The sequence below is a fragment of the Lactuca sativa genome, chromosome 2 (genome assembly GCF_002870075.4).
Source record: "Lactuca sativa cultivar Salinas chromosome 2, Lsat_Salinas_v11, whole genome shotgun sequence".
NCBI lineage: Eukaryota > Viridiplantae > Streptophyta > Magnoliopsida > Asterales > Asteraceae > Lactuca > Lactuca sativa.
This window is the reverse complement of record NC_056624.2, coordinates 90,888,611-91,032,789: the sequence shown is the minus strand read 5'-3', so window position 1 is coordinate 91,032,789 and position 144,179 is coordinate 90,888,611.

Sequence of the window (144,179 nt, the reverse complement as noted above, 5' to 3'; positions counted from 1 at the left end):
CACTCTCCTTGGTAACAGCCAATGCCATGGGCTGGGACACGTTGAAGGGCCTCTTGAGAAAGGAGTACTGCCCTAGGGGTGAAATCCAAAAGCTTGAGGAAGAACTCTGGAACCTCAAGATGAAGGGGATAGATATAGTGGCTTATACGGCCAGGTTCTGCGACCTGGTAGCTATGTGCCCTAACATGATCCCATATGAGAGCAAGAAAATCGAACGATACATCTGGGGTTTGGTTCCCTCGTATCAAGGAAACGTTCTATCTTCACATCCTGCAACCTTTGACAGTGCCAAGGAGTTGGCCCACAGGTTTATTGATCATGAAACTCCCTCCACCCCATCAACAACCACAACGGTTGCCAGCGCACCAACCACGTCATCCGACAACAAGAGGAAACGATAGAACTGAAAGAAGGGCAAGTCAACTCCATCATCCTCCAAAAAGCAACCGACGGTGGCTGTCCATGCTGCCACTACTCCTGCTGCCCCTGTACCAGCCAAAACATATGCTGGAAACCTACCCAAGTGCAACAAGTGCTCTTTCCATCATCACGACCCCTGTCGTGAAATGCACTGAACTAACTGCAACCGGAAGGGTCATACCATTCGGTTTTGCAAGTCTCAACCCAAACCCATCAGTCAAGTTCCCAGCACTGGAGTGAGCCAAGCCTGCTATGGCTATGGAGAGGTCGGACACTTCAAAAGAAACTGCCCGAAAGTTGGGAATGCGGGAGGAACAGGATGACTACTTGCTATCGGTCATAATGAAGCGGTAGCAGACCCCACAGTAGTCACGGGTACGTTCCTTCTCAACAACTTTTATGCTTGTGTGTTATTCGATAGTGGTGCAGAAAGAAGCTTCATAAACCAAAACTTTAAACACTTACTTAAGCAATCCCCTCAACCACTAAAGGAAACATTAGTCATAGAAATGGCTAACGGAAAGATAGAAAGCTCTAATGAAATCTACATAGGTTGTACCCTCATGCTAGATAATCACTCATATCCAATCGACCTCATACCAGTATCAATCAAGAGTTTCGACGTCATCGTAGGCATGGATTGGTTGAGTCTCCATCGCGCCGACATCCTGTGTTCCGACAAAGCCATCCGTCTAAATCTGCTAAATAACGAAACCCTGATAATCTACGGAGACAAACCCAGTACGAGTCTTCGTATCATTTCCAGTATTCAAGCCTGAAAGTACTTGCGCAAGGAATACCGTGCGTTCCTTGCACACGTTGTTGACATGAACCAGAAAACGAAAGATCTAAAAGACCTCCCCGTAGTGTGCGACTTTCCTGGCATCTTCCCGGAGGAGTTACCAGGGTTACCTCCTCAACGCCAGGTCGAATTCAGGATCGACCTAATCCCGGGAGCTACCCCCGTAGCCAAATCGCCCTATCGTCTAGCGCCTGCCGAAATGCAAAAGTTGTCTGGTCAACTTGACGAGTTGCTCAATAAGGGCTTTATAAGAACAAGCTTCTCACCCTGGGGAGCATTGGTCTTGTTCGTAAAGAAGAAGGACGGTTCATTTCGTATGTGCATCGATTATAGAGAACTCAACAAACTCACAATCAAAAATCGTTACCCTCTTCCGCGTATCGACGACCTATTTGATCAACTACAAGGCGCGAGTTACTTTTCCAAGATTGATCTTAGGTCCGGGTATCATCAGTTGAGAGTACTTGAAGAGGATGTCCCGAAAACTGCCTTCCGAACTCGTTACGGACATTACGAGTTCGTAGTAATGCCATTCGGACTGACCAACGCGCCCGCAATATTCGTGGATTTAATGAATAGAGTGTGTCGTCCTTACTTGGATCAGTTCGTCGTCGTCTTCATTGATGACATACTGGTTTACTCTCGAAGTCAGGAAGAGCATAGCGAACACCTGCGACAAGCTCTAGAAACCCTACGATCGGAGAAGTTATACGCGAAGTTCTCTAAGTGCGAATTTTGGATCCGAAGAGTCGAATTCTTACGACACGTGGTTAGTGAGGAAGGAATCCATGTGGACCCATCCAAGATTAAAGCTATCGAGAACTGGTCAGCACCGAAGACGCCTACAAAAATTCGTCAATTTCTAGGCCTCGCTGGCTACTATCGCAGGTTCATTCAAAACTTCTCCCGGATCGTGAAACCTCTTACAACATTAACCCAGAAGGGCATGGCGTTTGACTGGGGAGAGAAACAGGAGAAGGCATTCCACACCCTGAAACGAGACCTATGCACCACGCCGATACTATCCCTTCCCGAGGGGACAAATGATTTCGTGGTCTACTGTGATGCATCCTATTAGGGGCTCGGTTGTGTTATGATGCAACGAGGTAAGGTCATTGCCTACGCTTCGAGACAGCTGAAGACACACGAGATTAACTACACCACGCACAACCTCGAGTTAGGAGCGGTCATATTCGCTCTAAAGATTTGGAGACACTACTTATACGGTATGAAGAGCACGATATACACCGATCACAAAGGTCTCCAACACATACTAAACCAGAAGGAGCTCAATATGAGACAACGACGGTGGGTCGAGCTACTCAATGATTACGACTGTAGGATTCGTTATCACCCGGGAAAAGCCAATGTAGTAGCAGACGCCCTAACTAGAAAAGAGTATTCTGGTCGAAGGGTCAAGTCGTTAACAATGACTATCCATTCGCATCTATCCGCACAGATTAAGGAGGCTCAGCTCGAAGCTTTAAAGCCTGAGAATGTGGCGGGAGAATCCCTACGGGGAATGAATAAGAACTTGGAGGTCAAGAGTGACGGAGCCTATTATATCATGGACCGAATATGGACGCCGCGTCACGGTGGTTTCAGAGACTTGGTCATGAAGGAAGCACACAACACACGATATTCCGTTCACCCAGGTTCGGATAAGATGTATCTGGACCTCAAAAACTTATACTGGTGGCCTAACATGAAAGTAGAGATTGCTACCTTCGTGAGTAAATGTCTTACTTGCATGAAGGTCAAGGTCGAATACCAGAAACCATCAGGTCTTCTTCAACAACTAGAGATACCGAAGTGGAAGTGGGAGCGGATCACTATGGATTTCATAACGAAGTTACCCAAGACAACGGGTGGACTGGATACCATATGGGTCATTGTCGCCAGATTAACCAAGTCCGCGCACTTCCTATGTCACACCCCAAAACCAAGAATGGCAGAAACGTTCTGGGGTGGAGGACGTCATGTAAAGTATCACAACACAGTAAATGTAAATAAGCAAACAACATCATCCATTGCATTAAATATATAATTTTAATACAAGTGTGTTCTGTATAGTTATAGACACCAAAATAATGTAAATCAAAATAATAAGATGAGTCTTGGATGCGCTCCATCTTCTCAAAAGCTGGCCTCGGTACCTGCCTACTGATGACCTGAGAATACAAGTTATTTTGAAAGCGAGTTTATCAGCATTAAGCTGGTGAGTTCATAAGTATTTTAGTGATGGTGTTTGTTATCAAAAACTTTGAAACTGTCTCAAGTATAAGTTGTAAATGTAAGCAATTGTTTGTAAGTGTTTGTAAAAGTTTGAATTTCTCAGAAAAACCTATATTTTCTATTAAAGTAGCCTTCTACCAAGGCTTAACTATTTTGTATGCTCGTTTGTCGTAAAAGTATGTAATTTCCCAAGTGTAACTATCATTTAACAAAATATAGTTTGTACATTAATGTTTAAGTGAAATAATCACTAAAAATATGAAATGGGTAAATCATTGTAGTACTGTAGTGTTGTATTATAGGAACTACTGTTGTACTAACTACCTTAAACCGGATTTATATTAAGGTATAATGTGATAAATTGCACCATACTATCGACTGGTAACAACGACATACGAATGGTCGTAATAACGGAATGACGTTTGGCACCCGCAGACCTGCAGGTCCGGCTGTAGCTAGCAGCAAGGTGTAGGATAGTCAATCCAGTATAGATCTATACGCAAACTCACGCTCTCCCTCCAAGAGAATTCTGGCTACAACTCGGGCCATGACATTTAAGGCATGCTCCGATACAGTGGATCACAATCGTTAACATATTCTTGTATATGTAATGTTTCTCGTTCTAGTATAGTTGTATATGTTCTCTTTCTAGTATAGTTGTATATGTTCTCCTCCTAGTATAGTTGTATATGTTCTCTTTTTAGTATAGTTGTATATGTTCTCCTCCTAGTATAGTTGAATATGTTCTCTTTCTAGTATAGTTGTATATGTTCTCTTAGTAATGTAATGTATAGACTCATGAATGAACTGACTCATTGATCTAGAAGTTGTAGTAGTGTGATCCTGTGTTACCCCGATGGTAACTTACTAATGATGTGTCTAGTACGTATGAATATGGAAGTACTTTTATGTCTATATATATATATTTGATTTATAATTAATATTGAAACGACCTTCGGATGGTTACCCGAAATCCCACCAGACCACATCCAAATCGAGAAAAAGGAAATAGGGCGGATGGCCTTCCTAAGCCCTTTAAACATTGCTTATATATCTATACATATATGGGCATGCAATTTATAAGAAGTAAAACAAAGTTTAATAAAAGCATTTGATAAGTAAAAGAGTTGGTAAAACGTTTTGAAGTAAAACAGTTAGATAAACAGTTTGAACAGTGAGAAAATAATTGGTTTTCTAGTTATTAATCACATGTGATTGATGCAATAGTTATAAGTATTTAACTTGTATCCCCCCCCCCCCCATAAAGTATTTAAAACATTTAAAAGCATTTCAAAGGTTAATTAAAGGGGTATGAACTCACCTGTAGTGAGTGGTTCTGATGACAATGTTGGATTTGGTGCTAGGTGTCAAGTGGTGACTTGAGTACACGTGCGAATCCTATTTAGCATATATAGGCACATATATGGATTTAATTAGTGTTATGAACAACTAATTGATGAATTTTGGGACCAACTTAGGGACTAGTAAACACTTATAAGGAAGTGTTACAGTCATACATGATTGTATGAGGGTTTATAAGGCTATATAAGAGGGTGTATGGCCAAAATACACACTATATGTGTGTGTGCGGCCTAGTGTGCTGCCAGCACATGTGTGCGACCATGTGTGCTGCCAGGTGGTGTGTGCTGCCTTGTGTGCTGCCGGATGAAGATCTTGGTGTTCTTGGTACCTTTTATGAAGATCTTCAAGGAGAATGGATGATACTTGAGAGGATTTTCGTGTTCTATGCTTGAAGAAGTGAAGGAAGTGTTCAAGAATGATCTATGTAACAGCCCGGAATTTCAAATATCGATATAACTATGATTTAGGGGTGTTTTGAGAAGGGACTCGGCGAGTTGGAGCCTAGACTCGCCGAGTAGGACCGCAGACTTGGTCGTGGGTTCGCGACTGGACTCGACGAGTCCAGATATGGACTCGGCGAGTCGACGCTGTTCAGCAGAAACCCTAGCCGTTTGGTGTTGGATCGTATATAATGCCTCTTAGGCCGTCATTGTCCGTCTTTTGGCCGATTGAGAAGAACCCTAATCGTTGTGGACGTCTAGAGAGGGAGAGAAAGCTTTTGGAACCTTGAAGAATTTGTTAGGCAAGAAGAAGAAGAGTTTTGCCAAAGGAATATCAAGGGGATCGATTTCTGAGGTTTGGAGACACAGAGAGGGTGTTATTCAGGTAATATTTCGGATCATTTCTGCTATATTGATGTGTGCACGAATTTAGGGTTTATGAAACCCATTTGGTGATTAGATGGATTATTATATTGTTACCCAAGCGTTTGTAACCCAGTAATAGAATGGTTAGAGGTCCAGAAGGTCCCATGATTGTGTATTTCGGGACCATACGTATTTCAGGAAGCAGTTGCTCGGCTGCATGGCATGGACTCGCCGAGTTGTTCTTCAGACTCGGCGAGTGGCTTGAAGATTGACTGGGACTCGCCGAGTTGTTCTTCAGACTCGGCGAGTGGAGTCGGGGTGGCCCCGCGATTCTTCCAGGAGAAACTCGTCGAGTAAAAAGGGGATACTCGACGAGTAGGAAGGGAATCTTAAGGAATCGGTGAGTCAAGGACGAGTGGACTCAGAGTCGTTGAACTCGGCGAGTCTTGGGGTGACTCGGCGAGTTAGGTCGCGGGTTGAGTGAAGTTCTGAGTATGGGGACTCGGCGAGTCACAGGGTTGACTCGACGAGTAGGGTCAGTCAGGGGTTGACTTTGACCTTGTCTTTGTTCAATGATTGACCAGCGGTTCCAGGGGTATTTTGGTAATTGTTGTTTATCGTTTAAGTTCAGTGCATTGGCGGCTATTCAGGAGTGGAGATCGTATCAGTGATCGGTGCAGCTTGAGCTATCTGTTCAGTCGGCAGTTTCGAGGTGAGTTATCCTCACTATATCGCTAGGGTTTATGGCACCAATGCCAATCCTTTTATCGGATGGAAATCCGGGTAGTTGTCAGTTGTTATATGTTATGGGCCGGAAGGCAATATATGTTATGGGCCGGAAGGCATTACTATGTGGACCGGAAGGTCATGGCCTGGAAAGGCGTATGTATGCATTTAGTATGTTGACTGATTCATAGAGTAAGGTATGCTAGTGACCGGCCAGACCGGTATCTCGGTTAGAGTAATGCTATGGTATGTGATCTGTTGATTGATTGTTGTCTATGAACTGCTATATGATTATTTGTTATGTTATGTATGCATTGTATGCTTATGGGCCGGAAGGCGATTATGTTGTGTTGAGGACCGGAAGGTCAGGGCCTGGAAAGGCGTATAGGTGGTTGGTATTCTGGGGGTATCTCACTAAGCTTTCGGGCTTACAGTTGTGGTTTTATGTTTCAGGTTCTCAAGAGTCTGTGACAAGGCAAAGGCGTGATCGTACCGTTCCTCGCGTTGGTGTTTTATGTTTTGAACCTGGGAGATTACTCTGTTAAAGAATGTATTGAAAACCTTTTTGTAACAATGTTAATAAAATGGATGGTATTGAAAAGTTTTAATTATTTTGAAATTTTGGATGTTACAAGTTGGTATCAGAGCCTTGGTTTGAGTGAATTGGGGAAACATTCGTGTGACTCCAGTCTCAAATCGAGGAGGATTTTAAAAAGAAAAATTAAAATGAGAAACTAAAATGGTTTTCAAAGTTAGTAAAAGGAGGACGCAGAGGTACGATCAGCCGGAGCCAGTAAGTAACCCCAAGATACCATACTTGATAGTGTTTATTTGAGCTTGATAGCACAGCATGCTAGAGTTAGGCTAGGGATCTTCAGGAATTCATGATAATGTTGCCTGATATGTGATGCCTGTAGCCTAGGGTCCCTTATGGGATATTCTCATTGTTCCTCTAGTGGTGAGGGTTGATAGTTGTTATGCATGTTCCCTAGGGTATTGTGGTAGTACTTCATACAAATATGGGTAGGTGTGGAAGGTAGTATGGGCCCGTACTACTGAAAGCACAGGACCCATACGCGTATCAGGGAAACCATGGTCTCTAGGGTAGGGTTGCGAGAGTTGGATCCCAGGATTTTGGGAAGTGTCTGAGATAGGAAGGGTGTCTTCGACATGGAGATTTCGAGGCATGATGATAGTGGATCCGGATCAGGATCGGGAGCTGGAGAGCGAGTTCCGGGTGAATCGGTGCCGTCGGGGGTTATCGATCGGATGAGCACGAGCGAGCGGGATGCGAGGATTCGCGAGATCCTGCGTGCAGAGGTTGCTGCATTGTTACGGGCCGAGTCGCCAGAGTTGTTTGGGTCGATCAAGACCGCCATGATTGAGTATTTCGACGAGCGATATGCGGCTCTCGCGGAGATGGTTGCCGCGGCGGCTACAACGGCTGTAGCAGCGGCGAGGGGAGGAGCTAGTCGGGGTTTTCAGTATCGGGACTTCTATTATACGAAGCCCCCCACATTCGATAGGGTTCAGGACCCGATTGTTGCTATGAGATGGTTATCAGACGTGGAGGGGTATTTCTCCACGAGTTTCTGCCCTGCTGATCAGAGGGTGAGGTGTGCTCTGAACCTGTTGAGGCTAGGAGCTAAGGATTGATGGAGATTGACTACGAGGTCATTTTCCGACGTGCAGAGGGCTGCGGTTTTAGGGGATCGGTTAGAGAGACGTTCAGTACTCGCTATGTTCCGCGGGATGAAAAGGAGGGATTGGCTCGGAAGTTCCTTGAGCTGAAGCAGGATTTGGAGTCGGTGACTGAGATCACCAGGATGTTTATTGAGAGGGCGATGTTTCGCCCTGAGTTCGCTTCGGAGCAGGCTCAGATGTCCCGATATCTGAGTATGCTCAAGGGGGATATCAGACAGTTCGTGTCTGCGCAGAGGTGCGAGACCTTGTTGATGTTGCAGGGGGCCGCCATGCGGCGTGAGTTAGAGGTGGAGTTGCAGTTGGGTGAGCTGAGGCAGGCTTCGATGCAGTCACAGCCAGCGCCGAAACGGTCCAGTACCGTTGATGTTAGAGTGGGGGATCGGAGCGGCCACACTTGTGGGAAGTGTGGGAGGGGTCACACCGGAGTTGCTGGTCCGGTGGTGCATGCCGCAAGTGCGGAAAGAGGGGCACTATGCGCGGGACCGTCGGCAGTCAGTGTCGATTCGGGATTCGAGGATTTGTTATCATTGTCAGCAGGCTGGACATTTAAGGGTCACCTGTCCACAGCTTTCTGCAGGACCGGTGCAGGCTTTAGCATCGGCCACCTTGAGGAGTTCAGGAGGAGGACAGGATGGAGCGGAGCCCCAAGGGCTCGGGGTCGTGCTTATCTGCTTGCGACAGAGGGAGACGGAGCAGTGCCGGAGGCAGCTGCGGGTATGATGCTTTCTTGATGGCTTGATGAGCTTGCGTTGATTGTGGCGTATTGTTTGTGCTGGTAGTGTGGATTTCGATGCGGTATTCGTTGTTTTGCGGGATTGGCATGGTTATGGATTGGTGCTTCAGGTTTTCGCTTTGGCAATCGTTGTTCCCTGATGGGTTGGTATGGTTATAGTCTGGTGTTTTGGTGCCGGTAGCCTCGTGCGGTTTTCGAGGTGGTATTCATCCTTTGGCAGGTTGTGGGTTTGGTTACGGGTTATTGTTGGAAATTCTTGTTGGTTATCGTTCGTGAGGGTTGTTAGTGGAGATGCGGCACTGGGTTGAGTGTCGGGTAGCATCTGCAGTCGTGAAGTGGATAATTGAAAGACCGGATCCTTTTGAGTGGATTGAGCAGGGAGGAGATGTGTTTTACTGAGGGTTGCTTATGTTTGTGGCAAGCAGTCAATGGGTGAATGTGCTCTTTGTGCAAGATTGTTCTGAAGGGTCGTTAATGACGATCGGTGGCAGTTGGTCAGTGCTTTAGTGGGGGAGAATTGAAGAATTCTCCGGGAGATCGATGGGTATGTGAGGGTACTTAGCTGTTGGGATTCGGCAGTGTGTGTCAGCTCAGAGTATAGGCCGACGAGAGCGAGTGTCGGGTATGCGGGGCGGAATACAGACCTAGGGCGTTTGATTGTGGAGGCCTGAGAGAAGGCCGGGATCAGGTTTGAGTAAGTAACCAAGGTTATGTGATCAGGGTATTGGTATGTTTGAGGTACGCGATGGGTTGTACTGTATTAATCCCACGGGATTATGTTGTGCATGTTCTAGAGCTGGAACCGGAAGGTTCCCAGAGTTAGAACCTGAGGGTTCGCAGAGTTTGGGTGTACGGACCCACAGAGATATAGCCTCGAGTGGCTAGTATGTGTTATGAGAGTCGGTCCAGTCATGCTGGAGGCTCTGTTGGTATTGCTGGATCAGTTTGAAATTGCGGATCGTGTATGTTACAGTGTGGTTGCATTGGAAGGTCTGGCCCCGGGTTAGTAGTCTTGTTTAGCTGAGGCAGGGATTTTGATGAGTGAAGAGAGTGCATGGGATTGAGAGCCCCTGCAATGATAACCAAAGTATGTGAATAGCGGTTACGCAAAAAGGGTGGTGTCGCTTGGAGCGAGCACCGTGACACTGGTTGGAGTGGCATTATGGTCAAGAGGGTTCCTTGGAAAAGGAAAAGAGGAAGGTGTGTAACTCCGAAGGGGGTGCAAGTTCACAAAAGTGAAAGCTGCAGAGCAGAGTTATGGTTAAAGTATTTCGAGTATGGTTTTGAGCATCGCGTTCGCGGCAGTGAAGTAGGAACCCATCCGGGTTGGGATGGCTGTCGAGACTCAGAAGGGGTGCAGGGGGAGAAAGAATCTTGAATTTCCAGTGTGATTCTAATCAGAGTGTAGGGTGGGTGAAGTGGTTCAGCTTGGGAGATGTTCGAGGATATCAACAGTGTATCGGGTCTTCCAACCTGCGGGTGTTGGGGCTAGTTCAGCATGTGTATGCGATGGCAAGAGGAGAACTTGTGAGAGTTACTCTGAGAGTGAGAATGGATCTCTCAGTTGGTCCGGGATGGACAAAGTGGGCTTTGGATCGGGGATCCGGTGGTTCATGGTTTCCTAACCCTTATTGGTCGAGTGATTGTTGGGATTTAGAGCAGAGTTGCATCTTGGGTAATTCTCGGTTACAGAGAGCGATGGACAGTACAGAGATCGGGCTTCAGTTGACAGAGCAGATTCAGCAGATGAGACAGAGGTTATTGACCGCCCAGAGCCGACAGAAAAGTTATGCAGACAGCCACCGATCCGAGCTTGAGTTTCAGGTCGGCGACTTCGTACTCCCGAAGGCCTCTCTTTGGAGAGGAGTGATTCGATTCAAGAAGAAGGGCAAGTTGGGCCCCCGGTACATTGGGCCATTTCGGGTGATTGCAAGGATAGGCCGGGTAGCCTGTCGGTTTGAGTTGCCAGCGGAGTGGGGACAGATTCACGACACTTTTCATGTGTCGCAACTGAGAAAGTGTATAGCCGATGAGTCGGCAGTGGTTCCATTAGAGGATAATCAAGGGATGCGAGCCTGGATTATGCGGAGAGATCAGTGGTCATCAGAAATTGGAAGATCGAGGCTATGAGGTATAAGGAGATACCTCTAGTATTAATTCGGTGGCAGCACCGGATGGGCCGGGAATGACCGGCGAGCTGGAATGTGAGATTGCGGGAGCAGCATCCGGAGATATTTTCAGAATGAGACTTCGAGGGCGAAGTCTAGTTCTAGTGGGGGAGAGTTGTAACAACCCGGAATTTCAAATATCGATATAACTATGATTTAGGGGTGTTTTGAGAAGGGACTCGACGAGTTGGAGCCTAGACTCGCCGAGTAGGACCGCAGACTTGGTCGCGGGTTCGCGACTGGACTCGACGAGTCCAGATATGGACTCGGCGAGTCGACGCTGTTCAGCAGAAACCCTAGCCGTTTGGTGTTGGATCGTATATAATGCCTCTTAGGCCGTCATTGTCCGTCTTTTGGCCGATTGAGAAGAACCCTAATCGTTGTGGACGTCTAGAGAGGGAGAGAAAGCTTTTGGAACCTTGAAGAATTTGTTAGGCAAGAAGAATAAGAGTTTTGGCCAAAGGAATATCAAGGGGATCGAGTTCTGAGGTTTGGAGACACAGAGAGGGTGTTATTCAGGTAATATTTCGGATCATTTCTGCTATATTGATGTGTGCACGAATTTAGGGTTTATGAAACCCATTTGGTGATTAGATGGATTATTATATTGTTACCCAAGCGTTTGTAACCCAGTAATAGAATGATTAGAGGTCCAGAAGGTCCCATGATTGTGTATTTCGGGACCATACGTATTTCAGGAAGCAGTTGCTCGGCTGCATGGCATGGACTCGCCGAGTTGTTCTTCAGACTCGGCGAGTGGAGTCGGGGTGGCCCCGCAATTCTTCCAGGAGAAACTCGTCGAGTAAAAAGGGGATACTCGACGAGTAGGAAGGGAATCTTAAGGAATCGGTGAGTCAAGGACGAGTGGACTCAGAGTCGTTGAACTCGGCGAGTCTTGGGGTGACTCGGCGAGTTAGGTCGCGGGTTGAGTGAAGTTCTGAGTATGGGGACTCGGCGAGTCACAGGGTTGACTCGACGAGTAGGGTCAGTCAGGGGTTGACTTTGACCTTGTCTTTGTTCAATGATTGACCAGCGGTTCCAGGGGTATTTTGGTAATTGTTGTTTATCGTTTAAGTTCAGTGCATTGGCGGCTATTCAGGAGTGGAGATCGTATCAGTGATCGGTGCAGCTTGAGCTATCTGTTCAGTCGGCAGTTTCGAGGTGAGTTATCCTCACTATATCGCTAGGGTTTATGGCACCAATGCCAATCCTTTTATCGAATGGAAATTCGGGTAGTTGTCAGTTGTTATATGTTATGGGCCAGAAGGCAATATATGTTATGGGCCAGAAGGCATTACTATGTGGACCGGAAGGTCATGGCCTGGAAAGGCGTATGTATGCATTTAGTATGTTGACTGATTCATAGAGTAAGGTATGCTAGTGACCGGCCAGACCGGTATCTCGGTTAGAGTAATGCTATGGTATGTGATCTGTTGATTGATTGTTGTCTATGAACTGCTATATGATTATTTGTTATGTTATGTATGCATTGTATGCTTATGGGCCGGAAGCCAATATGTTATGGGCCGGAAGGCAAAATGTTATGGGCCGGAAGGCAATATGTTATGGGCCGGAAGGCAATATATGGGCCGGAAGGCGATTATGTTGTGTTGAGGACCGGAAGGTCAGGGCCTGGAAAGGCGTATAGGTGGTTGGTATTCTGGGGGTATCTCACTAAGCTTTCGGGCTTACAGTTGTGGTTTTATGTTTCAGGTTCTCAAGAGTCTGTGACAAGGCAAAGGCGTGATCGTACCGTTCCTCGCGTTGGTGTTTTATGTTTTGAACCTGGGAGATTACTCTGTTAAAGAATGTATTGAAAACCTTTTTGTAACAATGTTAATAAAATGGATGGTATTGAAAAGTTTTAATTATTTTGAAATTTTGGATGTTACAATCTAAGTGTGGCCTATATATGTAGAGTGTGCGGTTGGGAAGGTGTGAGGCTGCAAACAAGAGTGTGTGGCCGCACACTCAAGTGTGTAGCCGCACACTCCATGTGTTGGAGTGTTTGGCCCGGTTTTGATTCCTACACTTCGATTTAACCCTTTTTAACACGCCTACCTTAATTATATCATATTTAGAACGCTTCATTAGACTCTAAAGGGTACTACCATATAGTAAAATAAGTCTAATATTGGAAAGAATTGAAGAGTGTATGCAAGAAGTTTTTCGGGTTGTCACATCATCCCCCTGTTAAGGGAATTTCGTCCCGAAATTTGAGTTTAGTTACTAGATTATTACAAATAACTAAGTAAAAAGATGAGGATATTTCAGTTTCATCTGATCCTCGCGTTCCCAAGTGAATTCCGGCCCACGCTTGGCGTTCCAGCGAACCTTCACAATCGGGATACGGCTTTGCTTCGTCTGTTTGACCTCACGGTCCATGATTTCTATGGGTTCTTCCACGAAGTTGAGGCTCTTGTTGATCTCGATCTCGTCGAGTGGGATTACAAGTGTCTCGTCGGATAGACACTTTTTCAAATTGGAAACATGGAAGGTAGAATGTACTTTACGAAGTTCGTTCGGTAGATTAAGTTTGTAAGCCACTGGGCCGATTCTTGTGAGAATCTCGAAAGGCCCAATGTACCTTGGATTTAACTTTGCACACTTTCCGAAGCGTATCAAGCCCTTCCAGGGTGAGACCTTGAGAAGGACTCGGTCTCCCACCTGAAATTCTAAAGGTTTCCTTCGTTTATCGACATAGCTTTTCTGTCGGTCTCTAGAGGCTTTCAATCGTTCACGGATCTGAACGGTCTTCTCCGTCGTTTCCCGAATGATTTCTAGACCTGTGAGAGTACTATCAGAAGTTTGCCCCCTAGCAAGTTGGGTATCACCCACCTCAACCCAACACAGAGGGGATCTGCACTTATGGTTGTAGAGGGCTACAAATGGAGCAGCCTTGATGCTCGTGTGATAACTGTTATTATAGGAAAACTCGACAAGGGGTAAATGAGTATCCCATGCCTTTCCAAAGTCAATCACACAGGCTCTCAACATATCTTCTAGTGTTTGGATGGTCCTCTCACTTTGTCCGTCGGTCTATGGATGGTAGGTTGTGCTCATGTCTAGCCTTGTTCCTAGGGAATGTTGCAATGATTGCCAGAATCTTGAGGTGAACCTACTATCTCTATCGGAGATAATGGACATAGGAACACCATGTAGTCGCACGATTTCCCTAATGTATGTTCTCGTAAGTTTCTCCATCTTGTTAGTTTCTTTGATAGGCAGGAAGTGTGCAGACTTGGTCAATCTATCGACGATGACCCATATGGTATCAAGTCCACCCGCTGTCTTGGGCAACTTGGTTATGAAATCCATAGTGATCCGCTCCCACTTCCATTTTGGGATCTCTGGTTGTTGCAGTAAACCAGAGGGTTTCTGGTACTCGACCTTGACCTTTGCACAAGTAAGGCATTTACTTACGAAGGTAGCAATCTCTGCTTTCATATTAGGCCACCAGTATAGCTTTTTAAGATCCAGATACATCTTATCTGAACCTGGGTGGACGGAATACCGAGTGTTGTGCGCCTCGGTCATGACCAAGTCTCGGAAACCACCGTGTTTCGGTGTCCAAATCCGGTTCATGAAATATAAGGCTCCGTCACCCTTGGCTTCAAAATTCTTGTCCATTCCTCTAAGGGATTCACTCGTCATATTTTCAGGTTTCATGGCTTCAAGTTGAGCCGCCTGAATTTGCTTAGACAAGTGTGAATGGATGGTTATTGATAATGACTTGACTTTGCGACCACAATATTCCTTCCGACTCAGGGCGTCTGCTACTACGTTGGCTTTACCCGGATGATAACAAATATCGCATTCATAGTCACTGAGTAGCTCGACCCACCGTCGTTGTCTCATGTTGAGCTCCTTCTGATCGAAAATATGTTGTAAACTCTTGTGGTCGGTAAAGATAGTGCTTTTCGTTCCGTACAAGTAATGTCTCTAGATCTTTAGAGCAAACACTACTGCTCCCAGTTCAAGATCGTGGGTCGTGTAGTTAACTTTGTGTGTCTTCAACTGTCTCGAGGCGTAGGCGATGACCTTACCTCGCTGCATCAGAACACACCCGAGCCCTTGATTTGATGCATCGCAATAGACTACGAAGTCTTCTATCCCTTCCGGGAGGGATAGTATTGGCGCGGTGCACAAGGCTCGTTTGAGCGTTTGGAACGCTCTCTCTTGTTTCTCTTCCCAGTCAAAGGCCACGTCTTTCTGGGTCAGGGTTGTAAGAGGTTTCGCTATTCGGGAGAAGTTCTGTATAAATCTGCGGTAGTAGCCAGCGAGACCTAGAAATTGACGAATTTCTGTAGGCGTCTTGGGTGCTGACCAGTTCTCAATGGCTTTAATTTTGGATGGGTCCACGTGGATTCCCTCTTCGCTTACCACGTGTCCTAAGAATTCGACTCTTCGGATCCAAAATTCACATTTCGAGAACTTTGCATAAAGTTTCTCTTTTCGTAATGTCTCTAGAACTTATCGCAGGTGATCGCCATGCTCTTCCTTACTTCGGGAGTAGATCAGGATGTCGTCAATGAAAACGATGACGAAGTGATCCAAGTAAGGTCGGCATACTCTATTCATCAGATCCATGAAAACTGCGGGCGCATTGGTCAATCCGAATGGCATCACCACGAACTCGTAGTGTCCGTAACGAGTTCAGAAGGCTGTCTTCGGCGCATCCTCCTCTAGTACTCGTAACTGGTGATATCCGGATCTCAGATCAATTTTGGAAAAATAGTTCGCCCCTTGCAGTTGGTCAAATAGATCGTCTATGCGAGGCAGAAGGTAACAATTTTTGACCGTCAGTTTGTTGAGTTCTCTATAGTCGATACACATATGGAAAGATCTGTCTTTCTTCTTAACAAACAAGACTGGTGCTACCCAAGGCGAGAAGCTTGGTCTTATGAAGCCCTTGCTGAGCAGTTCGTTAAGCTGACCAGATAATTCCTGCATCTTAGCTGGTGCTAATTGGTATGGCGACTTAGCTACAGGGGTAGCTCCTGGAATTAAGTCGATTCTGAACTCGACCTGTCGTTGCGGAGGTAACCCTGGTAGCTCTTCTGGGAAAATGTCGGGGAAGTCGCTCACTACTGGGATGTTCTTTAGTTCTTTCGTTTTGAGGCTCGTATCGACGACGTGAGCAAGGAATGCACGATATTCCTTACGTAGGTATTTCTGTGCTTGAATACTTGATATAATACGAAGACTAGCACTGGGTTTGTCCTCGTAGACTATAAGGGTTTCGTTAGACGGGAGGTTTAGACGGACTGCTTTCTTGTAGCACATGATGTCGGTGCGATGAAGGCTTAACCAATCCATGCCAATGATAACGTCGAAGCTTTTTATTGAGACCGGCATGAGGTCGATTGGGAATGAATGGTTATCTAGAGTTAGGGTACAACCTAAGTATATGTTGTTCGTACTTTCAGTTTTCCCATTAGCCATTTCTACTGTGAATTGTTCCTTAAGTGTGTGTGGTTGTTGTTTAAGCATGCGAGCAAATTTATGGTTTACGAAGCTTCGCTCCGCTCCACTATCAAACAGAATGCATGCATAGGAGTTATCGAGAAGGAACGTACCAGTCACCACTGTCGGGTCCGTAACTGCTTCCCCGTGGCCTATAGCTAGTACCCTCCCTGCTCCTCCAACATTCTTCGCTTTGGGGCAGTCCCTCTTAAAGTGGCCTGCTTCGCCACATCCATAGCAGGTCGGGCTCGCGCCAGAGCCAGGGACTTGAGTGATCGGTTGTGCCGGGAATTTACAGAAACGGACGGTGTGTCCTTTCCTGTTGCAGTTAGAGCACTGCATTTCACGGCAGGGGCCGTTGTGGTGGAAGTTGCATTTGTTGCACTTAGGCAAACTTCCAGCATACTGCTTCCCCGAAGCAGTAGCAGCAACAGGGGTTACCACGGCATGCACTGCCACAATTTGCTGCTTTTTGGCAGCTTGATGCTTCTTTTCGTCCCAGAACTTCCGCTTGGTGTCAGCGGGTTTGGAGTGTTCCGGGATGGCCAGGGTGGTTGTGGTTGCAGGGGTTTTGACTCCATGGTCAATGAGTCGTTGTGCCAATCGCTTGGCAGTGTCGAAGGTAGCGGGGTTTGATGCTAGGACATTCCCCTGATATGGAGGCACTAGCCCCCATATGTACTTCTCGATCTTTTTCCCCTCAGTGGGAACCATATTGGGGCAGAGGGCCACCAGTTCGCTGAATCGGGCAGTATAAGCGACCATGTTGGTGCCCTTCATAGTTAGGTTCCAAAGTTCCTGTTCCAATTTCTGGACTTCGCCCCTCGGGCAGTATTCCTCCATCATGAGGTCTTTCATCGTTTCCCAGCCCATGTCGTTGGCTACGACGAGGGTTAGATCTTTAACGTGGCTGTTCCACCACGTCAAGGCCTTTCCCTCAAAGGTGCATGCGGCATATTTGACTTTGCTCGCAGCAGGGCATGAACAGATTTCAAAGACTGATTCAGTCTTCTCGAACCATTGTGAGAGGGAAATGACTCCGCCGATGCCATGGAAGGACTTCGGCTTGCAATTGGTGAAATCCTTGTAGGAGCACTCTCTTGAGCGCACAGGGGTTTCAACCGGGATTGATTTAATAGGGGTTCCATCTCTGCTAGCATCAGATGAGTGATACTGAGCCATGGCAGTTGCCACTGCTGCAGCTACGGCAGCATTTAGGGTTGTAGTATCGATGACCGGAGGCGGTGGAGGCGGTGGAGGTGTAGGGTTATTCCTGGGAGATTTGCGAGGAGGCATCTTTCAGCTATAAGTTTATAAAAATAGATATAATGGTAAGAATCAATTGTAAGCAAGTTGAGAGTGACTCATGGACTAAATAGTCATAGTCCAACAGTTGAATGAGTGTACGAATTGAATTTACATTAGGGCAGATTAGTAGGAAAACGTAAGTATAAAGATTTTCTCACAGATTAGTTAGCTGTCAATATTACTGGTATTATTGATGTAATGGGTTCAGGGAAAAATCGACCTAACAGTAGGTCTTACATCATACCATACGGAAAAGTTTGACAGTTACTAGATTCTTAGTTAGCGTACTGAGAGTTAGGAATATTTTACAGACAAGCATTACCAAAAGCCCAGATACTAAAGGCTATTCCTTAATCAAAAGACAAAGATGTACTTAGACATCTTCTAACGATGAAGAGAATTCCAAGGGCGAATCCTCATATCTGCCTGTTGGCGAACCACTTCTTGAAGGTGTCGTTCGTGATCTCTTTGGCGAACTCGAAGTTCTGCGATTTCGGTGGTTAATTGTTGTCGCAGTGCGTCATTGGTTCTCCTCGTCCCTTCGAGCGCTTCTTCTAGATGTCGAATGCGGACAGTATTAACGCCTGAGTTGGCATCAATTTCCATGACTCGGTCGATGGCTGCTCGACCTTGTTCGACATTTCGAGCAATTCTACGCACCATGACAGGCAGAGCTCTATCCGTAGAACCACCTTCGCTAACGTAGTAAAAGGTTCGGTCCCCAAAGTAAGGTAAGGGTTGACCCTGCTCGTCGCTCCAACGATTTAAGTTGTTTACCCACATAGGAGTGGGACCTGGAAATGCTGGTCGGGGGTCGTTATTTGGGGCTTGACCTATGGGAGGTAGATTGTTGACTTCCGGCTCGGAGTCGGACCCGTCAGAAAAGCCTTCTGCGAGGTGGTCATCCAAAGGGATTGGATGCTCATCTTCGGGCTCTTCTTCTTCGATCCACCCTGCATTGCCTTCATTTGGAAAGTACGGGTCACCGTGATGGAATCCAGCCATGATATCTACGTGAGAAAAGGGATATAAGAATATCGTATATATGTAGCTAGTAGTACAAAATACACCTATAGTATTTTAAGTTTAAGTTCTACTGATCTTCTTGTGGTATTGTTGGTAAGTTTTTAGATTTGTTAACACATCACAAGCATTCTAGGGCATATGCTAATCACTCGTCGGACCAGCATAGTTGATCAGGCTATGCCATTCCCAGGACTGACCATACATCCCCGAGCTTACTTGTGATATTTAACAATCGTAATACTTTTGTTTTTGTCATTGTGACACTGATTTTAGTATGAATGCAGACTAGTATACTTAATTAAATATTTTAATATTTAAAGTATAGACTCTTGGTCAGAGTGTGTTAATCCCTAATGGGTTTATAGTTTAGTATATCTTTTATGGGGTGATATACTTGATTCACTATAAACAATGCTCTGATACCAATCTGTCACACCCCAAAACCAAGAACGGCGGAAACGTTATGGGGCGGAGGACGTCATGTAAAGTATCACAACACAGTAAATGTAAATAAGCAAACAACATCATCCATTGTATTAAATATATAATTTTAATACATGTGTGTTCTGTACAGTTATAGACACCAAAATAATGTAAATCAAAATAATAAGATGAGTCTTGGATGCGCTCCATCTTCTCAAAAGCTGGCCTCGGTACCTGCCTACTGATGACCTGAGAATACAAGTTATTTTGAAAGCGAGTTTATCAACATTAAGCTGGTGAGTTCATAAGTATTTTAGTGACGGTGTTTGTTATCAAAAACTTTGAAACTGTCTCAAGTATAAGTTGTAAATGTAAGCAATTGTTTGTAAAAGTTTGAATTTCTCAGAAAAACCTATATTTTCTATTAAAGTAGCCTTCTACCAAGGCTTAACTGTTTTGTATGCTCGTTTGTCGTAAAAGTATGTAATTTCCCAAGTGTAACTATCATTTAACAAAATATAGTTTGTACATTAATGTTTAAGTGAAATAATCACTAAAAATATGAAATGGGTAAATCATTGTAGTACTGTAGTGTTGTATTATAGGAACTACTGTTGTACTAACTACCTTAAACCGGATTTACATTAAGGTATAATGTGATAAATTGCACCATACTATCGACTGGTAACAACGACATATGAATGGTCGTAATAACGGAATGACGTTTGGCACCCGCAGACCTGCAGGTCCGGTTGTAGCTAGCAGCAAGGTGTAGGATAGTCAATCCAGTATAGATCTATACGCAAACTCACGCTCTCCCTCCAAGAGAATTCTGGCTACAACTCGGGCCATGACATTTAAGGCATGCTCCGATACAGTGGATCACAATCGTTAACGTATTCTTGTATATGTAATGTTTCTCGTTCTAGTATAGTTGTATATGTTCTCTTTCTAGTATAGTTGTATATGTTCTCCTCCTAGTATAGTTGTATATGTTCTCTTTTTAGTATAGTTGTATATGTTCTCCTCCTAGTATAGTTGAATATGTTCTCTTTCTAGTATAGTTGTATATGTTCTCTTAGTAATGTAATGTATAGACTCATGAATGAACTGACTCATTGATCTAGAAGTTGTAGTAGTGTGATCCTGTGTTACCCCGATGGTAACTTACTAATGATGTGTCTAGTACGCATAAATATGGAAGTACTTTTATGTCTATATATGTATATTTGATATATAATTAATATTGAAACGACCTTCGGATGGTTACCGGAAATCCCACCAGAACACATCCAAATCGAGAAAAAGGAAATAGGGCGGATGGCCTTCCTAAGCCCTTTAAACATTGCTTATATATCTATACATATATGGGCATGCAATTTATAAGAAGTAAAACAAAGTTTAATAAAAGCATTTGTGTCACACCCCAAAACCGGAACGGCGGAAACGTTCTGGGGTGGATGACGTCATGTCAAGTATCACAACACATGCATTATAGTAATCAAAGTACAACGAAACATTGCATTAATAGAATAATTTTAAATGGTTACTTTACAAGGTATCAAGTAATACAAGTAATAGAATAAATACAGCATGGTACTAAGCTATCTTCATCAACAGCTCCGGGGATGTACCTTTCTAATTCTAACCTGAGATTACAAGTTATTTGAAAAGCGAGCATCAGCATTTTTACAAATGCTGGTGAGTTCATAAGCATTTGGTGACATTTCATTCAAATAATTTAATAAAGTAATAGTTTAAGAGGTTTCAGTGTATTAGAGTCCTTTCCAGAAAATCCTATATTTTTCTTTAAATAAAGCAGCCTTCTACCAAGACTGGTCAGTGATGTGTGGTAAAAAAAGTAGTTTTCCCTAAGTTGCTATCATTATCAAATTACTGAATTTGATTATTGAGGAAAGCAAACGACATCAGGGAATATCATATGCCTCAGCAGTGAGGACTGCTGACTAAGGCAAGGAACCATAGACTCCAGGAAAGTATCAAACGAACGACACGCCTGGTTCAGTATAACAAGTGAAGACACAGACCCCAGAAAGTACCAAATGCAAGGTACAACTAGTAAGGTCCAAACAATGAATACAGACCACAGACGATATCAATTGAAAGATACGTCTAGCGAGGTCTAAAACAGTGAACACAGTGAATACGGTGGACTCTGAATACAGTGGAGACAGACCCCAGACAACATCAAATGAAAGATACGTCTTGTGAGGTCAAAAACAGTGTGACTCTGAAAATGAGTTACCAGCATACAGTGTAAATGGCTGGCGAAATACCGTTACCTTAAAGCCATGAATTATAAGGTAACCTGGGATACTCGTAACCATACTAACCGAAACTAGAGTACCAGACGCCCTACAAGCATCTATATAATGTGACATTTGTCACCCCTTGGCTCGGTGAGCCGTGGACTGTAGCTAGCAGTCAGGGTGCGGGGGTGTCAATCCCGTATAGATCTATACACACAATGTCCGCTCTCCCTACAGGAGACTCTGGTTACCAACTAGACGACGGAGGAGGCCGTGTCCCGAAGATGCATCCAAAATAGTGGGTAATGACTTCCAAACAGTGGGTAGTGGGTTTCTAATGTAATTGCTGACCTAGAGGTAGAGACTCTTAATTGAATTGACTGAAGAAAACTCGTATGTCTATGCTCGTGTACATAATATATAACTGATGAATCGAATGACTTTCAAATGGACATCCGATCCCACCAGACCACATCTCAACGAAGAAAAGGAAATAGGGCGGACAAGCCTTCCTGCGTCCTTCAATCATTATTTATATACATCTATACAAGCATAAACATACATCTATCTATGCTTGAGTGTGTATTAAGTGGAATCATACAGTGAAGTATAAGTGTACAGTGAAATATCCGAGTCGTGAAGTATAAGCGTACAGTGAAATATCTGAGTCGTGAAGTATAAGCGTACAGTGGATCATCCGAGACGTGAAGTATAAGCGTACAGTGGATCATCCGAGACGTGAAGTATAAGCGTACAGTGGATCATCCGAGACGTGAAGTATAAGCGTACAGTGGATCATCCGAGATGTGAAGTATAAGCGTACATGGTGGGATAATCGAATCGTGAAGTATAAGTTTACCAAGTATAAGTGTATTAGGAAGCAGAGACGACAATAAGTGATGTAAGAACGTCCATCAAGTATAAGAGGCTACAAGTATAAGCGATATAGAGACAAAATCCGGTATAAGCGTATCGCGAAGTGAAAACATTATCGAGTAGGAATTTAAAATAAGTAAAAGTGAAGCAGCAGTAACTAACTAGTAAAAGCATTCATGAAAACCTTGGAAAACCTTATTACTCAGGAAAATCGCATTTGTATTCTTTGATAAAATAAGTGTGAAAACCTTTAGAAATCTTTGGGAATCTTTTATAAATCAGTTAGAAAATGGATCTTTGATAAGCAATAAAAGTAAGAACTTAAACAAGTGAAAAACCCTTTTTGGAAAGCCATTTATAGTGTCCTACTCGGTAAAACAGTGTTCAACGGTAAAATCTTGTGCATGCGGGTTATCAATCACATGTGATTGATATGATAACTGGCATGTTTAACTTGTAACCCCCCCTATAAAAACATTTAAAAGCATTTTAAAAGGTTCATTCAGGGGTATGAACTCACCTGGTGTAAGTAGGTCCGACGAAGGTGCCGTTTGGGCGTTCGGTGTCACGCAAGGACTTGAACACACACAATGACCTATTTAACATATGATAACGTATGTTCACATACAATTAGCATATTTAATACTAATTAAACAAATATACGTGCTCACAGGAGCGGAAAACACTTTGGCTAAGTGTTTGGGTGTCCCGGGTAGCGTTTAAGGGTGTGTGTGGCTAAGAAATGGAGCTTACTATCCAAGAATAAACCCTTACTACATAGTTTACGGCCCAGGGACTACTCACCTTGAGTTTACGGCCATAAACTCATGGTGATGGGTTCTAGGGTGTTTTAAGGCTTCTACTAGCATCATAGAATTATTCCAAGCACTTTTCCTAAAAGGCATGAGTGGATTTGAGGCTCCTAAGGGCATTAACTTGGAGTTTACGGCCTAGGGACACTCCTAAGGGATTTTACGGCCGTAAACTCTCACCCTTAGAGTTTTGTGAAGTTTCAAGCCTCTAATACCTTTCTAGCAATTTCTAATGAAGTGTGATGCTATTTTGGGGAATTAAATCTAACATTTGCATGTGTTTTGGGGAGTTTACGGCCTAGACACTAGCTTGGTCCGTAAACTCCTTTTTACCCCACCATTTCATGAGTTAAGTCCTTAAATCCTTCCTAGCATTTTATATAAATAGCCTAAGGTCATTTGGGTAGCAAAAACCACATTTTGGGCATGTTTTGGGGAGTTTACGGCCTTGGTATAGACCTGGGCCGTAAACTCCTTTTTATCCTTCATTTTAATGTGTTCAAGTGATTTAAACCCAAAGGAATAAGCCCTTAATTTATGTATTAAGCCCTAGTGTGGTTTGGGAGTGTTTTAGAGGCATTTTGAAAAGGTTTTGAGGGGTTTACGGCCTAAGCATGTTCTTGGGCCGTAAACTCACTTTTATGCCTTAAATCATTGTGTTTTTATGATTAAACACTCCAAGACAAGTTCCTTAATTGGTTCTTAGGCTTAAAGGGGCAAGTTTGGGTCATTTTGGCCACATTTTAAGGGGTTTACGGCCTAAGGAGGGGCTTAGGCCATAAACTCCATTCTAACAGCTTCTAAGTCCGGATTTTTAGCTATAAACACAAATCATAATGTTTAGAATAAGCTAGGGTAAGCGGACTTACAATTTGGAAATGTTTGGTTGCGGATTCGGGGCGAAAACGAGTCTAGAGAGAGAGTATAGAGAGAGAGTGTAAAAAGTCTCCAGTGGACTCCACTCACCTTTATATAGGTTTTCGAATCGGGGCTCAGTGGAATTTTACCCGATACTGCCGTTAAACGGGGCTTTTGGTTGCACCCGATTTAGTGGTCGTAACTATAAAACTTAACATTTTCTAAATAACTGGAAATGTGTGTCCTGTGTTTTTATTTCCTTTTATCACGACTTAACGGCATGTTAAATGTAACCAAATGTAATGTTTATTAAATTGACGCCCTCTAATTAACGGAACTTTTATACAGTGGAATATTCTGTTAACGGTAACGGGGAAATGTAACGGCACAACTTGGGTTGTCACATCATTCCCCCGTTAGAGGGAATTTCGTCCCGAAATTCAGGTCTAGGCAAGGAAGTAGGTATGAATGGCCAAGTAAAGGTAAGGGAATACTTCCTATGTGGTTGTCCTCGCATTCGCAAGTGAACTCTAATCTGTGTTTGCCATTCCGACTCTTCACGTACGGGATGCGGATTCCGTCTAGTGTATCTAGTGGGTTCCAACTGGTATATTTATGAAGTCAGGATCCTCAATGGTTCCTATCATGATGTGTGAGGCACGAAAAGTGTTATCGGGAAATCACGTATCAAGTCTAAGAAGTGGATCGATCGAATGTGAATCTTGTGGTATATCCGAAAGTAGTAGTGGTCTGAAAAGGGTTGGACCATATCTCCATGAGGATTCTCGGATGGTCCTAAGCTCTCGGAAAGGAGTAGAGCTTTTCAGTACTAAGAACATAGTGTACTTCTATGGCAAGATCATCACTGGCGTGATCGCCATTCCGAAGTTCCTATCGTTCTCACTTGTACTGGATGTGTAGTCCTTCAGGTTAGTTCTTAGGAAGCTCGGGTGTTCTTCGATTTCATGTTTTCTTTCAACTGGCTAATAGAGACTTTCTAGATTGTCGTGTGGACTGCGCAACTATGGTTATCGGTTTGATATAGAGTGTCTATCTCAAGCTTGTGCAAAAGGAACCTGCACTAATGAAGCTTGAGATGCGGAAACCCCGGAGGTCGGGAATATAGGGTTTCACCAGACGAGTGTTGGACTATCTCGGGAGGTGGTTCTACTATCTCTACGTGAGATGGTATTCGTGGAACACCTAATAGTCCAATGAATCTCTAAGACTGTGGTTTATTCTAGCGTGGAAAGTGCATGTTCCTGCATAACCCTTCGACTAACACCAAGGCTGGTGTCAAGTCTATATCCTCTTCGGGATCTAGGTCATGAGGCTTAACGCAACAACTTTCGCTCTTTGATCGAGGATTCTTGGCCGCAAAGGTTATCCTGTGGTTCTCGGTATCCTAGTGTTCACTTCGGAAAGTGTAATTCATCGTCTACCGGGCGACGACGATTTTCCTCCTTGCAAGAGGGTGGAGGATGATAAGCACCACTTGTCTATAACTGGGTGGACGAGGTGCCTGAGTAGTGCGAGCATCTACTGCAACTACTCTTCCGAAGGTTCCGAGTTTTCTCGGTCTAAGTCAAATCTAGTTGGTATAGGGTCTCATCACTCGAAACTTTACTAGCTCAATCCGCAGTAGTTCTCTTGATTTCGACTCCTATGTTATCGAATAGGGTGAAAGTGTTTTGCGAAGAGGTTCGTGGTAGAGCTCATGCTTGGCTTACCCGCCAATATTTGATGGATGCCAACAGTATACCTGGTTATAGTGGTCAGCCTCATGAGTTCTATTCTCTGGGTTCACGAACCTGATGTGCGAGGTGCGAAGGGCCTCCCAGAGGATTCTACGGAGTATGCTTCGGATGGTGGTCGTCATCTTAGAGTATCTGTAGTGCCTTTCGCTTCGGTGTTTATCTAACTACGAGGGGTCGGTCAACAGCGTACGACACCCTCTCCTGGGTACTTCGGGAGGTTGAGATAAGAGAGACGATTGACGGATCGCATTAGATTTGATTATTTGTGTTAGGTTTAGATTCGGGAGAACCTTTATTTTCCGACATGGTTATGAAGAAAGTTCTTTTTACACAGCACTTAAGGATATACACATGGTTGCACGAAGTCAAACCATGATCAATAGAGTCGTCGAAGTTGGCACACTCCGACATGATATAAAGTGAAGATCGATAGAGTCATGTGCCGAACAGGCACACAAGTTCTACGCGTCTCGGGTTTCGTCCTATGTATCACTACCACGGATACTTGGACCGATAGAGTCGACGGGGAACTATAAAGAGTCCTAAGTGTTTCCGAATAGAGTATCTTTTCATGAACGGATTCTCACGAGGAATTTCTATAATCGCCTCACATATACTAGTCATGTATATTTAAGGTGGGGATGACTGTTGACTGAGCGACCCCGCCCTAAATCAACAACAAAACGAGGAACAGGAAATGAGGCGGCATTCGCTCACTCTAGGTCTGTCCATCTTAAATATACATGGCCGTAACGTATATGTTTAGCCATTATAGTTTTACCTAATGAATTTTAAATTTTATAACAGTGCTGCGACTTTCGCCTTACTGGGAAGAATTTACACTTGAATTAGTCTTTTGTTGTTCTTAGTTTAGTTATCCGAGATCGAGAGACGTACCAAAAATCTAACGAGTTCCTTGCTGCTTCTCCCTAAGCAGTAGTGTCAGGCTCCTTCTGTATCTTTGTCTTTCTCTTCGGTTGGGCAGTCCTTCTTGAAGTGTCCCATTTTACCACATAGGTGGCAAACTGTACGGGTCGCCACATTGGTGGTTGATGTAATGAACTCAACCGGGGTTCTGCAGACGCGAGCAATATGCCCCAGCATGTGGCACCTAGCACAATAGAGTTCCCGGCAGGCACCATGATGATGGTAGTTGCACTTGTTGCAGTGGGGAAGGTCTCCTAGGTATGGTCTTCTTAAGGTCGGGAGGGAAGGATTGACAGGGGTATAGACTGCCTCAGCTCGTTGCCCTTCGGAAGGTCCTTGAGCCGAGGTACTTCCCTCCTCTAACTTGAGTTTTCTCTTTAGTGGGTTCAATGAAGGTTCTTGGGTGGCTGAGTGCGGAAGTGTTGGTTGTTGCTGGCCATTGCCAGAATTGGAAATCCCGACAGGGCCCTTGCTAACATTGGCGGTGTTAGCATTCAGATGAGCCATGACAGCTGCTACGGCTGCTGAGACTGCAGCTTGGAACGTAGCTTCATCGAATAAGAGGGCAGGTTTCTTGCTTGTGGACTGATTATGCTTCTTCGGTGGCATGGTTTTTCCTACATGGGAATGAATACAAGATAATGAGGGACGATAGTTAACCCTGGACATTTCTGTCCTGATCGTATTAGGAATAAATTTTTCCCGTGCCTCAGGTACTGGTTGTCTGAATGTCTACCTACATCCCTATGATGTAGTCCTGGTAATCAAGGTAAGAGTATGAGTATCGTAAAAAGGCCATAAGATGCGAGTCGTTCCTACTAAGCTACCTTTATACTGGGAAAGGTTTCACTCTCCGGCCTGGAGAGATTTGAGAACAGTTCGGAACGAAACTGCAGAAAGAGAGGCTCATAAGGGCAGATGGCTAAAATTCTCTCAATAGAGATGCGGGGATCCGCCCTAATCGTGTATTTGGCAACGGGAAACGACGATTTACCTAACACATAGCGTGAGTAGTGTAACCACTAACTCACTAAATTGTATTATTTTAAGGGTGAATTATCGTGACGAATACGAGGAAAAGACAATTCCCAGGTTCCATGTACTGGCTCCCTCGGTCTGCCTCGTATCTTTGATTGGAATCGGCATTGGCTTCCTTCGGGTAGTTTCCTAGGGTTCTCTTCTTGTATGGACATATTGAATTTCTACTCCGCCTTCCTTCTGATTCCAACTGTTAGTGTCATCACTTCATGATGGATGACTGGGAATCTCCGAAGTTTAGGCGAATCTCCCACCACTGTCCCTAAAAGAATATGGGCACTTGGTGCATTCAATAGTCTCGACCCAGTTCATTTATTTCCGAACAGGAAATCTTCTCAATGAATCTCCTCGGGGTCGGAATCAACTCTTCTGTCAAGCACTGAAGTGGGTAGGGTTTTCTACAGGGTTCGCGCGATAATGGAAATGTCTAAAGAATCCTAAGAGATTATTAACATTTCACTGTATGATCCATATCGAGTCCTGCTATGATTACACAGGGTATACAAATCATATATAACTTAGATCCGATAGGCCTTCGAATATGTGATACTACTCTTGAACCACATCCAAACGAGGAAAAGGAAATAGAGCGAAACCACACATTCTTAGCCTATGGGGTCCTTATTATATATAACCTTGGGAGTACACCCTCTGTAGTTGTAGGTATATCAATAAGGATCTTTTTAGTTATTCACGCAAGGTTGTCTATGCATCCTAAAATACCCATATGGTATTTTAATTCTTGTTTGTTTCTTATCTTCTGAATATGACTTATGGGATTAGTGTGAGTCTTTTAGCGTTCTAAAATACTCCTTAGTATTTTAACTTTATGTTTGGCTCTAACAATCCTAATTGGTAAGTTTTAGACCTGTTGCACACCACTACCACTCCCGAGCACACGTTCATCGCATCTCGAATAAATGTAGTTGATCAGGTTACATTTATTCTAGCTTACGATTACATAACTACCCAGGTTTGACTGTAGGGTTCAACATCCGAAGACTTTTATTATTGTTCTTCTTGTGATACTTTTGTTCGAGTGTTTAGATTTTGGATGTTATTATACTTTGGTAAAATATGGTTATATTTTAAAGTATAATTCCTGGTCAGAGTGTTTTATCCCATTGTGTTTATAGGTTGTATATCTTTTATGAATTGATATACTTAGCTCACTATAAACAATGCTCTGATACCAATCTGTCACACCCCAAAACCGGAACGGCGGAAACGTTCTGGGGTGGATGACGTCATGTCAAGTATCACAACACATGCATTATAGTAATCAAAGTACAACGAAACATTGCATTAATAGAATAATTTTACATGGTTACTTTACAAGGTATCAAGTAATACAAGTAATAGAATAAATACAGCATGGTACTAAGCTATCTTCATCAACAGCTCCGGGGATGTACCTGTCTAATTCTAACCTGAGATTACAAGTTATTTGAAAAGCGAGCATCAACATTTTTACAAATGCTGGTGAGTTCATAAGCATTTGGTGACATTTCATTCAAATAATTTAATAAAGTAATAGTTTAAGAGGTTTCAGTGTATTAGAGTCCTTTCCAGAAAATCCTATATTTTCTTTAAATAAAGCAGCCTTCTACCAAGATTGGTCAGTGATGTGTGGTAAAAAAAGTAGTTTTCCCTAAGTTGCTATCATTATCAAATTACTGAATTTGATTATTGATGAAAGCAAACGACATCAGGGAATATCATATACCCCAGCAGTGAGGACTGCTGACTAAGGCAAGGAACCATAGACTCCAGGAAAGTATCAAACGAACGACACGCCTGGTTCAGTCTAACAAGTGAAGACACAGACCCCAGAAAGTACTAAATGCAAGGTACAACTAGTAAGGTCCAAACAATGAATACAGACCACAGACGATATCAATTGAAAGATACGTCTAGCGAGGTCTAAAACAGTGAACACAGTGAATACGGTGGACTCTGTGAATACAGTGGAGACAGACCCCAGACAGCATCAAATGAAAGATACGTCTTGTGAGGTCAAAAACAGTGTGACTCTGAAAATGAGTTACCAGCATACAGTGTAAATGGCTGGCGAAATACCGTTACCTTAAAGCCATGAATTATAAGGTAACCCGGGATACTCGTAACCATACTAACCGACACTAGAGTACCAGACGCCCTACAAGCGTCTATATAATGTGACATTTGTCACCCCTTGGCTCGGTGAGCCGTGGACTGTAGCTAGCAGTCAGGGTGCGGGGGTGTCAATCCCGTATAGATCTATACACACAATGTCCGCTCTCCCTACAGGAGACTCTGGTTACCAACTAGACGACGGAGGAGGCCGTGTCCCGAAAATGCATCCCAAATAGTGGGTAATGACTTCCAAACAGTGGGTAGTGGGTTTCTAATGTAATTGCTGACCTAGAGGTAGAGACTCTTAATTGAATTGACTGAAGAAAACTCATATGTCTATGCTCGTGTACATAATATATAACTGATGAATCGAACGACTTTCAAATGGACATCCGATCCCACCAGACCACATCTCAACGAAGAAAAGGAAATAGGGCGGACAAGCCTTCCTGAGTCCTTCAATCATTATTTATATACATCTATACAAGCATAAACATACATCTATCTACGCTTGAGTGTGTATTAAGTGGAATCATACAGTGAAGTATAAGTGTACAGTGAAATATCTGAGTCGTGAAGTATAAGCATACAGTGAAATATCTGAGTCGTGAAGTATAAGCGTACAGTGGATCATCCGAGACGTGAAGTATAAGCGTACAGTGGATCATCCGAGACGTGAAGTATAAGCGTACAGTGGATCATCCGAGACGTGAAGTATAAACGTAAAGTGGATCATCCGAGATGTGAAGTATAAGCGTACAGGGTGGGATAATCGAATCGTGAAGTATAAGTTTACCAAGTATAAGTGTATTAGGAAGCAGAGACGACAATAAGTGATGTAAGAACGTCCATCAAGTATAAGAGGCTACAAGTATAAGCGATATAGAGACAAAATCCGGTATAAGCGTATCGCGAAGTGAAAACATTATCGAGTAGGAATTTAAAATAAGTAAAAGTGAAGCAGCAGTAACTAACAAGTAAAAGCATTCATGAAAACCTTGGAAAACCTTATTACTCAGGAAAATCGCATTTGTATTCTTTGATAAAATAAGTGTGAAAACCTTTAGAAATCTTTGGGAATCTTTTATAAATCAGTTAGAAAATGGATCTTTGATAAGCAATAAAAGTAAGAACTTGAACAAGTGAAAAACCCTTTTTGGAAAGCCATTTATAGTGTCTTACTCGGTAAAACAGTGTTCAGCGGTAAAATCTTGTGCATGCGGGTTATCAATCACATGTGATTGATATGATAACTGGCATGTTTAACTTGTAACCCCCCTATAAAAACATTTAAAAGCATTTTAAAAGGTTCATTCAGGGGTATGAACTCACCTGGTGTAAGTAGGTCCGACGAAGGTGCCGTTTGGGCGTTCAGTGTCACGCAAGGACTTGAACACACACAATGACCTATTTAACATATGATAACATATTTTCACATACAATTAGCATATTTAATACTAATTAAACAAATATACGTGCTCACAGGAGCGGAAAACACTTTGGCTAAGTATTTGGGTGTCCCGGGTAGCGTTTAAGGGTGTGGGTGGCTAAGAAATGGAGCTTACTATCCAAGAATAAACCCTTACTACATAGTTTACAGCCCAGGGACTACTCACCATGAGTTTACGGCCGTAAACTCATGGTGATGGGTTCTAGGGTGTTTTAAGGCTTCTACTAGCATCATAGAATTATTCCAAGCACTTTTCCTAAAAGGCATGAGTGGATTTGAGGCTCCTAAGGGCATTAACTTGGAGTTTACGGCCTAGGGACACTCCTAAGGGATTTTACGGCCGTAAACTCTCACCCTTAGAGTTTTGTGAAGTTTCAAGCCTCTAATACCTTTCTAGCAATTTCTAATGAAGTGTGATGCTATTTTGGGGAATTAAATCTAACATTTGCATGTGTTTTGGGGAGTTTACGGCCTAGACACTAGCTTGGTCCGTAAACTCCTTTTTACCCCACCATTTCATGAGTTAAGTCCTTAAATCCTTCCTAGCATTTTATATAAATAGCCTAAGGTCATTTGGGTAGCAAAAACCACATTTTGGGCATGTTTTGGGGAGTTTACGGCCTTGGTATAGACCTGGGCCGTAAACTCCTTTTTATCCTTCATTTTAATGTGTTCAAGTGATTTAAACCCAAAGGAATAAGCCCTTAATTTATGTATTAATCCCTAGTGTGGTTTGGGAGTGTTTTAGAGGCATTTTGACAAGGTTTTGAGGGGTTTACGGCCTAAGCATGTGCTTGGGCCGTAAACTCACTTTTATGCCTTAAATCATTGTGTTTTTATGATTAAACACTCCAAGACAAGTTCCTTAATTGGTTCCTAGGCTTAAAGGGGCAATTTTGGGTCATTTTGGCCACATTTTAAGGGGTTTACGGCCTAAGGAGGGGCTTAGGCCGTAAACTCCATTCTAACAGCTTCTAAGTCCGGATTGTTAGCTATAAACACAAATCATAATGTTTAGAATAAGCTAGGGTAAGCGGACTTACAATTTGGAAACGTTTGGTTGCGGATTCGGGGCGAAAACGAGTCGAGAGAGAGTATAGAGAGAGAGTGTAAAAAGTCTCCAGTGGACTCCACTCACCTTTATATAGGTTTCCGAATCGGGGCTCAGTGGAATTTTACCCGATACTGCCGTTAAACGGGGCTTTTGGTTGCACCCGATTTAGTGGTCGTAACTATAAAACCTAACATTTTCTAAATAACTAGAAATGTGTGTCCTGTGTTTTTATTTCCTTTTATCACGACTTAACGGCATGTTAAATGTAACCAAATGGAATGTTTATTAAATTGACGCCCTCTAATTAACGGAACTTTTATACAGTGGAATATTCCGTTAACAGTAACGGGGAAATGTAACGGCACAACTTGGGTTGTCACAATTTGATAAGTAAAAGAGTTGGTAAAACGTTTTGAAGTAAAACAGTTTGATAAACAGTTTGAACAGTGATAAAATCATTGGTTTTCTAGTTATTAATCACATGTGATTGATGCAATAACTATAAGTATTTAACTTGTATCCCCCCATAAAGTATTTAAAACATTTAAAAGCATTTCAAAGGTTAATTAAAGGGGTATGAACTCACCTGTAGTGAGTGGTTCTGATGACAATGTTGGATTTGGTGCTAGGTGTCAAGTGGTGACTTGAGTACACACGTGAATCCTATTTAGCATATATAGGCACATATATGGATTTAATTAATGTTATGAACAACTAATTGATGATTTTGGGACCAACTTAGGGACTAGTAAACACTTATAAGGAAGTGTTACAGTCATACATGATTGTATGAGGGTTTATAAGGCTATACAAGAGGGTGTATGGCCAAAATACACACTATATGTGTGTGTGTGCGGCCTAGTGTGCTGCCAGCACATGTGTGCAGCTCTGTGTGCTGCCAGGTGGTGTGTGCTGCCTTGTGTGCTGCCAGATGAAGATCTTGGTGTTCTTGGTACCTTTTATGAAGATCTTCAAGGAGAATGGATGATACTTGAGAGGATTTTCGTGTTCTATGCTTGAAGAAGTGAAGGAAGTGTTCAAGAATGATCTAAGTGTGGCCTATATATGTAGAGTGTGCGGTTGGGAAGGTGTGAGGCCGCAAACAAGAGTGTGTGGCCGCACACTCAAGTGTGTAGCCGCACACTCCATGTGTTGGAGTGTTTGGCCCGGTTTTGATTCCTACACTTCGATTTAACCCTTTTTAACACTCCTACCTTAATTATATCATATTTAGAACGCTTCATTAGACTCTAAAGGGTACTACCATATAGTAAAATAAGTCTAATATTGGAAAGAATTGAAGAGTGTATGCAAGACGTTTTTCGGGTTGTCACATCCTACCCATCAAAGAGACAGATAAGATGGAGAAAGTCATAAGAACATACATTAAGGAAATTGTACAACTGCATGGTGTCCCTATATCTATAATCTCCGATAGAGATAGTAGGTTCACTTCGAGATTTTGGTAATCACTACAGAGTGCCTTAGGAACGAGGTTGGATATGAGTACAGCCTACCATCCACAGACCGACAGACAGAGTGAGAGGACTATCCAAACTCTGGAAGATATGTTACGAGCCTGTATGATCGACTTTGGTAAGGCTTGGTGTAACATCCTGGAAATTCAGAAGTATAGGTGAAGGGCTAAAAGTGTAAATAAGAAGGTCGACTCGGCGAGTCAATGGATAGACTCGGCGAGTTGAGTTCGGGTCACGTGTTAAGTGACCAACTCGGCGAGTGGCATGGGTGGACTTGGCGAGTTGGTGCTGTATGGAGAAAACCCTAATTCCGGGGGTTGTGCCCTATATAAAGAACATAACATCCTTTCTTCAGCCTCCTTACCACCCTTGTGAGCTTACAACCCTAAAAATCAAGTGGAACTCCATTGATAGTGAAATTGGAGCTTTGGGAAAGGAAACCTTGAAAAGGGAACTTGAAGGCTAAGGGATTTCAGCAAGGAAGTGATATAGATCCGAGGTCTACTTCAGTGGGAGCTTGCATTTGAGTGGTGGAGTTCGTGACGCTGGTCGGAGCAACGTGATCTTGATTCTTCAGTCAGCAGTAGCAGGTGAGTCTTCTCACTATACTTTACCTTGAGTAGGTAACCAGAGTTATGTGATAGAGTATCTTATATGCTATGTATGCTATGTGTTGCACTGCATTATTTCTATGTGATCTATGTTGTGTGTATATCAGAGTTATGACCGGAAGGTCCACAGAGCTTGGACCATAGGGTCCCCAGAGTTAGGATTAGAGTTATGTGCCAGTGTATTGTATGCTATTTATGTTATGAGATTTGTTGTGATATGTGATATGCATGATTCAGAGTTATCAGAGTTAGGACCCTTGGGTCCATAGAGTTAGGGCCAGAGGGCCCATAGAGAGTTGGGACTGGAGGGTCCCACTGAGACACGCTGACCAGAAGGTCAACAGAGCTATAGCCTTGAGTGGCTAATATGTGTTAGAGTGGTATTTTGGGGAACTCACTAAGCTTTGTGCTTTCATTGTTTTGTGTTATGTTTCTCAGGTTCACGGGACGGCACCGACTCGATTGTACACACCAGAGGAAGCGCTTGTTTTTGAGGATCCTGGTTTATCAATTGATTGAACAAAAAAGTCATGTATTGTAACTTAAACAAATGGGATTTTTATGAAAAGTGTTAAGAAGATAAGCGATTTTAAATGAAAATTTTGTTTGAAAAATTACGGTGTTACAAGTTGGTATCAGAGCCTTGGTTTGAGGGATTCGGATGCACCTTTCGGGGAAATCTGGACTCAAGCTGAGGAAGTAAGAAAAGTTTTCAAAAGAAATGATTTTCTAAAAGTGAATAAGAGTTCAAAGAGAAAGCGAGAAAGAGCAGTGTGTACAATCAGCCAGAGCCCGAACAGTGATTTCCGAAATTACCCTTACTTTTGTGGTATGAGATATTTATGATACATTTTATGAGATATTATGGATGCTAGAGACAGGCTAGGTATTTCATATCTTAGGACTAGAGTGGCCTGATTTGTGATGCCTTAGCCTAGGAGTTGCTGTTATATATGATGTGCTTTTGAGTATGAGTGAGAGTATTCAGTTGGAATCCTTTTAGGGGATTTGAGTAGGGGAAGTAATCTAGGAGAGACGCCTAGATGGGTATTGTGGTGCTTACCGAAAGAATAGTTAGAACCCGCAAGGGGTAGAGTTGCAGAGTTCGGTGGTACTTTTGAGAATGAGCAGAGCAAGCAGAGTTATCACTGAGAGTGAGTTCTATGTATTCTTCGATGCCCGAATGCTGCTAGCTTTGTGCTTTGTGGAACTCTCTATGATGGGAGTTAGCTACCAAGTGAATATGATGATATTAAGGAGGTAGATGGCTGGCATCATTAGGAGCTCTTCAGCAGCTGATGGCGGAGAAGTAGGGGGACCGAGGAAGAGCCTAGGGAGTAACCTTAGCCAGACGAGTACGCTGGCGGAGTAGAGCATTTCGTTGAGGAGCGAACACTCGTGGTGGAATTAGTGAACGAGAAGGTTGAGCAGCTACTTAGGAGCTCTGGAATGATCCATGTGGAAAGTATGGGTAGATGTGGCAGGTAGTATGGGCCCGTACTACCAAAAGTAGAGGGCCCATACTCAATACAGGGAGTATTCTGAAGGTTCTAAGTAGCAGATTAAGGAGTGATGTTATGGTTCGAGTACCATACATCAGAGCAGATTGAAGAGTGATGTTATGGTTCGTGTACCATACGTCGGAGCAGATTGAGAGGTGATATCATGGTTCGAGTACCATGGCCCGTGACAGTTAGTGTTATTGGTTCTACCAGTTACCCGTGGTGATTGGTTAGACCGAGATCAGAGGTGAAAGAGTATGGGGCTAGAGGGCCATGATGAGCGAGTTTTAGTGAAGCATCCCTTAATAGGGAAATCGAGTTATCCCCGAGGGATTGTTGATTGGAGTCGCAAGACTTAGGAATGAGTAGAGATGGCGGTTATAGAGGATTACAGCCTGAGATGAGCAACCAACCGATAGAAGAGATGTCACCTTCTGTGACCTGAGTGGTGCTATTTCCGTTTCTAGTGGGAAACATAAGAGGTGTGAGATTTTGGTTTGGGGGTTTAGGAGTAAAACCCTGCGAAATGACATTTATGTCTATGTTCCACCAGAGTATCAAGCGGCATGTTTGCCGCGAGGTAAGGATATATCATGAGCATGTAGTCGATTGGGATTGAGGTGGTCAAGGACCGTGTTGCACCCTATCTGAGTATAGTAGGGCGTGTGGTAGCGGTATCAATGGGCAATCCAGATGAGTATATCAGAGCGGCAACTCTTCTGTCTATGATGGATATTGAGTATGGGAGTGGAATCTCTATTCTTGTGATGATTCAGGTGATGGAACTTGAGTTGAGAAATCGAGGTTGAGGAGTACGCTGATTTATTGTTTCAGTCTAAGAGTCAGTGATATTACTGGACAGTTGAGGTGATCGATATTGGGATGGTATGAGACTTTGAACGACTAGAGTCAGTCGTGATGAGAAGTTCCTGAGGATTTCTTCTGAGATTCAGGGTATTTGAGGTTGCTTGATCTCTTTAAAGGAGATTATCAAGCGTTACGTAGCACCTTCCAAGGGCAGGTGCGATATTGCTAGTGGAAACAGTCTGTGGTACGTGTGTGCGTCAATTGGTGATGGTTCGAACCCTAAGTGGGGGAGAACCGAGTATTTTATTGAGAGAACTAGAGATTTGTGCAAGAGAGGTTAGGGGTTGGATACAGGAATCTGCGGCTCGAATTCAGGAGGCCAGGGTCATTGATGATCAAGGAAAGGAGCAGAACGAGTTAATGCATGTGGTATGTGTCTGAGAAAGGATGGGTGTCTCCTCGGTAGTTGGCAAATGGTCGTGAGTTTGGTGTTGGCCAGGGACGTTTCAAAGGGAAGACTCATAATGATGGTATGGGCGGTTGAGAACTTCTGGATAGAAGATTATTGAGCAGTCAATTCCTGGGCCGGTATGTGTATTCTTGCTTGGATTTGAGCAGTAGGGGAAAAGGGTTTCGGAGGATCACCAGCATGTTCTGAAGCGTTAGTGCTTTCTTTGTATTCCAATTGAGTGTTTGGATACACTGAAGTTGCGCATTGAGTAAAATAAAGAATTATTTATGGAGTTCAGGGGAAATGTATTGTTGTATCTGTATAGTGCTAGGAGTAGGAGATCAGTGGTTGAGGCAGGACATTGCGATGTTCTGTAATAGTGTTCCGTGGTGACCTGGGATAATGTCCAGATTTCGGAGTTATTTAGAATCTTGAGTTTAAGTCGACCAGGGGTGTATCATGTATTTTCGGTTCCAATAGGAGCCCTTCGGGTATTAACATCAAGAGGGATTATTTAAGAAAGGGGATCTCCACAGAGGTAAGTATTTTCGTTATAACGGTTGCCGCTAGAGTCTGTGATGCATATGTGGGGCTAGTGTGTGTAGCTATCTATGATAGTCTACGGGCATGAGTGAGTGGACATAGTGTGGCGTTGGGATGAGAACGAGAGTATGGGGTGAAGTTACGGGGAGCCGTAGTATTCACTAGTCAGAGGGTGTTGTGATGCTACGGGGAGCCGTAGTACTCACAAGTCAGAGAGAGGGAGTCGTGGTACTATGAGGAGCCGTAGTACTCACTTGACAGTTGGTGTTGTGGTGCTACGGGGAGCCGTAGTGCTCACTAGTCAGAGGTTGTCGTGTTATTGCGGGGAGCCGTAATACTCACTAGACGGCAAGAGAGTGTGATGTTGGAGTGTTCCCCGATCAGTGTATGATGTAGAAGAGTATTAGGCTTGAGTAGCCTTAGTATAGAGTTTTTGGAGCCTGGTGGTTGAACCAAGGGCAGAACTGGGGGTCAGAGTTGAGTCGATCCTCGGTTGGGTTGTATCTTCGTATGGGGAAAAGAGAATTTCGTGACTTGTGAGTCACTGGGCCGGGATAGTGGTCACAGGGAGGAAGCTAGTGAGATATTTTGGATCATGTTATAGGTGATCTTTGGAGGTTCAGTTGTGGAGTCAAAAGTTGACCTGGTGCTTAATATCGAAGTGGGATATGAGAAATGAGCTAGAGTTTATTATGGTGATGTCTGAGGACACTTCAGAGCGAGCGGACGATTCAGACGATCGAGGACATGCTTCGGGCATGTGTATTAGATTTCGGAGGGAGTTGGGAGGTGTTGGACCCCAATTGCTGGGGAAAGGTAGTGTATGGACCCGAGAGTCCTTGCGAGCAGATTCAGAGCATGTGCGACACATGGAGCAGCGGTTACCCTACGAGGGATAGTGTAGAGTGGGGTGTGAGCACCATGACACTTGTCTGAAGTGGCAAGGTTGACAAGTAGATTTCCTTGGGTAAGGAAAGAGAAAGGTATGTAACTCCGGGAGGGAGTGTTGGTTCACGAAAGTGAAAGCAGTAGTGAAAATGGATGATTAAGAGTATGGTGGTTGAACACTGTGTCTGTGCCAATGGTATGGAAGCACATCGAGGTCGGGTGTCTGTTGAGGTTGCGGAAGAATCTCTGGTGGTTTAGAACCAAAGGAGTTTGGAAGAGATGCAAGAATAGAGCCTTGGATTTAAGTATGGTTATGATCAGGAGGTTATGTATATAGTGGTAATTCATCCTGGGGATGTTTGATGGTATTGTCAGTGTGTCAGGTTTTTCCAACCCGAGGATGTAGAGCAGGCTCAGCACGTATATGCGATTTTGAGGAGAGCTCATGGGAGTTGCTCGGGAGCTGCAGGGTGTGTCATCATGTCAGCACGGAAGGAAAAGAGTTGGATTCCAAAAGGAAGCGGGATAAGTCCCAGCAGTCGGTACCGGGTCAGGACCCGGTGGTCCAGGGTGGTATCTAGCTTGGTAAGGGTTTAATGATTGTTGTGATTTGGAGTGATGAAAGTATCATCAGGTGATCATTGACTAATAAGGGTTGTAATCAGAGAAAGAAGCCGGTGGTCGGCTTGAAGCGATTGTCGTGACTCTGTGAGAAGGAGTTAGACTTTATAGGGGTTTGGTAACAGTGTTTGGAGGAACCTGAGTCGGTTGATTCTAGGGGATGCGTTGTGGGAATAATATCTGGAATTGTGTGCTGCAGCAGGCTTCGAGGACGAAGCCTAATTTAAGTGGGGGAGAATTGTAACATCCCGGAAATTCAGAAGTATAGGTGAAGGACTAAAGTGTAAATAAGAAGGTCGAGTCGGCGACTCAATGGATAGACTCGGCGAGTCGAGTCGCGTTCGGGTCACGTGTTAAGTGACCAACTCGGCGAGTGGAGTCGCGTTCGGGTCACGTGTTAAGTGACCAACTCGGCGAGTGGCATGGGTGGACTTGGCGAGTTGGTGCTGTATGGAGAAAACCCTAATTCCGGGGGTTGTGCCCTATATAAAGAACATAACATCCTTTCTTCAGCCTCCTTACCACCCTTGTGAGCTTACAACCCTAAAAATCAAGTGGAACTCCATTGATAGTGAAATTGGAGCTTTGGGAAAGGAAACCTTGAAAAGGGAACTTGAAGGCTAAGGGATTTCAGCAAGGAAGTGATATAGATCCGAGGTCTACTTCAGTGGGAGCTTGCATTTGAGTGGTGGAGTTCGTGACGCTGGTCGGAGCAACGTGATCTTGATTCTTCAGTCAGCAGTAGCAGGTGAGTCTTCTCACTATACTTTACCTTGAGTAGGTAACCAGAGTTATGTGATAGAGTATCTTATATGCTATGTATGCTATGTGTTGCACTGCATTATTTCTATGTGATCTATGTTGTGTGTATATCAGAGTTATGACCGGAAGGTCCACAGAGCTTGGACCATAGGGTCCCAAGAGTTAGGATTAGAGTTATGTGCCAGTGTATTGTATGCTATTTATGTTATGAGATTTGTTGTGATATGTGATATGCATGATTCAGAGTTATCAAAGTTAGGACCCTTGGGTCCATAGAGTTAGGGCCAGAGGGCCCATAGAGAGTTGGGACTGGAGGGTCCCACTGAGACACGCTGACCAGAAGGTCAACAAAGCTATAGCCTTGAGTGGCTAACATGTGTTAGAGTGGTATTTTGGGGAACTCACTAAGCTTCGTGCTTACATTGTTTTGTGTTATGTGTTTCAGGTTTCTCAGGTTCACGGGACGGCACCGACTCGATTGTACACACCAGAGGAAGCGCTTGTTTTGAGGATCCTGGTTTATCAATTGATTGAACAAAAAAGTCATGTATTGTAACTTAAACAAATGGGATTTTTATGAAAAGTGTTAAGAAGATAAGCGATTTTAAATGAAAAATTTGTTTGAAAAATTACGGTGTTACACTTGGGATACCCAATTACCCCTTGTAAAGTTTTCTTACAATAACAGCTATCACACGAGCATCAAGGCAGCCCCGTCCGAAGCCCTCTACGACCGGAAGTGCAGATCCCCTCTTTGCTGGGCCGAGGTAGGTGACACTCAGTTAGCCAAAGGACGAGTTCCTGATAGCGCCCTCACGGGTCCGGAGATCATTCGAGAAACGACCGAGAATATTGTACAGATCCGCGAACGATTAAAAGCCGCTAGGGATCGACAGAAAAGCTATGCAGACAAACGAAGAAAACCTTTGGAATTCCAGGTGGGAGACCAAGTCCTTTTGAGTGTCTCACCCTGGAAGGGCACGATACGCTTTGGAAAGCGTGGAAAGCTGAACCCAAGGTACATAGGGCCTTTCGAGATTCTCGCCAGAATAGGCCCCGTAGCTTACAAACTCAACCTACCCCACGAGCTCAGTAACATACATCCTACCTTCCACGTCTTGAACTTGAAAACGTGGCTATCCGACGAGACTCTTGTAATCCCACTCGACGAAATCGAGATCAACGAGAGCCTCAACTTCGTGGAAGAACCTGTGCAAATTATGGATCGAGAAGTCAAGCGAACGAAGCAAAGTCGCATCCCAATTGTAAAGGTTCATTGGAATGCCAAGCGAGGACCAGAGTTTACTTGGGAGCGCGAGGATCAAATGAAACATAAATATCCTCATCTTTTTGCTTATTTAATATGTAATGGCTTAGTTGCTTGAACTCTAATTTCGGGAGGAAATTCCCCTAACGGGGGGAGGATATGACAACCCGACACTTTTACACTAAGCAAAACGATCCATATATTATAATTCACTTGAATTTAGCATCTTTTAATAGTATATTGAGTCCGCGCTAGTGTTTTAGACTTAATATATCATAGATACGGACCTTAGGAAGGATTAGGAAGGGTGTTGCATCACAAAATCCAGCCAAACACACTAAGAGAGGTGTGTGCGGCCAAGCCAGCCGCACACCCAGCAGCAAACCCCTCCGGCCTCACACTCAACCTTATATAAAGTGGAGGACCCCCTTCCATTCACTTTTGGTTGCATCCTTTCTCTCTCTATACTTTTTTCTCTCTAGAAAACCACCCAAGAACAGCTAGAAGGCCTCCAAAACGTGAAGAACACCATCATTTAGCTTGTCATAGAGGTAAAACACTTGAATCCAAGCCTCAAACTCATAATGTTCTTCATGTTCTTCATCCTATGAAGGAGTGCGGCCGCACACCTTCATCAGGTGGCCGCACACACTCATAATACTCTCCAAAGTGGGAGTAAGGCCACACAATCGACACATGGGACTCAAACAAGGAGTGTACGGCCGCACACACGGCCTGTACAGTCGCACACTCTAGTGTGCAGCCTTACACACCAGTTTGGCCGCATTCCCCAGCCGCACACTCACCTTTATGGCCATGCACACACCCTAATACCCATATTTGGCCTTAAACTTGCATAGATCATTGAGTATAGAAGAAATACTACTCATTCCTGATATTACTATGATATACACTATGGTCAGTACAATTACAAGACTATATGTACAATACACGATACAAAGAGAACACTATACACTATACTAAGGAAACACTACCCACTATAAGAAGAAATACTAAAAACTACATCAAGAGAACAGTACAAAGTATACTAAGAGAACACTATATACCATACAAAAGAAAATACTACAACAGAATGTGATGCACTATCTCTCTATACGACCTATCATTATGTGATCGTTGGATAGCCATCATCTCCTGGAGGGAGAGCGACCACTACGTGTATAGATCTATACGGGATGGATATTTCCCCCATCCCGACTGTTAGCTACAGTCCGAGCCTCTTAGGCCCAAGGATGACAAAACACTACTACACTATTGGTGACCTGGAGGGTCAGCCATTACACTACTATCACTCAGTATGGTTTCATACGAGCTCACATTCAATTAAACACACATCCCGAGGTGTGCACACAATTAATACTATCCAAAGTTTGCATTCACTAATACACTTAACCGGCAGTAATGCTGCTAGGGTGAAGCTCTGTTATTTCTCTATAATGAACAAGTTTAAAACTATATTTTTTTTTTTCATTTCTGATACTTTCGTAAGAAAACTATTACATTTTCAAATGAAACAAATTTACAAATAACTAAGTCTTGGTAAAAGACTACTTTTGTTGGAAAATATGGGATTTTCTAGGGATCAAACCATCTTCAAACTTTGTTAATAAATGTCTTACTATGTGATTTGCAAACACTTTTATACAAACAATGACACTAAATACTTATGAACTCACCAGCTTTATGCTGAAACTCGTTTTCAAAATAACTTGTATTCTCAGGTCAACAATAAACAGGTACTGGTGCAGCTTTTGGAAGATGGAGCACATATAAGACTCATCTTTATTTTGTTTATACTTGGGTGTATACATAAATGTCCAGAACACACTTATATTATAATTACTATATTAATGCAATGGATGTGGTTGCTTGTTTTACTATTATGCATTGTTATGATACTGAACATGACGTCCTCCACCCCAGAACGTATTCCGCCGTTCTCGGTTTTGGGGTGTGACAGTATTTCTCGAGCCAAATCCGTTATAGAAATCCTCATTCCAGCGTTGCTCCTCAATCATCCCTTTAGCGATAGTTTAGTTGCTTTGATAACTTTTTCCGGCTTATCACTTATAGAATCCTTTATCTGTCTTAATGAGATATCCCTTGTTCCATATCTCTTGATTCAATTCAGAGGACTTATGATCCTCTCTTCCCTGGCTATTTTAGATCAAGATGCCTCTGAGGAAAAGACCCAGCTCAAAGAATAACAACGCTCCGCCACCACCTCCTCCTCAATTTGATCCTGTCGTGTTCCAGGCAGTTGTTGCCGCCGCAGTGGCAGCCGCCATGTCTCACATAAACCCCGGTGGTTCAGGGGGTGGTACCCAAACCCAAAACCAGGAAGGTAATCAGGGACACCGGAAGGAGTGTTCCTATAAAGACTTTATGAACGCAAAACCCACATTCTTCGATGGCACAGGGGGTGTCATTGCTCTAACTCGGTGGTTAGAGAAAATCGAATCTATCTTCGAGATTTGTGCCTGTTCAGAATCCGACAAGGTGAAATTCACCGCGTGCACGTTCACCGATAAAACTCTGACTTGGTGGAACGGCCGAGTCAAATCTCTAACCCTACCTGTAGCCAATGCTATGGGTTGGGAAGTCAAGAAGGAACTTCTGTTAGTACTGCCCTCGGGGTGAAATACAGAAGCCGGAGCATGAACTCTGGAACCTAAATATGAAGGGTTCCGATATTGCCGCCTACACATCCAGATTTGATGACTTGGCGCTTCTCTGTTTGGGATTGGTTACCCCGGAGAGTAAAAAGATTGAGAGGTTCATCTGGGGATTGACCCAGCCAACCAAAGGGAATGTTTTAGTTACGAAGCCGGATACCTACGACAACGCCAAATGCCTAGCGAAAACCTTGATCGACCATAGCGATGATCCACAGGAAGCGGCCACCACTCCTGAGCCGACAGATAGAGTGGTGAGAAAAGAAAGATTTGGAAGAAGAAGAAGAAGAGTCGGTCTTCCCCGGAGTCCTCGAAGAAACAACAGATAGTGACAGTCCACGCTGCCACTACCCCTGCTGATGTTTCTGTTATCGGTTCCTCAGCCCAAGCACCTATCACCGGATATGTTGGTATCCTTCTGTGGTGCAATAGGTGCAGTTACCACCATTGTATCCCTGGCCCTTTTCGTGCAAAGTTTTGTAAAATCTGTGGCCAGAAAGGTCACCTCGCGCGAAGCTGCAGAGCACCAACCTAATCAACTAGTCAAGCTTCCGGAGCGGGTATCGGTCAGGCCTGCTACAGTTGTGGGGAAGTTGGTCATTACAAGCGAAACTGCCCCAAGGCAGCAAAATCTGGCAACATCGGGAGAGTCCTAGCTATAGGACAAAATGAGGCAGCCGCCGACCCCACCGTTGCCACAGGTATATTCCTCCTCGACGAATCTTATGCCTGTGATCCTTTTCAATTCTAGTGCTGAAAGAAATTTGCTAACTATCCATTCAAACACCTTTCTAAACTTAGTCCTTCGTTAGTAACCGAAACGTGTACCTTCGAGATGGTTAACAAGTGAGAAAAAGAATGCTAACGTCATACCCATAGGTTGTATCCTTAATCTGGACGATTATTCTTTTCCATTTGATCTAATGGCAAACTTTTCATGAAAAGCTTTGATGCTATCATTGGCATGGAATGACTGAGTCTCATTCATGTTGTTATTCTTGGTTTCGAAAAGGCCGTCCGTCTAAATCTTTCCTCTGACCCGACTCTCATGATCTTCGGCATCAAACCTAAATCCAACCTTCGCATCACTTCGTGCATCAAGGCTTAAAAAGTTTCCCTGAAGGGAATGCCATGCATTCCTCGTCCGTGTGATCATCGGGAAACGGGAAGTTTGCAACTCTTTCCCTGATGTCTTTCCCGAAGATATCCCGAGAATTCCTTCCGAACGTCTACTCGAGTATCGCATCGACCTAATCCCTGGAACTATCTCGTAGCCAAACCTCCATGAGGATGATGTGTCCAAGACAGCGGGCAGGGCTCGATATGATCACTACGAGTTAGTAGTGGTGCCCTTGGGTCAAACCACTTTCCCCTGGTCATGTAGTAAGCAAAGCAGTCATACCCATAGACCTTTCCGAAAATCAAGGCAATAGAGACTTAGTCGGCACCGAAGATACCCATAGAAACCCGTCAATTCTTGAGTGCCGCCGGCTATTATCGCAGACCCTCCTAGAAATTTCTTTCAGAATCATCAAAACCTTAGCTACTCTGCCACATGAAGATGTACCCTCTTGATGGAGCTTGTGTCCTATTGAAGGTCTTATTCCAAAAAGGCAAGATATGCTTTGGGAAGCGCGGAAAACTTCACCCGTGATACATCGGACTTTTCGAAATCCCCGCTAGAATCGGAACCGTGAACTACAAACTTCGACTGTCTCAAGGACTTAGTAGTATCCATCCTGTCTTCCACGTCTCGAATCTTTAGAAATGCCTGCCCAACGAAACCCTAGTAATTCCGAAATCAACGAAAGTCTAAACCCCCATGGAAGAATAAATTGAGATCATGGATCGAGAGATCAAACATATGAAATAAAGTCGCATCCCGATAGTGAGGGTTCACTTGAATGTCAAGCTGAGACCCGATTCCACTTGGGAGCGTGAAGACCCGAAGCGGTAGATTCGTCCATATCTCTTTTCAATTCATGAACTGTATCTTAATCTTTGAATTTCGGGATGAAATTCCCTCTAACGGGGGGATAATGTGACAACCCGAAGTTATTCCGTCGCTGTAACTCGTTCCGTCCGTAAAACCCGTCATTAGCGATTCGTTCCGATTTCGTTTTTGGGCTAAGTTATTTAAATTTATATGTTTATTATAATCTCATGAGTATCCAAACTCCTTAGAAACTCATGTAAACGGCCCAAATTATTAATTTGGAAATTTTTAGAATCGGTCCCGCCGGGTTACGACAACTTAATCGGGTGCGACCAAAAGCCCCGTTTAACGTCGGTATCGGGTAGAATTCCACCGTGTCCCAAACCCAAACTATATATAAAGTTGATTAAGCCTCATTTGAAGTTCTTTCACTCTCTCTCTCTCTAACCTCTCTCCTCAAATCCAATCTAAGGGTCCAAAATCAACAAATTAAGGCTCCAAATCATCAAGGTAACTACCCTAACTCATAGATTAGCATCCTTAGCCTTCAATTTCGTGTTCAAATCGTGATTTAGGACCATAAACATGTGTTTACGGCCCTGGAACATTCTTGGGCCGTGAACACATATGAATGGGGTTTTTGAGCCTTAAAACCCTTCCAAACCACCTTTGGAGCTTAGATATGGCTTATAGACTTAATGGAATGGACTTAGAACACCTTAAACTCATTAATAGAGGAGTAAACATGAGTTTACTGCCCAAGAACATGCTTGGGCTGTAAACACCCATTCATGGGTAGTAAACTCCTTCTAAGGTGTTAAATTGCCACTTACACACCTCCTAAGCCTTGAACTAAAATCTAGAAGCAACCACAAACGAATTAGAAGCCTTAAACTTGATGAAAACAACTCCCTTAGGAGTTCACGGCCATAAACCCCCCAAGAATGGGTTCCTGGGCCGTAAACTCCTAAAACATTGTCAAATGGTGCCCTAACTTCACCCCTTGACTTGTAAAATGACTTGAAATCATATGTGATTGACTTAGCACCATCAAAACACATTGTGAATGGCTACATGAGAGTTTACGGCTGTAAAATCATAGTTTACTGCCTTAAACTCCTCAAATGGTCCTTAAGATGCCCAAACTACTTTCCCATGCCTTGAAACCAAACCTTGAATTAACCCTCAAATAATACAAGGCCATTTAGCACCCTAGAACACACCACCATGAGTTTACGGCTGTAACTCATGGGGACTAGGTCATTAGGGCCGAAAAATCTCTTGAGAGTTTACTCTTGAAGAGTAAACTCCATATCCAAGCTATATGTGTCCATAGATGTCACCCGGGTCCCTTCCAAACACTTGTAATGAAGTGTTTTCGCATCTAGAAGTGTATATCCCCAACTAATTAATAATTCAAAGCCTAATTAGATACAAATGTGTATCTTTTCATAATACATAGGAATCTTGTGCGTTTGCAAGCCCCAAACTGGCGTTTAGGATCCAAACCGACGCGTTCCTCAACCGGTGAGTTCATATTCCTACCCTTTTCCGTGTTTTTCAAATGTTTTCAGGGGGGATACAAGCAAAGGTACAAGGAAATCTTGTACTTAAACTTATTTTCAGCTCAAATGTTTCATTTTATGTATGCTTTTAATATCGAAAATCGTATTAACCAATGGTTCGAATTGCAGAGTAAATTGTTAGACTAAATGCAAATTTCTTTAAAAAGTGTTATAAACTATGTTACATTTTACAAAAAGTACAACTAGGAACATAACGAATATGAAACAAATAGGACAGAACGAATACGAACGAATAGGACATAACGAATACGAAACGAATAGGACAGAACGAATATGAAACGAGTAGGATAAAACGAATACTAAACGAATAGGATAGAACGAGTACAAAAGTACCGTTAGGACAGAACGAATACGAAAGTACCATTAGGATAGAACAAATACGAATACAAAAGAACGACTTTGGATGACGCCAAGACTTCGGAAATACAGTTAGTGTACGCCTTGAGTGTCACCAGAGTTTCGAAAATAATTTGAAAGTAAGCCTCTGGACATCTACAGAGTTTCAAAAACACACGCCTTTGGATGTCGACAGAGTTTCGGAGCTACGTCTAATGTACTCTTTTGGAAGTCACCAGAACATCGAATATACAGTTAATGTATGTTTTTGAGTGTATCCAAATATTCAAAAATACAACTAAGTATAGTAGATAATCGACATTCGAGTATAGGATAACTAAGATATCAACAACTCGTAAACGAATGATGTAACGAATGGAAAACTAAACTAATATGAAAATATGGGATTTTTCTGGGATAACATAACTATTCATAACCGAATTGTGTAACGAATGATAACTAAACTGTTTTTATATAAGGAAAATATGTGATTTTCTTGAATAACGTCTTTTTCAGAAATATCGAAAGGAAACTAAATCTCTTTTCAAAAATAAACCGCTTATGAACTCACCAGCTTTATGCTGATTTTCAAACTGCTTGTATTCTCAGGTCAGCATTAGACAGGTACACCGCCATCTTTTGGAGAAGATGGAGCATTAGAAGACTCTTCTTTGCATTTGTTCATATGATATATGTGTATAACACTTGTATAACTTACTATGTACATTGGTTGCGATATTCATGACGTCCTCCGCCTCGGAACGTTTCCGCCTTCGATTTTGGGGTGTGACAATTTCCTTAGGGGTTTTGGCTGATTTTCATGTTATATAGGCATATATTACACTTTAATCCACTCTAGGGTTGAAGTACTTACAATTCGGGGTGATCGGGTGAAGATCCTTGAGAGAGAATTCGGCTTTTCTCTAGTTGGAAATGTAAGAAATGAATCCAAAATGGCTAAGCTTTTCTTATATAGTCTTGAGGGTTTTCGGTCCTAATACCATTTTTGGACCGTAATATTCCAAACTCTTGAAGTTTTGGGCACTTATTGTTACGTAATAAACCCTAGGGTATCCTCTCTCCTGTTATCTTCTGAAGCACTAACTTTTAAAACACTCAAAGTTATACCAAAAGCTTGAAAGTTAGAAGAAACAGATTTGACTTCAATTGTAGTGGATGGTTTTACCGAATGGAAATTTTTGGGTTGTCACAGTTTGTTTCTTTGAGTTTCACAATAGAAGTCAATGCAATTTATCAAAGCCTTGAAAAGCATTGTTTAATTCTTCAGTTCCACAATAAAAGTCTATGCAATTTAGCAAAGCTTTGATGAACATTGTTTAATTCTTGAGTTCTGCAATAGAAATATATGCAATTTAGCAAAGCTTTTATGAGCGTTGTTTAATTTTTGATTTCCATAATAGAAGTCTATGTAATTTTGCAAAGTACTGATGAGCATTGTTTAACTCTTGAGTTCCTTAGTAGAAGTAGTCTACGAAATTTAGCAAAGCTTTAATGATCATTGTTTAATTCCTGAGTTCTACAATAAAAGTCTATGCAATTTAGCAAAGCTTTGATGAGTATTGTTTAATTATTGAGTTCCACAAAATAAGTCTATGAAATTTAGCAAAGCTTTCATGAGCGTTGTTTAATTCTTGATTTCCACAATAGAAGTCTAAGCAATTTAGCAAAGTTTTGATGAGTATTGTTTAATTCATGAGTTCCATAATAGAAGTAGTCTATGCAATTTAGCAAAGCTTTGATGAGCATTGTTTAATTCTTGAATTATACAGTAGAAGTTTATGCAATTTAGCAAAGATTTGATGAGTATTGTTTAATTCTTGACTTCCACAATAGAAGTCGGTGCCATTTAGCAAAGCTTGGATGAGCATTGCTTAATTTTATAGATCCACAATAGAAGTAATCTATGAAACTTACCTACGCTTTAAGGAGCATTGTTTAATTCTTCAGTTCCACAATTGAAGTCTATGCAATTTAGCAAAACTTTGATGAGCACTGTTAAAATCTTGAGTTCAATAATAGAAGTCTACGAAATTTACCAAAGCTTTGATAAGCATTGTTTAGTTCGTGATCTCCACAATAGAAGTGTTCTATGCAATTTAGCAATGCTTTTATGAGCATTGTTTAATTCTTGAGTTTCATAATAGAAGCCTATGCAATTTAGCAAAGCTTTGATAAGCATTGTTTAATTCTTGAGTTGAACAATAGAAGTCTATGCAATTTAGGAAAGTTTTGACGAGCGTTGTTTAGTTCTTGAGTTCCAAAATATAAGTATTCTTTGGAATTTAGCGAAGCTTTGATGAGCATTGTTTAATTCTTGAGTTCCACAATAGAAGTCTATGCAATTTAAGCAAAGGTTTGATGATCATTATTTAATTCGTGAGTTCCACAATAGAAGTCTATGCAATTTAGCAAAGCTTTCATAAGCATTGTTTTATTCGTGATTTCCACAATAGAATTCTATGCAATTTAGCAAAGTCTTGATGAGCATTGTTTAATTCTTGAGTTCCACAATAGAAGTCTATGCAAGTTAAGCAAAGGTTGGATAAGCATTGTTTAATTCTTGAGTTCCACAATAAAAGTCTATACAATTCAGCAAAGCTTTGATGAGCATTGTTTAATTCTTATGTTCCATAGTAGAAGTATACGCAATTTAGCAAAGCTTTATGAGCGTTGTTTAATTCTTGATTTCCATAATAGAAGTCTATGCAATTTAGCGAAGCATTGGTAATTATTGTTTAACTCTTGAGTTCCATATTAGATGTAGTTTATGCAATTTATCAAAGCTTTGATGATCATCATTTAATTCTTGAGTTCGACAATAGAAGTCCATGCAATTTAGCAAAGCTTTGATGAGTATTGTGTAATTCTTGAGGTCCACAATAGAAGTCCATGCAATTTAGTAAAGCTTTGATGAGCATTGCTTAATTCTTGAGTTCCACTATAGAAGTCTATGCTTTAAGCAAAGGGTGGATGAGCATTTTTAATTCATGAGTTCCACAATAGGAGCCTATGCAATTTAAGCCAAGGTTGGATGAGCATTGTTTAATTCTTAAGTTCCACAATAGAAGCTTATGAAATTTAGCAAAGCTTTGATGAGCATTATTTAATTATTGTGTTCCATAATAGAAGTCAATACAATTTAGCAAAGTTTTGATGAGCATTTTTTTAATTCATGAGTTGCATAAAAGAAGTAGTCTAAGGAATTTACCAAAGCTTCCATGAGCATTGTTTATTCTAGAGTTTTACCGTAGAAGTCTACGTGGTTTAGTAAAGCTTTAATGAGTATTGTTTAATTCTAGCATTCCTAAAGTCGATGCAATTTAGCAAAGCATGGATAAGCGTCGCTTAATTCATCAGTTCCACAATAAAAGTAATCTATGAAATTTACCAAAGCTTTAATGAGCATTGTTTAATTCTTGAATTCCACAATTGAAGTCTTTTCAATTTAGCAAAACTCTGATGAGCACTGTTTAATTCTTGAGTTCCACAATAGAAGTCTATGCAATTTATCAAAGCCTTGATAAACATTGTTTAATTCTTGAGTTCCACAATATAAGTCTATAAATTTAGCATGACTTTGATGAGAATTGTTTAATTCTAGATTTCGACAATAGAAGTCTATGCAATTTAGCAAAGCATTGATGAGCATTTTTAATTCTTGAGTTCCACAATAGAAGTAATCCATGAAATTTACCAAAGCTTTAATGAGCATGTTTAATTCTTGAGTTCCACAATTGAAGTCTATGCAATTTAGCAAAGCTTTGATAAGCATGGTTTAATTCTTGAGTTCCATAATAGAAGTTGTCTATGCAATTTAGCAAAGCTTTGATGAGCAATGTTTAATTCTTGAGTTCTACAATAGAAGTCTATGCAATTTAGCAAAGCTTTGATATTTATTGTTTTATATATTGAGTTCCACAATAGAAGTGATGCAATTTAGCAAAGCTTTGATGAACATTGCTTAATTCTATAGTTCCAAAATAGAAGTAATCAATGAAATTTACAAAAACTTAGATGAGCATGTTTAATTCTTGAGTTCCACAATTGAAGTCTTTTCCATTTAGCAAAGCTTTGATGAGCATTGTTTAAGTCTTGAGTTCCACAATATAAGTACTCTATGGAATTTAGCGAAGCTTTGATGAGCATTGTGTACTTCTTAAGTTCCACAATAGAAGTCTATGCTGTGACAACCCGAAAAACTTCCCGCATGCACTCTTCAATTCTTTCCAATATTAGACTTATTTTACTATATAGTAGTACCCTTTAGAGTCTAATGAAGCGTTCTAAATGTGTTATAATCAAGGTGGGACTGTTAAAAAGGGTTAACTCGAAGTGTAGGAATCAAAATCGGGCCAAACACTCCAACACATGGAGTGTGCAACCACACACTGTTGTTTGCGGCCTCACACCTTTCCCAACCACACACTCCACCTATATATGCCACACTTAAATCATTTTTGAACACTTCCTTCACTTCTTCAATCATAGAACACAAAATCCTCTCAAGTATCATCCATTCTCCTTGAAGATCTTCATAAAAGGTACCAAGAACACCAAGAACACCAAGATCACCATCTGGCCGCACACATGGCAGCACACACCATCTGGCAGCACACATGGCTGCATACAGGGCCGCACACATGTGCTGGCAGCACACTAGGCCACACACACACATATAGTGTGTATTTTGGCCATACACCCTGTAACATCCCGAAATATCAAGAGTAGAGTAGAAGGGCTAAAAGAGTAAATTGGGAAAGAGTGACTCGGCGAGTCCATGGGTGGACTCGGCGAGTAGAGTCGCGACTGGTTCGCGTGTTAAGTAGCCGACTCGGCAAGTCAGTAAGATGGACTCGACGAGTAGGCGCTGAGTGGAGAAAACCCTAATTCCCGGGGTTGAGCCCTATATAAAAAACATTATGTTTTCCTCCCAGCCTCTTTATCACCCCTTGAGCCCCAGAAAACCCTAAATCGCGGAGAGGCACCATTGTTGAGTGGATTGGAGCTTGGAGAAGTAATTATTGGAGGAATTTGGGAGATTGAAGGCTTGGAGCAAGGGGCTTTGCTTGGATTCGAATTACATTACAGTCGAGGTGTCCATTGGAGGTAATATCTCGTTCTTGGACTGATTGTATGTTGTTTCTTCATTTTGGGGTTTGTGGGATCTTGCCTATGGATGCAATTGGAAGTCTAGAGGTTAGATCTGAGGTTGCTACCTCAGATCTGGAGTAGAGAAGAATCAGAGAGCATGAAAGTCCCTGTGTTGGAGTGTTTAGTGAAGCTTTAATGTCCCAAACCCTAAACCATAGTGCAAAAAGCCTAGATCTAGTTGGATTCACGTAAAGTTTGCCACTTTACGTGATGAAGGGGTTGTAGGAAGCTAGATCTATGTTTTGGATCAATTGCATGGCTTGGAGTGCTTCTGTATGGATTCAGACCGGTAGTACTCGGCGAGTCACATGGGTGTACTCGACGAGTTGCTTGAAGACGAGCTGGGACTCGGCGAGTTGGAAGAACAACTCGGCAAGTTGGATGAAGATGGCCTGGAACTCGGCGAGTTGTATGAACAACTCAGCGAGTAGGTTGAAGATAGCCATAGACTCGGCGAGTCTGTTCTTGGACTCGGCGAGTCTTGTCGAAGAGTTTCGATGTTCTCCGGTTGAGTCGAGAATCGGTGAGCCAAGGGTTGACTTGGTGAGTTATGTGCGAGAGGACCGAGAAGTTGTGGGACTCGGCGAGTCTCGGGGTGACTCAGCGAGTTAGGTCGCGGATTGAGTGGAGTTCTGAGTATGGGAACTCGGCGAGTCATCGGGTTGACTCAGCGAGTAGGGTCAGTCAGGGGTTGACTTTGACCTTGTCTTTGACCAAGGGTTGACCAGTGGTTTCCAGGGGTATTTTGGTAATTGTTGATTATTGTTTGAGTTCAGTGCATTGGTGGCTGTCCAGAGGTGGAGATCGTATCAGTGATCGGAGCAGCTTGAGTTATCTGTTCAGTCGGCAGTTTCAAGGTGAGTTATCCTCACTAAATCGACAGGGTCTACGGCACCAAGGCCGACCCTTTATCGGATGGAAATCTGGGTAGTGTCTGTTGTTATGATATTGCGGAAGATGGGCAGGAAGGCATTACGTTATGGGCCGGAAGGCATTATATGTTGTGGGCCGGAAGGCATTACATGTTGTGGGCCGGAAGGCATTGCGATGTGGACCGGAAGGTCATGGCCTGGAAAGGCGTATGTGTGTAATTGGTATGTTGACTGATTCGTAGGGCGATGTTATGCTAGTGGCCGGTTAGGCCGGTATCTTGGTTAGGGTAATGATATGTTATGTGATCTGTTGGTCGATTTGCTGACTGTGATCTGTTGTATGATTATATGTTATGTGCACAGTTGCTTGGTTTGGGGTTTGACCCGATATGTATGGCTGTTCTATGATCTGTTATGTTATGTGGACATTTTATGTTATGTGCTGGAAGGCGATGTGTTATGGGCCGGAAGGCAATATGTTATGGGCCGGAAGACGATATGTTTTGGACCGGAAGGTCGTGGCCTGGAAGGGCGTATTTGTGGTTGGTATTTTTGGGGGTATCTCACTAAGCTTTCGGGCTTACAGTTGTGGTTTTATGTTTTCAGGTTCTCAGGAGTCTGTGGCAAGGCAAAGGCGTGATCGTACCGTTCTCCGCGTTGGTGTTTTATGATTTGAACCTGGGAAAAATACTCTGTTAAATAATGTATTGAAAACCTTTTGTAACAACGTTATTAAAATGGGTGGTTTTTGAAAAGTTTTAATTGTTTTGAAATTTTGGTCGTTACAAGTTGGTATCAGAGCCTTGGTTTGAGTGAATTGGAGGAACACTCATGTAACTCCAGTCTCAAATCGAGGAAGGTTTTAAAAGAGAAATTAAAATGGTTTTCAAATTAAGTAAAAGGGGGACGCGGAGGTACGATCAGCCGGAGCCGGTAAGTAACCCCAAATTTACCATTCATGACACTTGTTTTATTGAGCTTTGATAGAACAGCATGCTAGAGTTAGGCTAGGGATCTTCAGGATTTCATGATAATGTTGCCTGATTTGTGATGCCTGTAGCCTAGGGTCCCTTATGGGAGATTCTCAGTGTTCCTCTAATGGTGAGGGTTGATAGTTGTTATGCATGTTCTTTAGGGTATTTTTGTAGTACTTCATACAAATATGGGTAGGTGTGGAAGGTAGTATGGGCCCGTACTACTGAAAGCACAGGACCCATACGCGTATCAGGGAAACCATGATCTCTAGGGTTGGGTTGAGAGAGTTGGATCCCAGGTTTGTGGGATGAGTTTGAGATTTGTTATGGTGTTTTCCAGTATGGAGATTCCGAGGCATGATGAGAGTGGATCCGGATCAGGATCGGGAGCTGGAGAGTGAGTTCCGGGTGGATCGGTACCGTCTGAGGTTATCGATCAGATGAGCACGAGCGAGTTGGATGCGAGGATTCGCGAGATCCTGCATGATGAGGTTGCTGCATTGTTCCGGGCTGAGTTGTCGGAACTGTTTGGGTCGATCAAGACCGCCATGGTCGAGTATTTTGATGAGCGCTATGCGGCTCTCGCAGAGACGGCTGCCGCGGCGGCTACAGCAGCTGTAGCAGCGGCAGGGGGAGGAGCTAGTCGGGATTTTCAGTATCGGGACTTCTATTATACGAAGCCTCCCAAATTCGATGGAGTTCAGGACCCGATTGTTGCTATGAGATGGTTATCAGACGTGGAGGGGTGTTTCCTCACGTGTTTATGCCCTGCTGATCAGAGGGTGAGGTGTGCTCTGAACCTGTTGAGGCTCGAGGCGAAGGATTGGTGGAGATTGACCACGGGGTCGTATTCGGATGCGCAGAGGGCTGTGGTATCATGGGATCAGTTCCGAGAGATGTTCAGCACTCGCTATGTTCCGCATGATGAGAGGGAGAGATTGGCTAAGGAGTTTCTTGAGCTGAAGCAGGATTCAGAGTCGGTGACTGAGATCACCAGGATGTTCACTGAGAGGGCGATGTTTTGCCCTGAGTTCGCTTCGGAGCAGGCTCAGATGTCCCGATATCTGAGTATGCTCAAGGGGGATATCAGACAGTTCGTATCTGCGCAGAGGTGCGAGACCTTGTTGGAGTTGCAGGAGGCCGCCAGGTGGCGTGAGTTAGAGGTTGAGTTGCAGTTGCGTGAGCTGAGGCAGGCTCCGATGCAGTCGCAGCCGGTGCCGAAACGGTCCAGGACCGTTGATGTTAGAGCGGGGGATCGGAGCGGCCACACTTGTGGGAAGTGTGGGAGGGGTCACACCGGAGTTTGTTGGTCCGGTGGTGCATGCCGCAAGTGCGGAAAGGAGGGGCACTATGCGCGGGATTGTCGGCAGTCAGTGCCGGTTCGGGATTTGAGGATTTGTTACCATTGTCGTCAGGTTGGACATTTGAGGGTCAACTGTCCACAGCTCTCTGCAGGATCGGTGCAGGCTCCAGCACCGGCCACCTTGAGGAGTTCAGGAGGAGGACAGGATGGAGCGGAGCCCCCAAGGGCTCAGGGTCGTGCTTATCAGCTTGCGGCAGAGGAAGTCGGAGCAGTGCCGGAGGCAGCTGCGGGTATGTTTCTTTCTTGATGTCTTGTTATCTCGCAATTATTGTGGCGTATTGTTTGTGCTGGTATCTTTGTGTGGATTTCGATGCGGTATCCGTTGTTTCTTGAGGGTTTGGCATGATTATAGATTTGTGTTTCGGGTTTTCGTTTTGGTATCCGTTGTTCCCTGAAGGTTTGGTATGGTTATAGTTTGGTGTTTTGTGCTGGTATCTTTGTGTGGTTTTCGATGCGGTATTCGTCGTTCTGCGGGTTTGGCATGGTTATGGGTTCGTGTTCGGGTTTTCGTCTTGGTATCCGTTGTTCCCTGAGGGTTTGGTATGATTATAATTTGGTGTTTTGTGCTATCGTTGGTTATCGTTCGTGAGGGTTATTAGTGGAGATGCGGCATTGGGTTGAATGTCGGGTAGCATCTACATTCGTGGAAGGGATAATCGGAAGATCGGATTCTTTTGAGCGGATTGATCAGTGAGGAGATGTGCTTTGCTGAGGGTTGCTTATGCTTGTGGGAAGCAGTCAGAGTGTAAGTGTTCTCTTTATGCGGGGTTGTTCTGGAAGGTCGTTAATGGCGACCGGTGGTTGTTAGTCAGTGCTTTACGTGGGGGAGAATTGGAGAATTCTCCCGGAGATCGATGAGTATTTGAGGGTGCTTAGCTGTTGAGATTCAGCAGTGTTCTGTCAGCCCAGAGTATAGGCTGATAGGAGCGAGTGTCGGGCATGCGGGGCGGGATACAGACCTAGGGCATTTGTTTGTGGAGGCTTGGAAGCAGGCCGGGATCAAGTTTGAGTGCGTAACCGGGGTTATGTGATCAGAGTATTTGTATGCTTTATGTACGTGATGTGTTGGACTGCATTATTTCTATGGGATTTATGTTGTGCATGTTTATAGAGTTGGAACCGGAAGGTTCACAGAGTTAGAACCTGAGGGTTCACAAAGTTTGGGTGTACAGACCCACAGAGATATAGCCTCGAGTGGGTAATATGTGTTATGTGAGTCGGTCCAGTCATGCTGGAGACTCTGCTGGTATTGTTGGATCAGTTTGAGATTGCGGATTGTGTATGTTGCAGTGTGATTGCATTGGAAGGTCTGGCCCCGGGTAGTGATCTTGTTTAGTTGAGGTAGTGCATGGGCTCGAAAGTCCCTGCAAGGAGAGTCAGAGTAAGTGTGTTGGATGGATAGCGGACACGCTAAGGGTGGTGTAGCGTCGGGCAAGCACCGTGGCATTTGTCGGAGTGACATTGTGGCCGGGTGGATTCCTTGGTAAAGGAAGAGAAAGAAGTAAGAGGCGTGTAACTCCGAGAGAGAATGCAAGTTCCCAGAAGTGAAAGCGGAAGAGCAGAGTTATGACTAGAGTACTTCGAGTATGGTTTTTGAGCAGCGTGTTTGCGGCAGTGGAATAAGAGCTCATCCGGGTTGGGAAGTCTGCGGAGGTTGCGGAGGGAATTCCGCAAGTGTAGAGCCATGAGGCTCAGGAGGGATGTAGGGAGAGAGTCTTGGACTCTCAGTGTGATTCTGATCAGGGTATAGGGTATGTATTAGTGGTTTATTCTGGGGGATGTTTGAGGATATTATCAGTGTGTCAGGTTTTCCAAACCTGAGGGTGTTAGAGCTAGTTCAGCATATGTATGCGGTTGCAAAGGGGAACTCGTGAGAGTTGCTCTGAGATCGAGAATGGGCCTCTCAGTCGTCCCGGAATGGATAGAGTGGTATTCGGATCGGGGATCCGATGGTTCATGGTTTTCTAATCCTTATGGGTCGAGTGATTGTTGAGATTTAGAGCAGAATTGCATCTTGGGTAATTCTCGGTTATTGAGAATGATAATCAGGGGTACAGTCGGTGCCCGGTTCGAGACGGTGGTCAGGACACCGTGAAGGAGGGGAAAGAGTGTTCGAGTTTCGATAAGTATGCCTTGAGGGACCTGGTCCGGTTAAGGCCAGGCGGAGCATTGTGGGAGTATCCTTGGAGTTGAGCTGCTGTAGGCTTCGAGGGCGAAGCGTAATTTAAGTGGGGGAGAATTGTAACATCCCGAAATATCAAGAGTAGAGTAGAAGGGCTAAAAGAGTAAATTGGGAAAGAGTGACTCGGCGAGTCCATGGGTGGACTCGGGGAGTAGAGTCGCGACTGGGTCGCGTATTAAGTAGCCGACTCGGCGAGTCAGTAAGATGGACTCGGCGAGTAGGCGCTGAGTGGAGAAAACCCTAATTCCCGGGGTTGAGCCCTATATAAAGAACATTATGTTTTCCTCCCAGCCTCTTTATCACCCCTTGAGCCCCAGAAAACCCTAAATCGCGGAGAGGCACCATTGTTGAGTGGATTGGAGCTTGGAGAAGTAATTATTGGAGGAATTTGGGAGATTGAAGGCTTGGAGCAAGGGGCTTTGCTTGGATTCGAATTACATTACAATTGAGGTGTCCATTGGAGGTAATATCTCGTTCTTGGACTGATTGTATGTTGTTTCTTCATTTTGGGGTTTGTGGGATCTTGCCTATGGATGCAATTAGAAGTCTAGAGGTTAGATCTGAGGTTGCTACCTCAGATCTGGAGTAGAGAAGAATCAGAGAGCATGAAAGTCCCTGTGTTGGAGTGTTTAGTGAAGCTTTTATGTCCCAAACCCTAAACCATAGTGCAAAAAGCCTAGATCGAGTTGGATTCACGTAAAGTTTGCCACTTTACGTGATGAAGGGGTTGTAGGAAGCTAGATCTATGTTTTGGATCAATTGCATGGCTTGGAGTGCTTCTGTATGGATTCAGACCGGTAGTACTCGGCGAGTCACATGGGTGTACTCGACGAGTTGCTTGAAGACGAGCTGGGACTCGGCGAGTTGGAAGTGTTGGATTAATGTCTAAGTCCATAACTATATTTGGTATGTACTTAACCCGACCCGGCATGGTCCATTTGGGTTGCACTTCACCGACACAATTTATATGGATAATCTTTTGAGAATAGTATGTTTATGATTAATATTAATATATTATAAGTTCTAATATATTAATATGGAATCATATTCTTTAATTAGTATTGATCAAGAATTAATTTATAATTAATTAAGTGATCAAAAGGAACTAATTAAATATGGACTCTTATATATATGGAATGGGCCAAGTTCATTTAGGTTGGGCTAAGCTTTCATGGATAGTCCATGGAGTGTTTAACCCATGGATCCTAGGAAATGAAAGGCCATGGGTATTAGGGTTTAACCCTAATCCTCCACACTATATAAAGATGTCCTTGGTTGGTGAAATTGGCACTAGTGTGTAGATACACTATGAGGGCTAGCCGATTTCACTAAGAGAGAACCAAGTATTCATATTCTCTAAAGTCTTCCAAGGTGTCTTGGTGATTTGTGATTCCACTTGAGGCTTCCACACTATTGGGGCTAAGCTCTTAAAGCTTGAAGACATCAAGCTACATCAAGAGGTATGTATTATATCTTGTTACATTCATAGTTTTTGTATGCTAGATTAGGATAATACCTTGGATGTTCTTATTTGCATGTATAATAGAGAAAACATAGATCCAAGGTATTTAGGGTTGCATGTACACTTAGGAAGTGTTAGAATGCTCAAAACCCAATAGTGGTATCAGAGCCACGGGTTGTTTTCTGTTATATTGATGCAAATATTTTATTTTCCAAGTTGAAAAAAAAAAGGAAAAAACCATGAAGTTTGTCAAATTTTAAGATAATTACTTGTTCTTGTGAAAAACTAATTATTTGTAAAATTTGAATAATTTGCTTTATGAGTTGAATTAGGTCAAATTTAATAAAAGATAAAATGATATGATTATTTTATTAGTTTTAAAAGTTTGATCTAAAGAGTTTTATTTTTTGAAACCTCCATAAGTTATGGATATGAAAAGGTTTTTTAAAAAAAAAAATTGATTCAAAGTTTTTATGGAGTTACAAAATTTGGTGTTAATGTTTTAAAGGATTCCATAACTTAAGAATAAGTTATGGATCACCAAAAGTTTGTTGTGTTACCTTGTTTTATGAGTGAATTTAGATTAATGAATAAAATTATGTGATAGTTGGTTTTAATCCAAATTAATCTAAAAGAAGTTCATAAAATGTGTTTATGTAACTTATAAGTCACATTTATGAATCTTAAAACTCATAAAAGTTGGCAAAGGTTACAAAAATGAAGAGTCTAGTTCTAATTAAAAGGTGTTATGACTCCATAATTTGTCCTCAAGTTATGGAGGACCAAGAGTCTCTTCATTAAATAATAAATTAAAAAAAAAAGTGTAACCTTAATTAATTCCATAAGTTATAAAATAAAGAAAAAGTTAATTCTTTTATTAGTTTAAAGTCTTCCATAACTTGTCCTCAAGTTATGGAACTTGAAGAGTCTTTGGATTAAAACTACTTTAAACACATAAGTTATGGAATTAATTAGTTTTGAATAGTTTCAAAACTTGCCCTCAAGTTTTGGAATTTGTAAAGTTTTCTCTTATGAATACTTTAATTCCAAGTTAGCCCTTAGAATTTTAAAAGTTAAAATTCAACCCTTATACTTTATAATATTATAAGTTAATAATATATATATATATATATATATATATATATATATATATATATATATATATATATATATATGTGTGTGTATAAGAGTAAAGTCAGTCTTTCCGCTAGTACGCCTCATTCACGAAGCCGGTCTATAAGGTGGGTATAAGGTTGTTGCCTATAAAATGGCAACTTAATGGGTGTCCACTCTCACCCACCGCTTGCTTGACCGGTGGAGGGTCGTTAGCCAAACGGGTTTGACAAGACTATAATTAACCCTTCATTAAAAGTATTAATGATAAATACTAAGTAACTAAACTCTTAATAATACCCAATCTTAGTTACTTAGAAAAATGTGAATAAGGTGCTAATCCATGAAATTACACTTTGCACTTTGTCTAAGTCGTTAGTGGAGCGTGTGTGGTTAACCGGCACACTAACTTGGACTTAACAAGGTAGGTAAAGGGTGACTTAATATTTATCATAGTATCGATGGAGCGTGTGTGGTTAACCGGCACATCGATTGAGGGGTAATTTATTAAGGGTACCAAGTGATTTGCATGGTTACTTCACACCTTGTTTTGTGATCCTCGGCATCCCAGTCACAAAACATGAAGGGCACACTCGAGATTGAAACATGCCTTTGAAAAGTTCAATGAATCTCAAAGATCTAGGAGTTTCAAAACCAATTAAAACCTAATAATTCATTTCGTTTATCTTGGTGGAAATTGGTGAATCGTCATTCACCTACCTTCAAATATTTTATAGCTTGGATTACGGCATACCTCTTCTAAGTTATAAAATAGTTTGTTGGGTCCTAGCCTTAATATTTCATATTGGGTGTCATATTAAGGACTTTAAATCAACTATCTTGAATATCTCCCAAAAGATGTCTGTAATAGACACCTATGATCTTCCCAAATCTAGTGAAACAAGGTTTCCTAAATGAAGATGATGTCCTTTGGAAATCATACTTCTTTCACCTCCTCCAATTATTCTCCCCAACCCACAAGTTCTTGAAAAGTTTAAGGTCACTCAAGCCCTATTGGCAAGGCAAGGTCTAGGTGTGAACACATCTTGGAGATGTAGTCACATATTGACAAGCCGGGAGAGTTGGGTGTCAAAGTCTTGAGAAAGTTGGTGGTTCAATCACTTTCTAAGTCACATAGTGAGTTCCTTTGGGACACCTATGAAACAGACTATGACAAGACCCTTAATGATCTTATCTATTTGCTAAGATCAACTTCCTAAAACTTTATGGACATTGACAATGATGACATTGGATATCCAGTAAAGCATTCTCTTCCAATGGAAAGGGATCGGCCATAGTCAACTCGGTTGACCAAATGGTAAAGAGAAAAGCTAAGTCTGTGATAGTCTCGTGTACCATTATCAAAGGGTCCATACGTTTATATTGCCAAGGGAAGGGGCATTGGTTGCGAAGCTGCCAAATTTACCTAAGGATGTTAAAGTCAATAAGTTTGACTCTACTTCAGGTAAAGACCACTATCTAACTCTGTTAAGTTTCTATTCTGAGATTCCTGATACATGATGTGACTGGGTCACATGGTGATGTTTTAAGAATCAAAGAAAAGTGAAGAAACTTAAAGAAAGAATATGCTGAATCTGATGGCGTAGATGGATTTCTATCGCATAGTTTGAAGATCGGATTCTTGAGCAACTTCTTAGGAGTTATGAGATATTGCTTAGGAATAGATAACAACAAGTTTTCATATGGATTGTAAGGATAAGTTTTTCCGCAAAGTTTTAAAATAAAAGAAATTTTTTTTGATTTTATTTATTTTAAAATATCCTTACAATGGCTTTTGAGGAAAAATTGTTGCTTATATGATTCCATTAAGAGCAAGAGTGGAAATATGAAGTTGATTCTTTCATTTGTGGTAATGTCTATATTTACCAAATAAGGAAAGATTCTCATCACCCAAGTTTCATTTGGACCGGGACTTGGAATCATGCAAGTTATATAGCATGATGAATGAGAACTTTCAAGTTTTGGAAAAATTAAGACTAATTACTGGTTCACATGGATGTGTGAGTCAAGTGAAGGACTAAAGGATCGAGTACACAGTCTTGTGCACTGATTAAGTCCACCACAAAAGATCGATAAGATTATTCGTCATAGTTTACTAAAGCTCAGTAAATATGATTATACTTACATGCTTAAGTGTAACTTTGAGACATTGGAAAAGGTTCCAATGTAAGGCAGAGCGAATAAGAAGAATCAAATTAGGCAGAAGGATAAAAGTTTCTCAAATCTGAAAAGATGGGAGAGTACTTTAGTATCAGTTTTTGTGATCATCTTAATGATTAAGAAACCATATCAAAATTAGTTCTCTAAGGAAATCTTAGTGCATTCTTATGACTAAGAAGAGGAACTTGAATTGTTGAAATGGTTAAATCAAGAAGATGAGTCATACTTCGTTCCAATACAAGTCTTAGAGTCATACTCCAAGATTGTCATTTGAGTGACATGTCTTAAAGAAGGTTTAAAACACTTATCAAATGTAAGAGTAAAAGTTTTCTACTCTTGTACATTTGAAATTGGTAAGTTGTGATGTTTTGGATAAAACAAAGACCAACTTAGGCCAATTGGGTAAAGTGTTTTTCTTGATTAGAATCCGCACTATCTCTTGGATGTTTGACAAGGGAGTCTTATATGCAAGAGGACAGTGGGAGTCTTAAAGGTCTTGAAAGTCTCAAGAAATAATCAAGAATAAAACCTGAAATTCTTCACTAGCACACGACTTGAGGTTTATAACCTATCGTGTTGACATATCTGTGCCCATTCCAGTTAAAGTTGGCTTTGCATATGAGTTCTTAGAGTTCTCAGTTTGTTGCATAACAACTTGGAAGCAATGGCAGGCCCTTGAGCTGCCAGGTGGCAAGAAGTTAAGATTGAGTTCAATCCATATGGTTTTGGATTTGTCATTATCTTTGTCTTGTGATTATGGTTTGACAAATTCATATGGGTAGGAACTCATACACCATATAAATCTAAGTGTCATAAGGTTTCTCTCCGATTCATGAAAATGATGGTGAGGAAACGCTTTCACTAAGTAGATTTTACAAAGATATCAATTGTGTTATTTGCATTTTCAAAAGTCGTTAGTGGAGCGCGTGTGGTTAACCGGCACACTAACATGGACTTGTGAGAAATGGCAAATGCCTATGCAATTGAGACTATGATTACGGTATCCCTTTTCATGGTTCTTGAAATTGCTTAGACACACAGGTGAGCTATCTACGGAAAGGGTGTATGAATCTAAATTTCAGACTGTCCAGCTGATTTCTGAGTACATGTCAAAGCTAGTGGGAGCATAAGTGTTATGCTAATAATCATCATGTTAGTGGGAGCATGATAATTATGATAAGTATTGCAAGTTAGCAATGTTAATTATAGAAAACAAAAGTTTCAATTGGGAAAAAGTTGTTTTGCTATAATTAAGGGAGAGGAAATTATGCTTCATCTCAAATCTATAAGCTTAGATCGTGAGGTTTTAATCATTTAGTCAAGGATATATATGAATTTCATGTTGGAATGGCTCAACATAAGGAAATTCTGTATATGGGTCCATTATTTGCGTTCTAAAATTCGATTATGATTACGGCATCCCTTTTCATAATCTGAATTATGAGAACTTGGCAAATTGAAATGGAAATATTATAGCAAAAGACTGGTTTAGTCTTTATGTAAGACATCATGAATCGTGTCCCATATGCTTCGGATATAGGATCGATTACATGTGCTATATTCATCCGTTCTAAAATTTTCCAAATGCCTGGGGCATTAAGAAGGGAAAAGGTTTAGAACTGGATATGACTAAAAGGATTAAACAATTGTCGAAGACAATCTAAGGTTTACCAAAGATTGGTTGCTCAAGGACAGTTGGAAGTATAGTGATAATTCTGGAAGGACCATATTGACATAATCTGTAAGGAGGCAACTCTTGGTCAGAAGTGATAGTCAAAATGGAATCTGGAAATGTTTCAAAGTTAGAATTTTTCAATCTGTGTAAGATTAAGGAAACTTAATGCAAGAAGGATGTTTCCAAGGAGCTGATCTCCTTTGGAATACTCTGTAATGATTGTTGTCAAGTCTTTCTGACTTTGTGCATAATCATTACGAGAGGATCAATGCATATAAGTTTAGAATCTAACAGATTTCAGTAAATGGCATGAATTTGGAATTCTTGCATTTGCGGTAAGGATTTGGGAGTGTGAAAAGAGAATCATTGAAGTTATGTTCAATTGATCTAGTTCACAAAGTAAGGATCATAGACAAACATAGTATGCATACTTGGTGTGTGGCATGACTAGTGTTTAAGAAAACATAGTGTACATGCTTGGAGCTGGGACAACTATTGTTTTAAATTCAAGAATAAAGTTGATAGCTGAAACAGTATACAATGAATAATGTGTAATCATATGGTGATAAATAAAAGGTGTTTTATTTATGTTCAAAGAGTTGATACCATATTGGATTCAATTATTATTGTGTTTCACTTTGCATGTTTTGACTTCCCGAATAAACTAGGTTATTCTTCCGGAATGACTAAGTTATTCAAACCATCCACAGTCAGTCATATGTTGGAAGTAGATATGAATTAAGACTGTCATGGGTTGGCTTGTAGAGGTCTAAGGTGTTAGACAAAGGGCTACAACACTCATGAGTGCTCATAAGTTCTGAGTATTGGATTCAACCCGCGCTCATTGGAATCACTTCATGGATTTTATCACGAGTGATCATGAGACGATAATATCTTATATTCTTCAAACCTAGAGATATGAGTTGTTACTATGAGTTGGTTGTACATTGATTGCACGAAAACGCATTTGGTAACTCGGTGCTATAAAACGTGCCTTTGTGTATGATTCAACAAGTAGTAGAACAAGCCATATGAGTCGAAGTTTATCCATTCCTTTTACCTTCGGGATAAAAGCGATATCTGTGGGCCCCTCGATGATTTGATGATGACAAATGGAAGTGCTCGGTCGGGCCAGGACTGATTTGATTCGTTCAATTAGTCAGTCGTCATAAATCGGAAATCGGGAAACAACAAATGGACAGAGAGAATGATTATAATCCATGTCTCAATCCATATGATATCTAGAATGGAGGAATATATGATCCCTTTATCTAATGGACAAGTTCGTTGACAAGATCAGAGTTCGACAACGGCTTTAAGAGCTACGATTGCCAGTTAGGTTTGAAGTCATACGCAATAATAGTTTTAGACTTATCCAAGTGGGAGACTGTTGGATTAATGTCTAAGTCCATAACTATATTTGGTATGTACTTAACCCGACCCGGCATGGTCCATTTGGGTTGCACTTCACCGACACAATTTATATGGATAATCTTTTGAGAATAGTATGTTTATGATTAATATTAATATATTATAAGTTCTAATATATTAATATGGAATCATATTATTTAATTAGTATTGATCAAGAATTAATTTATAATTAATTAAGTGATCAAAAGGAACTAATTAAATATGGACTCTTATATATATGGAATGGGCCAAGTTCATTTAGGTTGGGCTAAGCTTTCATGGATAGTCCATGGAGTGTTTAATCCATGGATCCTAGGAAATGAAAGGCCATGGGTATTAGGGTTTAACCCTAATCCTCCACACTATATAAAGATGTCCTTGGTTGGTGAAATTGGCACTAGTGTGTGGATACACTATGAGGGCTAGCCGATTTCACTAAGAGAGAACCAAGTATTCATATTCTCTAAAGTCTTCCAAGGTGTCTTGGTGATTTGTGATTCCACTTGAGGCTTCCACACTATTGGGGCTAAGCTCTTAAAGCTTGAAGACATCAAGCTACATCAAGAGGTATGTATTCTATCTTGTTAAATTCATAGTTTTTGTATGCTAGATTAGGATAATACCTTGGATGTTCTTATTTGCATGTATAATAGAGAAAACATAGATCCAAGGTATTTAGGGTTGCATGTACACTTAGGAAGTGTTAGAATGCTCAAAACCCAATAGGAAGAACAACTCGGCGAGTTGGATGAAGATGGCCTGGAACTCGGCGAGTTGTATGAACAACTCGGCGAGTAGGTTGAAGATAGCCATAGACTCGGCGAGTCTGTTCTTGGACTCGGCGAGTCTTGTCGAAGAGTTTCGATGTTCTCCGGTTGAGTCGAGAATCGGTGAGCCAAGGGTTGACTCGGTGAGTTGTGTGCGAGAGGACCCAGAAGTTGTGGGACTCGGCGAGTCTCGGGGTGACTCGGCGAGTTAGGTCGCGGATTGAGTGGAGTTCTGAGTATGGGAACTCGGCGAGTCATCGGGTTGACTCGGCGAGTAGGGTCAGTCAGGGGTTGACTTTGACCTTGTCTTTGACCAAGGGTTGACCAGTGGTTTCCAGGGGTATTTTGGTAATTGTTGATTATTGTTTGAGTTCAATGCATTGGTGGCTGTCCAGAGGTGGAGATCGTATCAGTGATCGGAGCAACTTGAGTTATCTGTTCAGTCGGCAGTTTCGAGGTGAGTTATCCTCACTATATCGACAGGGTCTACGGCACCAAGGCCGACCCTTTATCGGATGGAAATCCGGGTAGTGTCTGTTGTTATGATATTGTGGAATATGGGCCGGAAGGCATTACGTTATGGGCCGGAAGGCATTATATGTTGTGGGCCGGAAGGCATTACATGTTGTGGGCCGGAAGGCATTGCGATGTGGACCGGAAGGTCATGGCCTGGAAAGGCGTATGTGTGTAATTGGTATGTTGACTGATTCGTAGGGCGATGTTATGCTAGTGACCGGTTAGGCCGGTATCTTAGTTAGGGTAATGATATGTTATGTGATCTGTTGATCGATTTGCTGACTGTGATCTGTTGTATGATTATATGTTATGTGCACAGTTGCTTGGTTTGGGGTTTGACCCGATATGTATGGCTGTTCTATGATCTGTTATGTTATGTGGACATTTTATGTTATGGGCTGGAAGGCGATGTGTTATGGGCCGGAAGGCAATATGTTATGGGCCGAAAGACGATATGTTTTGGACCGGAAGGTCGTGGCCTGGAAGGGCGTATTTGTGGTTGGTATTTTTGGGGGTATCTCACTAAGCTTTCGGGCTTACAGTTGTGGTTTTATGTTTTCAGGTTCTCAGGAGTCTGTGGCAAGGCAAAGGCGTGATCGTACCGTTCTCCGCGTTGGTGTTTTATGATTTGAACCTGGGAAAAATACTCTGTTAAATAATGTATTGAAAACCTTTTGTAACAACGTTATTAAAATGGGTGGTTTTTGAAAAGTTTTAATTGTTTTGAAATTTTGGTCGTTACACACCCTCTTGTATAGCCTTATAAACCCTCATACAATCATATATGATTATAACACTTCATTATAAGTGTTTACTTGTCCCTAAGGTGGTCCCAAAATCATCAATTAGTTGTTCATAACACTAATTATATCCATATATGTGCCAATATATGCTAAATAGGATTCGCGCGTGTACTCAAGTCACCACTTGACACCTAGCGTCTAATCCAACATTGTCATCAAAACCACTCACTACAGGTGAGTTCATACCCCTCTAATTAACCTTTAAAATACTTTTGAATGTTTTAAATGCTTTTATGGGGGGGGGGGGGGGAGGGACACAAGTTGAATACTTATAGTTGTTACATCAATCACATGTGATTAATAACTACAAAACCAATGATTTCATCACTGTTTCAAAATGTTTATCAAACTATTTTACTTCAAAATGTTTTACAAACTCTTTTACTTATCAAATACTTTTATTTAAACTTTATTATACCTCTTATAAATTGCATGTCCATATATGTATAGATATATAAGAAATGTTTAAAAGGCTTAGGAAGGCCCTCCGCCCTATTTCCTTTTCCTCGATTTGGATGTGGTCTGGTGGGATGTCGGGTAGCCGTCCGAGGGTCGTTTCGATATTAATTATATACCATGTGTGCATATATAGACATAAAAGTACTTCCATTATTCATGCGTATCAGTTACATCATTAGTAAGTTACCATCGGGGTAACATAGGATTACATTTACGCTGTTGCTAGATCAATGAGTCAATTCATTCATGAGTCATATACATTACATTACTATGAGAACATATACAACTATACTAGAGCAGAACATATACAACTATACTAGAGCAGAACATATACAACTATACTAGAGAATAACATATCTATACTAGGAAGAGAACATATACAACGATACTAGAACAAGTAACATTACATTACCTATACATGAATACGTTTACAATTGTGATCCACTGTATCGGGCATGCCTTAATTGTCATGGACCGAGTTGTAATCAGAATTCTCTTGGAGGGAGAGCGTGAGTTTGCGTATAGATCTATATTGGATTGACTATCCTACACCTTGCTGCTAGCTACAGCCGGACCTGCAGGTCTGCGGGTGCCAAACGTCATACCTTTTTACGACCTACATTTTTCGTTGTTACTAAGTCGATAGTATGGTACAATTAATCACATAATACCTTAATATAAATCCGGTTTAAGGTAGTTAGTACAACAGTAGTTCCTATAATACAACACTACAGTACTACATTAATTTACCCATTACATACATTTAGTGATTATTTCACTTAAACATTAATGTACAAACTATATTTGTTAATGATAGTTACACTTGGGAAATTACACACTTTTACAACAAACGAACATACAAAACAGATAATCCTTGGTAGAAGGCTACTTTAATAGAAAATATAGGTTTTTCTAAGAGATTCAAACTTTTACAAACACTTACAAACATTTACATACATTTTACAAACTTACACTTGAGACATGTTCAAACGTTTTGATAACAAACACCGACACTAAAATACTTATGAACTCACCAGCTTAATGCTGATACTCGTTTTCAAAATAACTTGTATTCTCAGGTCATTAGTAGACAAGTACCGAGACCAACTTTTGAGAAGATGGAGCGCATTCAGGACTCATCTCTTTATTTTGATTTACATTATTTTTGGTGTCTATAACTGTACAGAACACACTTGTATTAAAATTATATATTTAATGCAATGGATGATGTTGTTTGCTTGTTTACTATTACTGTGTTGTGATACTTTACATGACGTCCTCCGCCCCAGAACGTTTCCGCCGTTCTCGGTTTTGGGGTTTGACAGATTGGTATCAGAGCATTATTTATAGTGAATTAAGTATATCAACCCATAAAAGATATACTAAACTATAAACCCATTTGGGATTAAAACACTCTGACCGAGAGTCTATACATTAAATACTAAAATATTTAATTAAGTATACTAGGCCGCATTCATACTAAAATCAGTGTCACAACGACAAGAACAAAAAGTATTACGATTGTTAAATATCACAGGTTAGCTCGGGGATGTATGGTCAGTCTTGGGAATGGCATAGCCTAATCAACTATGCTGGTCCGAGGAGTGATTAGCATATGCCCTAGAATGGTTGTGATATGTTAACAAGTCTAAAAACTTACCAACACTACTACGATAAGAACATTAGAACAGAACATAAGTCTAAAATACTATAGGAGTATTTTGGGTTACTATAATTACATACCTGAGAACTAAAAAGGTCTCTATCAAGTAGGTCAATAGTTGTTAAGTGTATACGCTAAGGTTATATGAAATTTAGGTGTTATAGACTCAGAATCTGTGACCCTTGCCTCACTTCCTGTTCCTTGTTTGGTTGTGGATTTGGAGTTAGGGCCACTTATTCGAATGGCTATCCTACTCTAATTTCATATAACTGGTATACACTACACAAGTATTGACATACCTGATGAAGATCATCTTATATTTATCTTAGTTCAATACGCCTAATTATAAAAGATTCTTATATCCCTTTTCTCGCGTAGAGATATCATGACTGGATTCCATCACGGCGACCCGTACTTCCCAAATGAAGACAACGCAGGATGGCTCGAAGCAGAGTCCGATGATGAGCACCAAATCCCGTTGGATGATCATCAAGCAGAAGGCTTCTCAGATGGATCTGACTCTGAGCCGGAAGTCAACAATCTACCTCCCGTAGGTCAGGCCCCGAACAACGATCCCCGACCAGCATTTCCAGGTCCCACTCCTTTGTGGGTAAACAACTTGAATCGCTGGAGCGACGAACAGGGTCAACCCTTACCTTACTTTGGGGACCGAAGCTTTTACAACGTTAGCGAAGGTGGTTCTGCGGATAGAGCTCTGCCCGTCATGGTCCATAGAATTGCTCGAAACATTGAACAAGGTCGAGCAGCCATCGACCGAGTCATGGAAATTGATGCCAACTCGGGCGTTAATACCGTCCGCATTCGACATCTAGAAGAAGCACTCGAAGGGACGAGGAGAACCAATGACACACTGCGACAACAATTAACCACCGAAGTCGCAGAACTTCGAGTTCGCCAAAGAGCTCACGAACGACACCTCCGAGAAGTGGTTCGTCAACTGGCAGATATGAGGATTCGCCCTAGGAATTCCCGTCGTCGTTAGAAGATGTCTAGTACATCTTTGTCTTTTGAATTAAGGAATAGCCTTTAGTATCTGGGCTTTTAGTAACGCTCGTTTGTAAAATATTCCTAACTCTCAGTACGCTAACTAGGAATCTAGTAACTGTCAAACTTTTCCGTATGGTATGATGTAAGACCTACTGCTAGGTCGATTTTCCCTGAACTTATTACATCAATAATACCAGTATTATTGACAGCTAACTAATCTATGAGAAAATTTTTACACTTGCGTTTTCCTACTATTCTTCCCTATTGTGAATTCAATTCGTACACTCATTCAACTGTTGGACTATGGCTATTTAGTCCATGTGTCACTCTCAACTTGCTTACAATTGATTCTTACCATTGTATCTGTCTTTATAAACTTATAGCTGAAAGATGTCTCCTCGCAAATCTCCCCAGAATAACCCTGCACCTCCACCACCTCCTCCTCCGGTCATCGATACTGCAGCCCTGAATGCTGCGGTAGCTGCGGCAGTGGCAACTGCCATGGCTCAATATCACTCAACTAACAACAGCCAAGGTGGAACCCCTGTTGAATCCACTCATGCTGAGATCCATGTGCGCACGAGAGAATACTCCTACAAGGATTTCACCAACTGTAAGCCGAAGTCCTTTTATGGAACCGGCGGAGTCATTGCCCTCTCGCAATGGTTCGAGAAGACTGAATTGGTCTTCGAAATTTGTTCATGCCCTGCGGCGAGCAAGGTTAAATATGCCGCCTGCACCTTTGAAGGAAAAGCTCTAACATGGTGGAACGGCCACGTTAAAGCTCTAACTCTTGTCGGAGCCAACGATATGGGCTGGGAAACAATGAAAGACCTCATGATTGAGGAGTACTGCCCGAGGGGCGAAATCCAAAAATTGGAGCAAGAGCTGTGGGGCCTAACCATGAAGGGCTCCAACATAGTCGCTTATACCACCAGGTTCAGTGAACTGGTGGCTCTCTGCCCCAATATGGTTCCCACTGAAGGGAAAAAGATTGAAAGGTACATTTGGGGGCTGGTACCTCCGTACCAAGGAAATGTTCTATCATCAAACCCCACTATTTTCGACAGTGCCAAGCGGCTGGCACAGCGACTCATCGACCATGGAATCCAATCCCCAACAGCGACAACAACTCAAGCCATCTCAGAACCCTCCAAACCCGCTGACTCTAAGCGGAAGTTCTGGGATGACAAGAAGAAGCAACGAGCGGCCAAAAAGCAGCAAATTGTGGTTGTACATGCTGCGATAACCCCTACTGCTGCTACTGCTCCGGTGAAGCAGTATGCAGGAAGTTTGCCTAAGTGCAACAAATGCAACTTCCACCACAACGGCCCCTGTCGTGAAATGCAGTGTTCTAACTGCGACAAGAAAGGACACACTGTCCGTTTCTATAGGTCTCTGGCAAGACCGATCACTCAAGTCCCTGGCTCAGGCGCGAGCCCAACCTGCTATGGATGTGGTGAAACAGGCCACTACAAGAGGGACTGCCCCAAAGCAAAGAATGCAGGTGGATCGGGGAGAGTACTGGCAATAAGCCATGGGGAAGCGGTTGCTGACCCGACGGTGGTGACTGGTACGTTCCTTCTTGATAACTCCTATGCATGCATTCTCTTCGATAGTGGAGCGGAGCGAAGCTTCGTGAACCATAAATTTGCTCACATACTTAAACATCAACCACACCCACTTAAAGAACAATTCACGGTAGAAATGGCTAATGGGAAAACTGAAAGCACCAAGAGCATATACTTAGGTTGTACCTTAACTTTAGGTAACCATTCATTTCCTATCGACCTCATGTCGGTTTCCATTAAAAGCTTCGACGTTATCATCAGCATGGATTGGTTGAGTCTTCATCGCGTCGACATCATGTGCTTCGAGAAAGCAATCCGTCTAAACCTCCCGTCTAACGAAACTCTTATAGTCTACGACGACAAACCCAGTACAAGTCTTCGTATTATCTCCAGTATCCAAGCACAAAAATATCTACGTAAGGAATATCGCGCATTCCTTGCTCACGTTGTCGATACAAGCCTAGAAACGAAAGAACTAAAGAACATCCCAGTAGTGAGCGACTTCCCCAACATTTTCCCAGAAGAGCTACCAGGTTTACCTCCGCAAAGACAGGTCGAGTTCAGAATCCACTTAGTTCCGGGAGCTACCCCAGTAGCTAAGTCGCCATACCGATTAGCACCAGCTGAGATGCAGGAATTATCTGGTCAACTTAACGAACTGCTCAGCAAGGGCTTCATAAGACCAAGCTTCTCGCCTTGGGGGAGCACCAAGTCTTGTTTGTTAAGAAGAAAGACAGATCATTCCGTATGTGTATCGACTACAAGGAACTCAACAAACTGACGGTCAAAAATCGTTACCCTCTGCCTCGCATAGACGATCTATTTGACCAACTGCAAGGGGCGAACTACTTTTCCAAAATAGATCTGAGATCCGGATATCACCAGTTACGAGTAATAAAGGAGGATGTTCCGAAGACAGCCTTCCGGACTCATTACGGACACTACGAGTTCGTGGTGATGCCATTCGGACTAACCAATGCGCCCGCAGTTTTCATGGATCTGATGAATCGAGTATGCTAACCTTACTTGGATCATTTCGTAATTGTTTTCATCAATGACATTCTGATCTACTCCCGGAGTAAGGAAGAGCATGGCAATCACCTACGACAAGTTTTAAGAGCTTTACGAACGGAGAAGCTCTATGCGAAGTTCTCGAAATGTGAATTTTGGATCTGAAGAGTCGAATTCTTAGGACATGTGGTAAGCGAAGAGGGAATCCACGTGGATCCATCCAAAATTAAGGCTATTGAGAACTGGTCAGCACCAAAGACACCTACAGAAATTCGTCAATTTCTAGGTCTTGCTGGCTACTACCGCAGATTCATACAGAACTTCTCCAGTATTGCAAAACCTCTTACAACACTGACCCAGAAGGGCGTGGCCTTTGACTGGGAAGAGAAACAAGAGAGAGCATTTCAAACGCTCAAGCGAGCCTTGTGCACCGCACCAATACTATCCCTACCCGAAGGGATATAAGACTTCGTGGTTTATTGCGATGCGTCAAACCAAGGGCTCGGTTGTGTCCTGATGCAACGGGGTAAGGTCATCGCCTATGCCTCCAGACAGCTGAAGACACACAAAGTCAACTACACCACACATGATCTTGAACTGGGGGCAGTTGTGCTTGCCCTGAAGATCTGGAGACATTACTTGTATGGCACAAAAAGCACCATTTTTACGGACCACAAGAGTTTACAACACATATTCGATCAGAAGGAGCTCAACATGCGTCAACGACGGTGGGTCGAGCTACTCAATGACTACGAATGCGACATTTGTTATCATCCGGGTAAAGCCAACGTAGTAGCGGACGCCCTAAGTCGGAAGGAATATTATGGTCGAAGAGTCAAGTCATTGACAATGACCATCCATTCGCACTTGTCTAAACAAATTCAAGCGGCTCAACTTGAAGCTATGAAACCTGAACATGTGGCTGTAACAACGCAAATTTTCAAACAAATTTTTCATTTTTAAAATATATTTATTTCCATTCAAAACAAGGCATAAATAGTTTAAGTATTCTGTCAAATACAAATATTCAAAATCCCAAGATCATAAAAGCATTCTTCAGTGTGTATCGATCACGCCGGCGCCTTCCCACGGTCCTCACTAGTACCTGAAACACATACATAACAACTGTAAGCATAAATGCTTAGTGAGTTCCCCAATATACAACTTACGCACCTACGCCTTTCCAGGCCCTGACCTTTCGGTCATCAACACCACGCCTTCCGGCCCATAACATATTCGCCTTCCGGCCCATAACATATTGCCTTCCGGCCCACATAACATACATAGCACATATATATAGCATACATATCACATATCGTATCTGACCCTCCAGTCACACAATCAAACCCTTCCGGGTACAGTATAGTGATAAGACCTACCTCGTGAATGCTGAAAGCTAGCAAATCCTGAAATCACTCGTGCACAATCCGACGAGCTACAACCTTCCTATAACATCACATATCTCATTAACACATATATCTTCTAAGTGTGACTATCCCTAAGAAGTCAGACTTAGGTCAACTCTGGTCAACGGTCAACGGTCAACTCGACCGGACTCGACGAGTACCATGGCGACTCGGCGATTCTAGACGTCCTCCAACTCTCTGGGATTCCCTATCTACTCGTCGAGTATCCTCCTTGACCCGACGAGTTACTCCTGGAAGAATCGCGGGGCCACCCCGACTCAACTCGCCGAGTCTGAAGAACAACTCGACGAGTCCCAGTAAATCTTCAAGCTACTCGCCGAGTCTGCTCGTCGAACTCGGCGAGTCCATGCCATGCAACCGCTCAAACTGCATCCTAAGGTCAGAACTGCTTCGACCATTCCTAGGTCTGGCCTTCCTAGGATGATCTACCACGTGAAGTCCTCATTTCAGTGCTCATGATACACCATGTGATTCATAATTTACATTTTGACCTAAGGCATAAGGATTCCAATCCAAAACCTTCATCAATTCCCGAAATGCATAGACATGGGACATTCTGGACCTCCAAGGGTCTCAATACAGGGTTACACTCGTTTAGGGAACTAGGGTAATAGTCAATCTAATCACACAAGGGTTCCATAAACCCTAAATCCATGAATACATCAATATAGCAGAGCATACACGAATTCTTACCTGGATGATGTATTCTCTGTGTCCCCAATCCTCAGAATGTGACCCTCTTGCTGCTCCTTTAGCCAATCTCTTCTCTTCCTTGCACAATCACTCTTCTATAATCAATAATGGCTTATGATCCTTGCTCCAGATGCACCCAATCGATTTAGGGTTCTTCTCAGAAGGCTAAAATGAATAATGACGGCCAATAAGTCTCCTTTATACGTCCCAAACCTGAACGGTTAGGGTTTTCGCTAAACAGCGTCGACTCGCCGAGTCCATATCTGGACTCGTCGAGTCCAGTCGCGATCCCGCGACCAAGTCTGCGATCCTACTCGGCGAGTCTAGGCTCCAACTCGCCGAGTCCCCTCTTAAATCACCCCAAAATATAATTTAATAATACCTGAGATTTCGGGCTGTTACAACTCTCCCCCACTAGGATTAGACTTCGCCCTCGAAGTCTCACTCTGCAAATAGTTCTGGATGCTGCTCCCGCATCTCACGTTCCGGCTCCCAAGTCATTTCCGATCCCTTACGGTGTTGCCACTGAACCAACACCAGAGGTACCTCCTTGTTCCTCAGAACCTTGATCTTCCGATCCTTGATGGCCACTGGTCTCTCAGCATAATTCAGGCTCGCATCCACCTGGATATCCTCCAATGGAACCACTGCCGACTCATCGGCTATGCATTTCCTTAATTGCGACACATGAAACGTGTCGTGGATCTGTCCCAACTCCGCTGGCAACTCCAACCGATAGGCTACCCGACCTATCCTTGCAATCACACGAAATGGCCCAATATACCGGGGCCCCAACTTGCCCCTCTTCCTGAATCGAATCACTCCTTTCCAAGGAGAGACCTTCAGGAGAACGAAGTCGCCGACTTGAAACTCAAGCTCGGATCGGCGCCTGTCTGCATAACTCTTCTGTCGGCTCTGGGCGGTCAATAACCTCTGTCTAACTTGCTGAATCTGCTCTGTCGTCTGAAGCACGATCTCTATGCTACCCATCACTCTCTATCCCACCTCTCCCCAACAAATGGGGGTCCGACACCTCCTACCATACAACAGCTCAAAAGGTGGCATACCAATGCTCGAATGATGGCTGTTGTTGTAGGAAAACTCTGCTAAGGGTAAATATGCATCCCAGCTACCCCCGAAGTCTAACACACACGCACGAAGCATGTCCTCCAGCGTCTGAATCGTCCGCTCGCTTTGACCGTCTGTCTGGGGATGGTAAGCGGTACTAAAATGCAATTTAGTACCCAGCTCCTCATGAAATTTCTTCCAGAACCTGGAAGTGAAACGCACATCACGGTCTGAAACAATCGAGATCGGTACCCCATGCCGAGATACCACCTCTCTCACATATATCTCCGCCAACTTCTCCGCTGAAGAACTCTCACTGATGGCAAGGAAGTGTGCACTCTTCGTCAACCTATCCACAATCACCCAAATTGCATCAACTCCCCTGACAGTCCTCGGCAATTTGGTGATGAAATCCATAGTGATATGTTCCCACTTCCACTCGGGAATCTCCAATGGCTGTAACTTGCCATGCGGTCTCTGGTGCTCGGCCTTAACCCTACGGCAGGTCAAGCACCTCTCAACGAACCATGCCACGTCCCTCTTCATACAGGGCCACCAATACTCTTTCCTCAAATCCAAATACATCTTTGTAGCACCGGGATGGATCGAGAATTTCGATCTATGAGCCTCTTCCATCAAGGTAATACGCGTACCGCCCACGAACGGTACCCAGATCCGACCCTGGAACGTCATAAGCCCTCGCCCATCCTTAACGAACTCTGAAATTAACCCCACAACCCGCTCTTTCTTCTGCATTTCTGGTCGCACAGCCTCTGCCTGTGCCCCACGAATAGCATCCAATACTGGAGTCATCACAGTCAGTCTCAAGCATACCTCTCGCAATGGAGTGCTCTCCACCCTGCGGCTCAATGCGTCGGCTACCACATTAGCCTTGCCTGGGTGGTACAGGATCTCACAATCATAATCCTTGACCACATCCAACCACCTCCTCTGACGCATATTTAGGTTGGGCTGATCCATCAAATATTTCAAGCTCTTGTGGTCTGTGTATATCGTACATCGAACCCCATACAGGTAGTGACGCCAAATCTTGAGAGCGAACACTACTGCCCCCAACTCTAAATCATGCGTGGGATATCTCGCCTCATGAGGCTTCAGCTGCCTCGATGCATACGCTATCACATGACCCCTCTGCATCAACACTGCACCCAGTCCCGAAATCGATGCGTCGCAATATACCACAAAGTCTTCCATCCCTTCTGGGAGAGCTAATACCGGGGCTTCGCACAACCTCTGGCGAAGTGTCTCAAAGGAGGTCTGCTGCTCGGGCCCCCATGAGAATGCAACACCCTTCCGGGTCAATCTGGTGAGCGGCACTGCGATCTTGGAGAAAATCCTTAATGAATCTCCGATAATACCCTGCCAACCCAAGGAAACTCCTGATCTCGGAGGGTGACTTCGGCACCTCCCAACTCATCACCGCCTCAACCTTGGCCGGATCGACCAATATCCCTTTCTGATTGACAACATGTCCTAGAAATTGGACCTCCCGCAGCCAGAAGTCACATTTGGAGAACTTTGCATAAAGCTTCTCCGACCTCAATACCTCGAGGACCTCCCTCAAATGCTCCTCATGCTGCTCTCTAGATCTAGAATACACCAGAATGTCGTCGATAAATACAATCACTGACCGATCCAACATCGGTCTGCATACCCTATTCATGAGATCCATGAACACAGTCGGGGCATTGGTGAGCCCGAAAGGCATCACCACAAACTCATAATGCCCATAACGCGTCCTAAATGCTGTCTTCTGGACATCCCCATCCCGCACTCTCACCTGATGGTACCCTGACCTCAGATCGATCTTGGAAAACCAAGATGCTCCCTGCAACTGATCGAATAAATCATCGATCCTCGGCAACGGGTAACGGTTCTTGACCGTTAACTTGTTCAACTCCCGGTAATCAATGCACATCCGGTGTGAACCATCCTTCTTCTTGACGAACAGAATAGGTGCTCCCCATGGCGAGCTGCTCGGCCGAATGAATCCCTTCCCCAGCAACTCCTGGAGCTGCGAGGACAACTCTTGCATCTCTGGAGGTGCAAGACGATAAGGCACTTTAGCAATAGGCGCGCCCCCCGGAACTAGATCGATACCAAACTCTACTTGCCTCACAGGAGGTACTCCCGGCAACTCCTCGGGGAAAACATCTGAAAACTCGCGCACCACAGGAACCTCCTCAACTGATTTCGGTCTCTCGGAAACCTCCCGCGTATCCATCACATACGCCACAAAACCCTTACAGCCTCGCTGTAGACACTGCCTCGCCCTAGCGGCCGAACAAAAAGCTGATCCCGAACGGGTACCCTCGCCGTACACCGAAAGAACTCCCCCACTATGGTCTCGTATAGTCACCAACTGACGCTCACAGTCGATGACAGCGCCGAATCGGCTCAACCAGTCCATGCCCACGATGACACAGACATCACCCATCGCAATAGGAATCAGGTCAATCGGGAACTCCACCCCGAAAATCTCTAGCACACATCCCCGAAGAACCTCCGTGGCACAAATCACTTTCTCGTCAGCTATAGAAACTCTCAAAGGTCGAATCAACGACTCACGACTAACGCTGATATGCTGACTAAAGGCTAAGGACACAAAGGACCTACTCGCACCCGAGTCAAATAACACTAAGGCAGGCACAGAGTTCACAAGGAAAGTACCTACGCATACAATAACATAAGCATAACATCTCGACATTAAAATAAATACATGAATTACAACATACCTGCCACGACATCGGGCGCAGCGCGGACCTCCTCCGCAGTCAGCTGAAAGGCTCTCCCACGAGCCCTCGGGGCCTCGACCTTCACCGGTCGAGTCTCAGTAGTCCTGGCAGTAGGTGCAGATCCCTGACGAAGCTGAGGGCACTCGGCCTTCCGATGGCCGGTCTGGTTGCAATGAAAGCAAACCATAAACCCCTTGGGGCACTCCCTAGCAATGTGCCCCTCCTTGCCGCACTTGTAGCAAGCACCGGCTCGACACGCCCCATCGTGACCCTTGCCGCACTTTCCGCAAGTGCGGCTCTTCGAACCCCCCGTCCTCGAATCGGCGGACTTAATCCGCTTGGCTGTCGGCTGAGACTGAGCCGGCCGCCAGTCTGCCTGCTGAGACTCGGCCTCCTCCCTGGCCTGAGTCTCCAACTCGATCTCACGCTTCCTGGCATTCGCCTGAAGCTCAGTAAAAGTATGGTAAGTGGAGTTTGACACACACTCCCGGATCTCCCTCCTCAGAACACCCAAGTACCGGCTCATCCGAGCCTGCTCTGTGGCCACCAGCTCGGGGCAAAACATCGCCCTCTCATGAAACTTCCGCGTGATCGCCGCCACCGAGTCAGTACCCTGCTTGAGGGTTAAGAACTCCTGAACCAATCGTTCCCGCTCCACCGGGGGAACGTACTCATCCCTGAACATGGTAGTGAACCCCTCCCATGTCACTGCCGTAGTTTCTGCCACAGTGAAGTTCGTCGTCACGAACTTCCACCAGTCCTTCGCTCCCAGACGGAGCTGGTTCAAAACGAACCGTACCCTCAGGTGCTCCGGGCATGAACAAGTGTAGAAGCACCCCTCTATATCTGCGATCCACCTCATCGCAGCAATCGGATCCTGCGTCCCATCGAACTCTGGTGGCTTCATGTTGCTGAACTCTCGGAACAGCAACGAGTCACCCCCCTGTGGCCTAGCAGCGGCCACAGCTGCGGTAGCTGCAGCGGTTGCAGCCTCAGTCAATGCGGCGTACCGCTCATCGAACGTCTCCATCAGGGTGGTCTTAATAGACCCAAACATCTCCGGGATCTCAACCCGGATCGCCGCCGCTACCTCCTCGTGAATCATCTGACGAATCTCCTCGTCACTCACACCGCTCGAACTCGCTCCGTGGCGTGGTCTAACCATGATGTCTCTGAAATACAACATAAAACTATCAGAGACTCCAGCGAGTGTAATCGCACTCGATAACGCAACCCTACTCAGTCTCCGATCTCCAGGGATTCTTACTTGGGCCTCCCCCTGACCCGGTGTCCTCGGTAGTACGGGCCCAATACTACCGACCACACCGCATCAGCGTTCATCCCAAGTCCTCCTCCCCAAACTCCGGATAGTGAGTACTCTACTTCTGATATGCACTATCTACCCGCATACTAGCAAAGCATCTCATATAGGCAAACTTCCCTAGACTAAGGCATCACAAATCAGGCCACTCTAGTCCTATCATGAATACCTAGTCTTCTAGCATGCATAACAATTCATATCATATAATATTGTAAGGTATTTTGGGGATCTTTACCGTTCGGGCGCTGACTGATCGTACACACTGCTTCTTTCTTGTTTACCACAAAACCATTTACAAAAGTTTATGCCTTTATTTAAAAAGTTTCCTCAACTCCTCGGTTTGAGTTCAGTTACTCCCGAAGGTGCACCCGAATCCCTCAAACCAAGGCTCTGATACCAATTGTAACAACGCAAATTTTCAAACAAATTTTTCATTTTTAAAATATATTTATTTCCATTCAAAACAAGGCATAAATAGTTTAAGTATTCTGTCAAATACAAATATTCAAAATCCCAAGATCATAAAAGCATTCTTCAGTGTGTATCGATCACGCCGGCGCCTTCCCACGGTCCTCGCTAGTACCTGAAACACATACATAACAATTGTAAGCATAAATGCTTAGTGAGTTCCCCAATATACAACTTACGCACCTACGCCTTTCCAGGCCCTGACCTTCCGGTCATCAACACCACGCCTTCCGGCCCATAACATATTCGCCTTCCGGCCCATAACATATTGCCTTCCGGCCCACATAACATACATAGCACATATATATAGCATACATATCACATATCGTATCTGACCCTCCAGTCACACAATCAAACCCTTCCGGGTACAGTATAGTGAGAAGACCCACCTCGTGAATGCTGAAAGCTAGCAAATCCTGAAATCACTCGTGCACAATCCGACGAGCTACAACCTTCCTATAACATCACATATCTCATTAACACATATATCTTCTAAGTGTGACTATCCCTAAGAAGTCAGACTTAGGTCAACTCTGGTCAACGGTCAACGGTCAACTCGACCGGACTCGACGAGTACCATGGCGACTCGGCGATTCTAGACGTCCTCCAACTCTCTGGGATTCCCTATCTACTCGTCGAGTATCCTCCTTGACCCGACGAGTTACTCCTGGAAGAATCGCGGGGCCACCCCGACTCAACTCGCCGAGTCTGAAGAACAACTCGACGAGTCCCAGTAAATCTTCAAGCTACTCGCCGAGTCTGCTCGTCGAACTCGGCGAGTCCATGCCATGCAACCGCTCAAACTGCATCCTAAGGTCAGAACTGCTTCGACCATTCCTAGGTCTGGCCTTCCTAGGATGATCTACCACGTGAAGTCCTCATTTCAGTGCTCATGATACACCATGTGATTCATAATTTACATTTTGACCTAAGGCATAAGGATTCCAATCCAAAACCTTCATCAATTCCCGAAATGCATAGACATGGGACATTCTGGACCTCCAAGGGTCTCAATACAGGGTTACACTCGTTTAGGGAACTAGGGTAATAGTCAATCTAATCACACAAGGGTTCCATAATCCCTAAATCCATGAATACATCAATATAGCAGAGCATACACGAATTCTTACCTGGATGATGTATTCTCTGTGTCCCCAATCCTCAGAATGTGACCCTCTTGCTGCTCCTTTAGCCAATCTCTTCTCTTCCTTGCACAATCACTCTTCTATAATCAATAATGGCTTATGATCCTTGCTCCAGATGCACCCAATCGATTTAGGGTTCTTCTCAGAAGGCTAAAATGAATAATGACGGCCAATAAGTCTCCTTTATACGTCCCAAACCTGAACGGTTAGGGTTTTCGCTAAACAGCGTCGACTCGCCGAGTCCATATCTGGACTCGTCGAGTCCAGTCGCGATCCCGCGACCAAGTCTGCGATCCTACTCGGCGAGTCTAGGCTCCAACTCGCCGAGTCCCCTCTTAAATCACCCCAAAATATAATTTAATAATACCTGAGATTTCGGGCTGTTACAGTGGCGAATGAATCCCTCAGAGGAATGGATAAGAACTTAGAAGCCAAGGGTGGCGGAGCCCTATATTTCATGAACCGGATCTGGACCCCGAAGCACGGTGGTTTCCGAGACTTGGTCATAACCGAGGCGCACAACACTCGGTATTCCGTCCACCCAGGTTCAGATAAGATGTATCTGGATCTTAAAAAGCTATACTGGTGGCCTAATATGAAAGCAGAGATTGCTACCTTCGTAAGTAAATGCCTTACTTGCGCAAAGGTCAAGGTCGAGTACCAGAAACCCTCTGGTTTACTGCAACAACCAGAGATCCCAAAATGGAAGTGGGAGCGGATCACTATGGATTTCATAACCAAGTTTCCCAAGACAACGAGTGGACTTGATACCATATGGGTCATTGTCGATAGATTGACCAAGTCTGCACACTTCCTGCCTATCAAAGAAACTGATAAGATGGAGAAACTTACGAGAACATACATTAGGGAAATCGTGCGACGACATGGTGTTCCTATATCCATTATCTCCGATAGAGATAGTAGGTTCACCTCAAGATTCTGGCAATCGTTGCAACATTCCCTAGGAACAAGGCTAGACATGAGCACAACCTACCATCCTCAGACCGACGGGCAAAGTGAGAGGACCATCCAAACACTGGAAGATATGTTGAGATCCTGTGTGATTGACTTTGGAAAGGCATGGGATACTCACTTACCTCTTGTCGAATTTTCCTACAATAACAGTTATCATACGAGCATAAAGGCTGGCCCATTTGAAGCCCTCTACGGCCGGAAGTGCAGATCCCCTCTGTGCTGGGCTAAAGTGGGTGACACCCAGTTAGCTAAGGGGAAAACTTCTGACAGTACTCTCACAGGTCCGGAAATCATTCGGGAAACGACGGAGAAGATCGTTCAGATCCGTGAACGATTGAAAGCCTCCAGAGACCGACAGAAAAGTTACGTCGATAAACGTAGAAAACCGTTGGAATTCCAGGTGGGCGACCGCGTTTTATTGAAGGTCTCACCCGGGAAGGGCTTGATACCAATCTGTCACACCCCAAAACCAAGAACGGCGGAAACGTTCTGGGGCGGAGGACGTCATGTAAGGTAATCACAACACAGTAAATGTAAATAGGCAAACAACATCATCCATTGCATTAAATATATAAATTTAATACATGCGTGTTCTGTACAGTTTTAGACACCAAAAATGTAACGTAAATCAAAATAATAAAATGATGAGTCTTGAGTACGCTCCATCATCTCAAAAGCTGGCATCGGTACCTGTCTACTGATGACCTGAGAATACAAGTTATTTTGAAAGAGTTTATCAGCATTAAGCTGGTGAGTTCATAAGTATTTTAGTGTCAATGTTCGTTGTCAAAAACGTTTGAACCTGCCTCAATGTATAAGTTTGTAAAAATGTAAGTAAATGTTTAAAAGTGTTTGCAAAAGTTTGAATCTCTCAGAAAATCCTATATTTTCTATAAAAGTAACCTTCTACCGAGGCTTAAATGTTTTGTAAACTCGTCTGTTGTAAAAGTGTGTAATTACCCAAGTATAACTATCATTTGATAAAATATAGTTCATACATTAATGCTTAAGTGAGATTATCACCAAAATATGTAATAGGTAAATCATTGTAGTACTGTAGTTTTGTATAATAAGAACTACTGTTGTACTAATTACTACTACCTTAAACCGGATTTATATTAAGGTATAATGTGATAATTGCACCATACTATCGACTGATAACAACGACATAAAGAACGGTCGTAATAACGGAATGACGTTTGGCACCCGCAGACCTGCAGGTCCGGCTGTAGCTAGCAGCAAGGTGTAGGATAGTCAATCCAGTATAGATCTATACGCAAACTCAACGCTCTCCCTCCAAGAGAATTCTGGCTACAACTCGGGCCATGACATTTAAGGCATGCTCCGATACAGTGGATCACATTTGTTATCGTATTCTTGCATATGTGATGAAATGTTTCTTGTTCTAGTATAGTTTTATATGTTCTCGTAGTATAGTTGTATATATTCTCTTCCTAGTATAGACTCATGAATGAACTGACTCATTGATCTAGCAGTTGTAATAGTATGGTTCTGTGTTACCCCGATGGTAACTTGTTAACGGTGCGTCTAGTACGTATGGTTATGGAAGTACTTTTATGTCTATATATGTATATTTGATATATACTTAACATGGAAACGACCTTCGGATGGTCACCCAAAATCCCACCAGACCACATCCAAATCGAGGAAAAGGAAATAGGGTGGATGGCCTTCCTAAGCCCTTTAAACATTATTTATACGTCTATACATGTATGGGCATGCAATTTATAATATAAAAACATAAATAAGTATTTATAAGACATTTGAAACATAAGTATTATTTTTAAAGAAAGATTGACTTGATGTCAATCTATAAAACAATTTGAAGGCGTAGATTTGATTAAAACAGATTAAGTATAAGGAACATTTGTTTAAATCACAGTTGCAGTGTAAATTCGAAAAGTAAATGGGTTTGGAAAACATTTAGAAGTAAAACAGTTTGATAGATAGTTTGAATAGTGATAAAATCACTGATTTCCCTAGTTATTAATCACATGTGATTAGTGCAATCACATGTGATTGAAACAATAACTATAAGTATTTAACTTGTATTCCCCCCCCCCCTTTGAAAGCATATAAAAGCATTTAGAATATTTAACAGGTTGATTAAGGGGTATGAAACTCACTTGATTGATTGAAGAAAGCGAGATGGAAAACCGGGCAGAGTTTCGTCTCGGAAAATGGATTTTTCTCGGGATTCTCGGGAATCTCGGGAGTAAAATCGACCCTCGGGACTTGAGCAAAAAGACCAGAGCTTCGGGTTATAACGGGCACGGAAAACGAGGCAAGGTTGTGAGAGAGAGAGAAGAGAAATGAGCAACATTTTTAGAAAGCCTCGCATCCTATTTATAGGAAGGCTGAACTGCCTCCGTACGCGGGGCGTACGCTCGTACGCAGCGCGTACGCGTACGTCATGCATGACCGAAGCCTCGACTGCCTCGGTTCGGATGGGACGGGTTGCTGGGTACGCGGGTCGGATGGGACGAAGGGTCGGACGGGACAGCGGGTCGGACGGGTCGGAGCTTCGGACGGGTCGGACGGTTTAGAATTCTTCGGATAGTGCGACGTGGACGATCCGAGACCCTCGATCTCAGTACGCGGGGCGTACGAAGGTACGCAGGGCGTACTTCGGTCCAATCCGATGACTCCCCTTCGGATATTACCGGGAATTTATAATTAAATTTATATTTATTATAAATAAACTTCAAAAATTCATATCTCCCTCATACGAACTCCGTTTTTGACGTTCTTTATATCCACGCGAAGGTGAGACCATGATCTACAACTTTCGTTTAGATTCCGTTGGCAACTTCCGAAATTATTTTTTTATTATTTATTTATTAAAATGACGTGATTAAGGAATTTCTTCAAAATTTCATAACTTCCTCATCCGAAGTCAGATTTGGACGTTCTTTTTATGTACGCAAACCTTGATATGATTCCTACTACTTTATTTAATCCGAACAAGATTTTAGGAAGGTTACATTTTGACCTAATTTTGATCGGTTTTACATTACATTGACTCGAAATATCGGGTTGTCACATCATCCCCCCGTTAGAAGGAATTTCGTCCCGAAATTAGAATTTTAAGCAAGTTAGAAATTACAAATAACTAAGCAAAAAGGTGAGGGTATTTCAGTTTCATCTGATCCTCACGTTCCCAAGTGAATTCCGGTCCTCGCTTGGCATTCCAGCGAACCTTCACGATAGGGATACGGCTTTGCTTTGTCTGCTTGACCTCACGGTCCATGATCTCTATAGGTTCTTCCACGAAGTTGAGGCTCTCGTTGATTTCGATCTCGTCGAGTGGGATTACAAGAGTCTCGTCGGATAGACACTTTTTCAAGTTAGATACGTGGAATGTAGAATGTACGTTACGAAGTGCGTCTGGTAGTTCGAGTTTGTAAGCTACGGGGCCGACTCTTGCAAGAATCTCGAAAGGCCCTATGTACCTCGGATTAAGCTTTCCACGCTTGCCGAAACGTATCAAGCCCTTCCAGGGTGAGACTTTGAGGAGGACTCGGTCTCCCACCTGAAATTCCAAAGGTTTCCTTCGTTTATCAGCGTAGCTCTTCTGTCGGTCTCTAGAGGCTTTCAATCGTTCACGGATCTGAACGATTTTCTCTGTTGTTTCCCGAATGATCTCCGGACCGGTGAGAGTACTGTCGGAAGTTTGCCCCTGGCTAATTGGGTATCACCCGCCTCAGCCCAGCACAGAGGGGATCTGCACTTACGGCCGTAGAGAGCTTCAAATGGAGCAGCCTTGATGCTCGTGTGATAACTGTTATTATAGGAAAACTCGACAAGGGGTAAATGAGTATCCCATGCCTTCCCAAAGTCAATCACGCAGGCTCGCAACATATCTTCTAGAGTTTGGATGGTCCTCTCACTCTGTCCGTCGGTCTGAGGATGGTAGGCTGTGCTCATGTCCAGCCTTGTTCCTAGGGAATGTTGTAGTGATTGCCAAAATCTTGAGGTGAACCTACTATCTCTATCGGAGATAATGGACATAGGTACACCATGTAGCCGTACGATTTCCCTAATGTATGTTCTCGTAAGTTTCTCCATCTTGTCGGTTTCTTTGATAGGCAGGAAGTGTGCAGACTTGGTCAATCTATCAACGATGACCCATATGGTGTCAAGTCCACCCGTTGTCTTGGGCAACTTGGTTATGAAATCCATAGTGATCCGCTCCCACTTCCATTCCGGGATCTCTGGTTGTTGCAATAAACCAGAGGGCTTCTGGTACTCGACCTTAACCTTTGCGCAAGTAAGGCATTTACTTACGAAGGTAGCAATCTCTGCTTTCATATTAGGCCACCAGTATAGCTTCTTAAGATCCAGATACATCTTATCTGAACCTGGGTGGACGGAATACCGAGTGTTGTGCGCCTCGGTCATGACCAAGTCTCGGAAACCACCATGTTTCGGTGTCCAGATCCGGTTCATGAAATATAAAGCTCCGTCACCCCTGGCTTCTAAATTCTTGTCCATTCCTCTAAGGGATTCATTCGACACATTTTCAGGTTTCATGGCCTCAAGTTGAGCCGCCTGAATTTGCTTAGTCAGGTGTGAATGGATGGTTATCGATAACGACTTGACTTTGCGACCAGAATATTCCTTCCGACTTAGGGCGTCTGCTACTACGTTGGCTTTACCCGGATGATAACGAATATCGCATTCGTAATCACTGAGTAGTTCGACCCATCGTCGTTGTCTCATGTTGAGCTCCTTCTGATCGAAAAGGTGTTGTAAACTCTTGTGGTCGGTAAAGATAGTGCTCTTCGTTCCATACAAGTAATGTCTCCAGATCTTCAGAGCAAACACTACTGCTCCTAGTTCAAGATCGTGGGTCGTGTAGTTAACCTCGTGTGTCTTCAATTGTCTCGAGGCGTAGGCGATGACCTTACCTCGCTGCATAAGAACACATCCGAGCCCTTGATTCGATGCATCGCAATAAACTACGAAGTCTTCTATTCCTTCTGGAAGGGATAGTATTGGTGCGGCGCACAAGGCTCGTTTGAGCGTTTGGAACGCTCTTTCTTGTTTCTCTTCCCAGTCAAAGGCCACGCCTTTCTGGGTTAGGGTTGTAAGAGGCTTCGCTATTCGTGAGAAGTTCTGAATGAACCTGCGGTAGTAGCCAGCGGGACCTAGAAATTGACGAATTTCTATAGGCGTCTTCGATGCTGACCAGTTCTCAATGGCCTTAATTTTGGATGGGTCCACGTGGATTCCCTCTTCGCTTACCACGTGTCCTAAGAATTCGACTCTTCGAATCCAAAATTCACATTTCGAGAACTTCGCATAAAGTTTCTCTTTTCGTAATGTCCCTAGAACTTGTCGTAGGTGATCGTCATGTTCTTTCTTACTTCGGGAGTAGATTAGGATGTCGTCAATGAAAACGATGACGAACTGATCCAAGTAGGGTCGGCATACTCTATTCATCAGATCCATGAAGACTGCGGGCGCATTGGTCAATCCGAATGGCATCACCACGAACTCGTAATGTCCGTAACGAGTTCGGAAGGCGGTCTTCGGCACATCCTCCTCTAGCACTCGTAACTGGTGATATCCGGATCTCAGATCAATCTTAGAAAAATAGTTCGCCCCTTGCAGTTGGTCGAATAGATCATCTATGCGTGGTAGAGGATAACGATTCTTGACCGTCAGTTTGTTGAGTTCTCTGTAGTCAATACACGTACGGAAAGATCCGTCCTTCTTCTTAACGAACAAGACCGGTGCTCCCTAAGGTGAGAAACTCGGTCTTATAAAGCCCTTGCTGAGCAGTTCGTTAAGTTGACCAGAGAGTTCCTGCATCTCAGCTGGTGCTAAACGGTAGGGCGACTTGGCTACTGGGGTAGCTCCTGGGACTAAGTCGATTCTGAACTCGACTTGTCGTTGCGGAGGCAACCCGGGTAGTTCTTCTGGGAAAATGTCGGGGAAGTCGCTCACTACTGGGAGGTTTGATGCGTGTATGGGCTTGATTTGGTGAGTAGGGTGGTGTTTAGGTAAATTAAGAGAGAATAGTAACCACGAATGATATGTGAATGGAAAGAATTGGATAGATTAGTAACAACTCAAGACCTATTAAGTTGTATACCGGTGAAAACAATCCAAGACCTATTGGATTGAGTTCGTATCAAGTCAAGAACACGTCCTAACAAGATAATTCGTGAATTATAACAATAATTCCAATTGAACAAAGGCTTTTTTTCTTAAAAATTCGTCTATTACTTTTTCCATGCATAATTTGGCTTTATATGAAGCCTTTATTACAAATTTGGTGGTTACAAGCCAACCAACCAATTATTCATTAAAACTAGTAAATAGAAATTAAGGTAACTCTTGAAAGAACACAAAAAAAACGTCCATGAGACTTGTGAATGAAAAAAAAAACGGCTATGCTTCATTAAGGAGCCATAAGAAGCATTAAGGAGTCATCATAAGCATTAAAGTGTAACCCTAATCCACCAAAGAGTGTCAAAAACGGCTAGGAGGCTTTATGAAGCAAATAGTAACGTTTTTAGCACTTATGAAGCCTTAAAAATGTTGCCCTAGTCTTCATGCAACCCTAATTCAATTTGTGGGTTACCATGCACAACCCAACCATTGAGCCCAAACCACCTTCTAGCCCACTAGTAATCACTAATCCATCACATTTTGGGCTTTCATGATCCATGCATGGATCATCCCCTCCCCCTTTGAAAGGAATTGACCTCAATTCATCAAGTCCATCATCATCAAGATAAGGTGAAAGATCTCCCACATTAAAGGTAGCATGCACTCCATGGTCTCCTCCCAAATCTACCTTATAAGCATTATCATTGACACGTGACACCACTCTGTAAGGACCTTCAGCTCTTGGCATCAACTTGTTTTTCCTTTTGTTAGGAAAACGTTCTTTCCTCATATACACCCACACCAAGTCACCATCTTGAAAGACACGTGGTTTCCTATGCTTGTTGGACTTCTGTTTGTACAACTCATTCACGGCTTCAATCTTCTCACGAACTTGTTGGTGTAGTTTCATCATAGCCTTCAACTTGTCATTAGCATCCTTGTGAACCAATTCATCCTTTGGCAATGGAATCAAATCCAAAGGCATGTAAGGATTCACACCATACACCACCTCAAAAGGAGAGTGACCTGTAGCATAAGTAGGAGAACGATTATAGGCAAATTCAGCATGTGCAAGTTTGATGTCCCAATCTTTTTGAGTTTTGCTAACCAACCCTCTCAACAAAGCACCCAAAGTTCTATTAGTCACCTCCGTTTGCCCATCCGTTTGTGGATGATGGGATGTACTAAAAAGTAACTTAGTACCGACTTTCCTCCACAAAGTGTTCCAAAAGTAACTTAGAAACTTGGAATCCCTATCAGAAACAATTGTTTTAGGAATACCATGCAAACGAACCACCTCTTTAAAGTACAAATCAGCCACGTTAGAGGCATCATTTGTTTTATGACATGGCACAAAGTGAGCCATTTTTGAAAACCTATCCACCACCACCATAATGGAATCCTTCCCCCTTTGAGTTCTAGGCAAAGCCATAATGAAATCCATGGACACATCTTCCCAAGGACGAATAGGAACCGGCAAAGGAGTGTAAACACCATGCTTGAAAGTTGTTTTTGCCATATGACATGTAACACACTTGCCCACTATGTTGGTTACATCCCCCAACATCTTCGGCCAAAAGAAATGTTCTTTAAGCACCTGCAAAGTTTTGGTAATGCCAAAATGACCAGCCAAACCACCGCCATGAGCTTCACGAATCAACAACTCCCGTATTGCATGTTTTGGGACACAAAGGCGATTGCCTTTGAATAGAAAGCCATCTTGAATCACAAATTCACCATTAGGACCACCTGCACATTTCAAAAACATATCTCCAAAGTCCATATCAGATTGATAATGGTCCTTTAGAGTTTCAAATCCCAAGAAACGAACATCCAAAGTCACCAACAACGAGTAACGCCTCGAGAGTGCATCAGCCACCACATTGCTTCTACCATCCTTGTATTTGCATGAGAAATGAAAGGATTGCAAGAACTCCACCCACTTTGCATGTCTTGTGCTCAACTTTTGTTGCCCATTGATGTACTTTAAGGATTCATGATCAGAATGCAAAATAAAATGATTTGCACGCAAATAATGACTCCAATGATCTAAAGCACGGACAATAGCATAAAACTCCTTATCATAAGTGCAATAATTCAAACGAGCACCACCCAACTTTTCAGAAAAATAAGCAATAGGACGTTTGGATTGGATCAAAACAGCCCCAATACCAACTCCACTTGCATCACACTCCACTTCAAATGGTTGAGAAAAATCAGGAAGAGCCAAAATAGGAGCATCACACAACAATGCCTTGAGTTTCTCAAATGCCTTTTGAGCTTCTTCTCCCCATGCAAAGACTCCTTTCTTCAAACAACCTGTTATGGGACTTGCAATGGTGCTAAAATCACGAACAAATCTTCTATAGAAAGAAGCAAGACCATGAAATGATCTAACTTCAGAAATATTAGTAGGAATAGGCCATGACTTGATTGCTTCAGTCTTGGATGGGTCCACGGACACGCCATTTCTTGACACCACAAAACCCAAAAATGCCACTTCTTCCACCAAAAACGAACATTTTTCTTGCTTCCCATAGAGTTTTTGAGCTCTAAGCGTCTCGAAAACCTGTTTTAAGTGCACCAAATGATCCTCCAAGCTCTTGCTATATACCAAGATATCATCAAGGTACACAACCACAAACCTGCCCAAAAAAGATTTTAGCACTTCATTCATTAGTCGCATGAAAGTGCTAGGTGCATTAGTTAGACCGAAAGGCATCACGGTCCATTCATACAAGCCATGTTTAGTTTTAAAGGCTGTTTTCCATTCATCCCCTTCACGCATACGAATTTGATGGTAACCACTTCTCAAATCAATTTTTGAGAACACAATAGAACCATGCAACTCGTCCAACAAATCATCAATTCTAGGAATAGGAAATCGGTATTTTATGGTGATGTTATTAACGGCCCTACTATCAACACACATCCTCCAAGAACCATCTTTTTTTGGAACCAACAAAACTGGAACAGCACAAGGACTTAGGCTTTCACGAACATAACCCATTTTCATGAGTTCATCAATTTGTTTTTGCAACTCTTTTGTCACCTCCGGATTACATCTATAGGCGGCTTTATTGGGCAAAGGAGCACCCGGAATAAGGTCAATTTGGTGTTCGATACCACGGATTGGAGGCAAACCCGGTGGTAATTCGCTTGGAAACACATCTTGAAACTCCAAAAGCAAATCAGCAATAGCGTTTTCTCCATGCACCATCTTCTCCACCTTTGCATGCTCTTTGGCCACAAGCATGTAGATAACATCACCTTTGTCAAGAACTTGCTCCACCTCCCTTTCACTAGCAAACATAGAAAGATTAGGTTTTTTTACTTGTTTAGAATTCATGGACCTTATGGCCGTTGGGGACATGGGTTTTAACACAATTTTTTTATTATTGTGTTTCAACTCATATTCATTGCTCCTCCCTCTATGTAACACGTCCCTATCAAATTGCCAAGGACGCCCCAACAAAATATGACATGCATCCATAGGAATAACATCACACAACACTTCATCTTCATAAGACCCCATAGTTAGACCAACTCTAACCTGTTTTGTCACCTTTATTTTGCTTCCATCATCCAACCAATGAAGAACATATGGTTTTGGGTGGTTTGTAGTAGACAAACCCAATTTGATCACCATTTCATTAGAAGCAACATTAGTACAACTTCCACCATCAATAATCAAACTACACCACTTGTTTCTAACCAAACATTTGGTGTGAAACAATTGGTCTCGTTGATCCATATCAGCCACGGTTTGAACCCCTTGAGTTTTAAGGGTTCTAAGCACCAAAACTGTATCATACACCGGTGCTTCATACTCTACCTCCTCCTCTTCTTCCTCTTCTTGTTGTGTATCATAAAAAATACCCGCCAACCTCTCTTCTTCCTCCAACTCTTCACGACATTCAATGGCCTCCCTTAAAGTCACCACCCTTTTGTTTGGACACGCATTTTGGTAATGACCAAAACCTTGACACTTGAAACATCTAATTTTCGCCAAACTAGTTTCTTTGGTACCACTAGTAAGTTTAGGAGCAACGGGAACACTACTAGAACCAGAAGGAGTAGAAACAGAATTTTGTCTATTGCTAGACTCGGGCTTGGACCACGACTTTGACTTGGGACTTTCGAGACTTGAACTTGAACTCCCACCATAACGTGCTTTGGCCTGCCCCTCCAACTTCAAACACAAACCACAAAGAGTTCCAAAATCAGCATAAGGATATAACTCCACAACATTGGCAATGTTGTAGTTCAACCCTTTTAGAAAACGAGTCATTTTTTGTTCTTCAATTTCTTCAATATCCCCCATCAAGGACAACTTCTCAAATTCATCAATGTATTCTCCAACACTCATTTTTCCTTGCCTCAAATCAGCAATCTTCTTGTAAGTGGCAATTCTATGAGTAGAAGGAACATATCTCTTTCTTAGCTTTCGTTTTAGAGAAAGCCAAGAACAAATTTTTTCTTTGCCTTCACGGGTTCTCTTGGCCTTAAGCCCTTCAAACCACAATGAAGCACCACCACTTAGCTTGAGAATGGCATACTTGCAGCTTTTTTCATCATCCACTTCTTTGAACTCGAACATTCTTTCAATCTTCCTTTCCCACTCCAAGTAGCGTTCAGGATCAGTTCCACCAACAAATTCAGGCAATTCAGACACCTTGAATTCTTCCACAACCCTATGTTCACCACGGCGGGGTTGCCTTCGATTTCCACCTTCTTGGATGTTTCTTAATGCTTCACGAAGATTTTGTAGGAACTCCGGATCATCAAAATCCATTATGCGCTCTGATACCACTTATGATGCGTGTATGGGCTTGATTTGGTGAGTAGGGTGGTGTTTAGGTAAATTAAGAGAGAATAGTAACCACGAATGATATGTGAATGGAAAGAATTGGATAGATTAGTAACAACTCAAGACCTATTAAGTTGTATACCGGTGAAAACAATCCAAGACCTATTGGATTGAGTTCGTATCAAGTCAAGAACACGTCCTAACAAGATAATTCGTGAATTATAACAATAATTCCAATTGAACAAAGGCTTTTTTTCTTAAAAATTCGTCTATTACTTTTTCCATGCATAATTTGGCTTTATATGAAGCCTTTATTACAAATTTGGTGGTTACAAGCCAACCAACCAATTATTCATTAAAACTAGTAAATAGAAATTAAGGTAACTCTTGAAAGAACACAAAAAAAACGTCCATGAGACTTGTGAATGAAAAAAAAAACGGCTATGCTTCATTAAGGAGCCATAAGAAGCATTAAGGAGTCATCATAAGCATTAAAGTGTAACCCTAATCCACCAAAGAGTGTCAAAAACGGCTAGGAGGCTTTATGAAGCAAATAGTAACGTTTTTAGCACTTATGAAGCCTTAAAAATGTTGCCCTAGTCTTCATGCAACCCTAATTCAATTTGTGGGTTACCATGCACAACCCAACCATTGAGCCCAAACCACCTTCTAGCCCACTAGTAATCACTAATCCATCACATTTTGGGCTTTCATGATCCATGCATGGATCAAGGTTCTTTAGTTCTTTCGTTTCTAGGTTCGTGTCGACGACGTGAGCAAGGAATGCGTGGTATTCCTTACGCAGGTATTTCTGTGCTTGAATACTTGATATGATGCGAAGACTTGCACCGGGTTTGTCGCCATAGACTATAAGAGTTTCGTTAGACGGAAGGTTTAGACGGACTGCTTTCTTGAAGCACATGATGTCTGCACGATGAAGGCTTAACCAGTCCATGCCAATGATGACGTTGAAACTTTTTATTAAGACTGGCATGAGGTCGATTGGAAATGAATGGTTATCTAGAGTTAGGGTACAACCTAAGTATATGCTACTCGTATTTTTAGTTTTTCCATTAGCCATTTCTACTGTGAATAGTTCTTTGAGTGCGTGCGGTGGTTGATTAAGCATGCGAGCAAATTTATGGTTTACGAAGCTTCGCTCCGCTCCACTATCGAACAGAATGCATGCATAGGAGTTATCGAGGAGGAACGTACCGGTCACCACTGTCGGGTCAGCAACTGCTTCCCCGTGGCCAATAGCTAGTACCCTCCCTGCTCCTCCCGCATTCCTCGCTTTGGGGCAGTCCCTCTTAAAGTGGCCTGCTTCACCACATCCATAGCAGGTTGGGCTCGCGCCAGAGCCAGGGACTTGGTTGATAGGTTGTGCCGGGAACTTACAGAATCGGACGGTGTGTCCTTTCCTGTTGCAGTTAGAGCACTGCAATTCACGGCAGGGGCCGTTGTGGTGGTAGCTGCATTTGTTGCACTTGGGCGAACTTCCAGCATACCGACTCACCGGAGCAGTAGTAGTAGCGGTAGGGGTTACTGCGGCATGAATTGCCACCAATTGCTGCTTTTTGGCAGCCTGCTGCTTCTTCCTTTCATCCCAGAATTTCCGCTTAGTATCGGCGGGTTTGGAGGGTTCCGGGATGGCTAGGGTGGTTGTGGTTGCAGGGGTTTTGACTCCATGGTCAATGAGTCGTTGTGCCAATCGTTTGGCACTGTCGAAGGTAGCGGGGTTTGACGCTAGCACATTCCCCTGATACGGAGGCACTAGCCCCCATATGTACCTCTCGATCTTCTTCCCCTCGGTGGGAACCATATTGGGGCAGAGGGCCACCAGCTCGCTGAAGGGGGCAGTATAAGCGACCACATTGGTGCCCTTCATTGACAGGTTTCAGAGTTCTTGCTCCAGTTTCTGGATCTCGCCCCTCGGGCAGTATTCCTCAGTCATGAGGTCTTTCATTGTTTCCCAGCCCATGTCGTTGGCTACGACGAGAGTTAGGGCTTTGACGTGGCCGTTCCACCACGTTAGGGCTTTACCCTCAAAGGTGCATGCGACATATTTCACTTTGCACGCAGCAGGGCATGAACAGATTTCGAAGACTGATTCAGTCTTCTCGAACCATTGCGAGAGAGCAATGACTCCGCCGGTGCCATAGAAAGGCTTCGGCTTGCAGTTTGTAAAATCCTTGTAAGAGCACTCCCTTGAGCGCACAGGGATTTCGATCGGGATAGATTCCACAGGGGTTCCACCTCTGCTGGCATCAGAAGAGTGATACTGAGCCATGGCAGTTGCCACTGCTGCAGCTACGACAGCATTCAGGGCTACAGTATCGATGACCGGAGGCGGAGGAGGTGGTGGAGGTGCAGGATTATTCCTATTCCTGGGAGACTTGCGAGGAGGCATCCTTCAGCTATAAGTTTATAAAGATAAGAAAGATGGTAAGAATCAATTTGTAAGCAACGTGAGAGTGACACATGGACTAACTAACCATAGTCCAACAGTTGAAAGAGTGCTTGAAACCACAATAAGAAATATTAGAAGGAAAGCATAAGTGTATAGATTTTTCCCAGATAGATAGATCTCAAAAATACTGGCATTACTTATGTAATAAGTTCAGGGAAAATCGACCTAACAGTAGGTCATACATCATACCATATAGAAAAGTTTGACAGTTCTTAGATTTCAAATTTGAGTACGGAAGTTAGAAACATTTTACACACAAGTGCTACTTGGAGCACAGATGTTAAAGGCTATCCTTTAATTAAAAGACGGAGATGTACAAGACATCAACCAACGGCGATGGGAAAGTCCCGGGCGAGTACTGCGGTCGGGTACTTGACGAAACACCTCTTGAATGGGTCCATCCTGAGTCCTCTGACGAGCTCGAAGTTCCAATATTTCAGCTCGTGAGGCAGCCAACTGCTACTGCAGGGTTTTATTTGTCCTCTGGGTCCATTCCATGTCTTCTTCAAGACGGCGGATGCTGACTGTGTTGATACCTGAGTCGGCATCAATCTCTATGACCCGGTCGACGGCTGCTCCACCTTGCTCGACAATACGAGCTATTCTGCGGATACTGACAGGCAGAGCCCGGTCAGTAGAGCCACCATCGCTGACGTTGTAAAAGGTTCGGTCCCCAAAGTATTGTAAGGGTTGACCCTGATCATTACTCCAGCGGTTCAGGTTGTTGACTTTAGGCTCGGAGTCGGATCCATCTGAAAAGCCTTCTGCAAGGTGATCATCCAAAGGGATTGGATGATCAACTTCGGGCTCTTCATCGATCCACCCGGCATTGCCTTCAATAGGAAAGTACGGGTCGCCATGATGGATATCTAGCCATCAAGATCTACGCGAGAATAGAGGTATAAGAATATAGTATACGTGTAACCAGTAGCGCAAAATACTCCTATAGTATTTTAAGTTTAAGTTCTATTGATCTTCTTGTGGTATTGTTGGTAAGTTTTTAGACTTGTTAACCTATCACAACCATTCTAAGGCATGTGCTAATCACTCCTAGGATCAGCATAGTTGATCAGGCTATGCCATTCCCAGGACTGACCATACATCCCCGAGCTCACTTGTGATATTTAACAATCGTAATACTTTTGTTCTTGTCATTGTGACACTTATTTTAGTATGAATGCAGACTAGTATACTTAGTTAAATATTTTATTATTTAAAGTATAGACTCTTGGTCAGAGTTTAATCCCTAATGGGTTTATAGTTTAGTATATCTTTTATGGGTTGATATACTCAATTCACTATAAACAATGCTCTGATACCAATCTGTCACACCCCAAAACCAAGAACGGCGGAAACGTTCTGGGGCGGAGGACGTCATGTAAGGTAATCACAACACAGTAAATGTAAATAGGCAAACAACATCATCCATTGCATTAAATATATAAATTTAATACATGCGTGTTCTGTACAGTTTTAGACACCAAAAATGTAACGTAAATCAAAATAATAAAATGATGAGTCTTGAGTACGCTCCATCATCTCAAAAGCTGGCATCGGTACCTGTCTACTGATGACCTGAGAATACAAGTTATTTTGAAAGAGTTTATCAGCATTAAGCTGGTGAGTTCATAAGTATTTTAGTGTCAATGTTCGTTGTCAAAAACGTTTGAACCTGCCTCAATGTATAAGTTTGTAAAAATGTAAGTAAATGTTTAAAAGTGTTTGCAAAAGTTTGAATCTCTCAGAAAATCCTATATTTTCTATAAAAGTAACCTTCTACCGAGGCTTAAATGTTTTGTAAACTCGTCTGTTGTAAAAGTGTGTAATTACCCAAGTATAACTATCATTTGATAAAATATAGTTCATACATTAATGCTTAAGTGAGATTATCACCAAAATATGTAATAGGTAAATCATTGTAGTACTGTAGTTTTGTATAATAAGAACTACTGTTGTACTAATTACTACTACCTTAAACCGGATTTATATTAAGGTATAATGTGATAATTGCACCATACTATCGACTGATAACAACGACATAAAGAACGGTCGTAATAACGGAATGACGTTTGGCACCCGCAGACCTGCAGGTCCGGCTGTAGCTAGCAGCAAGGTGTAGGATAGTCAATCTAGTATAGATCTATACGCAAACTCAACGCTCTCCCTCCAAGAGAATTCTGGCTACAACTCGGGCCATGACATTTAAGGCATGCTCCGATACAGTGGATCACATTTGTTATCGTATTCTTGCATATGTGATGAAATGTTTCTTGTTCTAGTATAGTTTTATATGTTCTCGTAGTATAGTTGTATATATTCTCTTCCTAGTATAGACTCATGAATGAACTGACTCATTGATCTAGCAGTTGTAATAGTATGGTTCTGTGTTACCCCGATGGTAACTTGTTAACGGTGCGTCTAGTACGTATGGTTATGGAAGTACTTTTATGTCTATATATGTATATTTGATATATACTTAACATGGAAACGACCTTCGGATGGTCACCCAAAATCCCACCAGACCACATCCAAATCGAGGAAAAGGAAATAGGGTGGATGGCCTTCCTAAGCCCTTTAAACATTATTTATACGTCTATACATGTATGGGCATGCAATTTATAATATAAAAACATAAATAAGTATTTATAAGACATTTGAAACATAAGTATTATTTTTAAAGAAAGATTGACTTGATGTCAATCTATAAAACAATTTGAAGGCGTAGATTTGATTAAAACAGATTAAGTATAAGGAACATTTGTTTAAATCACAGTTGCAGTGTAAATTCGAAAAGTAAATGGGTTTGGAAAACATTTAGAAGTAAAACAGTTTGATAGATAGTTTGAATAGTGATAAAATCACTGATTTCCCTAGTTATTAATCACATGTGATTAGTGCAATCACATGTGATTGAAACAATAACTATAAGTATTTAACTTGTATTCCCCCCCTTTGAAAGCATATAAAAGCATTTAGAATATTTAACAGGTTGATTAAGGGGTATGAAACTCACTTGATTGATTGAAGAAAGCGAGATGGAAAACCGGGCAGAGTTTCGTCTCGGAAAACGGATTTTTCTCGGGATTCTCGGGAATCTCGGGAGTAAAATCGACCCTCGGGACTTGAGCAAAAAGACCAGAGCTTCGGGTTATAACGGGCACGGAAAACGAGGCAAGGTTGTGAGAGAGAGAGAAGAGAAATGAGCAACATTTTTAGAAAGCCTCGCATCCTATTTATAGGAAGGCTGAACTGCCTCCGTACGCGGGGCGTACGCTCGTACGCAGCGTGTACGCGTACGTCATGCATGACCGAAGCCTCGACTGCCTCGGTTCGGATGGGACGGGTTGCTGGGTACGCGGGTCGGATGGGACGGCGGGTCGGACGGGACAGCGGGTCAGACGGGTCGGAGCTTCGGACGGGTCGGACGGTTTAGAATTCTTCGGATAGTGCGACGTGGACGATCCGAGACCCTCGATCTCAGTACGCGGGGCGTACGAAGGTACGCAGGGCGTACTTCGGTCCAATCCGATGACTCCCCTTCGGATATTACCGGGAATTTATAATTAAATTTATATTTATTATAAATAAACTTCAAAAATTCATATCTCCCTCATACGAACTCCGTTTTTGACGTTCTTTATATCCACGCGAAGGTGAGACCATGATCTACAACTTTCGTTTAGATTCCGTTGGCAACTTCCGAAATTATTTTTTTATTATTTATTTATTAAAATGACGTGATTAAGGAATTTCTTCAAAATTTCATAACTTCCTCATCCGAAGTCAGATTTGGACGTTCTTTTTATGTACGCAAACCTTGATATGATTCCTACTACTTTATTTAATCCGAACAAGATTTTAGGAAGGTTACATTTTGACCTAATTTTGATCGGTTTTACATTACATTGACTCGAAATATCGGGTTGTCACACTTCGGAAAGCGTGGAAAGCTAAATCCAAGGTACATTGGGCCTTTCGAGATTCTCGCAAGAATCGGCCCAGTGGCTTACAAACTCAATCTACCGAACGAACTTCGTAACGTACATTCTACATTCCACGTTTCCAATTTGAAAAAGTGTCTATCCGACGAGACTCTTGTAATCCCACTCGACGAGATCGAGATCAACAAGAGCCTCAACTTCGTGGAAGAACCCGTAGAAGTCATGGACCGTGAGGTCAAGCAGACGAAGCAAAGCCGTATCCCGATTGTGAAGGTTCGCTGGAACGCCAAGCGCGGGCCGGAATTCACTTGGGAACGCGAGGATTAGATGAAACTGAAATATCCTCATCTTTTTACTTAGTTATTTGTAATAATCTAGTAACTTAAACACAAATTTCGGGACGAAATTCCCTCTAACGGGGGGATGATGTGACAACCCGAAAAACTTCTCGCATGCACTCTTCAATTCTTTCCAATATTAGACTTATTTTACTATATAGTAGCACCCTTTAGAGTCTAATGAAGAGTTCTAAATGTGTTATAATCAAGGTGGGAGTGTTAAAAAGGGTTAACTCGAAGTGTAGGAATCAAAATCGGGCCAAACACTCCAACACATGGAGTGTGCGGCCACACACTCTTGTTTGCGGCCTCACACCTTTCACAACTGCACACTCCACCTATATATGCCACACTTAAATCATTTTTGAACACTTCCTTCACTTCTTCAAGCATAGAACACGAAATCCTCTCAAGTATCATCCATTCTCCTTGAAGATCTTCATAAAAGGTACCAAGAACACCAAGATCACCATCTGGCCGCACACATGGCAGCACACACCATCTGGCAGCACACATGGCCGCACACATGTGCTGGCAGCACACTAGGCCGCACACCTGGCCGCACACACACATATAGTGTGTATTTTGGCCATACACCCTCTTGTATAGCCTTATAGACCCTCATACAATCATATATGATTATAACACTTCATTATAAGTGTTTACTAGTCCCTAAGGTGGTCCCAAAATCATCAATTAGTTGTTCATAACACTAATTATATCGGGTCTGGTGGGATGTCGGGTAGCCGTCCGAGGGTCGTTTCAATATTAATTATATACCATGTGTGCATATATAGACATCAAAGTACTTCCATTATTCATGCGTATCAGTTACATCATTAGTAAGTTACCATCGGGGTAACACAGGATTACATTTACGCTGTTGCTAGATCAATGAGTTAGTTCATTCATGAGTCACATACATTACATTACTACGAGAACATATACAACTATACTAGAGCAGAACATATACAACTATACTAGAGCAGAACATATATAACTATACTGGAGCAGAACATATACAACTATACTAGAGAAGAACATATACAACTATACTAGGAAGAGAACATATACAACGATACTAGAACAAGTAACATTACATTACCTATACATGAATACATTTACAATTGTGATCCCTTGTATCGGGCATGCCTTAAATGTCATGGCCCGAGTTGTAACCAGAATTCTCTTGGAGGGAGAGCGTGAGTTTGCGAATAGATCTATACTGGATTGACTATCCTACACCTTGCTGCTAGCTACAGCCGGACCTGCAGGTCTGCGGGTGCCAAACGTCATACCTTTTTACGACCTACATTTGTCGTTGTTACTCAGTCGATAGTATGGTACAATTAATCACATATTACCTTAATATAAATCCGGTTTAAGGTAGTTAGTACAGCAGTAGTTCCTATAATACAACACTTGTAACAGCCCGGAATTTCAAATATTGATATAATTATGTTTTGGGGGTGTTTTAAGAGGGGACTCGGCGAGTTGGAGCCTAGACTCGCCGAGTAGGATCGCAGACCGGGTCGCGGGTTCGCGACTGGACTCGACGAGTCCAGATAGGGACTCGGCGAGTCTGCGCTGTTTGGCGAAAACCCTAACCGTTCAGGTTTGGGACGTATAAGAGGCACTCATTGGCCGTCATTGTTCAGTTTAGCCTTCTGAGAAGAACCCTAAATCGAGTGGGTGCATCTGGAGCAAAGTTTAAGGGCCATTGTTGATCTTGGAAGAGTTGTTGTGCAAGGAAGAGAAGGGATTGGCTAAAGGAGCAGCAAGGGAGTCACATTCTGAGGATTGGGGACACAGAGAATACATCATCCAGGTAAGAATTCGAGTATACTCTGCTATGTTGATGTGTTTATGGAATTAGGGTTTGTGGAACCCTTTTGTGATTAGATTGAATGCTACCCTAGTCCCCTAAACGATTGTAACCCTGTGTTGGGACCTATGGAGGTCCAGAATGTCCCATGTTTGTGCATTTCAGGAATTGATGAAGGTTTTGGATTGGAATCCTTATGCCTTAGGTCAAAATGCAAATTATGAATCATATGGTGTATCGTGAGCACTGAAATGAGGACTTCACGTGATGGATCAGCCTAGGAAGGCCAGACCTAGGAATGGTCGAAGCAGTTATGACCTTAGGATGCAGTTTGAGCGGTTGCATGGCATGGACTCGCCGAGTCCGATGAACAGACTCGGCGAGTAGCTTGAAGATTAACTGGGACTCGTCGAGTTGTTCTTCAGACTCGGCGAGTTGAGTCGGGGTGGCCCCGCGATTCTTCCAGGAGGAACTCGTCGAGTAAAAAGGGGATACTCGACGTGTAGAAAGGGTGTCTTAAGGAATCGGTGAGTTAAGGGCGAGTGGACTCAGAGTCGTTGAACTCGGCGAGTCTTGGGGTGACTCGGCGAGTTAGGTCGCGGGTTGAGTGAAGTTCTGAGCATGGGGACTCGGCGAGTCTTAGGGTTGACTCGGCGAGTAGGGTCAGTCAGGGGTTAACTTTGACCTTGTCTTCGACCAAGGATTGACCAGTGGTTCCAGGGGTATTTTGGTAATTGTTGTTATTGTTTGAGTTCAGTGCATTGGTGACTGTCCAGAGGTGGAGATCGTATCAGTGATCGGAGCAGCTTGAGCTATCTGTTCAGTCGGCAGTTTCGAGGTGAGTTATCCTCACTATATCGCTAGGGTTTATGGCACCAATGCCAACCCTTTTATCGGATGGAAATCCGGGTAGTTGTCAGTTGTTATATGTATGGGACGGAAGGCAATATATGTTACAGGCCGGAAGGCATTACTATGTGGACCGGAAGGTCATGGCCTGGAAAGGCGTATGTATGCATTTAGTATGTTGACTGATTCATAGGGTAATGTTATGATAGTGACCGGCTAGACCGGTATCTTGTTAGAGTAATGCTATGATATGTGATCTGTTGATCGATTGTTGTCTATGAACTGCTATATGATTATTTGTTATGTTATATATGCATTTTATGCTTATGGGCCGGAAGGCGATATGTTATGGGCCGGAAGGCGATTATGTTGTGTGATGGACCGGAAGGTCAGGGCCTGGAAAGGCGTATATGTGGTTGGTATTATGGGGGTATCTCACTAAGCTTTCGGGCTTACAATTGCGGTTTTATGTTTCAGGTTCTCAAGAGTCTGTGGCAAGGCAAAGGCGTGATCGTACCGTTCCTCGCGTTGGTGTTTTATGATATGAACCTGGGAAAATACTCTGTTAAATAATGTATTGAAAACCTTGTTGTAACAACGTTATTAAAATGAGTGGTTTTTGAAAAGTTTTAATTGTTCTGAAATTTTGGACGTTACAACACTACAGTACTACATTAATTTACCCATTACATACATTTAGTGATTATTTCACTTAAACATTAATGTACAAACTATATTTGTTAATGATAGTTACACGTGGGAAATTACACACTTTTACAACAAACGAACATACAAAACAGATAAGCCTTGGTAGAAGGCTACTTTAATAGAAAATATAGATTTTTCTAAGAGATTCAAACTTTTACAAACACTTACAAACATTTACATACATTTTACAAACTTACACTTGAGACATGTTCAAACGTTTTGATAACAAACACCGACACTAAAATACTTATGAACTCACCAGCTTAATGCTGATACTCGCTTTCAAAATAACTTGTATTCTCAGGTCATCAGTAGACAGGTACCGAGACTAGCTTTTGAGAAGATGGAGCGCATTCAGGACTCATCTCTTTATTTTGATTTACATTATTTTTGGTGTCTATAACTGTATAGAACACACTTGTATTAAAATTATATATTTAATGCAAAGGATGATGTTGTTTGCTTGTTTACTATTACTGTGTTGTGATACTTTACATGACGTCCTCCGCCCCAGAACGTTTCCGCCGTTCTCGGTTTTGGGGTGTGACATATGCAATTTAAGCAGAGGTTTGATTTTCATTGTTTAATTCGTGAGTTTCACCATAGAAGTCTGTGCAATTTAGCAAAGCTTTGATGAGCATTGTTTAATAGAAGTCTATCCAATTTAGCAAAGCATTGATGAGCATTTTTAACTCTTGAGTTCCATATTAGAAGTAGTTTATGCAATTTAGCAAAGCTTTGATGTTCATTGTTTAATTCTTGAGTTCTACAATAGAAGTCTACGCACTTTAGCAAAGCTTTGATGAGTATTGTATAATTCTTGAGTTCAACAATAGAAGTCGATGCAATTTAGCAAAGCTTTGATGAGCATTACTTAATTCTTGAGTTCCACAATAGAAGTCTATGCAATTTAAGCAAATGGTTGATGATCATTGTATAATTCATGAGTTCCACAATAGAAGTCTATGCAATTTAAGCAAAGGTTTGATGAACATTATTGAATTCATGAGTTCCATAACATAAGTCTATGCAATTTAGCAAAGCTTTGATAAGAATTGTTTAATTATTGTGTTCCACAGAAGAAGTGTATGCAATTTAAGCAAAAGTTTGATCAGCATTGTTAATTCTTGAGTTCCACAATAGAAGTCTATGCAATTTAGCAAAGCTTTCATGAGCATTGTTTAATTCTTGAGTTCTACAGAAGCAGTCTATGCAATTTAATAAAGCTTTGAAGAGCATGGTTTAATTCTTGAGTTACAAAATAGAAGTCTATGCAATTTAGCAAAGTTCTGATGAGCGTTGTTTAATTCTTGATTTCCACAATAAAAGTCTATGTAATTTAGCAAAGTTTTGATGAACATTGTTTAATTCGCCAGCTCCATTGTTGAAGTAGTCTATGCAATTTAGCAAAACTTTGATGAGCATTGTTTAATTCTAGAGTTCCATAGTAGAAGTCTATACAATTTAGCACAGATTTGATGAATATTGGTTAATTCTTAAGTTTCACAATCGAAGTCGATGTAATTTAGCAAAGCTTGGATGAGCATTGCTTAATTTTTAAGTTCCACAATAGAAGTAATCTTTGAAATTTACCAAAGCTTTAATGAGCATTGTTTAATTCTTGAGTTCCACAATTGAAGTCTATGCAATTTAGCAAAACTTTGATAAGCACTGTTTAATTCTTGAGTGCCACGATAGAAGTGTACGCAATTTAGCAAAGCTTTGATAAGTATTGTTTAATTCTTGAGTTCTACAATACAAGTCTATGCAATTTAGCAAACCTTTGATGAATATTGTTTAATTCTTGAGTTCCATAATAGAAGTGAATGCAATTTCGACTATCATTGATGAGCATTGCTTAATTCTTGAGTTCCACAATAGAAGTCTTTTCAATTTAACCAAATGGTTGATGATCATTGTTTAATACATGTGTTCCACAATAGACGTCTATGCAATCTAAGCAAAGGTTTGATGAGCATTTTTTAATTCATGAGTTCAACAATACAAGTCTATGCAATTTAGCAAAGCTATGATGAGCATTGTTTAATTCTTGTGTTCCACAATAGAAGTCTATGCAATTTAGCAAACTTTTGATGATCATTGTTTAATTCATGAGTTTATAATAGAAGTAGTCTAGGCAATTTAGCAAAGCTTTGATGAGTATTTTTTTAATTCTTGAGTTCTATAATAGAATTCTATGCAATTTAGCAAAGCTTTGATGATTATTGTTCAATTCATGAGTTCCACAATAGATGTCAATCCAATTCCGCAAAGCTTTGATGAGCATTGCGTAATTCTTCAGTTCCACAACAGAAGTAATCTATGAAATTTACCAAAGATTTAACGAGCATTGTTTAATTCTTGAGTTCCACAATTGAAGTCTATGCAATTTAGCAAAGCTTTGATAAGCATTGTTTAATTCTTGAGTTCCATAATAGAAGTTGTCTATGCAATTTAGCAAAGCTGCGATGAGCATTGTTTAATTCTTGAGTTCTACAATAGAAGTCTTTGCAATTTAGAAAACCATTGATATGTATTGTTTTATATATTGAGTTCCACAAAAGAAGTGATGCAATTTAGCAGAGCTTTGATGAACATTGCTGAATTCTTGAGTTCCAAAATACAAGTAATCTTTGAAATTTTCCAAAAATTTGATGAGCATTGTTTATTTCTTGTGTTCCACAATTGAATTCTATGCAATTTAGCAAAGATTTGATGAGCATTCTTTAATTCTTGAGTTCCACAATATAACTATTCTATGGAATTTAGCGAAGCTTTTAATGAGCATTGTTTGATTCTTGAGTTCCACAATAGAAGTCTGTGCAATTGAAGCAAATGTTTGATGATCATTGTTTAATTCGTGAGTTCCACAATAGAACTCTATGCAATTTAGCAAAGCTTTCATGAGCATTGTTTTATTCGTGAATTCCACAATAGAAGTCTATGCAATTTAGCTAAGTCTTGATCAACATTGTTTAATTCTTGAGTTCCACAATAGAAGTCTATGCAATTTAAGAAAAGGTTGGATAAGCATTGTTTAATTCTTGAGTTCCACAATAGAATTCTATGCAATTTAGTAAAGCTTTAATGAACATTGTTTAATTCCTGTGGTCCACAATAGAAGTCTATGCTATTTAGCAAAGTTTTGATGTGCATTGTTTAATTCATGAGTTTATAATAAAAGTAGTCTATGCAATTTAGCAAAGCTTTGATGAGCATTTTTTAATTCTTGAGTTCTACAGTAGAAGTCTATGCAATTTAGCAAAGCTTCGATGATTATTGTTTAATTCTTGAGTTCCACAATAGAAGTTGATGCAATTCAGCAAAGCTTGGATGAGCATTGTGTAATTCTTGAGTTCCACAACAGAAGTAGTCTATGAAATTTACCAAAGCTTTAATGAGCATCGTGTAATTCTTGAGTTCCACAATTGAAGTCTAGGCAATTTAGCAAAGTTGTGATAAGCATTGTTTAATTCTTGAGTTCCATAATAGATGTTGTCTATGCAATTTAGCAAAGCTTTGATGAGCATTGTTTAATTCTTGAGTTGTACAATAGAAGTCTATGCAATTTAGCAAAGCTTTGATGTGTATTGTTTTATATACTGAGTTCCACAATAGAAGTGATGCAATTTAGCAAAGCTTTGATGAACATTGCTTAATTCTTGAGTTCCAAAATAGAAGTAATCTATGAAATTTACCAAAACTTTGATGAGCATTGTTTAATTCTTGAGCTCCACAATAGAAGTCTATGCAATTTAGCAAAGCTTTGATGAGCATTCTTTAATTCTTGAGTTCCACAATCTAACTATTCTATGGAATTTAGCGATGCTTTGATGAACATTGTTTGATTCTTGAGTTCCACAATAGAAGTCTGTGCAATTGAAGCAAAGGTTTGATGATCATTGTTTAATTCGTGAGTTCCACAATAGAATTCTATGCAATTTAGCAAAGCTTTCATGAGCATTGTTTTATTCGTGAATTCCACAATAGAAGTCTCTGCAATTTAGCTAAGTCTTGATCAACATTGTTTAATTCTTGAGTTCCACAATAGAAGTCTATGCAATTTAAGAAAAGGTTGGATAAGCATTGTTTAATTCTTGAGTTCCACAATAGAATTCTATGCAATTTAGTAAAGCTTTAATGAACATTGTTTAATTCTTGTGGTCCACAATAGAAGTCTATGCTATTTAGCAAAGTTTTGATGTGCATTGTTTAATTCATGAGTTTATAATAAAAGTAGTCTATGCAGTTTAGCAAAGCTTTGATGAGCATTTTTTAATTCTTGAGTTCTACATTAGAAGTCTATGCAATTTAGCAAAGCTTCGATGATTATTGTTTAATTCTTGAGTTCCACAATAGAAGTCGATGCAATTCAGCAAAGCTTGGATGAGCATTGTGTAATTCTTGAGTTCCACAACAGAAGTAGTCTATGAAATTTACCAAAGCTTTAATGAGCATCGTGTAATTCTTGAGTTCCACAATTGAAGTCTATACAATTTAGCAAAGCTGTGATAAGCATTGTTTAATTCTTGAGTTTCATAATAGAAGTTGTCTATGTAATTTAGCAAAGCTGCGATGAGCATTGTTTAATTCTTGAGTTCTACAATAGAAGTCTTTGCAATTTAGAAAACCATTGATATGTATTGTTTTATATATTGAGTTCCACAAAAGAAGTGATGCAATTTTGCAGAGCTTTGATGAACATTGCTGAATTCTTGAGTTCCAAAATACAAGTAATCTTTGAAATTTTCCAAAAATTTGATGAGCATTGTTTATTTCTTGTGTTCCACAATTGAAGTCTATGTAATTTAGCAAAGCTTTGATGAGCATTCTTTAATTCTTGAGTTCCACAATATAACTATTCTATGGAATTTAGCGAAGCTCTGATGAGCATTGTTTGATTCTTGAGTTCCACAATAGAAGTCTGTGCAATTGAAGCAAATGTTTGATGATCATTGTTTAATTTGTGAGTTCCACAATAGAACTCTATGCAATTTAGCAAAGATTTCATGAGCATTGTTTTATTCGTGAATTCCACAATAGAAGTCTATGCAATTTAGCTAAGTCTTGATCAACATTGTTTAATTCTTGAGTTCCACAATAGAAGTCTATGCAATTTAGCTAAGTCTTGATCAACATTGTTTAATTCTTGAGTTCCACAATAGAAGTCTATGCAATTTAAGAAAAGGTTGGATAAGCATTGTTTAATTCTTGAGTTCCACAATAGAATTCTATGCAATTTAGTAAAGCTTGAATGAACATTGTTTAATTATTGTGGTCCACAATAGAAGTCTATGCTATTTAGCAAAGTTTTGATGTGCATTGTTTAATTCATGAGTTTATAATAAAAGTAGTCTATGCAATTTAGCAAAGGTTTGATCAGCATTTTTTAATTCTTGAGTTCTACAGTAGAAGTCTATGCAATTTAGCAAAGCTTAGATGATTATTGTTTAATTCTTGAGTTCCACAATAGAAGTCGATGCAATTCAGCAAAGCTTGGATGAGCATTGTGTAATTCTTGAGTTCCACAACATAAGTAGTCTATGAAATTTACCAAAGCTTTAATGAGCATCGTGTAATTCTTGAGTTCCACAATTGAAGTCTATGCAATTTAGCAAAACTGTGATAAGCATTGTTTAATTCTTGAGTTCCATAATAGATGTTAGCAAAGATTTGATGAGCATTGTTTAATTCTTGAGTTGTACAATAGAAGTCTATGCAATTTAGCAAAGCTTTGATGTGTATTGTTTTATATACTGAGTTCCACAATAGAAGTGATGCAATTTAGCAAAGCTTTGATGAACATTGCTTAATTCTTGAGTTCCAAAATAGAAGTAATCTATGAAATTTACCAAAACTTTGATGAGCATTGTTTAATTCTTGAGTTCCACAATTGAAGTCTATGCAATTTAGCAAAGCTTTGATAAGCATTGTTTAAATCTTGAGTTCTACAATAGAAGTATATGCAATTTAGAAAAGCTTTGATGTGTATTGTTTATATATTGAGTTCCACAATAGAAGTGATGAAATTTAGCAAAGCTTTGATGAACATTGCTTAATTCTTGAGTTCTAAAATAGAAGTAATCTTTGAAATTTCCCAACTTTGATGAGTATTGTTTAATTCTTGAGTTCCACAATTGAAGTCTATGCAATTTAAGCAAAGGGTTGATGAGCATTTTAATTCATGAGTTCCACAATAGAAGTCTATGCAATTTAAGCCAAGGTTGGATGAGCATTGTTTAATTCTTAAGTTCAACAATAGAAGTCTATGAAATTTAGCAAAGCTTTGATAACTATTTAATTCTTGTGTTCCACAATAGAAGTGAATGCAATTTAGCAAAGTTTTTGTCACACCCCAAAACCATGAACGGCGGAAACGTTCTGGGGCGGATGACGTCATGTATAGTGTCACAACAATAAAAGTAGTAAACAAGCAACAACATCATACATTGCATTAATAATATAATTTTAATACATGTGTGTTCTGTCAAATTAAAATAGACACTAAAGTATAAATCAAAATGAAGGATGAGTCTTAAACGAGCACCATCTTCTCTAAACCTTGCATCGGTACCTGTCTGATGTTAACCTGAGGATACAAGTTATTTTGAAAGAGAGTATAAGCTTTAAAGCTGGTGAGATCATAAGTATTTTAGTGTCTTAATTTGTATGTAAGTATTTCTACGTATATGAAATGTAAGTATGTAAAAGTTTTGAACCTCCTAGAAAACCCTATGTTTCCTACTAAAAGTATCCTTCTACCAAGGCATCTAGAATCTGTGTGTGTCTCTTGTAAGAGTGTGTACTTTCCCAAATCCGACTATCATTAACCAACAATATAGCTTCTACATTACCGTGCATCGTGTGAATGTTCAGGAAGTGAATGAAATGGGAAAATGAAATAGTACTATGGTGTAGTATCAAATAACTACAACCGTACTAACTACCTTAAATCTATTGTAATTTCATAAGTACTGTAGTAATTGTAATAAGTGACTACTTTTGTACTATTTTGCCTTATTTGATGGATAAGGCATAATGTGATGGCTAGATCCCAGGCTAGACGCTCCCCTGTCAAAGAGATTTTGGGACCCATACACGACCCTTGCATGTTTGCAAGCCGCGAACATCCATGCTTTAGCACCTAGTTCTGTCTGTCCTATTATCGTATATGTAAACGCACTCATGTAAGCGTATCTATGTAAACGTACTCATGTAAGCGTATCAATGTAAACGTACTCATGTAAGCGTAATCATGTAAACGTAATCATGTAAACGTAATCATGTAAACGTATCTATGTAATAGTATAGTAATGTACTGTAATGTTCTGCGTGTGCTAGCTGTAATGTGTGTTCCCTCTCTATCTAGCATGTATAGAAATCTATTGTGTGTACTAGCTGTAATGTGTGTTCTCTCTATCTAGCAAGTATTGACTCATGAATGAACTGACTCATTGTATGATTTCGCGTTCTAGTAATAGTTCTAGTATCTTCCTGAACTACCCCTATGGTAGCTTACTAGTAATGTAACTGGTACGTATGAACATGGAAGTATACCCTTGCTACCCAAGGGTATTGAACTAACTGGAAGAACCTTTATGACTATATATGTACACATGATATATAACTAATATTTAAACGACCTTCGGACGGATACCCGATACCTTACCAGACCACATCCCAACGGGGAAAAGGAAATAAAGGGGGCTAACCTTCCTAAGTCCTTTAAACATTACTTATGTAACTATACATATATAGGCATGCAATTGACAATATAAAAGCATAAAAGAAGTTTTGTAAAACCATTGAAAAGTTTAGTATCTAAGAAAGGATGACTTGATGTCAAATTGTAAAACGATTTGAAAGCAGTTTGTTTGATAAGAACAATGTAAAGTATAAGGAAAACATTTGTTTTGAACCACAACTGTAACAGGGTTTGAAAAGATACACTCAGTATGCAAGACAGATTAACAAAGAGTTTTAACTGAGTAAAAATGTTTTGGAAGGCCATTTGAAGTAAACTGTTTGGTAAAACAGCTAAAAGAGTAGTAAATCCTTTTGTATGCTACTTATTAATCACATGTGATTAATATAATAACTAGCATCATTCAACTTGTATCCCCCCCCATAAAAGCATTTAAAAACATTTAAATCATTGATTAAGGCGTATGAACTCACCTATAGCAACTGGTTGGGATGAACGGACTGTATAGGATGCTAGGTGTCAAGTGAAGACTTGTACACACTCTATGATCCTAGATAACATATAATATCACATATATGTAACCAATTAGCCTTTAAAAAAATAATAAACAAAGCTAATACACTCTAGGACATGCTAAACACCTTATATAAGTGTTATAGGTCCCAAGGAGTGCATCTAAGTGTTGTAGGACAAAGCTATTGAGCATAGGGTTCAAGGGACCCCCTCTTTGTGAGTTTACGGTTTGGAGACCATAACTCATTGGGTTTACAGTCGTAAACTCTTGAGTTTACGGTCGTAAACTCATACTTCTTTGACCATTTTGTGATTTGAAGTCTTCTAAGTCATTCCAAGCATTCCTACTTCATGTTTAAGCCTTAGGAAATGTTTTGTGGCATCAATACACTCCTAAATGGAGTTTACGGCCCATGGACCATTTCTTCATGAGTTTGCTGCTGTAAACTCCTATGGAACATGGTTTTATGATGTTTTCAAGTCCTAAACACTTCAAGGTAAAAGTCTAGGCTTGATACAAGGCATATGGAAGGAATATGGGCCATTTATACACAGTTTGGGGTGTTTACGGTTTTGGGAGATCCCCAAACCGTAAACCCATAAACAAGGGGGTCTTAAGGTGTTTTTCATGTGCTAAAACCATCAGGGAAGGGTTCCATACAAGTTCCTAAGCATAAAGGAAGAGTTGGGAGCACTTTGGCACCCAAAATAGAGTTTACGGTCCAAGAAGATCTTGGGCCATAAACTCCTTCTTCTTGTGATTCTTGAGTGATTTCTATCATATCTAAACATGTAGTAAGCTTAAAAACACTCTAGGGTAGAAGTACTTACAATCCGGGGCAAAACATTGAAGATCCTTGGGAGAGAATTCGGGCTTTTCTCTAGTTGAAAATGGAGGAAATGAATTAAAATGGCTAAGTGCCCTTCATATAGTCCATCGAGTTTTTGGTCCAAAAATATTATTTGAGCCATAAAGTTCAAACTCTTGTAGTTTTGAAACTTATAAGATGCACAAAATACTCTAGGGCATCCTCTCTCCTGATATCTCCTAAACTGTACATCCTGAATTACTCAAACTTATTCTAAAAAGTCTGAAAATTAACAGCAACTGTTCTAACTTCTATTGACTTGACATGTCTGTACAGAATAGAAATTTCGGGTTGTCACAGTTTTGATGAGCAACCTTTAATTCATGAGTTCCATAATAGAAGTAGTCAAAGGAATTTAGCAAAGCTTTCATGAGCATTGTTAATTCTATAGTTTTACCGTAGAAGTCTACACAGTTTAGCAAAGCTTTGATGAGTATTGTTTAATTCTAGAATTCCTATAGTCGATGCAATTTAGCAAAGCATGGATGAGTGTTGCTTAATTCATTAGTTCCACAATAAAAGTAATCTATGAAATTTAGCAAAGCTTTGATGAGCATTGTTTAATTCTTGAATTCCACAACTAAAGTCTTTTTAATTTAGCAAAACTCTGATGAGCACTGTTTAGTTCTTGAGTTCCACAATAGAAGTCTACGCAATTTATCAAAACCTTGATAAACATTGTTTAATTCTTGAGTTCCACAACAGAAGTAATCTATGAAATTTACCTAAGCTTTAATGAGTATTGTTTAGTTCTTGAGTTCCACAATTTAAGTCTATGCAATTTAGCAAAGCTTTGATAAGCATTGTTTAATTCTTGAGTTCCATAATAGAAGTTGTCTATGCAATTTAGCAAAGCTTTGATGAGCATTGTTTAATTATTGAGCTCTACAAAAGAAGTCTATGCAATTTAGCAAAGCTTTGATGTGTATTGTTTTATATATTGAGTTCCACAATAAAAGTGAAGCAATTTAGCAAAGCTTTGATGAACATTGCTTAATTCGTGAGTTCTAAAATAGATGTAATCTATGAAATTTACCAAAACTTAGATAAGCATTGTTTAATTCATGAGTTCCACAATTGAAGTCTATGCAATTTAGCACAACTTTGATGAGTATTGTTTAATTATTGAGTTCCACAATCGAAGTCGATGCAATTTAGCAAACCTTGGATGAGCATTGCTTAATTTTTGAGTTTCACAATAGATGTAATCTATGAAATTTACCAAAACTTTAATGAGCATTGTTTAATTATTGAGTTCCACAATTGAAGTCTATGCAATTTAGCAAAACTTTGATGAGCACTGTTTAATTCTTGAGTTCCACAATAGAAGTGTACGCAATTTAGCAAAGTTTTGATGAGCATTGTTAAATTCTTGAGTTCTACAATAGAAGTCTATGCAATTTAGCAAACCTTTATTGAGTATTGTTTAATTCTTAAGTTCCACAATAGAAGTCGATGCAATTTTGACAATCATTGATGAGCATTGCTTAATTCTTGAGTTCCACAATAGAAGTCTTTGCAATTTAAGCAAATGGTTGATGAGCATTGTTTAATTCATGTGTTCCACAATATAAGTCTATGCAATCTAAGCAAAGGGTTGATGAGCATTGTTTAATTCATGTGTTCCATAATAGAAGTCTATGCAATCTAAGCAAAAGGTTGATGAGCATTGTTTAATTCATGAGTTCAACAATAGAATTCTATGCAATTTTGCAAAGCTTTGATGAACATTGTTTAATTCTTGTGTTCCACAATAGAAGTCTATGCAATTTAGCAAGGTTTTGATGAGCGTTGTTTAATTCAATAGTTTATAATAGTAGTATTCTATGCAATTTAGTAAAGCTTTGATGAGCATTTTTTAATTCTTGAGTACTACAAGAGAAGTCTATGCAATTTAGAACAACTTTGATGATTATTGTTTAATTCTTGTGTTCCACAACAGAAGTCGATGCAATTCAGCAAAGCTTGGATGAGCATTACGTAATTCTTGAGTTCCATAACAGAAGTAATCTATGAAATTTACCAAAGCTTTAATGAGCATTGTTTGATTCTTAAGTATCACAACTGAAGTCTATGCAATTTAGCTAAGCTTTGATAAGCATTGTTTAATTCTTGAGTTTCATAATAGAAGTTGTCTATGCAATTTAGCAAAGCTTTGATGAGCATTGTTTAATTCTTGAGTTCTACAATAGAAGTTTATGCAATTTAGAAAAGCTTTGATGTGTATTGTTTTATATATTGAGTTCCACAATAGAAGTGATGCAATTTAGGAAAGCTTTGATGTACATTGCTGAATTCTTGAGTTCCAAAATAGAAGTAATCTATGAAATTTACCAAAACTTTGATGAGCATTGTTTAATTCTTGAGTTCCACAATTGAAGTCTATGCAATTTAGCAAAGCTTTGATGAGCATTGGTTAATTCTTGAGTTCCACAAGATAAGTATTCTATGGAATTTAGCGAAGCTTTGATGAACATTTTTTAATTCTTGAGTTCCACAATAGAAGTCTATGCAATTTAAGCAAAGGGTTGATGAGTATTGTTTAATTGAGTAGTTCCACAACAGAAGTCTATGCAGTTTAAGCAAAGGTTTGATGAATGTTGTTTAATTCATAAGTTCCATAATATTAGTCTATGCAATTTAGCATAGCTTTGATGAGCGTTGTTTAATTATTCTGTTCCACAATAGAAGTGTATGCAATTTATTCAAAAGTTTGATCAACATTGTTAATTCTTGAGTTCCACAATAGAAGTCTATGCAATTTAGCAAAGCTTTCATATGCGTTGTTTAATTCTTGAGTTCTACAATAGAAGTCTATGTGTCACACCCTCAAACCAGAATGTCAGAAACTTTCGGGGGCGGAGGACGTCATGTCAAGTATCATAACAAATGAATAGTAAAGAAAGTGCACACCACCATAATATAAATATATTTGAAAAGTTTACATGAGTGTATGTGTTACATTTTTTCAAAATTAATCAAATACAATATGGTGATCCAAAATATGTTACTAATGCCAGCGCGTTAGTCTTCAAAAGTAGTTGCTACCTGGTTTAGCAGTTCCTGAGAATACAAGTTATTTCAAAGAAAAAGTGTCAAGAATAAAGTTGGTGAGTTCATAAGTAGTGTTTTAAGAAATGAATGCCATTCGAAAGTTCGTGTATGTTTTCCAGGAAAATCCCTTATTTTCCTAAAAGTGAAATGTAGTCTCAAATGACCAAGACCATAAGTTGTAAGCAACTATGACATGCTTAAAAGAATGATTTATAGTCTTATTATAAAATAAAACTATAAGAAGATCGTATTTGTAAATGAAAAGTTACTGTAATAGTCACTTCCCCGTGAAAACATAATACCATTATAATTGTCTATCCAGAGAGTTTTTATAACCGTACTATCATAATTTGCCTGTAGCAACGTTCTTCAGGCATCAAAATGAGATGACACTTGTCACCCCATGGATTGTAGCTAATAGTCAGGGCGCGGGATCATTAGTCTCGTATAGATCTATACATACTTGTCACGTTCTCCGGACAGGAGATTATGGTTATAAATAGGACTTCTAGCAATACCTTAATAGGTATAATGAAGATGAATGTCTTACAGATTCTCAATTAAGTCTCGTATTAAAATGAACAATGTTGTTTCTGAAATGATTATCCTTTTTCACAATGTTAACGAAGGCATACTAAAATGTGGATGTTCTTGTATGTATAAAAATGGTATAATGGAAAATAGTTACCATTAATATGATGCAAACGTATAAATAAGCTTATAGTATTTATAATCATGTTTTATTACAAGAGGGTAAAGTAAGGTAAGATGTTTTGCATGTTAACAGATCCATATGATAGTTATTAAAAACAATCTGAAATGTATAACGAAAGATAGATCTTTTCATACAAGATTAACCGTGTGTTTACTTGTATTCCCCCCGTAATGTGTTAAAAGCATTTAAAAGCGTAGAAATGAGGGTATGAACTCACTTGGTTGAAGAGGATAAAGCAATAATCGAGCAGAACTTCGACAGGAGAAAGCGGATTTCTCTAGATTCTCGGGAATCTCGGGAGCGTAAAACTTACTTCGGGACTTGGATATGAAAACTGGGACTTCGGGATCTTTCTTGCACGCAAAACAAGGTAAAAACGCGAGAGAAGGAGAGAAAATGAGCAAAGAAACCTGGAACTATCGCATCCCTTTTACAGGGGCTAGAACCCTCGCGTACACGGGGCGTACCAGCGAAGTTACGCGGCGCGTTCGCATGCGTCATGTCTTACCGCATCCTCGTACGAAGCATTGGATGGGACTCGAAGCGACGTGGGCGTAAATCGTCTTGGTTTGTGTGCCTCAAACTTGTAAAATCCGTAAATTTCGCATACGAGCTTCGTTTTTGACGTTCTTTATATGCACGCGTAGGTGAGAATGTACTCTACAACTTTCATTTAGACTCCGTCAGCTAGTTTTGAATTTATTTTTAATAATATATTTTTAACTTGCCGGGACTGGAAAAGTTCGTTAAAAATCCATAACTTCTACATCCGACGCCCGTTTTCGTCAGACTTTTTACCGTTGTAATAACATCGATGAGATCTTTGATTCTTGTTTAGGTCATGTTGGCAAAAAGTCGCTCGATCTCTATTTCGAGTTTTTAGCTGTTTACTGCTATGTCCGAAACTTCGAAAAATCATAACTTCCTCATATGAAGTCAGATTTGGGCGTTCTTTTTATGTATGTTCACGGTTTAATGATATCTATGACTTTTATTTAGATACCTAAGGCTAATAATTATTTTATTGAAATTTTTCGTTTTAGGCTTAACAGTGTTTTACCGGTATTGTTACGGATCTTCAAATGGTCATAACTTCTTCGTTATAACTCGGATTTTAGTGCTCTTTATATTTTTGGAAACCTAGTCATGATCTCTATCACTTTATTTATCCCAATTGAGGTTATTGAACAATTTATTTTTGACATAATTTTTGTTGGTGTTACATTATCCCCCTGTTAGAGAGAATTTCGTCTCGAAATTCGCATTTTGATTGAGACTTCAATTGTCGAGGAAGGCTGAGTGCACTTTTGTTCCATTTGATCTTCTTTCTCTCTAGTGAATACGGATCCTAGCGTGGGTGTTCCTGCGGACCTTCGTTACTCCGTCTATTGCTTCGACCAGTAGAGGTCGTGTGGACTTGGGTTTGTTTGACTATGTTCGTCTAAATGTTAGCATTGTTCACTCGTAATACAGGTAGTTTCGTTTTGAAGTTCATGGTTGAATTCTTACCTGGTCTACTTATCACCACCTTGTGTATACAAGTTGCATACACATTTGCAGTGATAGGTTTACCGTAATCATTCCTAGCCTCTGCGTTTGAACTTGACTTGTCGTACGTGTGCTATTCCTAAATAGTATGTCGGTAATACTTCGGGAAGGTTGCAAAGGATATAGTACTCCTCATATGAGTGCTATGGGATTTTGAAACTAGAAATGGTTTGGGAGTTGTGTCGGGTTTGTCGTTATAAATCGATAGAGTTTCGTTAGCCAACGGTGAAAGCGAAGGGCCTTTTTATAGCACATGCAATTAGCATGGTGAAGACCAAGCCAATCCATTTCTAATAGCTATTTGGGAACTTCTTATCGTAACAATTGTGAAGTCGATCAGGAAAAGTGTTATCACTACTACGAAGGTTTTGCTTAATGATTTGAGGTGCTTGTTTGGAAAGATTTTTAAATTTAAGACTCACGAAACTCCTCTCCGCTCCACTAAAAATTAAAGTGCATGCTAATGTGCTATCGAGGAAACACGTACCCGTAACAACAGTGGGGTCTGCAACGACTTCCTCCCGTTCCATTGAGAATACTTGGCCACTTCCCCTAGTATTCCTATTGTTTGCCTTCGGGCAGTCCTTTCGGAAGTGCCCCGTTTCTACGCACTCATAACAAGTACGGTCTACTACGACATTTGTGGTTGGAGCGGTCGGTTAGGTTGGTTCCCTACAGTAGCGGACGGTGTGCCCCTTCTTTATTGCACCGGGTGCACTGTAACTCACGGCAGGGTCCGTGATGATGAAATTTGCATCGGTTGCACTTAGGCCGGTTGCCGTTGTACGACCTTGTGGGTGTGGGGGTGGTAGGAACGGTAACAACTGGAGCTATCACTATCTGTTGTCTTTTGGTAGACCCTTGTTTTGAACTGCCCCCTTTTTCATTCCCGAACCTTTGTTTCGTTTTACTTAGGTTGTGGTTTGGAGTATCCTTGTGGGTAGACATTTGTTGATTTCCTTGGTTGTCACAAACATTTGAATTTTTGACATCCATCCCAGTTTTACTAGTGTTTCTTGCGTTAAGATGTGTCATGATGACTGTCACGGCGGCTGTGACCGTAGCTTGAAAAGTAGCTGAGTCAATATACAGGAGTGGTGTTCCGTTGGTTGGTTGGTTATTTCCATGTGAAGACATGATTTTGTTACATGATGTGAAACGAGTTGGTTAGATAACTATGATCGTTGTTAGTTGGATTCTATAAGTATAATTTCCTCAATTTGTTATTCGTTTTCTAATGTTTCGACTTACATTCCTTATGATCTATTTGTGATTTGAGGGTTGAAATAGGTATCATATTTTAAGTTTAGATTTAGTAATTTAGGGTAGGGATGTTGAAATCTTAAGTCGATCTGGTTCCATGGGTTTTGGGAGAGGGTATCTTTCTTACTATCTCGAGTTATGAAGACGGATGTGATGTACCTATCTCATAGCATGAGTAATATAATTACCAACTCAATAGGTAATAATAATTATTGCTTATTAGTCCGACGTATCAGGTTCTCTATCACCTCGCATGCTTCACGAGTGGTTTCCTCTGTTCTCTGTCGTATCCTTAATGGTACTGATTTGTTATAGCCTGGTATCTATATTTACGTCGTCCTTTCTTTTCCTTAGGTATGTTTAATCTCCGTCGTTGTTTGGATTGCCCTTAGTTGAAGTTGTAAAGGTTTGTTATTCTCTGTCTCTTTCTCTAAATGGTGTATGTGTTAGAAAAGTTGAATTTATCGAAGGATTGAGTATGTTTGAATAGCGAGAAGGCAATTCCAGCTATAGGGTTACAGATGAAATGGTGGCAACACTTCGCCAGAGTTGTTGAGTTCAATAACATTGAACTACAACAAATTAGATCGACAGGGACAGTGTAGTGAGTTGCTATAATAGTTTATAACACGAACTGTTTACATAGCCCAAAGCATAGATTGATAATGATGATCTTTAAAAGAAACAAGAAGTATGTCATAATAGTTGGTATAGAAGTTACATAGAATTCGGAAAACTTGACCTTGGCGTAGGCCTACAACATACCATACAGGGAAAATTTGACAGCATAGGGGTCTATTGAAACCGAAATTGCTAGACGGGAATATTTACACGAAAAGAGTACTTCTTTGAGTACGCACGAAGGTTATTCCACAAACCAAAAGAAGGAGTGAGTAGAGTATCCTTTACTTGCAGTGGGAACTGTTCTGCTGCGCCTTTTGACCTGCCAACTGACGTTCCATCTCGAGCAAACGCATTTCATACCTTGCCTGGCGTGCTCTAAGTTCCCTGAATTCAGTTTTAGTTTCAGTTAGCTCTATCTGCAAAGTTTCATTTTGATTTATGGTTCTTCCATGATCTGATTCTAACTGTCTGATGCGAACTGTATTGACTCCAGTGTTCGCATCATTTTCCTCGGTTCGATGGATCGTTGTCCTTCCTTGTTCGTCAATGCGAGCAATTCGGCGAACCAATATAGGAAGGACTCTGTCTGCTGAGCCTCCCTCAATCAGATTGTAGAAGCTTCGGTCTCCATTGTATGGAAGGGGTTGACCCTGTTCACGACTCCACTTATTCAGGTTGGTTACCCATAAAGTTGTCGAGCCATGAAATTCCGGTCGAGGATTAGGATTTTGGATCGGAGTCACTAAGGGTAGGTTATTGTCCTCGGGATCTGAGTCTGAGTCTTCTTGCATTTCTTCTTCTGGATCATTCTCTACCTATTCCCAATTGTCTTGGTTCGGGTAGTAGGGATCCCCTGGTAGATGGAATCCGGCCATTGTGTCTGTACGAGAATAGGGGTATAGGAATTGTCTAGAATTAAGGCACATAAGGTTGATCATTAAAGTTAAACTACTATATGCATAAAATACTCCTATAGTATTCTAAATGTGATGTTTGATTCTAAAGTTTATAATTTTGGTAAGTTTTAGACTTGTTGTCCATTGTAGTTATCCCCTGGCATACGTAGTTTGGCTCTCGGACAAATATAGTTGATCAGGCTATATTCATCCCAGTCCCGATTACATATCCCAAGGCATACTTGTATTGTATGACTCATCTATAATACTTCTATATTATTTTCATTATGATACTGACCTTGTTATATAATGTATGCATGTATACTTTGTCAAAATTTCATTTTAAAAGTATAACTCTCACTCAGAGTGTTTTTGCCCAGTTGTGTTTATAGTTGTATATGTGACAACCCGAAACTTATTTCGTCATTGTAACCCATTTCCGTTAATAAAATTTATTTTTATTGAAACATTCCATTAACTTTTGGATTAGGAAAATCAATTAAGAATTATATTGTGTTTTTCATATGTGTCGGAACGAAATAAAATCACGTGAAACACCCTCGATATTCCTTGGGAAAGTTTCTAGTTTACGACCAAGTCGGGTTACGGCCATTTAATCGGGTACGACCATAAACTCTATTTAATGTCGGGATTGGGTGGATCCCCACCTGGCCACAAACTCAAACCCTATATAAGGGTTGAGTGGTCACCATTTGAGCCTTTTTCCCACCCTTATAACTTTCTCTCTCTACTCTCTCTCTACAAGTTGGATTTTGGTCAAGAAACACCCCATTCAAGCTCCAAAATCGTAAGTAATCCTTCCTAACTTGTTGTTTAGCCTTGTATTCATGCAAATTCGTGGTTGAATCATCCAAATACCCCAAAAACCATGTGTTTATGGTTTAAGAAAACCTCCAAAACCGTAAACACCTATAAAGGGGTTTTGAAGCCCCAAAACCCTTCCAATGCTTACCTATGACTTAGAAACTTGCATGCATGAACTTAGAACCCTCAAAACATGAATTTAGGGGAGTAAACATGAGTTTACGGTTGAAGCACATTCATGGACCGTAAACTCCTTTTCATGGTGTTAAAGTGCCCTTAAACACCTCCTATAGCTTGGATTAATGTCTAGAACCTTGTATTCCTTCATATAAAGCACCAAACCATGCAAAAATGAGCCAAACATGAGTTTACGGCTGTAAACTCATGTGTTTACGGCTGTAAACTCATGTGTTTACGGCAGTAAACTCATGTGTTTACGGCAGTAAACTCACCAAGGGTCATTCATAAACCGTAAACTCCATTTCCAAGGTCATTTCAAGTTCCAACTACTTCCTAAGCCTTTAAATCAACCCTAGAACCTTCCCTTGTGCAATATGAGACCTTTGAACACCAAAAAACACCCTACCTATGAGTTTACGGCCGTAAAATTATGGGGATATGGTCTTTGGGCCATAAAAACCCCTAAGGGTTTACACTTGAAGAGTAAACTCCTTATCGAGGCCCTACACTCCTTAGATGTAACCCGTATCACTTCCAACACTTGAAATAAAGTGTTTTCACACATTAGAGTGTAGTTACTTGCTTAATTAGTAGTTTAATAACTAATTAGATACAATTATGTATCACTTCATTTTACATAGGACCCTCACGTGTGTTCAAGTCCTAAATTGACACCTGGCGTCCTACCCGGCACACCCACGTAGGTGAGTTCATACCCCTACCTTTTTCCGAGTTTTTCATGTTTCAGGGGGGGCAATACAAGAAAAAGTACAAGAGAACATGTACTCTAAATCTATTATTTCGTATGAAATGTGTACCTGTTTAGCATGCTTTTAACTTAGAAAACCGTTTTTACCAATCGATTAACTTGTAGAGTTAGTTTTTAAAACTAAAACAAGGGAACTTGTGAAACTTATCATAAAACGTTATATTTTATATTTTATAAGGATTCATTCCATTCATAAAATGGGATTTTCCACATTATTACTTGTAAATTCGTTATTTTTAAGATTGGAGACTGTCCTTGGTAATACTTCCCCGACTTCGAGAGTGTAGGACTAACCCTGTAACCAGAATCTCCTGGAGGGAGAATGTGTCCTTTGTGTATAGATCTATACGGGGCTGACTACCCCACACCTTGCTGCTAGCTACAGTGGGACCGGCAGGTCTACGGGTGACAAAGTCATAAATTGATATTGGCCTTGTTTCGAGCCATATCTAGTCTATCGTATGGTTATAGAACTCGCAAACTTAGATAATGGAGATTTACTTTTAGTAATAACGAACCTAGCGAACTAACCTCAAAGTAATAATTGTTTTGATTACTAGAGGGTATCAGTGATACCCTTAGGAATTAGTTCACTACCTACTTATTAGTTTTATATATGTGTTAAAACTAATGTACTTTATCAAGATTAACCGAACTTTCAGGGAAACTTCACAAGTATGGTAGATACTTGTACCATTTCATTCCGGATCGATAACCGACCATTAACTTTTAAGGAAAATAAGGGTTTTTCCTGGGATAACTTAACTTTTCATAAACAGGCTGTTTAACAAATGGATAACTAAACTTCTCTTATAAGAAAAATGAGATTTTCTTGGGAAACAACTTTTCATAAAATCAAAAGGAAACATATTCTTTTACTAGAAACCAACCGTTTATGAACTCACCAGCTTTATGCTAATATTTTAAAACCGCTTGTATTCTCAGGTTCTCGTTAGACAGGTATCTCGCTTACTTTTGGAGAAGACGGTGCATATAGAAGTATCGTCTATACTTTTGTTATACCGATGTATATATAAACTATGTATTTCTCCACTTTTAAACAAATGTAAATATTCGTATGTAATGTAATGGTTGTGTTACTATGTTTACTATGTGCAATGGTTGTGATACTACGCATGACATCCTCCACCCCTGAACGTTTCTGCCGTCGGTTTCGGGGTGTGACAGATTGGTATCAGAGCTTTTGTTTATAGTGAACTAAGTATACCGAACCTTACATGGTATATAACTATAAACACTAAGGGGCCGAAGTGCTTTGAACTAAAAGTATACTTTAAAATACAAGTATTTTACAAATTGTATGCAAGAATACCTAAATATCAGAAACAGTAACCACAAGTAGAACAAAACAAAAGTAATTGGGTGTTGGGCACTTCGGTTAAACCTGGGCAGTTATGTAGTCGTGTCTAGGGTCAATATAGTCTGATCAACTATATTCATTCGAGACACGGCCAACATGTGCTTGGGAGTGACTGTGGTGTGCAGCAGGCCTAAAACTTACCAAATATCGAAACAACAAGTCATCGTCGCAACAAAATATAGGAGTATTTTAGTCAGAGCCGAATACGTTGTAGAAATTCATTCCAAGTGTTGCTACTCATTCTTTCCTTAGCGATAGATTACTTGCTTTAGTAGCTCTTTCCTGTTCTATCGCTTAGTAGAACACTTTATCTATCCTGTAGAGATACATCTTGTTTCGTATCTTCTAAATTCAGAGGACTTACCATCCTCTCTTCCCTGATCATTTTAGATCGAGATGCCTCTAAAGAAAGAGAACGCTAACGATATATTCATAGGCTGTACACTTACCCTGATATGATCCATCTAATAACATTGTGAAAATGGACCACTTGCAAAGGCACGAGCTATAAAGCATTCAATAAGGCTTTAAACGGGCTGACTAGAGAAGTTTGTACTCAAGAAAGTGCATGAAGATCCATTTGACCCGATTAAGGTTGGATTACCATAATTCAAGTCCAAGAAAGATTTACAAGACCCAATAAGAGCCATTAACAAGCCCATTTCGAATTTTTATAATTTAATTATGTAATTTTCGTTTTTATTCTCCTAAATAAGTGAGTAGGAGTTGTAAGAGTCATATGTTACTTGAACCCGTCTCATAAGTATGTCTAGATTCATAGTTTTAAGTCATGGAATTTAATGCCTTAAAGTTGAATGAATTAAAGTTGCATCTTTAATTCATGACTTTTGAGGTGTCTCCAAATCGCATATAAATAGGTTGCTTATGTTCTCATTTTGATCAATCAATTTTGGAATAAAAACAATGTGAGTTTTATACTCTTTGTAGTTCTTTTTGGAACATTAGGAACTTATCAAGTTATGAAACTTGTGGCGTTCAAAACTTATCAATCAACTTGGTGGGTTGGTTGTGGCGTTTCTATACCAAGGTTCTTGTCTCTTTATAGGCAATGGGTCGCGGTTTCCACCATCACGTTACAGCAACCAATAGAACGATCGGGCAAAGTGTGTTCAAACCTAGTTTTCGGGTGAGATCACATCATACCCTAAACAATCATTCCTTTCCCATCGACCTTATGCCAGTTTCCATAAAGAGCTTTGATGTTATCATTGGCATGGATTGGTTGAGTCCCAATCATGTTGATATCCTTTGTTACGAAAAAGCTATCCGTCTCAATCTTCCTTCTGGCCAGACCCTCATGATCTACGGCGATAAACTCAGTTCCAATCTTCGCATCATTTCATGCATCAAAGCCCAAAAGATTCTACGAAAGAAATGCCATGCATTCCTAGCTCATGTAATTAACGAGAAACAGGAACTTAAAGACCTCAAGAGCATCCCCAAAGTTTGCAACTTTCCAGATGTCTTTCCCGAAAAGCTCCCGGGAATTCCTCCCGAACACCAAGTCGAGTTTCACATCGACCTAATTCCCGGAGCTACCCCCGTAGCCAAGTCCCCATATCGCTTAGCGCCAGCAGAAATGCAGGAGTTATCTAGTCAGCTTAATGAGCTACTTAGCAAAGGGTTCATCAGACCGAGTTCCTCACCCTGGGGAGCCCCGGTGATATTTGTGAAGAAGAAGGATGGATCCTTTCGGATGTGTATAGACTACCATGAACTAAACAAGCTAACCGTTAAAAACCGTTATCCTCTTCCTTGAATAGATGATCTTTTCGATCAACTTCGGGGAGCTAGTTACTTCTCAAAAATAGACCTTAGATCAGGGTACCATCAGCTACGAGTTCATGAGAGTGATGTTCCAAGACAACATTCAGGACTCGATATGGACACTACGAGTTTGTAGTGATGCCCTTTCGTCTAACTAACACACTGGTAGTGTTCATGGACCTGATGAACCGGGTGTGTTGTCCTTATCTGGGCAAGTTTGTTATTGTGTTCATTGACAACATACTTGTCTATTCCAGAAGCAAAGAAGATCACAAACAACACTTGAGATTAGTGTTGGAAACCCTAAGGACGGAGAAGCTGTACGCGAAATTCTCCAAGTGCGAATTCTGGATTCGGAAGGCAACTTTCCTAGGTCACGTGGTAAGCGAGGAAGGCATACACGTGGACCCCTCCAAAATCAAGGCGATAGAGAATTTCTCGGCATCGAAGACACCCACAGAAATCCGTCAATTCTTGGGTCTTGCCGACTATTATCGTAGATTCATCCAGAATTTTTCTAGGATTACCAAACCCTTAACTACTCTGACACAGAAAGGTGTACCCTTTTGTTGGAGTGAAAAGCAAGACGCTGCATTCTAAACATTGAAGCGAGCATTGTGTAGCGCACCTATCTTGTCCCTGCCCGAAGGGATGGAGGACTTCGTTGTCTACTGCGATGCATCCAATCAGGGCTTTGGTCGTATGCTTATGCAGCGAGGAAAAGTTATTCCTTATGCCTCAAGACAGCTGAAGGCGCATGAAGTCAACTATACAACTCACGACCTGGAGTTAGGAGTAGTGGTCTTCGCACTGAAGATTTGGAGACATTATCTCTACAGAACCAAGTGCACGATCTTCACTAACCATAAAAGCCTACAACACATCTTCGATCAGAAGGACTTAAACATGAGACAACGGCGACGGGTAGAGCTGCTCAATGACTATGAGTGCGAAATCCGCTACCATCCCGACAAGGACAATGTGGTGGCAGATGCCCTTACCCGAAAGGAAAGCTCAGGCAACAAGGCGAAGACATTGACAATGACCATCCATTCCCACCTATCCGCACAGATCCGAGAGGCTCAGTTGGAAGCCCTAAAACCGGAGAACGTATCGAACAAAGCCTTGAGGGGAATGGATAAGAATCTTGAGATCAGAGGTGACGGAGTCTATTGTTTCATTAATCGGATCTGGACCCCTAAGTTCGTAAGTTACAAGGACGTTGTCAGAACGAAGCACACAAGACCAGATACTCCGTTTACCCAGGTTCGGATAACGTGTACCTGGATCTCAAGAAACTATACTGGTGGCCAAACATGAAAGCCGAAATCGCTACCTTCGTGGGCAAGTGTCTGACTTGCGCCAAGCTGAAGGTCGAATATCAGAAACCCTCAGGTCTGCTCCAGCATCCCGAGATATCTGAGTGTAAATGGTAGATGATTACTATGGATTTCATCACCAAGTTACCCAAATCTCCGAGTGGGTACGATACCATTTGGGTAATTGTCGACCGATTGACAAAATCCGCTCATTTCCTACCGATTAAAGAAACGTTCAAGATGGAAAGACTCACATGAATCTACATTCAAGAGATAGTCCGACTGCATGGTGTACCTGTGTCCATAATCTCCGATCGAGATAGCAGGTTTACCTCAAGATTTTGGCAGTCCCTTCAGAAAGCTCTTGGAACTAAGTTGGATATGAGTACAACTTATCATCCCCAGACGGATGGGCAGAGTGAGAGAACTATCCAGACCACGGAAGACATGTTGAGAGCATGTGTTATCGATTTTGGCAAGTCGTGGGACACTCATTTACCTTTGATCGAGTTCTCATATAACAATAGTTACCATACCAGTATCAAGGCTGCCCCGTTTGAAACCCTCTACGGTTGCAAGTGCAGATCCCCTCTGTGTTGGGCCGAGGTAGGGGACACGCAGCTAGCTAAGGGTCGAGTCCCCGACAGTGCTCTCACTGGTCCTAAAATCATCCGTGAAACCACCGAAAAGATCATCCAAATCCGAGATCGACTGAAAGTCTCTAGAGACAGACAAAAGAGTTACTCCAATAAGCGACGAAAACCTCTGGAATTCCAGGTTGGAGATCGTGTCCTGTTGAAGGTCTCGCCTTGGAAAGGCATGATACGCTTTGGAAAGCGTGGGAAACTAAACCCAAGGCACATAGGACCTTTTGAGATCCTCGCTAGGATCGGTAGCCTATAAACTCCGATTACCCCAAGAGCTTAGCAATATCCATCCTGTATTCCACATGTCTAATCTTAAGAAGTGCTTATGCGATGAAACCCTTGTGATCCCTCTTGATGAGATCGAAATCAATGAAAATCTGAACTTTGTGGAAGAACCAATCGAAATCATGGATCAAGAGATCAAATGTACGAAACAAAGCCGCATCCCGATAGTGAAGGTTCGCTGGAATGCCAAGCGGGGACCCGAATTCACTTGGGAGCACGAAGAATCAATGAAGTAGAAATATCCACATCTCTTTCCAAATCCATGATTTGTATCTTCATTCTAAATTTCGGGACAAAATTTCCTCTAACGGGGGGATGATGTGACAACCCGAAACTTATTCCGTCACTGTAACCCATTTCTGTTAATAAAATTTATTTTTATTGAAACTTTCCGTTAACTTTTGGATTAGGCAAATCAATTAAGAATTATATTGTGTTTTTCATATGTTTCGGAACGAAATAAAATCACGTGAAACACCCTCGATATTCCTTTGGAAAGTTTCTAGTTTACGACCAAGTCGGGTTACGGCCATTTAATTGGGTACGACCATAAACTCCGTTTAATGTCGGGATTGGGTGGATCTCCACCTGCCCACAAACTCAAACCCTATATAAGGGTTGAATGGTCACCATTTGAGCCTTTTTCCCACCCTTATCACTTTCTCTCTCTACTCTCTCTCTCTACAAGTTGGATTTTGGTCAAGAAACACCCCATTCAAGCTCCAAAATCGTAAGTAATCCTTCCTAACTTGTTGTTTAGCCTTGTATTCATGAAAATTCATGGTTGAATCATCCAAATACCCCAAAAACCATGTGTTTACGGTTGAAGAACAACCTCCAAAACCGTAAACACCCACAAAGGGGTTTTGAAGCCCCAAAACCCTTCCAATGCTTACCTATGACTTCGAAACTTGCATGCATGAACTTAGAACCCTCAAAACATGAATTTAGGGGAGTAAACATGAGTTTATGGTTGAAGCACATTCTTGGACCGTAAACTCCTTTTCATGGTGTTAAAGTGCCCTTAAACACCTCCTATAGCTTGGATTAATGTCTAGAACCTTGTATTCCTTCATATGAAGCACCAAACCATGCAAAAATGAGCCAAACATGAGTTTACGGCCATAAACTCATGTGTTTACGGCATTAAACTCACCAAGGGTCATTCATAAACCGTAAACTCCATTTCCAAGGTCATTTCAAGTTCCAACTACTTCCTAAGCCTTTAAATCAACCCTAGAACCTTCCCTTGTGCAATATGAGACCTTTGAACACCAAAAAACACCCAACCCATGAGTTTACGGCCGTAAACTCATGGGGATATGGTCTTTGGGCCGTAAACACCCCTAAGGGTTTACACTTGAAGACTAAACTCCTTATCGAGGCCCTACACTACTTAGATGTAACCCGTATCACTTCCAGCACTTGAAATAAAGTGTTTTCACGCATTAGAGTGTAGTTAATTGCTTAATTAGTAGTTTAATAACTAATTAGATACAATTATGTATCACTTCATTTTACATAGGACCCTCACGTGTGTTCAAGTCCTAAATTGACACCTAGCGTCCTACTCGGCACACCCACGTCAGGTGAGTTCATACCCCTACCTTTTTCCGAGTTTTTCATGTTTTCAGGGGGGAATACAAGAAAAGGTACAAGAGAACTTGTACTCTAAATCTATTATTTCGTATGAAATGTGTACCTGTTCAGCATACTTTTAACTTAGAAAACCGTTTTTACCAATCGATTAACTTGTAGAGTTAGTTTTTAAAACTAAAACAAGGGAACTTGTGAAACTTATCATAAAACGTTAAATTTTATATTTTATAAGGATTCACGCCATTCATAAAACGGGATTTTCCACATTATTACTTGTAAATTCGTTATTTTTAAGATTGGAGACTGTCCTTGGTAACACTTCCCCGGATTCGAGAGTGTAGGACTAACCCTGTAACCAGAATCTCCTGGAGGGAGAACGTGTCCTTTGTGTATAGATCTATACGGGGCCGACTACCCCACACCTTGCTGCTAGCTACAGTGAGACCAACAGGTCTACGGGTGACAAAGTCATAAATTGATACTGGCCTTGTTTCGAGCCATATCTAGTCTACCGTATGGTCATAGAACTCGCAAACTTAGATAATGGAGATTTACTTTTAGTAATAATGAACCTAGTGAACTAACCTCAAAGTAATAATTGTTTTGATTACTAGAGGGTATCAGTGATACCCATAGGAATTAGTTCACTGCCTACTTATTAGTTTTATATATGTGTTAAAACTAATGTACTTTATCAAGATTAACCGAACTTTCAGGGAAACTTCACAAGTATGGTAGATACTTGTACCTTTTCATTCCAGATCGATAACCAACCATTAACTTTTAAGGAAAACAAGGGTTTTTCCTGGGATAACTTAACTTTTCATTAACAGGCTGTTTAACAAATGGATAACTAAACTTCTCTTATAAGAAAATATGAGATTTTCTTGGGAAACAACTTTTCATAAAATCAAAGGGAAACATATTTTTTACCAGAAACCAACCGCTTATGAACTCACCAGCTTTATGCTGATATTTTAAAACTGCTTGTATTCTCAGGTTCTCGTTAGACAGGTATCTCGCTTACTTTTGGAGAAGACAGTGCATATAGAAGTATCGTCTATACTTTTGTTATACTGATGTATATATAAATTATGTATTTCTCCACTTTTAAACAAATGTAAATATCCATATGTAATGTAATTGTTGTGTTACTATGCTTACTATCTGCAATGGTTGTGATACTGCGCATGACGTCCTCTACCCCGAAACATTTCTGCCGTCGGTTTCGGGGTGTGACAGTATATCAAAAATGGTTTTGATATACTTGGTTCATTATAAACAATGCTCTGATACCAATCTGTCACACCCCCAAACCAAAATGGTGGAAACGTGTGGGGGCGGAGGACGTCATGTCAAGTATCATAACAAATGAATAGTAAAGAAAGTACACACCACCATAATATAAATATATTTGAAAAGTTTACTTGATTGTATGTGTTACATGTTTTCAAAAGAAATCAAATACAATATAGTGATCCAAAATATGTTACTAACGCCAGCACGTTAGTGTTCAAAAGTAGTTGCTACCTGGTTTAGCGGTTTCCTGAGAATACAAGTTATTTCAAAGAAAAAGTGTCAACAATAAAGTTTTTTTTAAAGAGCATGTCAACAATAAAGTTGGTGAGTTCATAAGCAGTGTTTTAAGAAATGAATGCCATTCGAAAGTTCGTGTATGTTTTCTAGAAAATCCCTTATTTTCTATTAAATGTATGAAATGAGTATGAAAGATCGTTGTATAAACTGTATGTATTTGAAACAGGAAAATCCCTTATTTTCCTAAAAGTGAAATGTAGTCTCAAATGACCAAGACCGTAAGTTGTAAGCAACTATGACATGCTTAAAAGAATGATGTATAGTCTTATTATAAAATATAACTATAAGAAGATCGTATTTGTACATGAAAAGTGACTGTAATAGTCACTTTCCCCGTGAAAACATAATACCATAATAATTGTCTATCCGGTGAGTTTTTATAACCGTACAATCATAATTTGCCTGTAGCGACGTTCTTCAGGCATCGAAATGAGATGACACTTGTCACCCCGAGAACTGTAGCTAGCAGTCAGGGCGCGGGATCATTAGTCCTGTATAGATCTATAAACACTTGTCACGTTCTCTGGACGGGAGATTATGGTTATAAACAGGACTTCTAGCAATACCTTAATAGGTATAATGAAGATGAATAGCTCACAGATTCTCAATTAAGTCCCATATTAAAATGAATAATGTTGTTTCTGAAATGATTATCCTTTTTCATAATGTTAACAAAGGCATAATAAAAGGTGGATGTTCTTGTATGTATAAAAATGGTATACTGGAAAATAGTTACCCTTAATATGATGCAAATGTATAAATAAGCTTATAGTATTTATAATCATGTTTTATTTCGAGAGGGTAAAGTAAGGTAAGATGCTTTGCATGTTAACAGATCCATATGATAGTTATTAAAAAGAATCTGAAATGTATAACGAAAGATCGATGTCTTCACACAAGATTAATCGTGTGTTTACTTGTATTCTCCCTCGTAATGTGTTAAAAGCATTTAAAAATGTATTTAAAAGCATAGAAATGGGGGTATGAACTCACTTGGTTGAAGAGGTGGGTTGAAGAAGATAAAGCGATAATCGAGTAGAACTTCGACAGGAGAAAGCGGATTTCTCCGGATTCTCAGGAATCTCGGGAGCGTAAAACTTCCTTCGGGACTTGGATATGAAAACCGGGAGTTCAGGATCTTTCTTGCATGCAAATCAAGGTAAAAACGCGAGAGAAAGAGAGAAAATGAGCAAAGAAACTCAGAACTCTCGCATCTCTTTTATAGGGGTTGGAACCCTCGCGTACGCGGGGCGTACCAGCGAAGTTACACGACGCTTTCGCATGCGTCATGGCTTACCGCATCCTCGTTCGAAGCATTGGATGGGACCCGGAGCGACGTGGACGAACCGAGGCCTAGCACCCGAGTACGTTGGGCGTACGAGTGTACGCTAGGCGTAAATCGTCTTGGTTTGTATGCCTCAAACTTGTAAAATCCGTAACTTTTGCATACGAGCTTTGTTTTTGACATTCTTTATATACACGCATAGGTGAGAATGTACTCCACAACTTTCATTTTGACTCCGTCGACTAGTTTTGAATTTATTTTTAATAATATATTTTTAACTGGTCGAGACTGGAATAGTCCGTTAAAAATCCATAACTTCTTCATCTGACGTCTGTTTTCATCAGACTTTTTACCGTTGTAATACCATCGATGAGATCTTCGTTTCTCATTCAGGTCATGTTGGCAAAAAGTAGCTCGATCTCTATTTCGAGTTTTTAGCGGTCTACTGCTATGTCCGAAACTTCGAAAAATCATAACTTCCTCATATGAAGTCAGATTTGGGCGTTCTTTTTAAGTATGTTCACGGTTTAATGATATCTATGAATTTTATTTAGATACCTAAGGCTAATAAGTATTATATTGAAATGTCTATTTTTAGGCTTAACAATGTTTTCCCGGTATTGTTACAGATCTTCAAATGGAAATAACTTCTTCGTTATAACTCGGATTTTAGTGTTCTTTATATTTTGGAAACCTAGTTACGATCTCCATCACTTTATTTATCTAAATTGAGGTTATTGAACAATTTATTTTTAACCTAATTTTTGCTGGTGTTACATTATGCAATTTAACAAAGCTTTGATGAGCATTGTTTAATTCTTGAGTTCCACAATAGAAGTCTATGCAATTTAGCAAAGCTCTGATGAGCGTTGTTTAATTCTTGATTTCCACAATAGAAGTCTATGCAATTTAGCAAACTTTTGATGTACATTGTTTAATTCGTCAACTCCATTATAAAAGTAGTCTATGCAATTTAGCAACACTTTGATGAACATTGTTTAATTCTAGAGTTACACAGTAGAAGTCTATGCAATTTAGCACATCTTTGATGAGTATTGTTTAATTCTTGAGTTCGACAATAAAAGTCAATGCAAACTAGCAAAGCTTGGATGAGCATTGCTTAATTTTTGAGTTCCACAATAGAAGTAATCTGTGAAATTTACCAAAGCTTTAATGAGCATTGTTTAATTCTTGAGTTCCACAATTGAAGTCTATGCAATTTAGGAAAACTTTGATGAGCACTGTTTAATTCTTGAGTTCCACAACAGAAGTGTACGTAATTTAGCAAAGTTTTGATGAGCATTGTTAAATTCTTGAGTTCTACAATAGAAGTCTATGCAATTTAGCAAACCTTTATTGAGTATTGTTTAATTCTTAAGTTCCACAATAGAAGTCGATGCAATTTTGACAATCATTGATGAGCATTGCTTAATTCTTGAGTTCCACAACAGAAGTCTTTGCAATTTAAGCAAATGGTTGATGAGCATTGTTTAATTCATGTGTTCCACAATAGAAGTCTACGCAATCTATGCAAAGGGTTGATGAGCATTGTAAAATTCATGAGTTCAACAATAGAATTCTATGCAATTTAGCAAAGCTTTGATGAGCATTGTTTAATTCTTGTGTTCCACAATAGAAGTCTATGTAATTTAGCAAAGTTTAGATGAGCATTGTTTAATTCATGAGTTTATAATACAAGTAGTCTATGCAATTTAGCAAAGCTTTGATGAGAATTTTTTAATTCTTGAGTTCTACAGTAGAAGTCTATGAAATTTACCAAAGCTTTGGTGAGTATTGTTTAATTCTTGAGTTCCATAATAGAAGTCGATGCAATTAACCAAAGCTTGGATGAGCATTGCGTAATTATTGAGTTCAACAACAGAAGTAATCTATGAAATTTACCAAAGCTTTAATGAGCATTGTTTAATTCCTGAGTTCCACAATTGAAGTCTATGCAATTTAGCAAAGCTTTCATAAACATTGTTTAATTTCTTGAGTTCCACAATAGAAGTATTTTATGCAATTTAGCGAAGCTTTGATGATGATTGTTTAATTCTTGAGTTCCACTTTAGAAGTCTAAGAAATTTAAACAAACGTTTGATGATCATTGTTTAATTCGTGAGTTCCACAATAGAAGTCTATGCAATTTAGCAAAGCTTTGATGAGCATTGTTTAATTCTTCGGGTCCACAATAGAAGTCTATGCTATTTTTGACAACCTGAAATTTCTATTCTGTACAACATTTCAATTCAATAGAAGTCAGAATTGTTGCTGCTAACTTTCAAGCTTTTTGGAATAAGTTTGAGTATTTTAGGATTAGCACTTTGGGAGATATCAGGAGAGAGGATGCTCTAGGGTTTATTGTGCAACAATAATACCCCAAAGATCCAAGAGTGTGGAGTTTACGGCCTAAAAAAAGGTGTTTACGGTCATAAACCCTTAATTGGGGGTATATAAGTGACACTTAGTCATTATTTACCCTTTTTCACAAAAACAAGATCCAAATCTCAATTCTCTCTCAAGTATCATCCAACAATTCTTCAAGATCTTCAAATTGTAAATGTTACTAACCTTATTAAGTTGATATATTACTTAATCTAGTGATCGAACACACTTCCATCCGTGAAATCGTTCCAAAAGGTTAGATCTTCAAGTTTCACCAAGAACACACACTAGTGTTCTTGCACTTTTAGCACCTTTTCAAGCCTCTATCTTGTAAGTACTTCTATCCTAGAGTATCTTAAGGCTTGTTACACTTCTAAACATCGAGAAAACACCCAACAAACCAAGGATCAAAGGTGTTTACGGTTCAAGATGTTCTTGAACCATAAGCCCTAAAAAGCTTGCCAAAGTGTGCCCTAGTCCCTCCTAAGCCTTGGAAACTTGCATAGATCCCTTCCTTGATGAGTTAAGGGCTTGAAAACATCAAAAGACCATAAACCATAGGGGTTTACAAATGTAAACCCAAAGGAAAATGGTCTAAGGACCGTAAACTCCATTTAGGAGTGAAATGGTGCCCTAATCCCTTCCATAGGCTTATACTTCAAGTGGAAATGCTTCTAAGGACTTGTAGAGCTTCAAAACAACACATGGTCAAAGAAGCATGAGTTTATGACCATAAACTCAATGGGTTATGGTCACAAAACCATAAACTCATATTAGGGGTTTCCCTTGAACCCTAAACTCATTAGCAATGTCCTACAACACTTAGACGCAATCCTTGGGACTTATAACACCTATACAAGGTGTTTAACATGCCCTAAGATGTCTTAACTTTGCTAATTAGTTGTTTAAAGACTAATTGGATACATATATGTGTCATTATATGTTAACTAGGATCCTTGTGTGTGCTCAAGTCTTCACTTGACACCTAACAATCCTGTTTCATCAGTTCATCTATACCACTCACTATAGGTGAGTTCATACCCCTTAAATTGACCTTTTAAATGTTTTTAAATGCTTTTATTGGTGGGTGGGGGGAATACAAGTTGAATAGTTATATTTATTATATCAATCACATGTGATTAATAACTACCAAACAAGTGGTTTTCTTACTTTTCAAACTGTGTTATCAAACTGTTTTGCTTCAAACTATTTTATAAACTCTTTTTCTTGTCAAATACTTTTACTTAAACTCCTTTTATACTTTTATATCGTCAAATGCATGCCTATGGATGTATAGTTATATAAGTAATGTTTAAAGGACTTAGGAAGGCTAGCTCGCTTTATTTCCTTTTCCTTGTTTGGATGTGGCTTTAGGGCATCGGTTATCCGTCCGAAGGTCCTCTAAATATTAGTTATATATTATGTATACATATATAGACATAAAATTCTATTAGAGAATTCAATACCCTTGGGTAGCAAGGGTATACATTCATGATCATACGTACAAGTCATATTACTAGTAAACTACGATAGGCGTAGTTTAGGAAGTTACTAATACTATTACTAGAACAATGAATCATACAAAGAGTCAGTTCATTCATGAGTCAATACTTGATAGATAGAGAGAGAATACAATACAACTAGTACACATAGTACATATCAATACTTGCTAGATAGAGAGAGAATACAATACAACTGGTACACACAGTACATATCAATACTTGCTAAATAGAGAGAGAACATACAATACAGCTAGTACACGCAGAACATAACAATACATACAGGCTAGACCGAGAAAGAACACACAATACAGCTAGCACATACATTACATATACATTCATGCAGTTATGTGAGCCACTAAACGGGGCATGCTACTACCTGCCATGACCGTTTTTGTATCCATAATCTCCTTAATTGGGGAGCGTATGAGTTTGCATATAGATCTATACTGGATTGACTATCCTACACCTTGTTGCTCGCTATAGTGGGACTTGCAAGTCTACGGGTGCCAAATGTCATTTCTTACGGCGTCTTACATAATTGTTTTACTAGAGTCGGTAGCAGGATACATGCTGATCACATGTTGCTTTAAATTACAATTGGTTTAAGGTAGTTAGTACAGCAGTAGTTACTTATTACAATACTACAATACTATATTATTTTCCCCTTTACATTCACTTCGTGAACATTCACACGATGCATGGTAATGTAAAAACTATATTTTTGATAAATGATAGTCAGATTTGGGAAAATACACACTCTTACAAGAGACAGACACACAAACACTAGATGTCTTGGTAGAAGACTACTTTTAGTAGGAAACATAGGGTTTTCTAGGAGAGTTGCAAAACATCTTACAAATGTTTTCATACAAATACAGACACTAATATACTTATGATCTCACCAGCTTTAAAGTTGATACTCTCTTTCAAAATAACTTGTATTCTCAGGTCACCAGTAGACAGGTACAGGTGCCAGGTTTGAGAAGATGGTGCTCGTTCAAGACTCATCTTTTATTTTGATATATATATATATATATATATATATATATATATATATATATATATATATATATATATATATATATATATATATATATTTGGTGTCTATATAACTTGACAGAACACACTTGTATAAAATTATATTATTAATGCAATGGATGATGTTGTTGCTTGTTTACTACTATTCATTGTTGTGATACTGTACATGACGTCCTCCGCACCAGAATGTTTCCGCCGTTCATGGTTTTTGTGGTGTGACAGATTGGTATCAGAGCTTTGTTTATAGTGAATTGAGTATATCAACCCATAAAATATATACAGACTATAAATACAATGGGATTAAAATACTTTGACCAAGAGTTTATACTTTAAATAATAAAATATTTAATTAAGTATACGTGCCTGCATTCATACTAAAATCAGTGTCACTAGGACAGTACAAAAGTATTACGATTATTGGGCAACACTAGTAGACTTATAGACATATAGTCAAAACTAGGAAGATATAGCCTGATCAACTATATTATCCGAGGGGTTGACTAGCATGTGCCTATCTGTGGTTGTGAGGTTGCAAAAGGTCTAAAAACTTACCCATAATACCACAATGAGAACATTAGAACCTAAACCTAAAATACTATAGGAGTATTTTGTGTTACAATAAACTACTTATGTGCTAGATTCTTATACCTCTCTTCTCGCATAGATATAATGACTGGATTCCATCTTCCCAGAGACTCGTACTACCCCAACCACGGCAATGCATGATGGCTGGAAGAAGAACCAGAAGATGATTACCCAATCCCTTTGGATGATCATGAAGCTGAAGGCTTTTCTGATGGTTCTGACTCAGAGCCAGAAGTCAACAACCTACCCCCAACTGTTCAAAACCCAAACCCTCGTCCAGCATTTCAAGGACCCACACCCCTGTGGGCCACAAACTTCAATAGATGGAGTCAGGAACAAGGTCAACCCGTTCCCTACAACGGAGACAGAAGCTTCTACAACCTCACCGAGGGAGGTTCCGCTGACAAAGTCCTACCCATCATAGTTCGTAGGATTGCTCGGAACATAGAGCAGGGTCGAGCAGCTATTGGTCGAGTCGTGGAGATTGACGCCAACTCTGGCGTTAACACAGTCCGCATTTGCCAGCTAGAGTCTGCTCATGAAAGAACTCCGGTCCACAATGCAGCTCTTCAGAGGGAACTCACTAAAACCGAAGCTGAAGTCAGGGAACTTCGAGCTCAACAAGCAAGATCTGATAGGCGCGTGAGGGACATAGAACATCTTCTGTCAGGGTCAAGAACTCACTCTGGTAATTCTCGTCGCCGATCGATTCTCATCAACTTATCTTTTGGATATAACTTAGTAGGTGTAAAAACTCCAGACTAATTTCCTATCCTTGTAAATCTTAGACCTGTTAAGGTCTTGATTGGGTCGTAGTTTTGTCGAAAATTTCCCATCTTGGTTGATGTAAGGCCTACTTCTAGATCATTTTTTCTGAACTCGTTACATCTGTAATTCTAGTATTATCGACATATATCTAAATCTCATGGAAATTATATCCAAATGCTTTCCTTTACAATAAATTGTGTTATTCATTTGTACTGTTGGACTATGGCGAGTTAGTCCATTAGTCATTCTCATCAATTCTTCTATTAAATTCTTATCAATGTCTTCATCTTCATAAACTTCTAGTTCAAAGATGCCTCCACGTAAATCACCAAGATGCAATCCTCCCGCACCAACACCACCTACTCCTTAGTTCGACATGACAGCCCTAAATGTTGTTGTAGCTGCAGCTGTGGCTACAGCCACGACTCAATATCATTCATCTGGTTCCACTGGAGGAGGAACCCCTATCCTATCTACTCATGGTGAAATCCCTGTGCGCTTGAAAGAGTGCTCCTACAAGGACTTCACCAACTGCAAGTCATTGTCCTTCAAAGGGACTGGTGGAGTCATTTCCCTCTTGCAATGCTTTAAGAAAACCGAATCGGTTTTCGAAATCTGCTCCTGTCCAGAGGAGAGCAAGGTCAAGTTTGCTGCTTGCACCTTTGAAACAAAAGCCTTAACATGGTGGAATAGCCATGTTAAGTCACTATCTCTCATAGTGGCAATTTCTATGGGCTGGGAAACTTTGAAAGACCTCGTGATTGAGGAGTACTGCCCGAGGGGCAAGATCCAGAAGCTGGAGGAAGAACTATGGAGCCTAACCATGAAGGGCTCCAACGTAGTCGCCTACACCGCCAGATTTTGTGAGCTGGTGGCCCTCTGTCCCAACATGGTTCATACTAAGGGAAAGAAAATCGAGAGATATATATGGGGGCTGAGCCTGATGCCACCATACCAGGGAAATGTTTTGGCATCACACCCCACTACATTTGATAGTGCCAAATGATTGGCACAGCGGCTCATAGACCATGGGGTTCGTACCCCGGGCGCAACAACAACCATGGCTATCTCAGAACCTTCCAAAACCGTTGACCCCAAGCGGAAGTTCTGGGAGGACAAAAAGCAGACGAAGGCTGCCAAAACGCAGCAGGTCGTGGCAATTCATGATGCGATAGCGCCTGCCGCTGCTGCTCCGGTAAAGCAGTACGCTGGAAGTTTGCCCAAGTGCAACAAATGCAACTTCCACCACGTCGGTGCCTGCCGGGAAATGTAGTGTTTGAACTGCAACAGGAAGGGGCACACTGCCCATTTCTGTAAAGCTCCGACGAAGCCAATGAACCAAGTCCCCGGTGCTGGAGTGGGCCAAACTTGCTACGGATGTGGCGAGGTAGGCCACTTTAAAAGGAACTGCCCGAAGGCAGGGTTTGCCGGTGGAGTGGCAAGAGTTCTGGACATAGGCCATGAGGAAGCGGTTGTCGACCCCACAGTGGTCACTGGTATGTTGCTCCTCGATAACTCTTATGCATGCATTCTATTTAATAGTGGAGTGGAGAGGAGTTTTGTGAACCAAAAATTTGCTCATTTACTTAAACAAAAATCACGAGCACTTAAACAACCGTTCACAGTAGAAATGGCTAATGGCAAGACAAAGAGCACTAGCAGTATATTCATAGGGTGTACCCTAACTTTAGATAGCCATTCATTTTTGATCGATCTCATGTCGGTCTTAATTAAAAGTTTCAACATCATTATCGACATGGATTGGTTGAGTTTACATCATGCCGATATCATGTGTTACGAAAAGGTTGTTCGCCTTAATATGCCGTTTGGCGAAACCCCAGTAGTTTATGGCGACAAACCCGACACGAACCTTCATATCATCTCGAGCATTCAAGCTCATAAATTCTTGCGAAAGGAATGTCAAGCATTCCTTGATCATGTGGTCGATGTGAGTCAAGACGCGAAGGACATTCAGAACATTCCAGTAGTACGTGACTTTCCCGACATCTTTCCAGAAGAACTCCCAGGATTACCTCCGCAACGTCAAGTCGAGTTCAGAATCGACTTAGTACCAGGGGCTACTCCCGTAGACAAATTGCCCTATCGTCTAGCACCTGCAGAGATGCAAGAACTAAACTGTCAACTTAACAAACTGCTCAGCAAGGGCTTTATAAGACCAAGTTTCTCACCCTGGGGAGCTCCAGTCTTGTTCGTCAAGAAGAAAGGTGGATCGTTTCGTATGTGCATCGACTACAGGGAGCTCAACAAACTGACCGTCAAAAATCGTTATCCGTTGCCTCTTATCGACGATTTATTTGACCAACTTCAAGGGGCGAACTTCTTTTCAAAAATCGACTTGAGATCCGGATATCACCAACTACTAGTGCTAGGGGAGGATGTTCCGAAGACAGCCTTCCGAACTCGTTATGGGCACTACGAATTCGTAGTGATGTCGTTTGGATTAACAAACGTGCCCGTTGTATTCATGGACTTAATGAATAGGGTGTGTCGTCCTTACTTGGATCAGTTCGTCATCGTCTTCATGGATGACATACTTATCTACTCTCGTAGTAAGGAAGAGCATAGTCAACATCTGCGACAGGTCTTAGAAACATTACATTCGGAGAAGCTCTATGTGAAGTTCTCGAAACGTGAATTTTGGATCTGACGAGTCGAATTCTTAGGGCACGTGGTTAGAAAAGAGGGAATACACGTGGACCCTTCCACAATCAAAGCCATTGAGAACTGGTCAGCACCGAAGATGCCTACATAAATTCGTCAATTTCTAGGCCTTGCTGGCTACTATCGCAGGTTCATTCCGATCTTCTCCCGCATTGCGAAACCTCTTACAACACTAACCCAGAAGGGCGTGGCCTTTGACTGGGAAGAGAAGAAGGAAAGAGCGTTCCAAACGCTCAAACGAGCCTTGTGCACCGCACCAATACTATCCCTCCCCGAAGGGATAGAAGACTTCGTTGTCTATTGCGATGCGTCAAATCAAGGGCTCGGATGTGTTCTGATGCAGCGAGGTAAGGTCATCGCCTATGCCTCGAGACAGTGAAGACACATGAGGTCAACTACACGATCCACGATCTTGAATTGGGAGCACTTGTGTTTGTTCTGAAGATCTGGAGACACTACCTGTACGGTACGAAAAGCACTATCTTTACAGACCATAAAAGCCTACAACACATATTCGACCAGAAGGAGCTCAACATGAGACAACGACGGTGGGTCGAGCTACTCAGTGATTACGAATGCAAAATTCGTTATCATCCGGGTAAAGCCAATGTAGTAGCTGACGCCCTCAGTCGGAAAGAATATTCTGGTCGTAGAGTCAAATCATTGACTATGACTATCCATTCACACTTGTCCACACAAATTAAGGGGACTCAGCTTGACGCTTTGAAACCTAAAAATGTGGCGGGTGAATCCCTGAGAGGGATGGATAAGAACTTGGAGGTTAAGGATGGCGGAGCTTATTATTTCATGGATCGGATCTGGACCCCGAAACTCGGTGGTTTCAGAGACTTGGTCATGAATAAGGCGCACAACACTCGTTATTCCGTGCACCTGGGTTCGGATAAGATGTATCTGGATCTTAAAAAGTTATATTGGTGTCCTAACATGAAAGCAGAGATTGCTACCTTCGTGAGTAAATGCCTTACTTGTGCAAAGGTCAAGGTCGAATACCAGAAACCCTCCGGTTTACTACAACAACCGGAAATACCAGAATGGAAGTGGGGGCGGATCACTATGGACTTTATAACCAAGTTGCCCAAGACAACGGGTGGACTTGATACTATATGGGTCATCGTCGACAGATTGACCAAGTATGCACACTTCCTGCCTATCAAGGAAACAGACAAGATGGAGAAACTTACAAGAACTTACATTAGAGAGATTGTACAACTGCACGGTGTTCCCTTATCCATTATCTTGGATAGAGATAGTAGATTCACTTCGAGGTTCTAGCAGTCATTACAAAGCTCCTTAGGAACTAGGTTGGACATGAGTACGGCCTACCATCCACAGACCGACGGACAATGTGAGAGAACTATCCAAACCTTGGAAGATATGTTG